This window comes from Lissotriton vulgaris, chromosome 1_2, assembly GCF_964263255.1.
Source record: "Lissotriton vulgaris chromosome 1_2, aLisVul1.2, whole genome shotgun sequence".
NCBI classification, from domain to species: domain Eukaryota; kingdom Metazoa; phylum Chordata; class Amphibia; order Caudata; family Salamandridae; genus Lissotriton; species Lissotriton vulgaris.
The window spans coordinates 341270293-341414471 of record NC_141686.1 but is presented as its reverse complement, the minus strand read 5'-3'; the positions used below and the strand labels follow the sequence as shown (position 1 = coordinate 341414471).

General features: G+C 48.1%; 2 protein-coding genes across 2 annotated transcripts; one reads left to right on the top strand and one right to left on the bottom strand.

Moving 5' to 3' along the window:
- Positions 1 to 48537: 48537 nt before the first annotated feature.
- On the top strand, positions 48538 to 102932 carry LOC147736717 (uncharacterized). The gene is made up of 4 exons (XM_086952680.1): positions 48538 to 50116; positions 97538 to 97916; positions 98151 to 98448; positions 102489 to 102932. Exons 1-4 carry the CDS (start codon positions 48538 to 48540, stop codon positions 102930 to 102932), a joined length of 2700 nt encoding a protein of 899 aa, XP_086808806.1.
- A 28596-nt stretch (positions 102933 to 131528) lies between these two features.
- LOC147736716 (uncharacterized) lies at positions 131529 to 136085 on the bottom strand. The gene is made up of 2 exons (XM_086952679.1): positions 134720 to 136085; positions 131529 to 131551 (listed from the first exon to the last, which is right to left on the bottom strand). Exons 1-2 carry the CDS (start codon positions 136083 to 136085, stop codon positions 131529 to 131531), a joined length of 1389 nt encoding a protein of 462 aa, XP_086808805.1.
- Between the last annotated feature and the right edge of the window lie 8094 nt (positions 136086 to 144179).

Here is a 144179-nt window from a genome sequence, read left to right as displayed (position 1 = left end):
GATGGAGGGGGTGAGGTGAAGTGGAGAAGGAGGTCCAGAGAGAGAAATATGTGTTTGCATGAAACAGCGAGCAAGGGACAGAGAGGATTGAGGATGGGCAGAGAACATATTTAAAGAGAGAATAGTTCATGGTCGAGGTAGAGAGATAGAGGTAGTCAGAAAGTAGTAAATATTTAGAGAGGTGAAGGAAAGAGAACAAAGGTAGAGGGTGAAAAAGAGAGGTGGCGAGAGTAGGCTGTGAACAAAGAATGATGTAAGTGTTAAAATGTATATAGTGAGAGAGGGTGGTGTGGCAGAGAGAGAGGAGATAGAGAGGTGAGAAGAATGGGGAGGCACGGAAAGGGCAGAGAGAGAAGTAGAGGTAAGGTAGTAGACATGAAGAGAGGATGGAGGTGAGGTAAAGCTAGAGATGAGTTTGTGTGAGAGGTGAAATGGAATCAAGGGAGAAACAAGGATGTAATTGAGAAACAAGATAAGTGCGGTACAGAAATAGGGATGAGGTAGAGAGAGTTGAGTAAGAGAGCGAGAATTGAGAGTTATTAGATATAGATGTAGGTACAGAGACTGAAAGAGAGACAAGGGCATGAGAGAGAGGTATAGAAAGGTGGAGCAGAGTGATGTATATTGGATGAGAGTTGAGGTAGACGAAGCTGAGGAAAAGATATCAGAGATAAGAGAGGGTGGGGGTGCATAGAGAAGTAGAGATAGGTTAAGCGGGAAGGTGAGGTGAAGTACGGAGAAAGTGATGAAACACACTCATTTCACTATAATTGCCACCAGCTGACGGAGAAGGTGAGGTTTAATGCTGGTCATACCAAGCATGCACAAGAGAATGTGAGCTTTAAGGCTGGGCAAGACAAGCATGCACAGGAAAATGTGAGGGTTAAGGCTGGGCAGACCAAGCATGCATAAGAGAATGTGAGGGTTGAGGATGGGCAGACCATGCATGCACAAGAGTGTGAGGGTTAAGGCTGGGCAAAACAAGCATGCACAAGAGCATGTGCGGGTTAAGTCTGGGCAGACCACGCATGCACAAGAGCATGTGCGGGTTAAGTCTGGGCAGACCACGCATGCACAAGAGAATGTGAGGGTTATATTTGGGCAGACCACGCATGAACAAGAGAATGTGAGGGTTAAGTGTGGGCAGACCACGCATGCACAGGAGAATGTGAGGGTTGAGGCTGGGCAGATCAAGCATGCAAAGTAGAATATGAGGGTTGAGGCTGGACACACCAAGCATGCACATAAGAATGAGAGGTTTGAGGCTGGGCAGACCATGCATGCACAGGAGAATGTGAGGGTTGAGGCTGGGCATACCAAGTGTGCACAATAGAATGTGAGGATTGAGACTGCGCAGACTGTTAGAAATGGGATCCCTGGCTGGCCAGGGCTTGCGCCAAAGTCAGTCAGAGACCACCACTCCTAAGTCAGGGCAAGGGAGTTACACGCCAAGATAACCCCTGCTCACCCTCTAGGTAACGTGGCGCGAACAGCAAGGCTAAACTTGGAGACTATGTAGGTTAAGTGTTTGCGCGCGCAACCAGCAACTACACCCAAGGCCCACCACAAAGGAAACTCCACACAAGGTTATATATAAAAATAGCCTTTGTATTATACCAAAACACATTAGATAAAACACACACTTTATAATGTGCCAACAGGCACGGGCAGAATTTACAGGGGATATGTACAAGACAGGGCCACATGGACCACTGTCAGGAATAGGCACTTTTAGAACTTAGCACTGGGTAGAATTAGCACTTAGAACAGGGGTCCCCAAACCGGTCCTGGAGGGTCGGATCCATGCCAGATTTTTAAAATAACTACATGTATCTCAATGGAGATATCCAAAAAATCTGGCATGGACCCGCCCTCCAGGACCGGTTTGGAGACTCCTGACTTAGAACATAGAATATAAAATTACTGTAACACAAAATATAAAAATAGAGCACACAACCAGTAACTACTGGTAAAGGTTAAGTACCACCTACGCAACCCTAACCACTTTAGGAACAGGTCACGCAGGGAACCAGGACCTCACTAGCACCACCTGTACTAGCAAGAACAACCACCTAAGTATCACAATACATGTAGGGGTATAGGCACATTACACATGATGCATCACAACACATTCAGAGGTGTAGAGAAGGAAAACACATGATGCATAAACAACCCATTCAGAGGTGTAAGGAAGGAAAACACAATTGCGCCAACTCACATAAGTCACCACCTGTGACTATCCCTAGGCCCTCTGGCCTTGTTGGGGCTAGGACACCCTGTGTCCCAGAGTCAGGGCCTAAACGTGGCAGCTGCCCACGAAGTGCTGGGCAGCTGTGGAGACAATGGTGAGGCCAATTGGGTGGAGCCTCGCAGGCTCTGGCCACAGGGAAATGTCCCATAGAGCCTCTCTGGACTCTCAAATCAAATGTGGCGCTGCTGAGCCTCTCTCAAGGCTCAAGAACAAAATGGGGGCTGGGAGCCTCGGGGCTCTACAAAGAGGGAAGCCCCCAGAACAACAGCTGTGCCCCCAAATCACACCTGAGCCTCGTGGGCTCTAATACACAATGGCGCCTCTGGGCCTCTCGGGGCTCTGTAACAACTGTGGCCCCCTGAGCCTCCGCGGGCTCTAAAGAGAAATGCGGCGACGTTAGAGCCTTGCTGGGCTCAAAAACAAGCAATGCCCCCGAGCCCTCGTGGGCTTCTGAACAAGATGCTCTCTAGAGCCTCGGGGCTCTCTAACCAAGATGCTGCCTGCTTTGCTGGAGTCCCCCTCCTGGGGACTCAAAAACGACAATGGCCCCCGGAGCCCTCTCAGGACTTGAAGTCAAGGTGCGGCACTTCGGGGGGAGCGGCCCTCTACCAAACGGGGCCGCTCTTCGGGACCACAGAACATGGGGAGCCTCTCCGGCTCAACAGCCAGGCCCGGAGCACTCCACCCGCCCTTCCACACTCACCGCTCTCTAAGGCGGAGGCTCCGACGTCGCGCTGGGTCTGGTCCCGTCTCTGGCTTGCCAATGGAACTCGGAGCACTCCGACGGGGCAGTAACTTCTTTCTGGAGCTTCCACGGCTCCCTCGCACTCCTGCCTTTCCGCAAGCTGGCCGGGACCATCCCTCGTGAGAGCCCCGCTTCGTGCACCCGCGGCAGGTTCTTTCTTGTTCCGCGCCGGAGGGGCGGGACTTCCGCCTTCTGCCTTCAGTCCTTCCGGGTCGCCGTGGGCAGCGCGGCGGCCCTCCTCCCAGCACTCCCAGGCTGCGCTCCTCTCAAACGAGGGGAGGGCACCCTCGAGGCAGCAATATGTGGGGCAATGCCGGGTGGCCACCGGCTGAAAAGATCAATAAAGCGCTCCCAGCGCTAAAGGACATGGAAGCGCTCCCAGGCGCTTAGAAGGGAAATACAGCACTCCCAAGCGCTAGGGGCATGAATCAAGCGCTCCCAGCGCTATGGGCACAAAATAAAGGGCTCTCAAGCGCTGAGGGCAAATACAGCGCTCCCAGGTGCTCTAAGCCAAAATAGAGCTACAGCAAAGTTCTTTTAGGCAGGCAGGGGATCAAGGCTCGGCCCAGAGCCAGCTCACTGGGCCTCCAGGCAGGGAGGCAGTCCAAGTGGCGGTCCTCCTGCCCAGCAATAGCAGCAGCCCCCTCAGGATCCTCGGAGAGAACAACTTCTATGGAGACACAGCCCCTTTTTATACCAATAAATCCTTTGTCTTTGTCACAGGGTGAGGGGAGAAACCAGTTGCAGCTGGTTTTGGAGCACTCTTGATGTGCTCAGCCCCTCACTCTATTCACTGGCAGGGCTAGGGTCATTAGACGCACTGCAGGGGGCGGAGCCAGCATTGTGTGGGGAAAGCCCAGCCCTATTCAGGAACCAGGTGCACTCCTCCCCAGCCATCAGCATGCTAATCTCAACACTCACCACCGTGATGGACTTCCCTGCTTGGGGCGATAGAACACGGACGCGGGCCCGCAACTGCAGGGACACCCTCCTGTTCTACGCCACGGTGAACCCATGGGATTCCTTCAGAAAACAATGTCTGGACCAACTGGGCTACCCCACTGGTACTCCCGAGCTGTCCGCGTCCAGGACCAGGCCCTGGGCCACCCAGGTGCCACCGGTCCTTGCCTATTCGCAGAGCGGTGGGTAGTAACCCCTGGCACATAGTAGCCATTCTCCACTCTTCCTGTCTGCAAGACAGGACTAGACTGCCACTGGTTCTCCAGCCTAGAGTCTACAACCTCAGGCGGACCAGGAGTCTCAGGGAAAGCTCTCCTCCCCCTACCTCTTCTCCTAGGGTTCTTCCTCCTCCGGCAAGGGGTACATCTAGAACACCATTCCAACCCAAGGTTTAACCCCTCAGGTTGCACCGGGGTCAGAGGTGAGCTCTCCCACCCTCTGCACCCCCTTCCAGAGGTCTGCACTCTCCCAACTGGAGAGGGTCCTCTGGAAGAAGAACCGGTCAGGACTCTGGTTACAGTTGTCCTACCCTCTAGGTCAGGCAGATCCTGAACCTGGCCTTCCACCCTCTGGTCTAAAACCTTTGGTGGAATAATTGCCTGGCACTCCAGGACTTCTGGGGATTCACACACCATCCCTCTGAGGCTGACACATGACCCATGTGCCGTGTGACTGTCTGTCTGGCGCAGATCTCGCGTCCCCTGTCCACCTGACAGTGAGCGAAGATCCCCCAGAACAGAAGTGGTGTCACCATGGTCACTACACTGGATCCTAGCCCAACTGGGTAGTCCCTGACCCACTTGTTCTTCCACTGGGGAACTCCCCCAATCACTCCTCACGCTGGACTCCTGTACCCTCCCTACCGGAGCGGTATTGCCAGACTCTAGAACCACAGGAGCTCTGCTTACAGACGCTCCAGGCCCTCTACTCACTAAGAGATCTTCCTCAAGTGGAGTAACAGGACAGCCTAGGTCCCCAACCTGGTGTTCCCTCAAGAAAGCATCCAAGTCCTGAGGCAGGGCTTCGGGCACCTGGGGACCCTCGGTCACCCACTCACTCCCGCTCTACTGAGCCAGGCAGTGAGCCCCTACACCCTCCTTGCTATCCTGAGACCTAGCTGGGCTACACTGAGCCTCCCCAACCACGCTGGGCTGGAGGATACCTGAACCACTACTTTTGGAGTCACTCCCTAATGACTCTAGAGAACCTCTGTCCCTCTCCCAGCGGTCTGCTTCATCTGCAAGCTCACATGCCTCAGACAATCCACACCCCAACAGGTGTTGGCGCAAACCTGGTGAAGAACAACTGAGCAGGTGCTCTCTGACAATCAGATCAAACAAGACATCAAAATCATCTTTCGTGTGAACCTTTACCCAATCAAACAGTGTCCCACAACATTCATCCTCAAACTCCTCCCAAGACTGGTGAGACAGTTTCTTGCTGTCCCTGAACTTCAACCTTAATTCCTCCTCTTGGGAAACAGGTACCATACTTGGGGAACTGGGACTGGGATTTCCTACACTGAAATCTATATAGCTGCCACCACTGGACTCAACCCGCCCTGGGGAGTCAAGAAAATTAAAACTGCGCGCAGGGGATAGTCTACCCTCCAGAGCTACTCTGCCTCTGGTGGAGGCCCTCTCAGCCTCCTCTATCCTCTCCTGCGCCAAGACCCTCTCAGTCTCTAGCTGTTGCTTCCTAACACCCAGCTGTGCCATAGCCTGGGCATGCTCTAGCCTGAGCTTTTCTAAAGCCAGCTGATGCTCCTTTTCTCTCCTCCTATCTTCCCACTCCTCTGGGGACAGGAAAAGGGATGAGGCACTGCCCAGCAAGGGACTCCCTATCTGTGGGGTCCTCACTATCTGCTGGCGTTGCAGTACTTTCATTTTCTTCCTCCTCTTCAGACTCGTCTGGGCTCCCCTCAGACCCACCACCCTCATGGTGTCAGACCCGGGCCCTCTCCTCACTGTGCTCACCCTCCCAGTCATCCTTCTGCCATTGGATTATGTTACCCCTAAGTTGGGACTCATTCACTGCAATGTCTCTTTCTTCGCAAAACTCTCTCAGCTCATGCATAAACAGACCCCAGACATTAAAAGCAGACTCCATCTTGGCAGGATGCTCACAGACACGTGCAACACAGGGGACTTAACTGTCAGAGCTGGAGCAAGAGTACCAAATTTACAAAGATTCAGTGAGCTCCCTAGAGAACTCACCCTTCACTTATCTAGTGCCACACCCCATTCATTCACACACAACCCCCCCCCCCCTCGGACTGGAAAGGCAGTTTCTACCACCCCTGACTTCTTAACCTGACCACACGTGACACATGTACTAAAACTCTGGGCGCAGGGCGGTGGAACCAATGCACTGGACAGTATTTGAAAATGACACTCTTACGTGAAGAAATAATGGAACTTCAAAAAAACAATCCCCAAAATGTGGTCATCTAAAATGCAGAGTTTTGTAGTGCGGCCAGTTGCCACCGCGATACAACACAAACACAAATCCAGATCCTTTCCGCTGCCGCCAATGTTGGAAATGGGATCTCTGGCTGGCCAGGGCTTGCGCCAAAGTTAGTCAGAGACCACCACTCCTAAGTCAGGGCAAGGGAGTTATACACGAAGATAACCCCTGCTCACACTCTAGGTAACGTGGCGCGAGCAGCAAGGCTAAACTTGGAGGCTATGTAGGTTAAGTGTTTGCGCGAACACCCAGCAACAACACCCAAGGCCCACCACAAAGGAAACTCCACACAAGGTTATATATAAAAATAGCCTTTGTATTATACCAAAACACATTAGATTAAACACACACTTTACAATGTGCCAACAGGCACGGGCAGAATTTACAGGGGATATGTACAAGACAGGGCCACATGGACCACTGTCAGGAATAGACAGTTTTGGAACTTAGCACTGGGTAGAATTAGCACTTAGAACATAGAATATAAAATTACTGTAGCACAAAATATAAAAATAGAGCACACAACCAGTAACTACTGGTAAAGGTTAAGTACCACCTACGCAACCCTAACCACTGTAGGAACAGGTCACGCAGGGAACCAGGACCTCACTAGCACCACCTGTACTAGCAAGAACAACCACCTAAGTATCACAATACATGTAGGGGTATAGGCACATTACACATGATGCATCACAACACATTCAGAGGTGTAGGGACGGAAAACACATGATGCATAAACAACACATTCAGAGGTGTAAGGAAGGAAAACACAATTGCGCCAACTCACATAAGTCACCACCTGTGACTGTCCCTAGGCCCTCTGGCCTTGTTGGGGCTAGGACGCCGTGTGTCCCAATGTCAGGGCCTAAACGTAGCAGCTGCCCACAAAGTGGTGGGCAGCTGTGTGAGGATGTGGCCAACACGGTGGAGCCTCGCAGGCTCTGGCCACAAGGAAATTCCCCCTAGAGCCTCTTTGGCTCTCAAAACAAATGTGGTGCTGCTGAGCCTCTCTCAAGGCTCAAGAACAAAATGGGGGCTGGGAGCCTCAGGGCTCTACACCAAGGGATGCCCCCAGAACAACAGCTGTGCCCCCAAATCACGCTGGAGCCTTGTGGGCTCTAATACATAATGGCGCCTCTGGGCCTCTTGGGGCTCTGTAACAACTGTGGCCCCCTGAGCCCCCGCGGGCTATAAAGAGAAATGCGGCGTCGTTGGAGCCTTGCTGGGCTCAAAAACAAGCAATGCCCCCGAACCCCCGTGGGCTTCTGAACAAGATGCTCCCTAGAGCCTCGGGGCTCTCTAACCAAGATGCCGCCTGCTTTGCTGGAGTCCCCCTCCTGGGGACTCAAAAATGACAATGGCCCCCGGAGGGCTCGAACTCAAGGGGAGGCACTTCGGGGGGAGCGGCCCTCTGCCAAACGGGGCCGCCCTTAGGGACCACAGAACATTGGGAGCCTCTCCGGCTCAACGGCCAGGCCCGGAGCTCTCCACCCGCCCGTCCACACTCACCGGGCTCTAAGGCGGAGGCTCCGACGTCGCGCTGGGTCTGATCCCGTCTCCGGCTTGCCAATGGAACTCGGGGCACTCCGACTGGGCAGTAACTTCTTTCTGAGAGCTTCCACGGCTCCCTCGCACTCCTGCCTTTCCGCAAGCGGGCCGGGACCCTCCCTCGTGAGAGCCCCACTTCGTGCACCCGTGGCAGGTTCCTTCTTGTTCCGCGGCAGAGGGGCGGGACTTCCGCCTTCCGCCTCCAGTCCGTGGGCAGCGCAGCGGCCCTCCTCCCAGCACTCCCAGGCTGCGCTCCTCTCAACCGATGGATGGGCACCCTCGAGGCAGCAATATGCGGGGCAATGCCGGGTGGGCACCAGCTGTAAAGATCAATAAAGCGCTCCCAGCGCTAAAGGACATGGAAGCGCTCCCAGGCACTTAGAAGGGAAATACAGCGCTCCCAAGAGCTAGGGGCATGAATCAAGGTCTCCCAGCGCAATGGACACAAAATAAAGCACTCTCAAGCGCTAAGGGCAAATACAGCGCTCCCAAGCGCTCCAAGCCAAAATAGAGCTCCAGCAAAGTTCTTTTAGGCAGGCAGGGGAGCAAGGCTGGGCCCAGAGCCAGCTCACTGGGCCTCCTGGCAGGGAGGCAGTCCAAGTGGCGGTCCTCCTGCCCAGCAACAGCAGCAGCCCCCTCAGGATCCTGGAAGAGAACAACTTCTATGGGGACACAGCCCCTTTTTATACCAATAAATCCTTTGTCTTTGTCACAGGGTGAGGGGAGAAACCAGTCGCAGCTGGTTTTGGAGCACCCTTGATGTGCTCAGCCCCTCACTCTATTCACTGGCAGGGCAGGGTCGTTAGACGCACCACAGGGGGCGGAGCCAGCATTGTGTGGGGAAAGCCCAGCCCTATTCAGGAACCAGGTGCACTCCTCCCCAGCCATCAGCATGCTAATCTCAACACTCACCACCGGGCAGACCCATCATGACTCATGGAGCCTGGCATCCCAGCCAGCCCCAGCCAATCACACGCCAGCACCTTTACAGCACACGCACAGCCATGTCTAGAAGTGACACTTCCACACTAGACACGTACACGCCGCATACATCATTTCGCAGCATTCAATCACATGAGTCCGCACATACCAGACTCGAGCCTGTACATCCCACGCATCTGGAACTACCAGGGACACATACATTCCCTATGCATTCCTATGGGAGGGCAGGCCAACCTTACTCCACGTACTCAGAGTGCGCATGCACTTTCCACTGGGACACAGTGAAAGTGGGCAGAACCCAAAAATCACCATCACCAGGTCACCATTAGAAGCAAAAAGTTTAGGGGTGAACCTGCCAGAAGGGCCAAGTCCAACACAGACCAAGCATGCACAAGAGAATGTGAGGGTTGAGGCTGGGCACACCAAGCATGCCCAAGAGAATGTGAGGGCTGAGACTGGACATACCAAACGTGCCCAAGAGAATGTGAGGGTTGAGGCTGGGCAGACCAAGCGTGCCCAAGAGAATGTGAGGGTTGAGGCTGGGCAGACCACACATGCACAGTAAGGAGCAGATACATTATTTTTAGTGCAACTCAGTGCAGCAGTTAGGTACAGCTCTGTGATGTGCGAGGGGGAGAAAGCAGCGCTGAGCCAGATTTATGAAATACAGCATGCTGCTGCACACTGCCCAGGCACAAGTACACAGTCTACCTAGTGCCACGCAAAACCTTTACAACATAGGGCAGAGGAGTGTGTGCTGTCTAGCATAGGATTAGTACTGGAAACACACTTACAGTACAAAATCCTATACATAGAGTAATCCTTCTACAAGGTTTGTGCTGTGAAGTGCAGGGTAGGTTGTGTTTGAGCTGTGAAGTGCAGCGCACATGCAACATGTGGAGTGTTTGAAGCAGTGACAACGTTTCTCCGTGTTATCACCTACTTCAATGGTTTTTTTAACATAAAATTCACAGACCCTCAGTACTCTCACAATGCAATATTGAAGCCTTGTACATTTTTCCATATTTCCGCGCGTCACTAATATATGAAGTATCGCGTGTCCATGGTGGTGATAGAAAGGAGGAGTTTATTTCTTACAGAATGCTCCGCCCACAGATCTGCCTCCTCCTCAAATACTGACACCTTCCAACTCCCTCAGCAGCATTCCACATTGGGTGTTGCCTCAGAGACTCTAGGATATCACAGCTCTGTTGAAGAGACTACAAGAACTTTGTGTGAAGAGTGACCCGTGATTATTTGGGGTGTTACATGTGATTGTGAAGATCCGTGCCCACCCTGTGTGTAGGTCTCTGGGTGTAGGTGATGCTCGTGAATGGCTTGGACGAAGTCTAACCTTTCAATACAGAATGTATGGAAGTGATTTGTGTGTGCGAGACGGTGTGTATGTGCTTGTTTATGATTGGGCCTCTCGGGTGGATACATTATATATGAGCGACTGATCAGTCTGATTACTTATTTCCAGTGTGTAGGTCTTTGTGCCTGGGGGTTGAATTGTGTTTCACGTGTGTGTGTGCACGGCAGAGCATAATGCCTGTGTAATTGTGCAGCATTGAAGATGTGGTTAAGAGATATCTGGTTTGTTACATTAATCCATTTATAAATAAGGTATGAGGCTGTACAAGTGAGAGTTGGATTTGTGTCACATCTGTGAGTATACAGTTGAATGGAGTTTTTAAAGAGCAATTTCTTTGTGTGTGTGCTGCAAAAATGTTGCCAAAGACAAGCCTGTCTGCTCCCAGGCACGCCTGGCCACATCCGCTGTGAACAGGAGTCGGGTAGTATCCTAAATATTTCTCATCTTCAGCATAAGATCTATTGTCTTTAATGTACACAGATTTTAGTAACTCCCCCATGCTTGCCTCGTCTTTAGAAGCAAATGGCGTGTGTGCTAGCCACACATATCAAGTAATCTGGTACTCAGCAGCCCTCACTGCGGGCCAACAAACATTAAGACTCTTCTACATCCTCAGATTGAGGAGTCGTTAAAAGCAGTTTAACTAAACCCACCCTCCCTAGGCAAAGATAAGGTGGAACTACTCAAATTATTAGAATCTCCTAAGACGGATATCCTGTTCTTAACTGAAACCTGGTTGTCAGAGGGATCTTCTCCAGATCTCCAGAAGCCATACCCGAAGATAACCAAAAGAGAGCGAGCTCAGAGGAAGGAGGTGAGATATCAGCAATTATTCACCAGTGGATTCACACATCTCTGAAACAATTACTCAAACTGAAGGGGTAAATATACTTCACTTCCTCAATTTTGGAATTGATGACCTGAACTCAGCCCCTAAAGATAATGAATTTGCTGAGTTAATGATGTTGGGTTTACACCAGCAAATGACATGCTCAGGTCACATGAAATGAAATCCCTAAGATCTGATCTGGGCGTATAATTTGAATCGATCCAATATAATCATCCCATCTTGCATACGGTCCAATCAGTATTTGATCAGCGTTGTATTCCGGTAGATTTTTCTAACTTGATCCACAAGCAGCAAATGAAACCATACACACATGGTGATGCATTAATACAGAGCCAGTGCTATCAACACTCTCACGATCCCACCCCGCCTCACTTACCATCAATTGAAGACATTCTCTCCAAAGGAAAATAATTCACTCTGTGGCTCAGACAGGCTAGTTATAAACCGCACCAGACCAGTACCCCTGGTACAAGCTAGAGTTAAAGAAGGCGAAACCTGCATTGCTTCGAAACTGGCGGGAAAGGGATGATGAAGAGCGAAGAATCAAATTTAAAATTGAGCTTGCAGAATATAAAGGCAAAACCGCACATGCAAAGCCCTCTTAATAGGCAAATAATAAAAATGATTTTTTATATCCTGAATGATTTGTCACCCCCAGATGAAATGAAAACTTCCCTGACTCCTATCGGGGCATTCTGTGACAATGTGGGACATTTTTCAAAAGCGGAACAGGAGCAGGACAGCTACCACCGGTCTTGGGGGCACTCACCAGCTCGTTGCCTCGCTGCCTCTGGGGTGCTCACGCTGCAGCTCTCTCCCGCCGCAGTGGTCCAGTAAAGCCTGTGGACGCCGTGGGGAGACTACAGCTCCCAGAGTGCTCGGCAAGCACTCCCGCCCACTTCCGCCTGCCAGCGCGCCCGGAGGCGCTTCAAAGGGCGAAGGCTCCATCTGAGGAGCGGGGACATTTTTCAAAAGCGGAACAGGAGCAGGACAGCTACCACCGGTCTTGGGGGCACTCACCAGCTCATTGCCTCACCGCCTCTGGGGTGCTCACGCTGCAGCTCTCTCCCGCCGCAGTGCTCCAGTAAAGCCTGTGGACGCCGCGGGGAGACTACAGCTCCCAGAGTGCTCAGCAAGCACTCCCGCTCACTTCCGCCTGCCAGCGCGCCCAGAGGCGCTTCAAAGTGCGAAGGCTCCATCTGAGGAGTGGGGACATTTTTCAAAAGCGGAACAGGAGCAGGACAGCTACCACCGGTCTTGGGGGCACTCACCAGCTCGTTGCCTCGCCGCCTCTGGGGTGCTCACGCTGCAGCTCTCTCCCGCCGCAGTGGTCCAGTAAAGCCTGTGGACGCCGCGGGGAGACTACAGCTCCCAGAGTGCTCAGCAAGCACTCCCGCCCACTTCCGCCTGCCAGCGCGCCCGGAGGCGCTTCAAAGGGCGAAGGCTTCGTCCACGTCGCGGGACGCGCGCGGGCGTGCGCCGGGCTAAGCCCGGGCAAAGGGCGGGCCCTCTACGGCCCTCATCGGCAGGAAGCGACAGGGACAGGGCCAGGAACGCTGTCGGACAGACGAAAAAGTCCCAACATCCAAGTAAGATATAGTAGCCCTTGATAAAGTCCCTAGATTCAATCTTCAAGTGGTAGACTTCTGGGTATAGCGGCAGGATGCCGAAAAAAGACGTTGTTACCACATCTAACACCATGGAAAATTATTTGGTCCAAACTGTGAAAAAAATAAACATACAAAGGGGAGAATCTCTGGGGCTGAGCCAATCTCCAGACCTACGATGCCTGAGCCCTACTATACTTCCTCTTACTGATGATATTCCACCCCTGGAGACTGATTTCGATGACCATCCTAGCCTCCTTACTAATCAGGGTAAGAGCGATTTACCTGTGAATGTAGTGCTTGCCCCCGAGGTACTTATTGTGGACCCTGAGAATGACATGGATACTGACTCTGAACAGGAGGTACAGGTGTGTCTTTCTGATGAAGAACAGTCTTCCACAGACCACGCCCCTCGTCCAGAACGTTCATGTGTAAAGAACCAGCCAAAGCGGGGAGGGCTGGGGTCTGGGGCAAGGAGGAAGAGGGCAATTACCCCAAAGGCAAAACTAAAGGATAATGGAGAGGGGAAAGTAAAATACACTGTTGATGATGATTTGTTCTTAAAAATTGCTGAGTTGATTGAATGCAAAATCAAAGCTATCATTAAACCTCTAGTAGCCAAAATAGATAAACTGCAAACTGAGGTTAAAAAGCTGGGAGGATTGCAGAATAAGGTAGTGGGGGGGGTTGAAAATATAACCACGTTGGTTGCTAACTTGGGCAACAATACAGGGGGGAATGTTGCTGGAGAGGGAACAGATGAACTGTTGCATACTATCCCCCCAGTGCAGTTACCGACAACGAATGCTAATCAGGTAGTTGGTAAAGGTGACGGCTTACTAACAGTCAATATCCCTCCAGTACAAGCCCAGGCAACGGACCCTCTACAATTTATAGTTGAAGCCTCGCCAGTTGTATTAGTATTAGCCAATGTTCCCCACCTAGAAGGTGGTATAGCTGAATCATCCTCTTCTTTGTCAAATAAGGCATTACAATGGCTAGCTGCGGGGGGGAAGCAGCAACTGGCTCGGGACATCAAGACTGCAAAAAAGGGTTCCCTGGCTAGGAAATCGTCCCAAAAAATTCAAAGGGGATTGTGTGGCAGTGAGTTTTTCACACCCAGGCGTTCTGCCAAATATCCTTACTAATGTACTCCCGCCCCAACGTAGACAGGGTACTGTTGTCTCATTAACTCTAAAATTTTTCTACGAGAACAACAGAATGTTACCTACCCAAGGACCCCCGCACCAGGGTGGGATAACAACTGGGATATGAATAACAGATGGGGCCAAGACCGAAGCTGTAATACAGCAAATCATCCAGTTCATCCAGTTCATCAAAATCCTTTTGCACAACCTCTTTTGTTGTCTAATCGTTATACTCCTTTGTCCTTTTTGGACCAAAATGATTGACTCTCGCCCAAACAAAACAGCCATGATGGGCATTATGTACCTGTACTTAGTATACTTACTTGGAACATCGCAGGAATTAAGGCAAAAGTAGGAAACCCGGCATGGTCAGACTTTATCAGTAAGTTCGACATTATCGCATTACAAGAAACCTGGGACACACAAAATAGTTTTCATTGGATGGCTATAGTCACTTCTGTATCCCAGCAGTGTCCAACGTTGCAGGAAGAGCCAAGGGAGGACTGTTAAGTCTTTTTAAACTAGACATAAAAGGTCGCCTGAAGAAATGTGACTCGGGCTCTGATCACTGTCTAATTGTTGAACTTTCTTTAGCAGAACATCCTAACATTTTATTTATACATTTTTATAATGCCAATGCATCTGACTGTACTTTGCAAAGTCTAGATAGATTGGATCAGTTCTTGTCAGTCTATAGTGAAAATGTAAATTCTTTTGAAATCATCTTTATGGGGGATTTTAATATCCACCCTTGTACATTAATGTGTGTTTGCGATGAAAAAGAATCCCCCCCTAATTGCTCGCCAATCCACCTTGAACATAATAAACAGGGGGAATGTTTAGAAAACTTTTTAGCAAGGTGGAATTTATGAGTCTGGGTGTGGGGAGGGGGGGTTAGGGTCCCTACCTTTAAGGGAACAGACAATGGCTCTATTATTGATTATATATTTATACCATTAAGTTTATTAGGTAAGGTTTTAATGTATAAAACTGTGGTTTCTGTTTTTAACGATCATAATCCTGTCACCATGGATCTAGCAATTACTGATCTTATAGTGCGAAAAGATGGTCCTCGCGATAACAAGTTAGCACTTAAAGTTAAAGACCAGGGACGCAGATTGAAATGGGATAGCATAATTCCAGAACCCCTTGTACAAGAGGTACTCTCCGACGCTGAGGACGAGGTTGGTGTGTGTTTATCTAGTGAGGCTCATAATAGGGAAGTGGTACTTGCCTTTGGTAGCATCTGCAGCAAGATTAATCAAAGATTGCTTGCTGGTCCAAAAACGAAGACACTGCACATCAAAAGATGGTTTGATAACAGATGCTCAAAAGCACACTGCGCGCTGTTAAGTGCCTTGAAGGCTGTCCCAAAAGTCCCTGCTCTTATCACAATCTGTAGAGCCCGGTATAAAAAAGCCATAGCAGATAGGAAGAAAGAGATCAAAGATGAAGCTTGGTCCCAGCTATCAGACCCAGCGATATTGAAAAATAGTGGAGAATTTTGGAAAATTGTTAACCAACCTTTATTCACAGGAGAGGAGAATTCTCCCCTAGAAACTAACATACCTGATGAAGGTTGGATAAAACACTTTAGCGATATTTATTCTGACCAAAGTAGTGGAGGTCCCAGGGGTCCGGTTGGCCGTATAGCCATGGAAATCAAGTGAACTTTGAGGTCACAGAAGTTTTACAAGCAATAGATTGTACTCTGAAGAAAAAGGCACCAGGACCTGATGGTGTTCCTGCAGACGCCTTTAAATGCTTCCCTAACTTTTGGTCGAGACTACTTTGCAGGGTCTTTAACGCATTAAACCATGATAACATTCCTGAGTCATGGAAAACATCAATAATCATCCCTGTGTTTAAAAAGGGAAATAGGCAGGATCCTGCATGTTACAGACCAATCTCATTGATTGACTCATCAGTTAAAATTTTAGGAAGAGTCAAATTAGCAAAACTAAATGAGTGGGCAACTGAAAAGAGTATTCTGACAAATGTGCAATATGGATTTAGACCCAAAAGAAGCACTCAGCACCAATGTCTCAACCTGCACTTGTTGATAGAGAAATACACCAAGGCCAAGGCGGGGTCCATGTACCTTGGTTTCATGGACCTCTCCTCTGCTTTTGATCTGGTTAACAGATCAAAGCTTTGGTCCATATTGCTAGAAATGGGCTTGGAGAGGACATTAGTTAATTTACTGGCAGACTTGCACTCGGGCCTTACAGCTAAAATTAGAGTCACCACGGGTGGAAAGTGTACGGAGGACTTTGCTTCAGAAAAGGGGGTCAGACAGGGGTGCATTCTTGACCCCTACTGTTCACATTATATGTGAATGCTCTAGAACCCGCCCTGAGGGATGTGACCCTCGACATTCCGCGTGCAGGGGAGCAGGGGATCCCTGTTCTCCTTTACGCGGATGGCGCAGTACTTCTTGCACGTACCGGTGTGGGGCTCCAACGTCTTCTGGACGCCTTTGAAACTTTTATGGGCTCACTTGACCTAAAAATAAACGCGAAGAAGTCCCAAATTATGCTTATGGGCAGCGCAGCAAGGAAAAACTGTCATAAAACCTTTTTTTGTGGACGGGAGAAGCTTGCTCAAGTAACTTCCTTCCCTTACCTAGGGATCACATTCGATGAAAAGGGTAACTGGGGACCCCAGTTAAAGAACAGAGTAATCTCGTTAGCAAGAACATCTTCAGCTCTCCACGGGTTCTCTAAGAAACTGGGGGCCAGGCCAATTGCAGCCATAATGAAAATTTATAAGGCAAAATGTATTTCAGTTGCATCTTATGGCAGCTCAATTTGGGGTTACAGGGATCTAGACTCCCTACAGATCATGGAAAATAAATTCTTCAGATCTGTGCTTGGCGTCCCACAGTCGACTCCGTCCTACACTGTACACTTGGAACTCGGGGAAGGCTACATCACAGACTTGATAAAAACAGCACCTCTAGTAGCTTGGCTGAAGATGTGGCTTAACAAAGAAATTCCCCTAAATCACACTATCATGAAAGATTGTCTGTGTTTGGATAAAGTTAATAACATTAAGTGGTTGACTTACATTAAGGAAAACTTTACCAAGTTGGGGAGGCCAAAGTTATACTCAGCAACAGTCTATAACACTGTTATAGACTCTGTTAGATACTGCTGAGAACTGCTTCACGGAACCGGGTTATAGCGCCAAAGAAAAAGTCTGACCTAACGCTACCTCTGGCCGCACCCGCTTCGTGGGTGCCGCTGCGACGACTGGAGACCCTGTGCACTGGTTGTGTGTGTGCAGCAAGGCGGGTTGAGCAGCGGAGCAGGGACTCAAACTCCCAGGAGTCCCTGCTGGTTCACCATCACCTGCTCCTCCATCGACACCGAGTCCCGCCCACCACCGTCAAACAGGTTAAAAGCACGATCGTCACCCTGCGGACCATGGGATACTGCTCAGAACTGCTTCTCGGAACCGGGTTATAGCGCCAAAGAAAAAGTCTGACCTAACACTACCTCTGGCCGCACCCGCTTCGCGGGTGCCGCTGCGACGACTGGAGACCCTGTGCACTGGTTGTGTGTGTGCAGCAAGGCGGGTTGAGCAGCGGAGTAGGGACTCAAACTCCCAGGAGTCCCTGCTGGTTCACCATCACCTGCTCCTCCATCGACACCGAGTCCCGCCCACCACCGCCAAACAGGTTAAAAGCACGATCGTCACCCTGCGGACCTTAGGATACTGCTGAGAACTGCTTCACAGAACCGGGTTATAGCGCCAAAGAAAAAGTCTGACCTAACGCTACCTCTGGCCGCACCCGCTTCGCGGGTGCCGCTGCGACGACTGGAGACACTGTGCTCTGGTTGTGTGTGTGCAGCAAGGCGGATTGAGCAGCGGAGCTGGGACTCAAACTCCCAGGAGTCCCTGCTGGTTCACCATCACCTGCTCCTCCATCGACACCGAGTCCCGCCCACCACCGCCAAACAGGTTAAAAGCACGATCATCACCCTGCGGACCTTGGGATACTGCTGAGAACTGCTTCACGGAACCGGGTTATAGCGCCAAAGAAAAGGTCTGACCTAACGCTACCTCTGGCCGCACCCGCTTCGCGGGTGCCGCTGCGACGACTGGAGACCCTGTGCACTGGTTGTGTGTGTGCAGCAAGGCGGGTTGAGCAGCGGAGCAGGGACTCAAACTCCCAGGAGTCCCTGCTGGTTCACCATCACCTGCTCCTCCATCGACACCGGGTCCCGCCCACCACCGCCAAACAGGTTAAAAGCACGATCGTCACCCTGCGGACCTTGGGATACTGCTGAGAACTGCTTCACGGAACCGGGTTATAGCGCCAAAGAAAAAGTCTGACCTAACGCTACCTCTGGCCGCACCCGCTTCGCGGGTGCCGCTGCGACGACTGGAGACCCTGTGCACTGGTTGTGTGTGTGCAGCAAGGCGGGTTGAGCAGCGGAGCAGGGACTCAAACTCCCAGGAGTCCCTGCTGGTTCACCATCACCTGCTCCTCCATCGACACCGGGTCCCGCCCACCACCGCCAAACAGGTTAAAAGCACGATCGTCACCCTGCGGACCTTGGGATACTGCTGAGAACTGCTTCACGGAACCGGGTTATAGCGCCAAAGAAAAAGTCTGACCTAACGCTACCTCTGGCCGCACCCGCTTCGCGGGTGCCGCTGCGATGACTGGAGACCCTGTGCACTGGTTGTGTGTGTGCAGCAAGGCGGGTTGAGCAGCGGAGCAGGGACTCAAACTCCCAGGAGTCCCTGCTGGTTCACCATCACCTGCTCCTCCATCGACACCGAGTCCCGCCCACCACCGCCTGATCACCTTCATAAATACCAGAGGCTACCGCTGCGCGGGAGCGCCGGGCGAAGCCCGGGCAAAGGGCGGGCCCTCTGTGGCCCTCAGGGGCCCGAAGAGGCCGGGACTGGCCATCCCCATAACATCTGCAGCGAGTATACCCCGCCACAAGGAAATAAACGTTAACAACACACCCTGTGTGGATACATAACCACGGTCTGAAGATGACCAAAGCACAGAAAACTCCGATGGCAACAAGATCAACAACAAGACTAAAATCTGTGAGTACGCCATTACCAACTATAACTGCCATTGATATAATGCTGCAAAAAACGATTAGTGTAGTGGCGGATGCCATCCAGGACACAGAGAGACGTCTCTCTCTGACACCAGATATGTGCTTTCCAAACTTGTCCATGCATACCACTAACAACACACATATTATGGACGACACCTCTAACTCTCAGGAATCCTTATTAATGCAATCTTTTACAGACCTGCCAAGATCGCACATCAAGGATAACACATCAAAATCCCTGCTCACTTGCCCTACAGTGAACGCAACGCAGAGCAGGCCCTCGATTTTAACCAACTGTGGTAACAACATAAATTGTTTGCATACATCGTCTCCAGACCCTGAGGTTCAGTTTATTGAGAGCCACACATCTGCCACTCAATCAGCATTGATGCTAACGCCTGAACAAACAAGCAAAAACAAGCGCACTAAGAACAAACGTAAGACAAAATGTTTCACGAAAAAAACTCACTGCCTCTTTGGCAAACCGAAACGCTCAATCAAAGATATGTGGCAGAAACTTATACAGGGGAATCCCACTGAAAACACTTTAATAAGGCCTCTTCTGATTCCTTCCCAAGACCCGGACTCATCCCGAAATCATAAGACCAATGGGGAGAGCATCCAGGCCAAAGAGCAGACAGGACACACAGACCAGATACTCTCAATGAAAATGCCATCTCTGAGCGAAATTGAAACTTTGATTAAAACCCTCCTACAACCTATCAGCAAACGGATTGTCAACATTGAGAAGGCTTTAGGAAAATTCGAGAGAGCACAAAACGAAGTATCCTCTAGCATCCTCAAAATGTTGAAAATAACTAACACAACCTCCACCTTTGTGCCTGCGAGCACAACCCTTAATGTAAACAATTTGAAAACAGCAAATAATAACATCAGTAATCAAGCGAATAGTACTGTTGAACAGAATATGTCACAGAAACAGGGACCGCCTGTCACAACTAATTCTTAATCAATCCCACAAGTAGTATCCACCTCAGTTAAGCCTGTAGCTACACCGACAAACAACACGTAGATTACATACATACTTGAGGAAGCCGAAGACAGTGAATGGGCTGCGGAGGGTTATCCCTCTGACGCAACCATAGCCAATACTGAAACAACAAGGCACCCCACTATACCAACCACGAATATTCCCACTAAGACAGCAGGGGTAAACCAGCCCAAACCCAGGTCGTCAAGATCAGCGACCCATATAAATCTTCCACCTGAGTCTAACGCTTACACAATAGTTATGATCGGGGTACCAAAGCTGACTGACAACAGGGGGGAAACCTATGTGGAACTAAAGAACAAGGTCATGCAATGGCTAACTACTCACAGACCACTTCCCTCCCACATAACAGGGACAATCTCTCACGTGAGGAGAGTAGACTGGGTGGGCTCAAGATTTAAATCAACAGAGGGAGACTGTATTGTGGTCAGCTTTAAAGATAGAGGAGCTGCCAACTTTATTGCCAACTGGAGGAGTACCTCCACAAACAGTTTGATTCGCACAATGGGTTTAAGTTATTTTTACCCACATAACCCTGACGGACAAAGGAAAAACCCCAAACGCCATACTGGTCAAGAGGGGTCTTGGGTCCGTCTACCTCATCCCCAATCATGGATTCCCCCCTTAGCTCCCAACCAGGGGTTGTTTCTGGATCTAGAACCGCAAACGACACGCCTAGTATTGGGAAGGCAGAGCATATAACCACCCATCTCAATTAATGTATGAGAGATTAGAACCTGTCCATCACCCATACAAACAAGACCATACACACCCCTACCAGTTCCAAAACCAATATGAGATCCCAACATCAAACAGATATGATGCACTGTATACCTATGATTATTTGGACGAGGTGGATTGACTGCCATCTGTTCCGCCCCCTAGTTCCTCATCAGACCAGTTAAACTCAGAAGCATATTTCAACTTAATAACTACTGATAAACCAGCAAGTATTTCTGCTTCTCTTAGTGCAGCACCAGATATCTTTAAAACAGAGCTGACAGCACCCTGTTCTGAAAGCTTCCCTTCACAACGTGTATCTATTCCCCTCATTACTGAAATAAGCAGCTTCTCCACTATTACACCTCTTAATTCTCCAGATAGCAATAGAAACCCCCAGACAGATACCATAAGTCACTTTAACTTAAACCTGCACCCACCTCCTAACACGACCCCAGAGGTAGAGAAAGGTCTAAATGACCCCAACTCCCTAAAAATTTTGTCGTGGAACATCGCAGGCCTGGCAGCAAAAGCTAACAATCAGATGTGGGTAGCTTTCGTCCGAAATTACAACATATTGTGCTTCCAGGAAACCTGGCTTACTGACAATAACGTCTTAATCGAGGGGTTCCAAAGCTTTTTTGTCCCTGCATCTCCATCGCCTAGTGGAAGGGCAAAGGGGGGCTTGGCGACATTCATCAGCCTCTCTCTTGTCTCCCAGATAAACAAGCACTGGCGTTGCCAATAGGTTTCGCATTAGGAAAGTTGGAGCTATTGGTTTTGTAAATTACATTTTATATTTATATATCGTTATTGGCATTGTCAATAACAATATATAAATATAAAATGTCATTTACAAAACCAATAGCTCCAACTTTCCAAATGCGAAACCTATTGGCAACGCCAGTGCTTGTTTTAAATTACCAGGTTAAAATCTAAAGCGCGAGTGCCACAATGGTCTCGCATTTGCGAGAGTTAGAGGTATTGGCATTGTAAATGAGAATGCCTTTTGTTTGTTTTTGCAAAACATGCAAGGTGTGTTTACATTGCGCTTGCAGGTTATGTTAACATATAAATTAAAGACATTATCATTTACTATGGCAATAGCTCCAACTTACGCAAATGCGCGACCTATTGCATTGCAAACCACATGCAGTGAGTTGTTACAGCTACTTTTCGCACCGGGAAATGCCTTTCTTATCAATCTCACCATCTATTTAACACTCACTTAACTAAGCAGTTTCAAACGGAACTCACTGAAGCATGCCCTCTAACGATTCTTTTGGCCACTCCTACAGATCCTTTCATCCTCGCAAAAAAAGTTTGCACCTACTTCGCAGACAACCAAACCTCAGCATACCATCTCTTGCTCACCTTTGTTTTTTACAAACTCCATGTGCTATACTTGTGTTATTTGAATTAGAGTCCCCTTTTTTATTACCCTATTGTCTACTTAAATGGAACCAAACAAGGTTTGGCAGACATTTGCTGAGCCATTGCCATACCTATACCTCGCCAAAGTTGAAACCGCCGCTACTTCTGTTGCTAACAAATACGGAAAGTTTTATATACTGCAAAGCCACATTTTGTATATGGGATTCCAAGAGGGCAGAAAGCATTTACAGACGGATAGTTGGTTAAAATCTCCTGACTAAAACACCATGTTCAGATGTTACTCCTTTTTCCTCGTCTGTTTATATCACTTTTAAGCAGCCACATTTCGCCTCGTGTTTATTCACCCACTTATTTTAAGGGCACCAGACGGCACCAGTGCAAAGCTGCCTTATGTCCATGTTTTTTATGCAATTAAGCCCAAGTTAGACAAACGGAGGTTCTGAAATACACGCACATACAACTCGTGGAACAAGAAAAAGACAGTGGAGCTATCTAGAATAAGGAATCCATGGCACAGACTGCTCGGGGGCTGATCCATGCTTACAAGATAAGACAGGCCTCTGCCTTTCTTTGGTCCGTTACAGATTAGTCCTAATGACAGTTTCTGCCCCCTGCTTGGAAACACAGGAATCCCCTATGTTGCATTATGCAGAACATCATTACTGACAAAGTACAAACTGGAAGCGCGCCGTTTGCATAGCCTGCAAGCACACTCCAACCCGATGGGAGATATGCGCGTGCACCGCCCTTGCCAATGTTTACATATTGCGGCATTGATGGCGCTGATGTCTGCTCTCTTCAAATAAAACACAGATCTCACGCCCTTTTACCCGAATGCACCGCAGGTCGAAGGAGACGGCTGGGCCCTGTGGAAAACTCCCTTGCAAGCTATGCATTCAGCGATAAGGTCTCTTATCAGCAGGGGGCCTAGCCCCCTCCTCGAACTGTGGCGAGAGCTGCTGGGTCATACACATGCGAGATAGGAGGACAATTACAGCTCACGACCTCTGATACAGAGTCTGTGCTCTTGTGTTGGGAGACAGGGCCTGCTCTCGATAACCCATCGAGATAAGCGAGCCACCTCACCTGGTAGGGGTTCCCGCCATAAATCGCCGTCCCATCTGGGCATGCCAAGCCGACTGCAGGCCCGTTTAAAAATAGCCCAGGACAGTGCAGATAAAAAACAGAACGGGGTATTTTGAGAGATGTGGAAAGAAAACGATCTGCTCCGGCGAATTGTTTCAGACATCGTGTTCCAGCCCTGCGTCCTTATCTGCTCTGCCAGCAACGTATCTAATAACCAAGTCTGGTTTTTTAAACCAGCAACATGAGGAGAGGGCACTGCATGGAGTGCAGCGAGTAACTGCATTTCTGTTGAGAAAAGCATGTAAAAAATACGATATGACGTAAGGGTGACGAACAGCACGGAGTGCTGTGAATGGCGGCGCGTCCCAAAAAATGCTTTTCACAACATACATGCAGCTACGCGCTGCACTTTGTGCTGTGCTACCGCACAAAGTGCAGCGCGTAGCTGCATGTATGTCGAGAAAAGCATTTTTTTTTTAAACGCAACATGAGGTAATGCCTGGGAGAGGGCCCCACATAGAGTAGGCCACCGCACGGAGTGCAGCGTGTAGCTGCATCTATGTCGATAGAAACATTTAAAAACAAGCAGTGACGGGGGAAGGTGGCGGTCGGACATCACATCATAGGGAGAGAAGAGCACAGGACGGAGTAGAGCACAGGACAGAGTAGGGCACAGCACGAAGTGCAGCGCGTAGCTGCATGTATGTCGAGAAAAGCTTTTTTTTTTTTAAACGCAACATGAGGTAATGCCTGGGAGAGGGCCCCGCATAGAGTAGGCCACCGCACGGAGTGCAGCGTGTAGCTGCATCTATGTCGATAGAAACATTTAAAAACAAGCAGTGACGGGGGAAGGTGGCGGTCGGACATCACATCATAGGGAGAGAAGAGCACAGGACGGAGTAGAGCACAGGACGGAGTAGGGCACAGCACGAAGTGTAGATGCATGTATATCGAGAAAAGCATTTTTTTTTTAAACAGAAATTTGAGGTACTGCCTGGGGGAGGGCCCCGTACAGAGTGCAGCTGTAGCTGCATCTAAGTTGATAGAAGCATTTAAAAACAAAAACAGCATTTTTGGGTTTAGAATAACGTATTTATGCAAGCCTAAATAAGACAAAATAGCGTTTTCGGAAATCACAGCAGGAAGTGATGCTCCGATGCGAGGCACAGCAAATGGTGGTGTGTGACATGGCTGGTAAGAGGGCTGGAGATGAATGCGGGGGCAGGGAATACAAATGAAGATAAATTGGAGAAACTCTGCTGCTTCACCCAGGTCACCTACGCAGGCAAATACACCAATGAGGCAAAGTAAGCACGGAGGAGCTGGGGTATAAGTGAATCAAAGCCAGCCGGGGGGACGGAGTGTCAAATAGAGAGTAGATGGAGTGCTGGGGGGAAGTGGAAAAAAAAAGGGTAAAAAAACTGTCAGCGCGGCCAAGAAAGTAATTGCGGGCTGTAAGGGTGCCAGCGAGTGATGCGCCCAATGCTGGCAAATGGCCGGAGGGAAGCCGGATGGGGGCGGGAGAGCCTGGTGGGGGGGCGGGAATACGTGCGAGGGGAGGAGAAGTGTGGCAGGCAAATGCATGGAGGGAAGCCGGATGGGGGCGGGAGAGCCTGGTGGGGGGGCGGAAATGCGTGCGAGGGGAGAAGTGTGATAGGCAGATGCGCGGAGGGAAGCCGGATGGGGACGGGAGAGCCTGGTGGGGGCAGGCGGATTAGGGAGATGCTCGTGCGTGTGTGGTCACGTGACCCGCTTTTGTGGTCACGTGACCTCACATGCACTGTAAAGAAACCGCAGTGGAAACCGCAGTGGTTTGACTATTCGATCGAGCCCATGAATTTTCGCCATTCCATTCGCAAGCGAATGGTAATAGGCGAAACCTAAAAATAAGCAACTGGACAATAGGAACATCCAGACCCTGGTGCTTAGGAAGGGTAAAAAAGCACTAACTTTGGTCAATTTTTACAACTCCGTAACGCCATCAGGAGAATGTAATATTATCAAACTCCACAACCACCTATATGATAATCTGGCAAAACTACCACGGAACAGAATAATCGTTGGTGACTTTAATGCGCATATCTGTGGACACCCGACAACGCCAACTTTGGGCTCCCTGGGATGTGGAAACAGGTCAGGTCTTCACTTCGTGCACTGCCCACGAGGTTCAAACATGAACAATCTAATAGATGGTTTGAACTTGAGTATTGCAATGTCTCTGAAAGACGATTCCTTTATTTTTGAAACACCAACCTATAAAGGTTCAGAACAAGGATCCTTCATAGACCATATACTCCTCTCTGCCGAGCTGGCAAACTCAGGTATAAATTTCAACATTCACGAAAGCATTTACAGTGATCATAATCCAATCACAGTGGAAGTAGAAATCGGTCCTTTTGAACTACGGAAAAACCACAAGGACCCGGGTGTCTTAAAACTGATTAACGGAAACCGCCGCCTAAAATGGACTTCGATTAACAGTGCCGATTTGCTCGAGTCCATTAAAATGAGCTGTGAACAAGAACTCAATCTTTGTGCATCCAACACCACACCCTCTGAACTCATCTTATCTGTCTTTGCTGTGTTAACTCGAAGAATTGACCAATTACTCTCTGTACCATCAAAAGGCCCAACTGATCAACAGCCAAGATGGTTTGACCACACCTGCTCAGCAGCCAGTCGACAATTGAAAACGGCTCTTAAGAACAAACCAAGGGACTCCGCTCTAATCAAAACCTTGCGTCTTGAATATAAATCTGCCTTGGCATCCCGCAAAAAGGTCATAAAGGCGAACATCTGGGAGTCTCTGCTTGACCCTTCAACTCTGGGCAATAGCTCCAAGTTCTGGAGCATAATCAACAAACCGATGTTTGACGACCCTAATGCTGCTGGTCTTGGAACTGTCATACCTGAAAACGAGTGGATTTCCCACTTTAGCCTAATCTTTAAGAGTGACGATCCTCGGATGATACAAGCACCTGAACTTCCTGAAGAAGCTCCTTTGCTTTTCACAGTTAAAGAAGTGGAAAAGGGGATCCGTTGTCTAAGTAGTAACAAGGCCCCGGGTCCAGACGGCCTTCCCCCAGACTTATTTAAATCAAATATCTCCTTCTGGGCCCCGATCCTCACGGCGGCCGTTAATGCTGGAGCTGCAACTGGGGCCCCAAAGTCATGGGGGGCCTCAACTATTGTACCCGTTTACAAAAAGGGAGACAGAAGCAACGCGGCATGCTACAGGCCAATTTCCCTGATAAATTCAGTCGCTAGAGTTGTTGGAGGGATTATTTTAAACAGGCTGACCATATGGGCCAACAACAACAAAGTCATGTCACCCGTTCAATACGGTTTTAGGCCAAGGCACTCAACAATAACTCAATGCCTGAATCTATATCTAATTAGTGGCAAGTATACCCTGGCTAGAAACGGAACATTAAGAATGGCCTTTATGGACCTTTCTTCGGCCTTCGATTGCGTTGACAGAAGTAAACTTTGGGATGTCCTGCTAAAAATGGGGGTTGAAAAAAATCTGATCAGCTTTTTGGCCGACCTCCACAGTGATACACGTGCAAATGTTCGCTATACCAAAGATCTGAAAGTAACCAGAGACTTCAAAATAAACCGGGGGGTTAGGCAGGGCTGTATTTTAGCACCATTTCTTTTTAATTTATATATAAACGGTCTAGAGGAGCATCTTTTAAAAACCAATACGGACTACCCATATATAGGGAAAAAAGGCGTTCCTGTCCTGCTTTACGCTGACGACGCCGTCCTTATTTCCAGAACCGTACTTGGCCTTCAGATTTTATTACACTCCTTTTTTGAATTTATGAACTCACGGGGCCTGAGTATCAACAACACCAAGTCATTTGTTATGAAGGTAGGATCTGGTTCAAAAAAGTCCTACCCCTTCTCTGTTAATGTGGAAAAAAATACCTACATGTAGTCTGGGCAGGGAGATTGGGAACGCTTGCGGTGGTAACAAACTCTGGCTCAACAGACACTAGACCCGTATATCTCTTTAAACTAGGTTTTATTTTCAAAGTGCGTCTTGTGCGGAATGTTAGTCTTTCCCTCGCAAACTCTATCTTATCCGTGGTGGAGGTCTTCGGGGCACACAGGGCAGTTGTTAGGAAAAAGTCCCGCTATTCAGAGATGAATGTAGGAGGAGTGGTGTCTTCTTGGAAAAGCCGGTTGTCGTCACTCTAGTAAGGTCCCCGTCTCTGGCGTTGCTCTCCCCGATAAGTCCACATGTAAGAAAGGAAATGGACAGAGGGACGCCGTTAGTCTTTTTATCTGACAAGCTTCAGCACCCAGGGGAACACGTGGTAGTGAGGGACATCGGTGTATCGTACAAACACGCTAGTGACTCTGTGCTGTAACAGGGGGAAACGAGTGAGGAGAAAACAGGGTAGGTAACCGGATTTAGAAAGGGAACGGGAAACACAGAGGGAAGGTACACACAGGGGTTTTAACGCTATTCACACGGGGAACTCTTTCTCCCCACCCAAGCCGCCCAACGCCGCCGTACCTGGCTGAGCCACACCCCTCCCTCGGGAGCGTGGCACGGCGGAACACAGGGACGTTGGCCTCCTGGCTCTCCTTCTTCTTTTCGCCTTCCGTTTTCTCTCTCGTCTTCTTCCTCCGCTCGGTTCTCCTCGCGTCTCCCGTCTCTCGGTGCGCTGGTGACGTCACACGCCGCGTACAGGGCTTCCCCCGTTTTCAGCCATCCAGGATCGTCGACGTCAGAGGTAGGCGTGTCCTCCGGGAAGTCCTCATACGCCCACTTAAAGGGAACTGTGGACGATTCATCGGGTGGTTCCGCGTCCCAGGCCCCCCTCGTAGTTGAAGTCTGTGAAGTAGAAGGGGTACAATCAGGAATCCACCATTCCTCTTGGCAGCCCAACCCGACCCCGTTACACTGCTCCCCCCTAGGATTCTCCCGATCGGGGAGAATGGGTGTTCTTGATAGGAAGTCTGCATTGCCGTTGTGTACGCCTTTCCTATGGACTATGGTGAACGAGAAGGGTTGCAAGAACAGAAACCACCTCAATACCCTGGCGTTTTGTGACATGGTCCTCTTCATCCACTGTAGCGGAGCATGGTCCGAGAACAGTGTAAACGGCTTGCCCTCCAGGTAATACCTTAATTTGTCTACTGACCATCGGATCGCCAGGCACTCCTTTTCAATCATGGGGTATTTACTTTCTCTAGGATGCAGTTTTCGACTGATGAAGAGAATGGGGTGTTCCAACCCATCATCCCCCGCTTGCGACAGCACCGCCCCAATCCCCACGTCAGAGGCATCAGTTGCCAGGGAGAAGGGCTTGTTAAAGTCCGGTGGTATCAATACAGGACTGGATGTGATCGCTGTTTTCAATCGCTCAAAGGCTAAGCAGGCTTCTGTGGAAGGATTCTTCCCCAGGTGGTTTTTGGAATTGTTCTTTAGAAGGTCTGTCAAGGGAGCCGCGGTCTCTGCAAAGTTCATGATGAACCGTCGGTAATATCCTATCAGACCTAGGAATGCACGCAGTTCTTTTTTTGTGGTTGGGAAGGGGGTGTTGGTGATTGCTTTAATTTTCTCCTCCTGAGGAGCGATGACCCCCTCGCCCAACATGAATCCCAAATACTTTACCCTAGGAAAAGCATCCCTCGATTTTTTTGCATTTACATGTAGGCCCGCATTTTATAGGGCCCGTAAGATGTTGGTGAAATGGACAAGATGCTCCTTCCAGGTCTTACTAAAGATGACTATATCATCGAGGTACACGGAGCTGTACTTGGTGTGGGGAGCTAATACAGTGTTCATAAGTCTCTGAAAAGTTGCTGGGGCTCCGTGTAACCCGAAAGGTAACACTGTAAACTCAAATAATCCATCATCCGTGGCAAACGCTGTTTTATGCCTGTCCGTTTCACGCAGGGGCACTTGCCAGTACCCCTTAGTTAAGTCCAGAGTTGTGATATATCTGGCTTCTCCGATTCTCTCTATGAGTTCATCAACTCGTGGAATCGGAAAGGCATCAAAGGAAGAGATGGCATTTAGGGCGCGAAAATCCATACAAAACCGGGTGGACCCGTCCGGTTTTGGTACCATCACTATGGGGGACGCCCAGTTGCTGTGTGACGGCCGGATAACCCCTAACTGTAGCATGTCCAGGACCTCCTTTTTTACGTCGGCTCTCCTGGCCGCCGGAATGCGGTAGGCCCTTTGCTTCACTACCTTGCCGGGTTCAGTTTCTATACAGTGCTCGGCTAAATGAGTGCGACCTGGCACATCTGAAAACATTGGAGCGAACTGTTGTAAAGTTTGTGCTAGTTCCTCCTTTTCAATGTCTGTTAGTTCAGGATTGAGAGGTAGTTTATCGAGGGTAGATCCTTCACTCCTCGATGGCAATGTTAAGTTTGCTGCTTTAGGTGGGGGACCTATCCATTTTTTTAATAGATTGATATGGAAAGTTTGTTGTCTTCCCGGTGTGATTTGAAGTCGATAGGTAGTTTTGCCTATGGTTTCTATGACCAGGTAGGGTCCCTTCCACTCACTTTTGAACTTTTGGCTTGATGAAGGAAGAAGCACTAGTGCCCAGTCCCCCTTGTTCAACACCCGCCATTTCTTGCCTTTGTCGTACTGGTGTTTCTGATTCACCTGGGATCTTTCCAAGTTGGAGTATGCCAGGTCCCTGAGTTTACCCAGCCGGGATCTCAACTGATTGGTATACTCTATTAGTGACCTTTGTTCCACCTCCCCTTCTTTTTCCCAGGCCTCCTTCGTGATCTCTAATAGTGACCTAGGTTGGCGGCCATATAACAACTCAAACGGGGAGTACCCCAAGCTGCTCTGTACTTGGGCCCGCAGCACGTAGAGGGCCAACGGTAACAACTTGTCCCAGTCTTTGTTTTCGGCCGCCAACATTTTCTTTAATGTGGATTTGAGAGTGCGGTTGTATCTCTCAACCAACCCATCCGTTTGTGGATGATACGCCGAGGTGCGTATGTGTTTCAGTTCTAGAGTTTTACAAACCTCGGCCATCATTTTAGACACAAAGGGGGTCCCCTGATCCGTGAGGATCTCTCTTGGAAACCCAACCCTTGAAAACAATTCGATCAATTTATCTGCCACATTCCTGGTTGTCGGAGCACTAAGAGCAAAAGCTTCAGGAAATCTGGTGTTATAATCGACGATAACAAGGGCATATGTGTGTCCTCTGGAGGTACGGGGTAGGGGGCCAATGAGGTCCATGCCCACCCTTTCGAAAGGGTTGCCTATGATGGGTAGTGGTTGGAGAGGTACTGCCGGGGGTCTACTCATGTTTTTCTTTTGGCATACCTCACACTGCCTACAATACTCTTCGGAGGTTTTATAAATGCCAGGCCAAAAGAACAGCCTTGTGATGTTTTGTAGGGTCTTCTCAGCCCCGCTATGACCCGCCGTTAGGTGGGTGTGGGCATAGAACAGAATTTGGTCTCTAAAGTCCTTTGGGACTACTAGCTGAGGGGAATCACCTGCTTTCCCTTCCCTATACAACAGATCATTAATGATCTTGAATCTGGGATACCCAGGTGAAGGTGTGGTTTCATTGATATGGGCTGCTTCCCATGCATTCAGGAGCGTAGGGTCATTACTCTGGGCAAACTTAAAACTCCGGTCTGTCTCCCAGGGTTCAGTGGATAACAATGCTTCTCTAGGTAGTTCTAACTGCTTGCGAAAGAGATTCAAAAAATCAGGATTATCTAACCCCAAGATTAGGTCTTCAGGCAATGACTCCACCACCCCTACCTTCACTTTGCAAGGTTCACCACCCAAGGGCTTAAGAGTAAGATGAGCTACTGGGTATGGTTTCACGTCACCATGTACACATCTAATGTGCACTGTCAGGTCAGGGCCCACCTGGGAGGGCAGTACGTGTAGTTTTTTTATGACAGATTGTTTGCAACCGGAGTCTAGGAGGGCTTTTATGCATTTACTGTTCACTATTACCCTTGCGTAGAAGGAAGGTCCCATCTCCGCTGTGTACATCACGGCCTTTGGTATATATCCGACCTCCATAGGCTCCTCGGTTGATCTTTTCCGGGGACACATTCTAGCTATGTGGCCCCACTCTCCACAGTCAAAACACTGAGGACCTCTTTGGGTGGGGGGCTCATATCTTATGGGGCGAGGTTTCCACTGTTCTGGTGCTGGTTTTTTTTTTTTTTCCGGTTTTGCCACCCCCATAGGTCCTTTGTTGCCTTTGTCCATATCCCATGGCAAGGCTCGGGGCATCGCTCTATTGTAGTTCGAAGCCATCTCTATGGCCTGTTCAGCGGTGAGGCCTGAATGTTGTCTGAGCCATCGCTGAGTGCCATAGGGCAAGGCTTCCATGAACTGTTCCAGGTATATGCTGGACATGACTTCCTCTTTGCTCCTGCTTTCAGGCTTCAACCACTTGTCGGCGGCCATTTTTAACCGCAAGTATAATGTCTTGGGATGTTCCCCTGCTACCCCTTTTTCTTTTCTAAAACGCAGTCTATAGGCCTCTGCGTCCAACCCCAAATGGTCTAGGATGACTGCTTTAATGGTCGCATACGGAGTTACTCCCGCGTGGTTGGCCACTTGGTATGCAGCTTGTGCTTCACCTGACAGTAGTGGTGCCAAAAAGAATGGCCATTTCTCCTCGGGCCAACCACATGCTCTGGCTGCTCGTTCAAAGTTTAGTAGGAACGCGTCGGGATCCTCCCCTGGCACGTATTTCTGCAACTGCATTCCGGACGGATGGGGCCCAAATCCCCTTCGCTCTGTTGTGGGCGGCACCCCGGGGTTCTGTGCTACCTTGTGTAATCCCTCGAGTTGGGCCGTAATGGAATTTTTAAACATGTCCCTGTCAGCATCCGCCGCCGACATTTGTTGGCTGATAGCCCATTCCAATTTCTGTTGGCCTTCAATGAGTTGTTGCACCACCTGTTCCATGTCTGCTGTTTGAGTGGAGGGGCGAAATCCTACTTCTGACACCAATGTAGTCTGGGCAGGGAGATTGGGAACGCTTGCGGTGGTAACAAACTCTGGCTCAACAGACACTAGACCCGTATATCTCTTTAAACTAGGTTTTATTTTCAAAGTGCGTCTTGTGCGGAATGTTAGTCTTTCCCTCGCAAACTCTATCTTATCCGTGGTGGAGGTCTTCGGGGCACACAGAGCAGTTGTTAGGAAAAAGTCCCGCTATTCAGAGATGAATGTAGGAGGAGTGGTGTCTTCTTGGAAAAGCCGGTTGTCGTCACTCTAGTAAGGTCCCCGTCTCTGGCGTTGCTCTCCCCGATAAGTCCACATGTAAGAAAGGAAATGGACAGAGGGACGCCGTTAGTCTTTTTATCTGACAAGCTTCAGCACCCAGGGGAACCCGTGGTAGTGAGGGACATCGGTGTATCGTACAAACACGCTAGTGACTCTGTGCTGTAACAGGGGGAAACGAGTGAGGAGAAAACAGGGTAGGTAACCGGATTTAGAAAGGGAACGGGAAACACAGAGGGAAGGTACACACAGGGGTTTTAACGCTATTCACACGGGGAACTCTTTCTCCCCACCCAAGCCGCCCAACGCCGCCGTACCTGGCTGAGCCACACTCCTCCCTCGGGAGCGTGGCACGGCGGAACACAGGGACGTTGGCCTCCTGGCTCTCCTTCTTCTTTTCGCCTTCCGTTTTCTCTCTCGTCTTCTTCCTCCGCTCGGTTCTCCTCGCGTCTCCCGTCTCTCTGTGCGCTGGTGACGTCACACGCCGCACTAAGAAAAAAGAAAGGAGAACTAACAAGGACCAACGCTGCAATAATTGACTTTGCTCGCAAAATGGGTAACACCCCAGTGGTTGCCCTGATGAAACTATATCAAGCAAAAAGTACTGCTGTCGCCTGCTATGGGAGTGATCTTTGGGGCTTTTTACCAGCGACTGATCTTGTAACCACTGAAAATAACTTTTTAAAACAAGTTTTATGTCTACCGAAGAGCACAGCTAATTTTTCCACCCATGAGGAGCTGGGCATGCCACACCTAGGGGACAAGATTGCTGTAAACCCCCTGTTGTGCTGGCTTAACTGCTGAATGAACAAAGAAATACCATTCACTCAAAACATCCTTCTTGAGGCACTCAACTGGGAAGGTAAACTCAAGATACCCTGGATAAAATATATCAGAAACTGCCTTCAAGATCTGGGTAGGCTGGATCTCTTCTTGATGCCACAGCAAGTATCCAAGCATGATGTAAAGGACACTCTTCTGCTGACTCGACAGCTTGCCAGGGAAGAGTCCGAACTGAAGAAGGGTAGTGTGATGAATCATGTTTTAACCACATCATGTATACAAATTGAACCATACCTATCCTGGCCCATCTCCAGATATGAGCGCTTCCTGTTGACTAGATTTCGTTTTGATCTATTTCACCTGATGCTAGCCGTGCCCAGTGGAGCTCATAGGGGACAAGTGTTGCCAGCTTGCGGCTGCGACAATAAGTCTCCGCAAGACCTGGCACACTTTTTATTCATATGCTCCTATTACATGATACCGCGAAAAATGTTTTTAAATCCTCTTTTTAAAAAACTGAACTTTGTGCAAATAAAGCCAGCACTACTTTATCTTCAAATGCTGCACTACGAAAGCACTTTTTTTATTTGTAATTTTTTAAAAACAGCCCTGAAATTTAGAAAAAGTATGGAAGGTTAATCTCTATCTGAACTGTGTTACCTATGTATACATGTCTCTGATAAATAGCACACTTATATTTGCCCGAGAAATTACATGCTATCTTGTGACCCCTTGTTTTTGTCGAGTTGTCTTTTTTTTTTTTTAATTTTTGAAAACCTTTATTGTGCATAAAGAAGAATAGCAAATACGGGCCTACAACCATCCGGCCGGCCACGAACGATCAGTTAGCACAACAGCTTGCGTTATGACGACACAGTACCGTAGCAGAACCTCAAACATTTAAAGGAAGAAAGACTGAAGGATATCGCAGCACCGTGTCACAGGATGAATGTAAGTTTAATTTTAAAGTTTTTGTTATGCAACTATTGAAGTCAGGCCGTAGTGTTCCGTACGAAGAACAAGGTCCATGCAGGTGGGACATGACGTTAGCAACTGTATCAAGCAAGTCGTAGATCGATAATCAAGTCCCCGCCAGGGAGGATGGTTACACAATAGCAATGCTACAGAGTAGCACCTATGACCCGGTCACATTACCACTGCCACCCTGCACCCAGCACTCCCAAACATGGGCAAGAAAGTTGAAATCATAGAGGAGAACAGAACAGGTCCCATAGAAACGAATAAAAATGAAATATAACCCCCCACCCTACACACATGCAGAGGCTATGGCCTACCCCCCCCCTAGCAGCGTGCCTGTCGCCCTATAAACCCGAAATTTAGGAAGAAGAAAAGTCGGAAGAAAGAAGAAGGAACAGCAAGAAAGTGCAGAAAGAAGGAAAAAAGGGGAAGAAAAGAAGAAGAAAAAGAAAAAATTTCACTATTGAATATAGGGAGGGAGAAAAGAACAAGCTAGTCTACCACTCCCAAAAGGAAAAAGTGGGGGGGAGGAGCCCACCTAGCATCCGAACTCCCGGAACCCCAGCCATCCACTGCGTCCCACACTGAAAACCTCCTACTCCAAATGCGACAGCGCTGTATTAAAGAGCAACAATAGGAGAGATGGAGAAATCATTTCACGATGTGTGCGCCCAACATTTACAAAAGTAGTCCCAGTGTTCGTGCCGCCCACCCGAGAAGTCATAGTATCATTAATCACCCCAAACACGACATGATAGCGGGCACATGACAAATCCAGTCACTAATAATAAAGCATTCTCATTCAGAACCACCGGACCCCTACAGAACCGCCCTCCCACCATCAAAGAACACAACAGTACAGGATAGTCACGAGCTCAAATGGGCAAGGGGCTGCAATGGCAAAACAGTCAGCAGAGCAAAACGATGAATAGTCCGGGTCTCCGCCAGCCGATCAAACCAGCCGAGGTGAGGAGCCCCTTCAACCCTGGCCCGATCGACGAAATATCTCCAGGCAGGACCATCGTAGCGGATACATGTCCGGCAGAACAAAGGAGCAAAATGGCCGCTCTCGACATGAAGGGAGCAGCAGAGAGGAAGATGAGCGTCCACGATCTCCAACTAACGCAGCGGCCAGGATGACAAGCCCCCCCTGCCATGCAAGATGTCGCTCACTCCGGCAATGTTGAAAGAGGGCTCCGAGGGCTACACCCTCAAAGGGGGCAAACAGCTGGGAGAGCGATAAGCAAAGCCCTGAGTGCAGTTGTTCAGGCAGAGTCAAAGTTCCTGGAGTGAGGGGAAACTTCGTATCAGTAGCAGCATCGGCAGGGAGGCACGCAACACTGTAGCTAGGAACATTTCGATCTTCCGCTCGCACTTGTGGTAACACTGTACCCATTTGAAAGGCACACGCAGGCAGTAAAGAAACAGGCAGCATCGGCCGCTTGAAGGAGAACACAGCTTCATCGATCTTATCTCCCAGTTCTTGAGCAATATGCCGCCATGTTGCTCGTAGGTCTATGAGGGCATCAAGAATATCGCCACAGGTCAGGTCTCTCCGTAATACCAGCCGATCCTCATTGCACAGCGTCGCATCTGGATCTTCGCCCGGGTCAAGTGCGGGCAGGTCCGCACAAGCTGGGGACAAGGGAACAGCCCACTGGTCTTGCTGGAGGACAAGCGCCATTGCCGTCTCTCCACGGATCCACACTGGAGGGAGGGGGGGTGACTCCGTTATGGAAAGGCAATCATCGCACCACAGAGGGGCATGCAGCTACCAGTGCGGAGGGCCCTGCACAATGAGATCCCCCTCGGCTCCCGGGGGTACTAATAGTGCGCGACCAGAAGGACGCTGCAAGATGGAGTCCGCCCAGGACAAAGGCAGCGTAGGAGTGGAGAGCGAGGAACAAAGGGATCCCGTTTCGCAGGCACACACTCCACAGCAAACTGGAGTCGCGCCTCGCAGGACAGGATGAACACTTTCCGTCTCCCGCAATCAGGTCAGTCCCAAACGCCGGCACCTCCACTGCCCGTCCCCCCAACTGAGAGCACCAGTGACCTGCGGCGGCAATCGGCACCAGGGTCGCGGGCAGCCCCGGTAATCGATTAGTTACCAAGTCCTCGTCCAAAACGGCCGGCGGAGGTCGCAAATGAAAGCGACTGTCCTCAGCGCGTTCGTGTCATCGTCTCAGCGCGGTTTAAGCAAGGATTAGTGCCAGGATTTCAAAGCGGAGCAGACGGCTTTGGGAGCCGGGCGCTCACACGTCCGTCCCGTCCGCCATCTTGGCTCCTCCCCCTCGAGTTGTCTTTTTAATTAATGAATTGTTTACAAATGTATTTTATTTCTGCGCTTTTATGACTGAATTTCATACAGTCGAATAAAGCAATTTTGAAATTGAAATTGAGTCTATAACACCTAAAGATATTGCATTAACAAAGTGTGCAATGAGAGAGCTTATCCCTGGAAAGAGAAGAGAGTGAGATGAAAAAACCAAGTGTTAGGGTCAGTCTAATATTATCTATTCCTGACGGCCCAGAAAGCTATTTGAACATGGTGACCCACCCCTACCACAGGTTTATCTTAACTCGTTTTCGTTTTAACCTGATACATTTTAATCTTGGTTTTTATACTGTATGGAGTACTCCAGAAAAGGCGCTACCATGTTCCTGTGATCATTTCTCCGAACAAAATACTATGCACCTAGTGATGTTCTGTGGGCATTACGTAGAGGCGAGGAGGAAGTTTCTTGTGCCCATCCTAAAGGAGGCTGGTTTTAGTCAAGTTAAACCTGCTCTTATTTATGTACAGCTTCTGCAGACTCCTAGGATTATGTTCTATGTGGCTAGTTTCCTAGTGAGTGCTATTAGGAGCAGGAACATTAGGTTAAAAAATATAATAACCCCCCTTCAATAGCATAAACTGAGTATTATAAAACGCACTTTGTGACTATAATAGGACTTGTAACAGGGATACATCTGGTTTTAGATTAATCTTATTCTGGGGCTTTTAGTACTTCACATTTTGCACTATATATATGGCATGTTGGATGATTGTTATCTTTTTTGTATCTCAACCGTTTTTAAATTATGTATTTATTGTATATGTATTTTAAATAACCTGCACTTTGCCATTGTCTTTATATGATATTAAGTTATCGCAATAAAGTATTTTGACTGACTGACTGACAATGTAAATACTTAACAAAAACATTCTTCAAATATAGTATAAACAAATACAGCAGCAGTAATTCTGAAGTCAAATCAAAACAAGCTTTATTCGATTTTAAAATCATAAAAGCAGTCAATTAAAAACAACTCATCTCACTTCTAAAAATACAATGGTAAACATAAATATGTGAAAGTTCATAAAACAGTTCATTTACTGCAGCTATTTCTAGTTAGTCAACATAAAAATAACACATCCCATATATTTTCTGTCAAACCTCTAAACATTTAAAATGTTCCTTGCTCTCAGTATGCTTTTTAGGAAACCCACCATCGTTCCAATGCGATAATAGTTATCCAACATCTGTAAATACAAAAGAACTGGACGGCATTGTCTCCATCCCCCCTGTTTTAATAGAGGTATAATCCATCTATGTCGTTCATTTATGTAAAATGTACAGAATAGGATTACATGGATAGTCGTTTATGGAGAGATATTACCGTAGGGGCACGGGCATTATTCCCTTGACCAATTGTTCATGTCTGGGTGACTAATCAAACGATGGAAGGTTCCAAACCTAAAACATGTTTACACGTACCTATCGTATCCCCCTATACAGCACAATAGATACGGTTGGATGGTATACGTTATAGTAATTATTTGGTGCTGAACCACCAAACGTTTATTCGTTTCCAGAGCTAGCCTATTCTCTTCCAGGAAAGTCATACAACTTTTTTGAATCCCTCCCGATGTATGGAATTCATTGCTTCAGGAAGGGGAAAGTATTCCGGATACCCAATATCCTGCATAAAGCTTTTTAAGTATTTTAGCCAAGTAATCTTGCTGGCATGGTCTAATTTCATTGCGTCGGTTAGGATTTCCTTTTTTAGATCTGTGCTGGTGGACGTCCAAATTCTATGCCAGAGCAGCGCAGGTTGTACCTTCATAAGTCTGAGATGAATGATACTCCTACCTCTCTGTGGCAGTTAAAAATGGGGTGCCGGTGGGAACTGTAAATATAAATCTTAAAGCATTTTCAACATGTTGGATTGGTGCACAACAGTGAAATCCCCATATACCCGCCCCAAAGGTTGCTATGCTAACGCATTTATCCTGGTAGATTATCAGGAGAATTTCGGGTGGCCTTTTGCCCAGTATTTCATAAAAATGAATTAAGGCCGCATTAGACTTCATAAACAAAAGGCTCCTATTCTTGAACACTTGAGCCCAAGACCCAGTATGGTTAAATAGGACACCCAGATATGTAAAAGGGTTAATAGGTTCCACCCTGCTCCCTGAACCTTGAAAGCTTCTACACTTTTGTTACCCCCTCCCACAAGTCATTATAAAGCTTTTCTTTGCATTCATTTTCAAACCCAGGTTGTCCATAAAACTAGTATAAAAAGTAAGAGGCCTTTGTAAACCAATCTGGGTATGTGCCATAAGTAACGCATCATCGTGGTAGAGAAGGGAGACTATTGGATGCTTATTTACATATGGCGGGTCCCTAGCGTTTGACACCTACTCCTGTTCCAATGCGTTGTTATAAAGAGTGAACAGGAGTGGTGCCAAAACGCATCCTTGCCTCACTCCCCTCTCCACTTTGAACAGTGCGGTGCACTCTCCCTTAAGTCCATAACGAACTCACCAGAGTATAACTGTCTTAGAAACTGGTTTAGTATTGGGTCGACCTTGAGATCACTAAGGACGCCCCACAGTTCGCTGTGTATAATGCAGTCAAATGCGGCTGTAAGGTCGACGAATGCCAAATAATATTTCCCTGATTTAGCCTGAGTGTACTTTCCAATTAAAATACTAAGATTAAGAGTCTGCTCGTTGATTCCTAAACCAGATCTAAACCATACTGTACATCACTTAAAATATTGTTTTCTTCTGCCCGTGTTTGCAACTGATCTAAAACAATCCTTCCTGCTACCTTCATAAGGGACTCTAATAAGGATATCGAGCGGTAGCAGGCGCGATTTTCCCGATCCCCCTTCTTAAAAATTTGCACAATGATCTATTCGCACCATGTATCTATAAATCCTTTTGCACAGCATGCTCGTAAAACCTGTGTTAATATTGGGACCACAGCTGCGGAATTGACTTAAATAAATGAATTGGTACCCCATCCAGGCCTGGGGCCGTGCCACTCTTGATTGCATTTGTGGCATTTGTGTCTTCCAGCATGATATGAAAGTCAATAGACAGAAAACCCTGTCTCCCCCCTTCCCCCCCCCACCAACCCCCCGAGAGCTCGACTGCAGTCTGTTTCCCTCTCTGTGGCATTCAGTAGGGAGTAAACATTTGAAAAAAAGTCCACCCATATTTTTTCCTCAATTGCTACCTCAATGGAAGGCGCATCGGGCTTGTTAGTAAAAAAAGGTGCGTTCACACCCTGCCAAAATAGGGAGCTGTCTTTACTTGTTGAAGCTTGTTTAAGGTTCTCCCAAGCCTTCTCTTTCATTTCATTGCACCAGTTTTTCTAGCTTCATTGTATAGCTTCCTACATTTCCTATTTTCCTCCTTATCTCTTACTTTCTTATGTAAGGCTTTTTTTTTCTGAAGTCAAGTCTGAAAGAACTCAATCACCTTATCCTCGTTTGAAGAAATAAACAGGCTTCATGAATTCATGATCAAGGTCAAATCCGGGTCACCAACTGACCCGTGCCCTCCAGCAGTCATGGAATCTCTGACCTCAGCAATCAATCAATCAGCATTTATAAAGTGCACCCCAAGGATATCTGGGCGCTGAGGGTGCTGCGTCTCCGTCGAGAAGCGAGGTCTTGAGCAGTCCCCAGCAGAGCGTTTTCATCAATTCAGCAGCTCAAGCTGTTGTTCCAAGCACGTTTCAAAATGCTGTAGAGCTCACGATACTGAAAAAAAGGGAGAAGTCCCGGATATAACCAAGAATTATAGGCCAATATCTCTGCTCCCTTAACCTGCAAAAACTATTGGTCAGAGACCTGTCTTCAAGAGGTTCCAGGCTTAATAACTACTCCAGCTCTCAGATAATTCTTATCAATGGAATGTCAGCCTCACCACTCCAGGTTCAAAACATGAAGCAATTCGATGATTACTTGATGAGATTCAATCAGCTAAAACTGGATATTGACCAAACTGAGATTGTAATTCTAAAGAATAAGACCAATCTTTGGAACCACCTTTACTCTCCAACAAAAATGAGATTGTTACCGGAGCCTAAACCCATAGCTAAAAGCCTCTGAGTGATAATCAATAGTAATCTTAGCAAGAACCAGCTGCTGGAGCAGTAGGATCTAAATACAGATTTATACTGAAACTAATTAAGAGAATAGCCCCACTCCTCCCACTTAAGGCAAGAAAAGCAATAGCGGTGGCTGCAGTCCTATCTAGATCGCATCATGCCAACTGAGTATATGTAAGAATACCCAATAACACCATTCATAGACTATAAGTAATTCACAGCGACGCAGCTTGTTTTCTACATCATCTTCAGAGTTGGGCACGCGCCATGCCTATATTGAAATAACAAATCCACTCTGAGACCCTCTGCCTCAGCCCTAAAGGGTCGAGAGGTCTAGCCCCTCACTTCATTGCAAACCAGGTGGAAATGCATACATCCGTACAAAACCAGAGATCGCCTCACTTAAATTTACTTTCTATTCCAAAATAGGATCAGATCAGGTGGACGCAGCTTTGGTACAAGCTCCTTCCATTCGGATCTCTCTCCCGGCGAAATCCATTTGAATCTAACTCCAAGTGTTTTCCCAGAAATCTGACAACCCACAAACCTATTCATGCTCGATTCTTCCGGGTCTGATTGGTTGTCTCCTCTTTTATGTATTTCTGATTCAGTTCCAAGAAACCCCAGGTTGAACATGCTCTCTATATATGTAGCCAGTCCGGAATTCGGTTAAAACCGAATCTGCCCGACAATACACTACCGGTGTGAGAATCAGCTGACAAGGTTTAACCCGAGTGTCACCGATTTTCATTGTTATTGCACCACTTGGCCACTTGATGGAGCCAAAGCATTCGGAGAAAAGCTCCAATTTAGGCCGAGAACAAAGCAGTTTGGGATGTGTGTCACCCCCATTAAATTCGGGGAGACACATTGGTTGGCAAGGTTGGTGGGTGGGGCCAGGTCCCATTGAAAATGCTGTCCGCACTTTGTTTGGCCCCACACACCGAAGCACACCGCAGCACATTCCAGTCCCGCACGACGACAAGAAGACGACCAGAGGACGACCGCCAGTACTGCAAGTGCTCTAAGGCCCTGCTGGTAAGTGAAAGTGTGTGTTTTGTCGCACTTTAAAATTGCTACAGAATCGTCAGCTTTGATGCCCCCTGTACCTTACAAGCAGGGGCAGAATAGCGGAGGGAGGACAGGGTTGGCCTTTTTGTTAAAACGTGCCTCGTGTAAATTACAGCGCCTCGCCTCTGCAGGCTCACCTCCTCATTTTAAATGTGTTGTTTGATGGGTTCAGCAGGGCCCTGCCGCCCCTCTCACCCCGTGCTGAGCATAACAACCCACGCGCCGATGCAGCAGTCACCAGCGCCACACCAGCGAGTGTTTGTTGCAGGGACTTGGCATGTGTAGAGGGCTAGAGGCGTCATTGTTATTTTTATTTCTTTGTGCATTTGCACTCGCATTAAGGGGTATGATTGCTGGCATGCGGGGACACAAAACGCAGAGGTATCAGAGCGCTTTACATGAGCGCCAGAGTGCAGGGGGCGAAGGCAGACAAGAGAATGGGTAGCCGAGGTGTGAAAGGCCAAAGGGCCAGAGAAACACCAGGCCCCCAGCCTGACTCACGTGGGGGGGAGAGGAGCTAATGTGTTTTGGCATCTGTTTAACTGCAGCCGCACCGAGTACTTCGCGGGTCTGTACAAGACCATTTTACTTGTTGAAGCTTTCTTGTTTTTCACCCCTTCTTAGAATGGGGAGCTTAGCGCCATCAGACAGTCAATTTTGCACAGTTAAAATGTGCTTTGGTGTAAATGAATGTCGCGAGGCCGACAGATGCAGCGACTGCACGCATGTCCTTGCTGAAGCCCGAAAGTGTCCCCACACGTTCATCGTCTTGGTGGTATTAATTAGCCGCTGGGACTCAGGGTTATTATTTTCAGATACGAAAGCTGGGTCCAGTAATGCGAAAACATTTCCTAGCATAAGAGAGCGCACAGGTTTTCTATATGTTGCTTCGAGAAGTTAGTATAAAACAGTCACATTCACATGCTTGATATGTTTGCCTATTTCACAGCTGCATCTTCAAATGCATTAGAGGGCCCCTCCCACGCCGTGCAATTGCACAGGCTGGGGCAGAGACAGGAGTGGGTATGGAAAATCAAAGAATAGAGCACTCCATGGCATCCTGAGATTAGTCTCACACAGTGTAAGAGAATGTTGCAGGCGATATACACCTGTGTTCCCCTCATCTTGCCAGTGCAGGTCATTATTATTCGGTAGTGAGGGAGCGCTGCATGCGTGGCATTCCTTGTTTAATAAAAAAAGAGGGGGAAAAGCAAACTCCCCTTGTAGAATGAAGATACGGGTGTAGTTACTAGCAGACTATTGCATCCACTGTATGAGGACTGTGTTTGACCCTATGGCTCAGGTAAATCCCGGCAGGTCCACCCATTCTAACATCCTTCTGAGGTCGATAAATGAGGACCACCATTAAGTTGGCCATCAATAGACTTTTGTGTTTCAGCCAGGGGACACCTTCGGGGGGAAGCGTGCACAAATGCACATGATCGATCCCCTGCATGGTCTCCGTTCCCCCTTCTGTTTAAGGACTGGAACACATACAGAAAGAGCATCTGCCAGACACAGCGCTGCGATAGCAAAGTACGGTCTCAAGCGCTAGGTAAAACACATTGTAGCGAATGTCCAATTCCATTGAGTTTTACATTTTTAAAACAGATCTCCCCCAACTCATGAGAGTTGTGTACTCTGGTTGAAGCAGTGATGGTGATTGTGTGCAGTGCGCTCTGACCAATCTATTCTGTATTGTTTGCCTTGTATTTCATATTTTGCTGATGTCCGCACTTTCTTAGTGCATTTGCACTCGCATTAAGGGGTATGATTGCTGGCATGCGGGGACACAAAAACGCGGAGGTATCAGAGCGCTTTACATGAGCGCCAGAGTGCAGGGGGCGAAGGCAGACAAGAGAATGGGGAGCCGAGGTGTGAAAGGCCAAAGGGCCAGAGAAACACCAGGCCCCCAGCCTGACTCACGTGGGGGGGAGAGGAGCTAATGTGTTTTGGCGTCTGTTTAACTGCAGCCGCACCCGTGTACTTCACGGGATTGTACAAGACCATTTTACTTGTTGAGGCTTTCTTGTTTTTCACCCCTTCTTAGAATGGGGAGCTTAGCGCCTCGGTGTAAATTACAGCGCCTCTGCAGGCTCACCTCCTTTTTTTAAATGTGTTATTTGATGGGTTCAGCAGGCCCTGCCGCCCCTCTCACCCCGTGCTGAGCATAACAACCCACACGCCGATGCAGCAGTCACCAGCGCCACACCAGCGAGTGTTTGTTGCAGGGACTTGACAACTATATGTAGAGGCGTCATTGTTATTTTTATTTCAGTGCCATGTCCTTGCAATAAAAAAAAATTGCTCAGAACAGTCTTTTGATATCCAACTGGGCACTCTGGACTTCTATTTCCTCTACTCGCATTGGGGTCCATGGCAGCCTTGCTCCCACTGCCCGCAGCCCCCCCCCCCCCACCCTCGCGCTCCAACAGGTCTCTTATCCAACTGTGGGGAGCAGAAGGTCTCCTCCCACCCATGAGTCTTCGACAGTGCTCCTGCCCAACACTGTGTATGTCTCACGCCTCCTTTCCAGTGGCACTGCTAATCACAGAGGGGAGGGTTTTATATAGCGCACACAAAACCCGGAGGTATCAGAGCGCTTTACATGAGCACCATTTGCGATACAACCTTTTCTGACATTGTTTAGTGCAACACAGAGCACAGAGTGCAGGGGGTGAAGACAGACAAGAGAATGGGGAGCTGAGCTGTGAAAGGCCAAAGGCCAGAGAAACACCAGGCCCCCTGCCTGACTCACATGGGGGGGGGGCAGTGGGGGGAGAGGAGCTATTGTGTTCTGGCGTCTGTCTTACTGCAATCGCACCTGAGTATTTCACAGGTCTGAACAAGAACATTTTACTTAACAAGGCTTTCTTGATTTCACCCCTTCTTAGAACCCCTTCATCTCCATTCTGCCAATTGCTGGAAGAATCTACCCCTCCACCCCGACATTTGACTGTAGTTGTGCGTCTGGGAGCTATGTGAGTATATTTACGCCACTGGTCGTTATTACTGTTGAACTGTATTTGAATGTTTCATACTGGACACATATGGATTCAATTTATTTATTTAAGCTTATATCGCGCAATTCAACATTCCCCTTTCATTAAGCTGAACATTCTCCTGACAATAGGTTACCTGACCTGCATCTGTATATACATTGCATTCCTTTGCAATTTTATAAAGCGTGAAATTGGCCTGAGGGCTTTCGCCCACCAAGTATTAATCACTTTTAGGCAAGCTGGAGGTTAGCTAATTTGCATACATCCAGAAACTAATTCTTTTTTTTAAAGCATGATGGTTAATAAGCATTTAGGGTACCTAGGATACAGATTTTTAAAGTTTTAAATCAAAAGCTAAAGATAAAATGGATCCTTATGCTATGCCTCAAATATGTGTTCTTCAATTTCACCAATTGGTTGGCAGCCTGTTCAGTGGCATCATTTTCTCAACAGTACACAACCGGTTTCTAAGTGTCTTTTTTTATGATCTACTTTGCGCAGAACAGAATGCCCCGCAGAATAAAGACGGCAGAAGATTATGTGCTGGAAAACAAAGATTTCATGGTTGAAGAAGTGCGTAGGCAAAAGATGTTAATTTGCAGGTTTTGCAGAGTGACTGTCCCAATAGTAAGTGGGAAAACTGCAAGCCGAATTGCTGAACATCTTGTCACCAAGACCCACTTGAAATTGAAATGGCCACCTAATAGCTACAGCCTTTGCCAGATGTCTCTTGCTGAGACAATGACCCGCTTCAAAAGAAAACGTGAGGAAGAAAAGGATGTGGCAAATGAATTTGTACGTGCCCTAGTGCAATCTGGAACCAGCTTACACCAAGCTGATGGACCGATTGGGAATCTATTCCGCAAGCGTGCACCAGCATTCAAAACATTACCAAAACCAACACAAATGTATGAGAAATACCTACCAGTGGTGTTCCTTGCAGATATTGAACATATTTCAGAGTTACTCCAAGGTGATGTAAAGATCTCTGTTACCATTGATGAAACCCCAGAGATGCGTGGCGACCGTGCAGTGGCAGTGCTAATCACATTTTGTGATGCAAAAAATGGATGGCACAGACGTACCATCATGGCAGATCTGGATGTACTGGAAACATGCAACGCAGTGTCACTTGGAATGCTGCTGCAGAGAGTTCTTACCAAGTTTAGCAAAGATTGGGGAGATATTTTTTGTATTTGCAGCGATTCAGCTACGTATATGAAAAAGTTATGTGATGACCTGTCAAAAGCAATACCTGAGCTGAAGTGTTTCCCTGTGAGAGATCCTTGCCACTTGCTAGATGGTATGCTGAAAGCAGCATTACAATCTTCTGAGCTGATGAAGAATGCTATTGATTTTGTAGTACATTCAGGCGCACTGTTTCGTTATGCGTGGGAACTCAAACGCAAATATTTCTCATTTTGTGTTTTGTGTGGCAGCAAAGAAAGAGTCATCCCAACTGTGTCATTTAGTAGGTGGTTCTCAGTACTAGAGGCCGTGAATGCAATATTATCTATGTGGCGACCCCTTACTGAATTTTTGCTTAGTGATGATGCAAAAGGCAAGAAATGTGAGGATCTTCAGGTGCATATTGATAGTGATGTCAAGAAAAGTACACTGTACTGCATCCTTAGATTTTTACAGGAAACATGACTGCTGTAGTGGACATAATAAAAAAACTAGAGTCAGAAAACACCCTTGTCTACCAAGTGTTCAGTATAATTGGTGTTGATGTCAAACATCTCCTCGAGATTAGGCTAGACGACACTTTTAGTGACTTTCAACCTTGAGGTGCACCAGTACTGGCATGGGAAGCTACGTCAGTGGCCAGAGTTGGCAAGTTGTGTACTGGCTGTTTTGGCGTTGCCAGTCTCAAGTGCCAATGTTGAGAGGGCATTTTCACAAATAAAAGTGTACATGGGAAGGAAAGAGAGAGCACAAATGACTAAAGAATCTCTGAAGAAATATTGTATGGTGTACTACAATAAATTTGACTTGTGAAAATGTATTTGGACTTCATATACACGTACATGCACTGTCTATATGCCATGCATCAATGAAGAAAGCCAGCAATAATAAAAGCAAAGCGTTTCATAAACACCGGAAAAACACTGTTTCAGTTGTTTTTTATGGCGCGAAAATTAGAAATCACTGAAAAGCACTGTTTTTTTCAGGTATTGAAATCACTGGAAAACACTGACAAAACACCACCAGAATTTGCCCAAAATAGAAACTGAAAACAGGAAAGCCTGTCGTGTCCTGTTGTAGGATGCCTCGGAAACACCACGGAGATGAAGCTTATCCACAACTCCCCTACACCGGTTCACTCTACACCAAGGAATATATATACACTGGTGAACAGAGATGATGCCAATGCAGGGAAAGCAGGGAAACAAAACAAGGAAAGGCGGGGAGACACAGGAATCAGGAATCCAGGATGCGTAGAGAACTGGAAAACCCACTCTATGGTCTTCAGGATCTTCTCCTGTAAGTAAGAGGACTGATTAATAGAAACGTCGAAGTGACTATTCTTATGTGTATCTCATTAAACATCAATATGGGCTACCTGGACACTGTGAGTAATGCATCTACCTAGACGTGACTGGATTCTGTTATCTTCACAGAAGAAGTCGATAGTAATATGCAGTGGAAAGAACACTCCTGTAGATAAGGAATAGATATTAGGTCTAAGTGCCTTCCCTAAATGTGACTGTATAGAATGAATAATGCATACAAATGTACCAATTCCGTGGTGTGCCTTAAGAAGAATGTCTCCCTGTTTCTCCACAAGAAGTCCGCTGGTCCTCTACTAATGATTCCCTAAAACACAATGGAGACGTTTTAGTTTCTCTATAGAACTTCCCGTGTTATTAGAAGCCCCCTTAAGGAATCAGGAGTACCTGTTTTGTGTCTATGACCAACATTCATAAAGATGTCCTGGAGCGCTGAAACACTATATGAGTCACTCCTGATAATAACAGAAATCACCCCTGCCGGTATAACTAACACGGATACCAACTCCGTTTACCAATGATCCAAAATAAACAGACTTTCCAGCGCAACCTGCCCTGGACGTAATCTTCTCCACAGATACTGCAAATCAAAAGCACCCCTATCACTTAGCTCTGAACTCGAAGGATGCAATCGGGAAGACGTCTTGAGCACAGCAAACGATCCCTGACGTGGTCCGGACGCCAACAACCCCGGAAGCAATGCACAAATCCCGCAAGGAACGCAAAGCGTCGTAACAAAAACAAGGAAGGACTAAATAGTCTGCTCACGCATGCGCTAGTCCTTGCGCATGCACTCATCTGTGATTAGCGGAGCTTTTGCCAACCATGTCTTTGCCAACCACGTCAGTACGGGTTCGGCAGGCATGACAAAGCCTATATATATGCAATGACATAACACGTGTTTTGTAGATCCTGTAGAAGTTTGGTATGTTGGCGCGTGCTTCAGTCACTGAACTGAATATTGCAAAAGAGAGGTGTACAGTGCAAGTGAGGATGTTAGCGCAGACTTGTCTGCCTGGGTATTATAAACCTTCGATTGCTGCAAGGCTGTTACAGTATTCAATTTTTGTAGTAGCACAGTGTACAATTTGAGCAGACCAAGGAACAGACATAGTGTTGGAAACATTTCAAATCCGTGCCTTTCATAATATATGAACTATGTTGCGGGTATTGTGACATTTTAATGATTCATTTTTGTCTGGTTTTAGAAATGAGCGATGTTCTCATCACACTGGGGTTGGTGATACAGGAAGGAGTATTTTGACCGAGCTGTCCAGTGATAACGTGTTGTCTTTTCTCTTTTCCTCTCCTCTGCAGACATTGAGACTTGAACATCAATTTACCAGAATGGGCAGAAGACCGGCTCCAGGAAAGAAAGTGACAGCGCAGTGTTCACGTGAATCCGTAAGAGCCACAGTCCCATCTTATCCTCTTCATGACGTCTCAGCTTCAAGATCTCGAAAAGATACTCAGAGGGACATTGAGCTGGAACCAATTTCGGAGAACCTGCCGCACATTATCCTTCTATCCATGCTGGAGGAGTTGGAAGCCAAACTGGATAACTTGATGAATACTGTAGAGGACATACCTTCTAGAGTCGCTAGGCTGATTAAAAAATTCTGGATAGAAAAGGATCAAGGTTACCTAGACAATGCTGGAGTGTCTTTGGAGATGATCTGTTCGGCGAGCATTAGAGATTGTGCTGTTAGCCGGTCTCCTGCAACACCTCAACTGGACAGGCCAGGGGATCCGAGCTTGTGTCTTCAGTCGGTGTTTTCTGATGGGCATGCACCAAAGCAGGACTGTTCGCTCTCCTCACCAACTGATGTTCAAGTGCGTCCAGAGGAGCCAAACCTTTGTCTACAGCCAATGTTTCCAGATCGACATCACCCACAGCAGGACGAGTGGGTGCAACCTGGTTTTACAGGTAGAAAAGGAGTACAGCAGGATTGTCCTCTATCCCGGTGCCCTCAGACAGATCCTCCAGGGAGATCACTGGAGGCACAGCTGTGTCTTCACTCAGAATTTGTTGATGGGCAGACACCACAGCAAGACCAGAGCGAACAGATGGCGTTTCCAGAAGAGTGGGAGCCAGATGAGCCCCTGAAGCAAGAACCATCCCCATTGTCTACTAATAGCTGGGACCAGCAACAGAACCTCTGCCCACACCCACTATTTCCTGAAGGACACGAACCACCACAAAACCACTGTATACAACCCGCACTGCCAGATGGGAACAGACCTGATGATCCCTTGGAGGAAGCATTGATGTGTTCTGATTTCCAAGATCCCCAGGAGAACCGCAGCCTGCAACCCGTGTCACCTGATGGGATGTCATCAGATGAACACTTAGAGTCTGGGCTATTGTCCTTTGATGATTTGGGGTCACAACAAACCAAGTGCCTACAGCAACACCTATGCTTGGAGCAGGAACTTCCTTATGCGCAAGATCCAAATGTGAACTATGAGCTAGAATCTATGCGCTCTGAAGCACAGGAACCAGATCAAAATGACAATCTAGAACCAGTCTGTAGTGATGCACATGGTTCAGATCAGAAGCTAGATCCACTGCACACTGCGGCACAGGACCGAGAGCTAGAGTCAGTGCTTCCTGAAGCACAGGAACCAGATCAGGATGACGAGCTCGAACAGACCTGTGCAGATGCACATGGTTCAGATCAAAAGTACAAGCTAGAACCTCCCTGTACTGATGCAGAGGATTCAGATCAGAACTACATACTCGAACCACTGCACCCTGAATCACAGCATCAACATCAGAACTGCAAGTCAGAACTGCTCAGTCCTGATGAGCGGGGTCAGTGTGTGCCTCCATCATTCCTAGGACTGGATACACATACGGCAGATGAAGACTCAATGGAGAGAGGAAATACAAAATCACATTTATTGCTGTTCGAAGATACCCCAGGTATGTGTTTTACTATAAATGGACTCTCGGAATGCATACTAACACATGTAACCTCTTCAAAATGCGTATGGGCAGATTTTAGAAAGTCTCCAGGGGGATCATTTGGAATTGGGTGGAACCCCCTGAGCGATACTGACCCCCAGAGTATGAGTACACAGGGTGCAGATGTTTCCCTGAATTCTCCTCCTCTGGTTCCACAGGACTGTATCCTTCCTGTGCAGAAACAGGCCTGGTAATGGGACTCTGCATGAGACAAATAGGCCAGTAGCTCTTGTCGTTCCGTGTTCAACCCCATTCCAGGCTGAGGAACTGGAAATAGCGCCAGTCATGGGAGGATTTACTGGCCAGAATCACACGTAATATTCGGATGCAAGTGATGTGGTGATCATTGAGAACAGCAGACATGCGCAGCCTGGAGAGGGAACTGTGTTTCCAGTTGCACAGTTACATTGGGTAAGACGCAGTCGTCTCCAGTTCCTGATATAAAAATCCTAGTATGTATTCAGCCTCAACAGCAGGGCTGACAAGGGATGTTTTTGTCACTGCAGGGTTCTCCAGAAGTGCACACCATTTCATGATAGACAGATACACAAAGGTTTTGGAACTCTGAGGTGACTTGCAATAATCTTATTATATGCACCAGGTGGTACTTTATCTCGTATAATACATGGTCACACCATCACCTTTCCCACAAACCTTGGTGCGTAGCTCCTACATATGCAGCAGCTAACATGTTTGCAAACATGAAGAATGAACTTAAAAGCTCTTGTGCAAAAATAAACATAAAAACTGTTAGATATTTGTTGCAAAAAGATGTTAGAAACTGTTCAATAAAAGCCCATTAAAAAAAAGCTGCAGTTGCTCGAAACGTGTAGAAACATCCAGAAATATTCCACCCTTCCTTTATCTAAGGAAACTAATAAACATATTCCCTCTGCTTCTCATAGTAAGCTAGTAACATACAGCAGAAGTAATAAAAGCAGAGTACTGTTTGTTGCTTTAAACAGCTGCTTCAATTAAGCTTCGTGGGGTGGAGTGGAATTGGATAGATTGGAGTGGAGTGTTGTGGGGTAGATTATGGTGTAGTGGATGGATTGTAGTGGGGTGGTTTGGATGGAGTGGAGTAGATTGGATTGAGTGGGCTAGATTGGATGAAGTGGATAGGGATAGATTGGGTGGAGTGGGGTAGATTACAGTGGAGTGCAGTAGATTATGGTACATTGGACTTGGGTAGATTGTGGTAGTTTGGAGTGGGTAGATTGTGGTCGGAGTGTAGATGAGTTGGATAGATTGCAGTGGGATCCATTGAAATGGAGTTGGGTAAATTGGACTGAAGTAGAGGGAGTTAGATTGGGGTGAAGTCAGTTAGATTGGAGTAGATTAGAGTTGGGGTAGGTTGAAGTGTGTGGGAAGTTGGCCTGGTATATAATGCTCACTAATTCTAGTGATCACTTTGTACCATGCCAAGCAACCCTTATGATGATTGTTTGTAAGTCAACCTGACTCGCAGTGTAGTTCTTCGGTTTTGTCGCCAAGATGGCCGCTGACCACGTGGCTAGTGGCCGGGATGGCGCGTCGAGTGGCACAATGCAAAAGGGCCCCACGCAGATCGGGGAGATGCTGGGGGGCTGATCTTTGGTGCAAGGGCTGCTCGGTGGTGGGTGTTCTCAGTCCCCAAAGCACAACGTCGAGGATGCCTCTGATCCTGCTCCGTCAGCTCTTCGGGTGTCTTTCAAGATGTCCGGTCCCACGTCTCTCGGTACCTCCACGGGTCCCTTCTTTGCAGGGACTGTGGATCGAGCTGTGAGAAGTCTGGGAGTCTGGGTCTTGTCAGGCTCTGGGCTCGGGCTCCGGCGGGAGGCGGCGGCAAAGCAGACGTCGATTCGCTGGTTGGTACCTGTGTTCACAGGGTCAAGTCAAGTCAAGTCATAGAATTTATATAGCGCACTACATACCCAGAGGGTTTCAAGGCGCTTAGGAAGGGGAGGAGGATTACTTGTCAAATATCCACGTTTTAAGTTGTTTTCTGAATGCTAGGTGGTTCTGGGTAAGGCGAAGGTAAGCGGGGAGTGAGTTCCATGATTTAGCAGCCAGGTAAGAAAAGGATCTGCCTCCCATGGTGGTCTTGTTGATGCGAGGTACAGTGGCGAGGGCTTGGCTGGAAGAACGTAGTTGGCGGGAGGGGGTGTAGAAGGACAGTCGTGAGTTGAGGCATTCTGGACCGATGTCGTAGAGTGATTTGTGTGCGTGGGTAAGCAGTCGGAAAGTGATCCTCTTATTGACGGGTAGCCAGTGGAGGTCTTTAAGGTGACCAGAGATGTGTTCGTTGCCTGGGATGTCTAAAATGATTCTGGCTGAGGCGTTTTGGATTCATTGGAGTTTCTTCTGGAGTTTTGCGGTAGTACCTGCGTAGAGGGTGTTTCCGTAGTCCAGTCGGCTCGTGACCAGAGCGTGGGTGACTGTTTTCCTTGTTTCGGAGGGGATCCAGCGAAATGTTTTTCTGAGCATGCGAAGAATGTTGAAGCAGGAAGATGATACGGCGCTGACTTGTCTGTTCATTGAGAGTGAAGAATTCAGGATGACGCCTAGGTTCCGTGCGTGGTCTGTCGGGATGGGTGCTTTTCCGAGGGCTTCCGGCCACCAGGAGTCGTCCCATGCAGAGGGGGATGTACCTAAGATGAGGACTTCTGTTTTGTCTGAGTTCAGTTTCAGACGGCTTTGTTTCATCCATTCGGCAACTTCTTTCATTCCTTCGTGTAGGTTAGTTTTGGCGGTGCTGGGGTCATTGGTGAGAGAAAGGATCAGTTGAGTGTCATCCGCGTAAGAGATGATGTTGAGGTTGTGTTGGTGTGCGATGGCCGCGAGGGGGCTCATGTATACGTTGAAGAGGGTGGGACTGAGTGAGGATCCTTGTGGTACGCCGCAGATGACTTCAGAGGCCTCGGACTTGAATGGTGGAAGGCGGACTCTCTGGGTTCTTCCGGTGAGGAACGAGGTGATCCATTCAAGTGCTTTTCCTTGGATTCCGATGTTATTGAGGCGTTGTAAAAGGGTGCTGTGGCAGACTGTGTCGAATGCTGCAGAGAGGTCAAGGAGGATGAGGGCGACTGTGTCTCCATTGTCCAGTAGAGTTCGAATGTCGTCTGTTGCTGCGATGAGGGCGGTTTCAGTGCTGTGTTTTGCTCGGAAGCCAGATTGTGAGGGGTCGAGGGATTTGTTGGCTTCGAGGAAGGCGGCGAGCTGGTTGTTGACAGCTTTCTCGGTGACTTTGGCCGGGAATGGAAGAAGCGAGATGGGGCGGTAATTTTTGAGTTCGGTGGGGTCCGCTGTGGGTTTTTTCAGAAGGGCGGTGAGTTCAGCGTGTTTCCAGTCTTCCGGGAAGGTGGCGGAGTTGAAGGAGCAGTTGATGACGTCTCGGAGGTGCGGTGCTATGACGGAGTCTGCTTTGTTGAAGATGTGGTGAGGACATGGGTCTGTGGGGGATCCTGAGTGGATGGAATTCATCAGGCGGATGGTGTCCTCAGTGGAGATTGGGTTCCAGTCGTTAAGGGTGTTCACGGGGGGGAGATGATCAGCAAATGGTAGGGTGGGTTAGTTTCCGGGTTGGTTGTCAAAGCTGTTGTGGATGTCTGCAATTTTTTTGTGGAAAAATGAGGCTAGGGAGTCGCAGAGGGTTTGAGAGGGGGTGATGTCGTTGGAGTTGGCCGAGGGATTGGAAAATTCCTTGACGATGTTGAAAAGTTCCTTGCTGTTGTGAGCGTTGTTGTCAAGTCGATCCTTGAATGCTGTTTTCTTTGCTTTTCGGATTAGTTGGTGGTGAGTGCGGGTGGCGTTTTTGAAGGCGTCCTTGGTGCTGGTGGTAGGGTCTTTTTTCCAGGCTTTTTCAAGGGAGCGGCAGAGTTTCTTGGACTTCTTGAGATCATCGTTGAACCATGAGGCCTTCTTGCTGCCAGGTTTGTTTTGACGTTTTTTCAGTGGTGCTAAGGTGTCAGCGGTGTTGGATAACCATAGGGTGAGGTTGGCGGCGGCTTCGTTAGCGTTAGAAGAGAGGGCTGGGGTGTTTTGAAGGAGTGATGCGGAGATTTGGTCCGTGGTGATTTTGTTCCAGTTTCTTTGCAGGGTAGGTTGGAGGTGGATGCTGGGTTTTGGTTTGTTGTAGGTGAAGTGAACGCAGCTGTGGTCAGTCCAGAGGAGGTCCGTGGTGTGGCTGAAGGAGACATGGTTGCTGGATGTGAAGATGGGGTCGAGTGTGTGACCTGCGATGTGGGTGGGGGAGGTGACTAGTTGTTTAAGTCCGAGGTTGGCGAGGTTGTCCACGAGGGTGGCGGTGTTGCGGTCGTTGATCTTTTCGAGGTGAAAGTTGAGGTCTCCCAGAAGGATGTAGTCTTTGGAGGGGAGCGCGTGTGGGGTGATGAAGTCCGTGATGTCTTCACTGAATTTTGCGCGGGGTCCTGGTGGTCTGTAGAGGAGGGTGCCTCTGAGTGTGGTTTTGGGGTCGATGTGGATCTGGAAGTGAAGGTGTTCGGAGTTGGCGAGGTTGGCGTCAGAGCTGGTTGATATGCGGATTGATTTCTTATGGACGATCGCGATTCCTCCTCCTGTGTGGCTGGTACGGTCTTTGCGAGTGATCTTATAGTCTTCAGGGATGGCAATGGTGATGTCTGGTGCGGAGGAAGCATTCATCCATGTTTCCGTAAGGAAGGCGATGTCCGGAGAAATGGTGTCTAGTAGATTCCATAGGTCAATGGCGTGCCTGTGGACTGATCGGGTGTTGAGAAGGATGCATTGTAGGTGGTTGGGGTCGGGAATCTGTGGTGTGGTCGTAGCGGAGCTGTTGTCGGTGCCGCTGAATTTGCAGGAGAAGCAGGAGAAAGGTCCATGGGTTTGTCCAGGGGCGGCTTGGACGCAGTTGGGAGCGCGACCGGGGTTAAGGGCTAGGAGGGTGGCGGCATCGTAGGTAATGCAGGGGGGCTGGGAGGGACGGGGGCCAGGGGGTCTGGCGCTGGGCGCAGTCCAGGCGCGGACGGGCGTAGACGGGCTTACCTTTGGCGCACCTTCGGCGCGGATTGGGCGCGGTCGCTGCGCGCGGGAACTCCTGTCATATATGGATAGTGGAGGGGGGAGGGGCGAGGGCGGCTCAGCTGGGAGGCGTGGCGGGCTCAAGGGAACAACAACAACAGCAACAGAATCAAAATGGAGGTGAGGGCAGAGCAGGGCGCCGGGGGATAACACACGATGTCAATTACACAATGCGCAGGTAAATATTGGAGCGAGCAAGCAAGCATCCGGTAAAGCAGTGACCAGGCGGTGGAAAATGCTAATGAGTCCTGGCGCTGTTTAAATTAATAAATAAATGCTCAAACGCTATAGAATCCTTGCGCTATGGAAATAGATAGGAAAACAACACTGAAACGCGATTAAGTTCTGGCGCTGTTAAAATAAATAAATAAATGAGTAACACTTCGACAAAATCAGCTTTGCAGTACAATACCGCCTTTCAGCAGCAAGCAGGCAGGGGAGCGACCACTCGAGGCAGGAGCGAGGAGTGGATCACGTCGCAGAGAGGTCAGAGGGCGCTCTATATTGCTAGTGGGAGGGCGGCTCAGCTGGGAGGCGTGGCGGGCTCAAGGGAACAACAACAACAGCAACAGAATCAAAATGGAGGGGAGGGCAGAGCAGGGCGCCGGGGGATAACACACGATGTCAATTACACAATGCGCAGGTAAATATTGGAGCGAGCAAGCAAGCATCCGGTAAAGCAGTGACCAGGCGGTGGAAAATGCTAATGAGTCCTGGCGCTGTTTAAATTAATAAATAAATGCTCAAACGCTATAGAATCCTTGCGCTATGGAAATAGATAGGAAAACAACACTGAAACGCGATTAAGTTCTGGCGCTGTTAAAATAAATAAATAAATGAGTAACACTTCGACAAAATCAGCTTTGCAGTACAATACCGCCTTTCAGCAGCAAGCAGGCAGGGGAGCGACCACTCGAGGCAGGAGCGAGGAGTGGTCTCCCTTGTGGCCACTCCTAGGCCACAAGGGAGATTCTCTTCAGTCTTCTGTGCAGCAGAATGTCGAAGTCCAGTCTTCTTCTTTGTTTAAAGTTGATTTCCGGATGATCTCCTGTGCAATGGCACTGCTCCCACTCTTATTCCCAATCTGAGGGGTGGATCACCTACTAGGTCCCTCCTCTGGGTGGGACCAGGAAGGGAGGCGGTTACACCCCCTTTCCTTTGTCCAGCTCCTCGCCAGGCCTGGGTCTGGAAAGTCCCAGGACCGGTTTGGACTGGCTTATGCACGGGGACACCTTGTATACCCCGGGCATGTCTCAATCTATTCAGCCCTGTCCTACCCAATACACAAAACCCGGTCTGGGGTGGTGCTCGCACCTCCCAAGGCAGGAAACCCTTTGTTCAAGCCTCCCTCGCTGGAAGGACTCCCAGCAGCAGGAGGTCAGACTTGTGTCTGTGGTGGCAGCATCCATTTTGTGATGCTGAGGCTCTGGTTAACTTTAACCGGGGTTAAGGCTACACACATGTCGTGTCCCTCTAGAAGGGTGGAATGCTATCCCCGTCGACAGAACTGTCGAGGGGATAGTATTCCAATTCGTATGACACCTTACTCGACATGTTTTGAGAAAGCCAAACCAAAGATAGCATATAACCGCGAGGATTCTAATGCACTTAAGAGTATATGGTATGGCAATATCCCGGAACAGCTAAGGGAGTGGTTCCCGACAGCTGCAGACAGGCTCAGCTCATGCTAGAGCACCATCTCACATATTTCCAAGCACTCTGCCTCCAGGATTGATGAGGCCTTCCATAGGAGTGGCGAATAGGAACATATGTGTCCAGTTTAAGGTCAGGTATAGGGATACTATACCTAAGTAAGAGGTGATTACACCAACCTACCCCAGCTGAGTGATCAGCCAGTTGTGTCAAATATGGAGGCCAGGCCAGGGGTGGCACAATACATGCTGCAGCCCCTGGTAGGCCTTGGATACACCTATGCCCTGGGTACCTATGGTACACTGTTACAGGGGCCTATAAGGTGAACCAGTATCCAATTCGTAATGCACCTAGAGTGCATTGGCAGTAATTTAGTGAGAGAACAGCAGGCTGTGGGTCTGATTAGCAGGCCCACAGCCACATTAAGTCATAAACCAGTGAAGCAAAAAGCAAAAATTTGGGGTGACCATAGGATAGCAGACCCTACTCTCCTACACAACCCCCCCCCCAAACGCAGGGACATTAGACTAACCTTGACCAGTTGTGTCTTCATGTTCTAAGTGGAAGTACCTGGAGAGACCATCTGCGTTGCCATGGTCAGTCCCTCGGCGGTGCCCCACTGTAAAGTCCATCCCCTGTAGGGAAATGGACCACCTGAGTAGTTTGGGGTTTTTTACCCTTCATCTGATTAAGCCATAAGAGGGGCTTATGGTCGGTCTGAATCTTGAAGTGAGTGCCAAATAAGTATGGTCTCAACTTCTTCAGGGCCCACACCACAGCAAAGGCCTCCCTCTCAATAGCTGACCAACGTTTCTCTCTGGGGGTCCGCATTCTGCTAATAAAAGCAATGGGCTGGTCCTGGCCATCTACATTAAGCTGTGAAAGCACTGCTCCCACTCCCAACTCAGAAGCATCTGTTTGGACAATGAACTCTCTTGAGTAGTCAGGACTCTTCAGGATAGGTGCAGAGCATATGGCCTTCTTCAGGTCATCAAATGCCTTTTGACAGATTTCTGTCCACTGAACCTTTTTGGGCATCTTCTTAGATGTCAGATCATTAAGAGGAGTCACAATGGACCCATAGTTCTTAACAAACTTCCTGTAGTACCCAGTCAGGCCCAAGAAAGCTCTGACCTGAGTCTGGGTGGTTGGAGGGGACCAGTCCTTTATGGTCTGGATCTTACTCTCCAGTGGTTGAACTTGGCCTCCACCTACAAGGTGGCCCAGGTATACAACCTTGCTCTGCCCTATCTGGCACGTTGTTGCCTTGATAGTGAGGCCTGCCTTTTGCAGAGCCTCAAGCACTTCCTTCAGGTGGACCAGGTGATCCTCCCAGGTGGAGCTAAAGACAGCAATATCATCCACATATGCTGCGCAAAAGTCATCCAACCCAGTAAGGACTTGATTCACCAACCTTTGGAAGGTGGCAGGTGCATTTTTCAAACCAAAGGGCATCACCACAAATTGATAATGCCCACTAGGGGTAGAACATGCTGTCTTGGCTTTAGACTCCTCAGCTAACCCGATTTGCCAGTAGCCAGCTGTCAAGTCAAATGTGCTCAAATATTTGGCAGAAGCCAACTTGTCAATGAGCTCATCTGCCCTTGGAATAGAGTGTGCATCTGTCCTGGTGACAGCATTGAGTCCTCTGTAATCCACATAGAACCTCATCTCTCTCTTGCCATCTTTGGTGTGAGGTTTGGGGACCAGAACCACTGGGCTAGCCCAGGGGCTCTCTGAAGGCTCAATGACACCTAATTCCAGCATCTTTTGCACCTCAGTCTTTATACAGTCCCGGACGTGGTCAGGTTGCCTGTAAATGTTGCTTTTTACAGGAAGACTGTCACCAGTGTCCACCACATGGGTACACCAGTTAGTCTGACTGGGTGTCAAGGAGAACATATGCCTGTATGCCTGCAGAACTTGTCTACAGTTCAGTTCAGTTCAATTAGTCTTTATTTCGAATAAAAAATTCATAAAAGACAGCATGTAAAAAAGCATTTCCAATATACAACATTGTACAATAAAACCCCCAGTACATTGGATATGGTATATAAGCATTAAAATTAATAAAACAATTTACAGATTCTTTACACGGATAAGCCACATCCAACCCAAAAATTTTGCTACACAAATCACAGATTTAGCAGTGCGTAGATCTCTTAATTTAAGAAGGGCTGTTTGGCTACCCCCACAATTTAAAGTTTTGCAGATTGGTCTCAACCATTTTAGTCTGGGCAATCGATAGGCAGGACATGCAAAAAATACATGGCCCAGGCTTTCTACTTGATCAGGGCAAAAGGGGCATTTGTCGCTGGAATTTGTTGCCCACTTTGCAGTAAAGGACTTGATCGGTAGGGTTCCCACTCGGAACTGATGGTACAACTTACGGTCAAGCGACTTACAAATCAAGTCCCAGTATGGTTCGAGAAAAGGGGTTAATTTGTGCATAAGAAACTGTCCTGTTAGGTTGTTAGCAGATGAGAGGGAGACCAGTGCGGATTTTTTTGCAGCCCAGAAAAGCTCTTTGAATTCCGCTTTTGATGGGAAGCTTGAGCATTCAGGATGTAACCATAGCTCCGGGAGGCCCATCAGATACAGTATCTGCTTTACCTCCCGAAGCCATGGAATTTTCTGAGCACCCCACAATGCTCTAATCTCACCAAGTTCTTGGGCAAACAAGCTAAGTTCTTCGGTCGTCCAAAGGCGACGCCAAAGAGCAACAAGACGGTGCTGGGCCATCTCACCCAACGGTTTGCAACCTAAATCTAAAAGCAGAGGAGTAATGGGGCAAGATTGGGGGAGACCCACTAACTTCCTGAGGAACTTATTCTGAGCATTAGTAAGGGCCGACAAACCTATATACCCCCAGATATCCGCACCATACAGTGTAGCCGCGTTCACCTTGGCATCGTATATTTTTAAAGCAGGTGTGATGCGTTTCGTCAAGGATTTTTTCTGTTCCTTTAACAGGCACCCTGTAAGGCGAATGAACTTAAGGGTTAACACTTCCAGCTGGGGTTTCCAAGTGAGTTGGTGGTCCAAGGTCACGCCCAGATAGGACATGACTTTGACCTGTTCTATTGGAACGCCCTCTAAAGAAAATGAGCTGGTAATGGGCTTGTTTTTGTTAAAAATCATAAATTTAGTTTTGTCGGCATTAATTTGAAGGTCATTTTGTGAACAAAACTCAGAAAATCTGTTTAAAGCAGCCTGCAGGCCGCTACGGGTCCTTGAGAGGAGCAGGGTGTCATCAGCAAATATTAGCAAGGGATATTTAGAGCCCCCCAGGGTAGGTGCATCTGTGTGAGTTTCGTTAAAGAAAGCAACCACCCGGTTAATAAACAGGAGAAACAAGGTAGGGGCCAGCACGCAACCCTGCCGGACACCACGTTCTACAGGGAAGCTAGCAGTCACCTGACCCTGGTTGCCCCATCTTACGCGCGCAAAGTTGTCCTCATGAAGGCGTCTGACCAGGTCTAATAAGTCTGGGGGAAAATCCATGTTTTTTTAGGGCATCCCAAAGTTTGGCCCTGGGAACCAAATCAAATGCCGACCGAAGGTCGACGAAGGCAGCATAGATGACACCCCCGCCCAAAAAGACCACCTTCCAGTATAACATAGTGAGCCGAAACACCTGGTCTAGGGTACTGGTGCCTGATCTGAACCCTGCCTGCAAGGGGGAGAGTATGTTGTTTTCCTCGATCCACCCCTGTATTCTAGCTAGGGCCATTCGTGCTACCACTTTTTGGATGGTATCGATCAGGCTGATGGGGCGGTAGTTTTTTGGTAGGGATCGATCCCCTTTCTTAAAGACCGGTATTATCTCAGCCCCTTTCCAAGACTGCGGTATTCTTTCCCCGGCAGCAATAGAATTTGCTAAGATAGTGATATAAGGGACCCACAGATCTAAGTTTGATTTAAAAAGGTCGGCTGGTACGGCGTCAATGCCTGGAGCTTTCCCGGACTGGATGGATCCTAATGCATGTTCAGTGTCAGAGCAGCTAAAAATGAGTCTATTCTCATGTGAGGCTAATTGAATCCCTAGTGAGAGCACTTCGCCCGACTGGGGAACATTCTGAATAGTGAATTGAGCAGAAAAAAATTCCACCCAATCTCCTGCTGAAACATGATTTTCAGGGGCTAGTGTATCCAAACCCCTTCCCCGCCTAACTATCTCCCAAAATCTGATTTGGTTGGAAGACTCACAAGCTTGAAGAAGGTCAAGCCAATATGAGTCGTCCCAGTCCCTTTTGGCATCCCAGATAGTGCGTTTATATCTCTGTCGCGCTGTCCTAATGACCGGGGGATTTCTAGATTTGACCGCAGGCTACTCTGCAGTTTTTATTGTACCAGCCTTTACGTTGCTTAACCTTCGATTTCCGGCATGGTCTGGTAAGGAGTTCTTTGATTGCCACAAAGCATGCCTCATGAAGGTCAACATTGTTAGTCTTGGGCGGGTCACTAGGAGATGGGGCCAACATCTTATCTTTAGTAGTAAGGGCCAATTCTTCTATCTGACTGACAAGCTCAGGGTCAGCTATCACCTTGGACCATTTGACCCGTCTTCTGTTGTCACACAAGACGAGGTCAGATGTGATACAGTCTGATTCCTCCTGGGGTGGCACTAGCCCTGGGACCTTGAGTGCAAGAGAGAGAGGATTGTGATCACTCTCCGGCCTGTTGTCTATAGTCATGTCAGATATAGATACCCAGGATTCGATGTTAATAAGTATGTAGTCAATGCGACTTGCGCAAGACCCATTATCAAATGTTGGCTTCCCCTCCTTATCAGATAAGCTGCGACCGTTTACGGCTCGAAGCCCCCATTCCAAGCACAGTCCAAGCCAATTGAAGGCAGCCTCCGTTCCCCTGACAGCCTTGGTAATTGTTAACGGAGGGATGTTCCATGTGGAATCCTCATCTAAGCCAACATCTTCGGCAAGGTTCAGTATGGGCTCAAATGAGCAGTTCAAGTCCCCAGCCACTATGGTGAGTTGGTCACTTTTGTGCTCATTCAAGAGGGCTTCCAGATCATTAAGGATCGGTTGCTTCTTGCCGCCCTGGCATCCTCTAGCATAAATATTAATGAGTAGTATTTCTTTGCAGTTCGCCTTGCTTAGGGATATGCAAAGCAGGTCAGGATTTGTCCCCGCTATTTCTCTAGTATTAAAACCCAAGCTGTTTTTTATCCAGATGGAGAGTCCACCCGAGGCCCTGCCCTTCATGCCCTGGGTTGCCGGTTTGTAGAAGTTAAGGTAACCTTGTCTAAAGAGTGGGGCAACTGACCAGGTTTCTTGGAACAGGATGACATCATGGGAGGCGATGTAATCAGCCCAATCATCGTTGTCCAAGCGACCCCTAAGTCCCGCTATGTTCCAAGATATTATTTTAAGTTGGCTGTCTGGGCTGTTAGTACAAGGGGGAGCATGTTGAGCCGGGATTCCTGCATCAGCCGGGAAGGGATAGTGGTCAATGGGAAATAATGTTTGTTGGGCTGAGGGCAACATTTGACAGCCTGTACTATCAACTCTTGTAGTGTTCGTACTAGGGACTGTCAGCTCCCCTTTTGTGTTCTTCCCCCCGAGTCAGTCAACCTCCTCCAGGCAGCCAAACATGTTGGACGTAGGAGCTCCCTGCCACCAACTACTCTGGCTTGGTCCCTCATTCCTATAACCCCTATTTCTGGACTTTTGAATTGTTGACCAAGTCCCACCTGACCTGTGGAGATTTCTAGGGGGATAGAAAAAGGTAAGGGGTCTAACAACAACTGTCTGGTCGTTTGCGCAAGGGGCCCATGAACAGAGGTGCTGTGCAGTATTGGGGTCGGCAAACGTCACCACTATACAGTCCCCCATGATGGATTTACGGCTCGGTCCAACCCACGGTACTCTTCGCACCATGAGTACCCGGCTTCTTAGATGGCTAGGGAGCTGTCTGTTTGTATTTAGCCAGTGTATTACCTTGTTTTTAAGGGACCAGTGGTCCTCTTTTGTTGGTGGATCCTGGGTCGGTACACCGGCCAAAACAATTACGTATGGACTAGCTTCCGGTGGTAAATCGATATAGCCACCACGGAAGTTGGGTCTACTAGGTTCAAGGGGTGGCTGAGCATTGGGGGCTGGCTGATTAGATTGCCGATCAACTGGTGGCACAGGTTTTGATCGTGCAGTGTTCGGCTGAGTGTGTGAATCAGCCCCTGATCGAGGGGCACTGGGCTTAGGTTTGGTTGGCACTGGGGGCTCATTCGAAGGGCATACTCTTGGATTTGGGATGGTGGAGATGCTATTTCCAATTATTGTGCGCGGTTTAGGAACAGGTTTGGGTCGCTGAGTAGGAGCAGCTAGTGCTTCCACTTCTATGGGTTGTGAAGATGAACTCCCCCCCTGTGAAAGTCTAGCTTCCATCTGCTTGAGACTAAGGCTGGCCAGTGTAACGATTGTCCTATCCATCTCAAGTAGATGGTTTTCTATTCTAGAAAGTTTGAGTTCCAAGGGGGTGAGTAGTTTCTTAAGAGTGACCCAAACAGTTTGTACAAATTCCTCATCACCCCTCTTGTCCCTCTCCACCCCACACAAACTTCCCTCCCTTAACCCCTCTTCACACGAGCCAGGAGATGCTACCATCTGATTAACATTCGAAGCTCCCTCCAGAGCGTAGGTGGTAGCACTAACAGTGCTGTCAGTGTGGATTTTGTCATTTAGTTCACCATGTGCACAGGCATTCAGTGGGCGTCGGCAATTAAAGAACTGGGCTCTCGCAATTTTTGCCTTCTTGCGAGCAAAGGCAGATCTGGCCAAGCTCTTTTTTTGCTGAAGCGCCTTTTTTTTTGCAATGTTGTTAACCCTTGTAGCAACCCTAGGTGATTTGCTCTTCGCCTGTGAACTTATACTGTCTGCAGGTTTAAGTGGCGCTACCTCCTCCGCAGGATTTGGTGGAGGGTCCCTATCTAGGTCACTTGGGGGCAGAGAAGGGCAGTGATGTACATCTGCTAGAGTAAGCAGGGGGCGAGGACCTGTTGTGCGCTCAGGGGTAAGAGTTAGAGCAAGGTTGCCAAGAGACGATTTTTTCGAGGAGGCAATATTGAGGGACAATTTACGGGCACCATCAAGTTCAAGGGAGACTCTGTGTTGCATTTTGTTAATTTCGTGGTCAATCGCCAGGTTGGTCTTGAATAAAAAATCATCCAGAGTCCCACTAGGTCCACCAAGTCCCCTTGCAGTTTTACTTCGTGTAGCTCGTGTGCACATAATGGACAGTGGGGAGCTTGCCACAAGAAAATGGAAACGGACTCACATGCAAATGGCTTGCCGTAGAACCAAGTAACGTGGCCCAGCCCAGACCTCTTAGGCCTCGAACGGTCCCGCCCTTGTCCCGGGCTTCTCCCGGTCGCTCCTGCGAAGCGGAGATACTGCACTCCTTATGACTCTACAGCTATGGCTTCATTGGGTGATAGGCGGGGGGGGCGTGGCCAGCGGGGAGAGCAGCCCAGGTGTTGCTGATTGGGCGCGCAGGGGCTCCTGGACACTGGAGTCCCCTGCCTGCGCTCGCAGCCCCGCTGGTTCACTCGCCTGTCCCCGCGCTCCTCCTGGAATCCTCGGTGCAGCCTATTAACAAGCGACGCGCTGCGGGACCCGTGAAGCGGGTCCGGCGAGTCGTGGCCTCAGTGATGGCAAAAAGGGTCAGCTGGGCAGCAAGTCCGCCGCACTCCTCAGCGTCCTGGTGCAGGCAACAAAGATCGGTTCAAAGGGTGTCCCACAGGCTCTCAGGCTGAGTCTGCTTTTGGCTCCGTTGGTGGGGGGGCGTGGCCAGCGGGGAGAGCAGCCCAGGTGTTGCTGATTGGGCGCGCAGGGGCTCCTGGACACTGGAGTCCCCTGCCTGCGCTCGCAGCCCCGCTGGTTCACTCGCCTGTCCCCACGCTCCTCCTGGAATCCTCGGTGCAGCCTATTAATAAGCGACGCGCTGCGGGACCCGGCGAAGCGGGTCCGGCGAGTCGTGGCCTCAGTGATGGCAAAAAGGGTCAGCTGGGCAGCAAGTCCGCCGCACTCCTCAGCGTCCTGGTGCAGGCAACAAAGATCGGTTCAAAGGGTGTCTACAGTCATTTTGCTGATGTTCAGTGAGGCTGCCATCTAAGGCCACACCATCAACTGAGCCATCCTCAGGGTTCTGAGTGAGCAGGTCTAGGAGAGGGTCACTCTCTTCCTCCTGTCCCTCATCTGTAGCCATGAGCAAGCCCATGTCTGCCCTGCTGACATATGCCTTTAGTCTGTTGACATGGAGCACCCGGTGGGGGCTCCTGGGAGCTCCTAGGTCCACCAAGTAGGTAACCTCTCCCTTCTTCTCCAGAATTGTATGGGGTCCAGACCATTTGTCTTGGAGTGCTGTTGGGGCCACTGGCTCCAACACCCATACCTTCTGTCCTGGCTGAAACTCAACCAAGACAGCCTTTTGGTCATGCCAAGCTTTCTGTAATTCTTGGCTAGCCTCAAGGTTTTTGGATGCCTTTTCCATGTACTCTGCCATCCTGGAGCGGAGACCAAGTACATAGTCCACTATGTCTTGCTTAGGCTTTTTGAGAGGTAACTCCCATCCTTCCTTCACCAGACACAGTGGTCCTCTTACAGGGTGCCCAAACAACAATTCAAAGGGGCTGAAGCCAACCCCCTTTTGAGGGACCTCTCTGTAAGCAAACAAAAGGCAGGGTAGAAGGATGTCCCATCTCCGCCTGAGCTTTTCTGGTAATCCTTTGATCATACCCTTTAGGGTCTTGTTAAACCTTTCAACAAGCCCATTACATTGTGGATGATAAGGAGTGGTGAACTTGTAGTTGACACCACATTCCTTCCACATAGCTGTCAAATATCCTGACATGAAGTTGGCACCTCTGTCAGATATTACCTCCTCAGGAAACCCCACTCTGGAGAAAACTCCAAGTAAGGCCCTGGCCACAACAGGAGCTGTTGTGGTCCTAAGTGGAATTGCCTCTGGGTACCTGGTGGCATGGTCCACCACCACCAGTATGAATCTGTGCCCAGATGCTGTAGGGGGATCCATTGGACCTACAATATCAATCCCCACCCACCACAGGTAGTGGTATCAGGGGGGCCTTTGTGGTGCCACCTGCTTTACCACTGGCTTGGCAGGTTTCACAGGAGCGGCAAAACTCCTTGGTGTCTTCAGACATGTGAGGCCAGTGAAAGTGAGGGACAAGCCTGTCCCAGGTCTTATTCTGGCCTACGTGTCCTGCTAAAGGAATATCATGGGCCAAGGTGAGAAGGAAACCCCTAAATTGCAGAGGTATAACCAACCTCCTGGTTGCACCAGGCTTGAGGTCTCTACCCTCTGTGTAAAGGAGTCCTTCATCCCAACAAACTTTATGGGCACCTTGAGCATTCCCAGCAGCCTCAGCAGCAGCCTGCTGTCTGAGGGGTTCAAGAGAAGGACAGGTTAACTGAGCCTGCCCCAAGTCTGCCCTAGAAGGTCCCCCTGTCCCCAGAAACTCAACCTGATCAGGTTCAAGTTCTTCAGAGACAGTTCCTTCAGGGGTCTCAAGACCAGCTTCCTGCGAAGCTTGATCCTCACTTGCAGGCAGTTGGGAAGGCACAGCCTTAACCCTCCTGTTCTTCTTCTTGGAAGGTGCTTGGTCCATTGTTCCAGGATCCAAGACCTGAGGTTCAGAGAGGCACTTTTTGGCCTGTGACCTGGTCACAGCAAGGACATGTGATGATATCCCTAACATCTCTGCATGAGTCCTGTACTCAACTTCTGACCATAGATAGTTCTCCAGGTCATTGCCCAACAAACATTCAACTGGGAGATCAGCACTAACCACAACTCTTTTTAGGCCAGTTACCCCTCCCCAGGAAAAGTTAACAAGTGCCACACTATGTGTAGTAGTGACATTGCTGGCATTGGTCACCAGGTAATTATCACCTGGCATGTACTGTCCAGGGTCCACAAAGTTAGGTGTCACCCTAGTGACACTGGCACATGTGTCCCTGTAAGCTTGAGCCACTTTGTTATTAATCAAAGGTGTCTGTCTGTATTTGCCCAGGTTACTGGGACTTATGTCAGGGGTCAAATCTATGTCCCCTTCACAAATCAGAACAGCCTGTGTAAGGGTTCTGACTAGATCAGAATCTCCTTCAGTTCCCACGGTGATACCCACTACCCCCTTGGTTTGTGGACCAGCACTGCTAGCTGTACTAGTGGGTGCAGTTGCCTTAGGGGCTGCAGTGCTGGGGGCTCCACCCTTTTTACACTCACTTGTCCAGTGAGAGGAGTTTTTACAAGTTTTACACCAGGGTTTCTTCTGACCTTCTTTCTTCTTTTTCTTGGAAGTTTGGGACCCACCCTCTGTATCAGTTTGGGGCCCTGTTGAAGACTTCTGGTCTTTAGCTTTCTGCTCCCCACCCTTCTGGTCTGTTTTCTTCTGGTCACCACCCTGGTTCTGGTTCTGGTTCTTTTGCTTAACTCTGGTTCTAACCCATTTATCTGCCCTCTTTCCCAATTCTTGGGGAGAGGTCAAATCTGAGTCAACCAAATGTTGATGCAACTGCTGGTTCTGACAATTATTTAAAATTTGTTCTCTCATCAGCAAATTATACAATCCTTCACAGTCTGTAACCTTGCTTCCCAGCAACCATCCCTCCAGAGCCTTAGTGGCACACTCAACAAATTCAGACCTGTCCTGAGTCCGTGTCTTCTGGGTATCTCTGAACATTAACCTGTACTGTTCGGTAGTTAAGCCTAACCCATCAATCAGAGCACCCTTCAGGACCAGGTAGTTTCTAGAATCCCCATCACTAACTGTGAGGAGTCTGTCTCAGCCTCTACCTTCAAAGGAGAGCCACAAGATTACTGCCCACTGCTCCTGAGGGATCTGCTGTACTCTGCAGGCTCTCTCCATTGCAGTTATCCATTTGTGGATATCATCCCCAGCTTTGTAGGGGGGCACAATCTTACTCAGGTTTCTGTTATCAAAAGACCTGTCTTTATCCTTATGGATATTGCTGCCACCAGTGGGTTCTATTACCCCACTCTCTCTAGGCTGTCTTGCTCCAGCAAGTTTCTCTTGGGCCAGGGCAACCTCTAACTCTTGTCTCTGGATCCTCAATTCTGCCTCTCTCATTTTTGCCTCCTGTCCCCTTCTCTGAGGGCTAGTCATCTCCCTTCTGGAGTGACCATGAGAACCTCTAGAAGCATGGGAGTTGTTGGAGTCACCTGAGTGAGTCCTTCTCCTCCTAGGCTTCTGGTTAAGTCCACTTGGGGGTCTGAATGGGTTGTTCCCAGATTCTGTCCCAAATAGGCTTAAGTTAGCCTGGTTCAGTCTACTGACCAGCACCTGACTATCTCTGTCATCATCAGACTCACTGCTCCCCCCTTCTGTCTCTTCATCCTCTTCCTCCTCCTCATCTACCTATCTACCTGAGGAGCTCCAGTGATGGGGGCTTCCTCATCTATCAGGACTATAGGGACAGGGGCTTCTGCAGTGTCATCCTCAGAAGGATGGCCTCCTTCAGCATTCCCTGTGGGGTCTGCCTTAGAGGACGTTAGAGTCTCAGACTGGTCCAAGATCTCTCTAAGGTGGTCTGTAGTAGGGGAAGGCTCTGTCTTCAGACCCCTTAAGACACAAAGCTGTCTTAATTCCTTAAAGGAAAAAATAGCAAAGTTGGATGGTGCCCTTGGAGGGTCACTCTCAACAGGGACATTCCCAGTGGAACCCTCTGCTCCAGACATTGCTCTAGTGTGGGTGGATATGTTGCAATCTACCTACACTGGTGTTTACCTACTAAACCTATCTAGTAGTTGTAGTCAGGGTGTGCTACTCCCTTTGCTCTACAACAACTAAGTTCAGTAGAACTTAAGTATACTAGTCTTGTTTTATATGTACCTAGCAGGTACCTGTATGATCTTTCAAATGATAATCTCAAAGATTGTAATGGTAAAACAACAGCAAGCTCAGATCCCAATCCGCTGCTCACCAATGTGTGAAGTTGGCCTGGTATATAATGCTCACTAATTCTAGTGATCACTTTGTACCATGCCAAGCAACCCTTATGATGATTGGTTGTAAGTCAACCTTATAGACCAGTTATCCTAGTGGTAACGTGGACAAAGCAGTCTTAGGCTAAACTTTGAAAGGCATGTGAAGCCAGCTGTATTACCATACACAACCCCCTTGAATACCAAATGAAAGGACACCACACAGATATATTGAAAATATATATAGATTTATTAACTAAAAGTATCCCCTGGACTCTTTATGAGCACAGAAGCACAAGCGTTAAACACAAGACAGTTTAAAATACACAAACGTTGCACAATATGGATGAGCCCTAGGGGCCACCTAAACCATATACTAAGAAAGTGGTATAAGAGATACCAATCAAAAAGGAAACAGGCCTAGGGCCTTGGGAATCGCTGGAGCTGATCGGGACTAGCAGTGACTAAGTCGGGAAAGGCCCGCGGGACTCGGTGCAGTGTTTAAAGTGCACGCACTCACCAATGCAAAGTCTATGGTGCGTAAAAAGTACAAAGTTAGTTAGTTCGGAACCTTCCGAGTGACCTAGAAAGCTGAAACTTGAGACACAGGCCCTAGAGATGTGTACCAGTGTAGGAACACCGGCGGAGCTGAGTTACCTAACCCACAGGAAGCGGGTGCATAGGGTCGAAGTAGTGTCGGGTTTCGTCACGCTGGTCGATGGTGCTTGGAGCTGAAGATGCTGCAGGCGACTCGATGTGAAGAGTTCCGGTGGATCCAAGGGTGGATCTGAAGTTGTGAAGACCTGAAAGCAGAGGGGATAATGTTCAAAGTCACTAGCCAGTGACTACCGTGGAACCAGATTGGAACCAGGCGATGTCGGGTGCAAACAGGCATTGAGGTGTAGCTTCTCTCTGCAGCCACGTGGACACCGGGGGTCGAGGACGTCCAGGAGTCGGTCACGAGCTGTCCCACGCAGGCTTCTCGCTGTTGGCGGTGTCGGCAACTTGATCGGAGCAAACAGGCCTTGGCTAATGCAAGCCACGCAGGAATCGAAAAAGGCTTAACACTCGGACCAGCAAGGTCAAAGCGGGTGCTCCTTTTTACAGGAGCGAGGGCAAGTCTGGAGCAACCTGACTCGCAGTGTAGTTCTTCGGTTTTGTCGCCAAGATGGCCGCTGACCACGTGGCTAGTGGCCGGGATGGCACGTCGAGTGGCACAATGCAAAAGGGCCCCACGCAGATCGTGGAGATGCTGGGGGGCTGATCTTCGGTGCAAGGGCTGCTCGGTGGTAGGGGTTCTCAGTCCCCAAAGCACAACATCGAGGATGCCTCTGATGCTGTGCAGTCAGCTCTTCGGGTGTCTTCCAAGATGTCCGGTCCCACGTCTCTCGGTGCCTCCACGGGTCCCTTCTTTGCAGGGACTGTGGATCGGGCTGTGAGAAGTCTGGGAGTCTGGGTCTTGTCAGGCTCTGGGCTCGGGCTCCGGCGGGAGGCGGGGGCAACGCAGACGTCGATTCGCTGGTTGGTACCTGTGTTCACAGGGTGGCCACTCCTAGGCCACAAGGGAGATTCTCTTCAGTCTTCTGTGCAGCAGAATGTCGAAGTCCAGTCTTCTTCTTTGTTTAAAGTTGATTTCAGGATGATCTCCTGTGCAATGGCACTGCTCCCACTCTTATTCCCAATCTGAGGGGTGGATCACCTACTAGGTCCCTCCTCTGGGTGGGACCAGGAAGGGGGGCGGTTACACCCCCTTTCCTTTGTCCAGCTCCTCGCCAGGCCTGGGTCTGGAAAGTCCCAGGACCGGTTTGGACTGGCTTATGCACGGGGACACCTTGTGTGCCCCGGGCATGTCTCAATCTATTTAGCCCTGTCCTACCCAATACACAAAACCCTGTCTGGGGTGGTGCTCGCACCTCCCAAGGCAGGAAACCCTTTGTCCAAGCCTCCCTCGCTGGAAGGACTCCCAGCAGCAGGAGGTCAGACATGTGTCTGTGGTGGCAGCATCCATTTTGTGATGCTGAGGCTCTGGTTAACTTTAACCGGGGTTAAGGCTACACACATGTCATGTCCCTCTTGAAGGGTGGAATGCTATCCCCGTCGACAGAACTGTCGAGGGGATAGTATTCCAATTCGTATGACACCTTACTCAACATGTTTTGATAAAGCCAAACCAAAGATAGCATATAACCACGAGGATTATAATGCACTTAAGAGTATATGGTATGGCAATATCCCGGAACAGCTAAGGGAGTGGTTCCCGACAGCTGCAGACAGGCTCAGCTCATGCTAGAGCACCATCTCACATATTTCCAAGCACTCTGCCTCCCGCATTGATGAGGCCTTCCATACGAGTGGCTGATAGGAACATATGTGTCCAGTTTAAGGTCAGGTATAGGGATACTATACCTAAGTAAGAGGTGATTACACCAATTTACCCCAGCTGAGTGATCAGCCAGTTGTGTCAAATATGGAGGCCAGGCCAGGGGTGGCACAATACATGCTGCAGCCCCTGATAGGCCTTGGATGCACCTATGCCCTGGGTACCTATGGTACACTGTTACAGGGGCCTATAAGGTGAACCAGTATCCAATTCGTAATGCACCTAGGGTGCATTGGCAGTAATTTAGAGAGAGAACAGCAGGCTGTGGGTCTGATTAGCAATCCCACAGCCACATTAAGTCATAAACCAGTGAAGCAAAAAACAAAAATGTGGGGTGACCATAGGATAGCAGACCCTACTCTCCTACAAAGTGGAGTGGGGTAGACTGGGGTATGTTGGAGCAGAGTGGGGTAAATCTGAGTGGAGTGTGGTGGAGTGGGGTAGATTGGGTTAGATTGAGTGTATTAGGGTAGATTGGATTGTAATGGGGTAGATTAAGTTAGAGGTGGGTCGATTGTGGTGGGTAAATTGGGAATGGATAGATTGGAATGGGGTGGATTGGAGTGGGATGGATTGGGGTACTTTGGAGTGGAGTGGGGTGGAGTGGAGTGGGGTGGATTGGAGTGGAGTGGGGTGGATTGGGATACTTTTGAGTGGAGTGGGGTGGATTGGGGTACTTTTGAGTGGAGTTGGGTGGATTGGAGTGGAGTGGTGTGGAGTGGTGTGGAGTGGGGTGGATTGGAGTGGGGTAAGTGGTGTGGAGTAGAGGGGTGTGGAGTGGAGTGTTGTTTCATGGGGTGAGTGGCATAGACTGGAGTGGAGTGGTGTGGAGTTGAGTGGCGTAGTGTGGAGTATACTTGGTGTGGTAGCGCACTGCCATTACAAACAACACCTTTTCAATTGAAATGATTATTACATTTACACTGAAATATGGTTTTACTGCGCATAAATGATAATGTTTGCAAATGTAATCCCCTAGTGTATTAATGTGTTTCAATCTTATTCAAATATTTTTCTCCACACTTAAATAATACAAAACAAATGTGCTTCATTTGTACTAATTCTGATATATTCTGAAACAGTTCAGTTCTTTTTTTTAGGTCTTGTCGCAACAGCGCGTAACTTTGTGGGCTTAATGCCCACCCATTACATTTTATTAGTTTCTTCGAATCTCCTTTAAACAGCCTTGCTTCCAAATGGCTAATCTTTCCTACTTGTCCCACCTTTTTGTAGATTGTTCCTTCCCACGGAGCACCGTCCCGTTACTTGTATCAGTGCAATGGTCCCATATTATCAACTGCTTTAGGCACTTTTTCTTTTTTCTTTGTCTAAGAGCACTTCATATGCGCACTTTTTTCACTCGCTCCAAGCTTTTCTGTAAACGGCTGTAATTCTTGTTAATATCTCGTCACATTTGCTGTTCATTCACAGACCGAGATCAAATGTCAGACAATGTTTCACCTAAAAAGCCTGTTCTTTCTCTGACTTCAATGTTAGAGAGCCAGTTCCTCACCGTCTCACTCGTCGCTGCTTGCCTCTCCTTTCTTGTTATTTATAAACCCAAATTACTTCATTTTCTTGCCTTCACCACCTCCCCTTCGCATAATGGTAGCAGCCATTTCAACTAAAGTGCTCATGTCTACTGCTGCCGACCAGAAACTTCACTGTCGACAGTAAAGGTGGCACCTTAGGTACTGGAAGGACGGCTTGGGGTGGAGGGGACATTTGCATGTACAGAGGGCCGTGCCATTGAAGCATCTTCTGGCAGCTCTCACCAGCAGCATCATGACGCGACCCTGCCACATCTGTACAACGTTTCCTGGCCAAAAGCAGTGTAGGATAATAGCTATATATTCTGTAGGTATAGAGACAAAATATCGACTCCAAAATATCGACTGGACATAATATCGAGTTTTAAATATAGACTGGACAAAATATCGACTGGACATAATATCGACTACAAAAATATCGTTTTTCAGGTAAGTGAAGTAATATCGACTGTATAAAATATAGATAGCAAAAATATCGATTTTTTAATAATATATAATATTTTATAGTGTATTTTTATGTAATAATATGTGTGAATAGTGTGTATTAATGTTATAAAATATTTTATTACATGAATTTTGTTTTGATAATAATTGCGTAATGTAATTCTGTAGCGGGTTGTGGGTTTATAGGGGAATAGGGTGGGAAGTAATTTAATAATAATTAATTAATTAATATATGTTTGTTAATATTTTTAATTAATAATTAATTGATAATTAATTAATATTAATTAGTTAATTAATTAATATAATTTTGAATATATTTTGTATTAGTAAATAATTGTTAATTAATTAATTGTAATTAGTTAATTACATTAATTAGAGTACATTTTTAATATATATAATTTTGTGTTATTTTTAAGTAATTAATTTTGAAAAAATAATATTAATTATTAAAATAATTACACCTAATGTTCTAATATATTTACTTTATTGTTATTGTTAATTAATAATTAATTGGTAATTAAATAATATTGATACATTTTGGGTAAAGGAGCATTTTTAGGGTTCAGGGTCAGTTTTCAGTTCATGGGTAAAGGGGTATTTTTAGGGTTCAGGGTCAGTTTTCAGTTCATGGGTAAAGGGGTATTTTTAGGGTTCAGGGTCAGTTTTCAGTTCATGGGTAAAGGGGTATTTTTAGGGTTCAGGGTCAGTTTTCAGTTCATGGGTAAAGGGGTATTTTTAGGGTTCAGGGTCAGTTTTCAGTTCATGGGTAAAGGGGTATTTTTAGGGTTCAGGGTCAGTTTTCAGTTCATGGGTAAAGGGGTATTTTTAGGGTTCAGGGTCAGTTTTCAGTTTTTGGGTAAAGGGGTATTTTTAGGGTTCAGGGTCAGTTTTCAGTTTTTGGGTAAAGGGGCATTTTTAGGGTTCAGGGTCAGTTTTCAGTTTTTGGGTAAAGGGGTATTTTTAGGGTTCAGGGTCAGTTTTGGGTTTTTGGGTAAAGGGGTATTTTTAGGGTTCAGGGTCAACAAATAAGATTTAAAAAAATTATTTTTATTATTTTCATTTATTATTTAATTATTATAATTTAATTTAAGTCGTTTTACGTATATTTTAGTAATTAAAATTTAATATTAATTTAATTTAACACTGTTTTTAATAAAGTCGATATTTTTTACATCTATATTTTTGTTAACGATATTTTGTACTCGATATTTTTGTACTTACCTGTTTGTAGATACAAACTCGATATTTTGACTGTCGATATTTTGTCCACGATATTTTGGCAAGTCGATATTTTGTCAGTCGATATTATTTCAGTGATCCATTCTGTAACCAGTCTGTTTGCTACGTACAATCCACTGTAGTAAATGATATGAGGTATTCTTAGTACATGTATTTCTAAAATGTCACATGTTGTAATATTTAGGACACATACTATTGTAATGCAAGCTGATCTCTAGTAATGTTTAGGACATGTATTATTTGTAAAGTAGAAATGCTTTCCGCTTAAAATTGAATATATATACTTGGTAGTTTGTTTAAAGGACTAATCAAACCAAATGTCAGAGGTACAATGCTATAGAATTGTGAAGCACTCTGATACCCAGTTGGGTCATGTTGGCACTATATAAAACACTGAATTAATAAATGAATAACACACCTGGTGCCCGCTCTGAAGAAGGTGTGTGAGGGCTGAAAAATTACCTTCATGCCCTGCAATGCCAGCGCCCTCGATGCTGCCTGCGTGGTGGCCATATTGAAGCAGAAAACCATCAGGACATCTCAGGCATTTACACCCAATACAGTGAAAGACGGCAAGCCCGCAGGCTGATTTGGAAATTATTGGGCACTTTGCTAGTGGTATCTTGAGGAAAATAATCAAATATTGGCGGCGAGGCCAAACTACGTTTCAAAAATAACATACTCACACTGGGGGGAGACTTCTCAGGCTCTGATTGTGGGCTGGGATTCCCTGCAACAGAGAGCAACCATTTGTAGCTTCTTATCAGACTAATCGTCCCCTTTCCCGGCGTTCAGAAAAAAATGCAATATCAGCATTTTTAGGTGCAGCACCTAGGGAGCTTATTGATGGCACAGTAATAACTCTCCGTTCCCGGCATTCTATTTTCATTAATCATATCCACCACATTTGATTGAAATTCAAAGGGTAGGCCTTAGTAACTACGTGTCAATCTTTGTAACCCGGCAAAATGCAGTAGGATATTTCTTTTTCGACTGATGGTGTGGGACACTGCTAAAAGTCATTTGCAAAGTCAGTAGGTTCGCAAGGCAAGACCAATTGGCTTTGCCAGTGCTTGTTTTTTGTTGTGTGCTAGGAAAAAAATCTTACACCTTCTCCTCTTGTATGGATACTCAGCAGAATTGTCACATACATTCTCTCATTTTGAAGTCATAGGAAGAAAAGTAAACACCAAGCTTCCTCAAAGAGAGAGCTTGACATTTGACCTCTGTCTTTGAATGCACTGCAAACGTGACCAGATAAAAACAAGATTTAAAGGCCTTTTTACAGAAAGCGTGTTTGTGGAAGAATACAGTAAACAAGGTTTGGGCGGCAAGAGGGACGGATGTGAATTACAAACCACAAATCCAATGGTAAGGAATGGGTGAAATGTATTCCCACTGATGCTTCCTGAATATCCCCACGATGTCTTTAGCGCTGTCTGGTAGTCTTGGATCAAAAGCACAAAGGTCACGTTGAAGTTTATTATTGGGATTGCTTTCAACATCTTCATTTTTTTTTTTTAAATCATTGCAACTCACTTAAACCATGGTGTCTCTCTCTATCTCTCTCTCTCCCCCTCTCTTTCTCTGTTTCTCTTTCTTTCTATCCTTCTCTCTTTCTCTCTATCTTTGTCTCTCTCTCTCCCCTTCTCTCTATCACTCTGTCTCTGTTTCTCTTTCTTTCTATCTTTCTTTCTTTCTCTCTCGCTCTTTCTCTCTCTCTCTCTTCTTTCTTTCCCTCCCACGTAGTTTGTGGTTATAAGAGTTTCTTTTGAAAAGCAAATATTTCTTTGCTAATAATTTTGAAATCTTTTGACAAATTTGCACAAACTTTTCAAAAAGAGTTTTTTTCTGGTTTCTCTTTATTGTACCAAATGTGTTTATTTTTGTGGTTTTATATAGTACAATCTTGGCTAAAGGGCATTGAAGCACTTTTCTAAAGAAGAAAGACCAAAATGCAGATTAGATGTGCCATAAATTAACAGATAAGCAATAGACGAATCCCACAGATCACGTCGGGGGAGAAAGTTCAAACAGTTAATATCTGGATACATTGGAAAAATGGATGCGGAAAAGCGACCACAGATTTATTATTCAGAGCGTCTCTCAAAGAGGAGGATTTTGAGTTTATAATTGTGGCAAGACTTGTGGTTGTTCAAGGTGGTTGTGGGAGGGAGTTCCAGATGCTTATAGCGCTGGCAGAGAAGGCGAGCTTTATAAAGCGTTCTTGCCTGAATGTCGCTTGTTCCAGCAGGAGGACTTTTCGAATTCTCGATCCTTGTTCAGATCCAGAGATTTTGAGTTCTTCTACCAAGTAGGAGGGTGTGGAGTTGTGGAGGGCTTAGTGGGTGATGCATTCAGTGTTACATTGGTCTGTTGCTTCAATTGGATGCCATTGTAGGATGCGAAGTATAGAAGAAATGTGATTTAAAAACTTTGTGACCTGTCACAAAGTGGATAACTGTATGAAGCATTTCTCTCAGTGATGCTAATTTTCTCTGGGAAGGCCAGACAGGAAAGAGTTCCAATAATCCAGTCTGAAAAGTACCAGCGTATGGACTACTAAGTTCGTCAGGCACTCTTGTGCTTTGACGAGACTTGCTTCTGAAGGTAAATGAGAATAAATATAGGTCTGTAATTGTTACGGTTGTTCTATTCGGCGTCTGTGTTGTTTGATGAGGGGGTGACTTGCCCGAGTTTGAGGGAGGTTGGCATGGAGCTTCTTGAAAAGGAGAGTTGATGATTTGGGTCTATACAGGCGAGATATGATGTGACTGTGATTATTGACACGCTCAGGAGGGAGGGGATCAGAAATGTGCGATGTTGGTTTCATGCAAGCGAGTAATTGGAGCACTTCTTCTTAAGGGACATTGTCGAATTCAGTCCAACTTGTATAGGGTGAGTTTGGCGAGACGACCATTAGTTGGAGGTAGGGCCTTATGTAGACCCTCTTTGTTAGGGGGGACATCTTTGGTGTAGGACGGAGAGATGGGTGGGTCAAGAGAGATTTCAATGTTAGATATTTTTTCAGAGAAGAATGTTGCAAACTCTTTGCAGCGCATAGAAGAGTCATTTATTGAGTGTTGAGAGAAAGAGGAGGTTTGCTGTTTGATGATGTTGAGAAGGTGTTTAGGTCTGTTCCTAGAACTGTCAAGTTGGGCTCAGAAGAAGAGGGATTTTTCTCTGAAGATGTGTGTTTTGTATTTTGTGCGTTTAGCTCCCGACATCGCAAGATGTGTTAACAAGGGTTGTTGTCTCCAGTTTCTTTCAGCCAACAGGAGTTGTTGCCTCTTTGTTAAGGTCTTTGTTAAACCAAAATCTGAAAGGGATACTTCTTGATTTCTTGAGTTTCAAAGGGGCGTCTATGTCGAGGAGTTCTCCCAAGTTTCTGTTGTAGTGGGCAGTGAGATCATCACCTTGGAATTTGGGAACTTACTATCTCTGCCTGGGAGATTCAGTGTATGATCCTCGCTCAGTGCTTGTGATGGGTATTTGGGGGGTGCGCCTTTGGTTGGATGGCATTGAGATTGAAAAGAATCAGGTGGTGGTAAGTCCAGTCAGTGGGTAGGATAGAACGGAGGGATAAGGTGTTCTGCTTAGAGATGATTGCATCAAGTGTAGTATAGTTCCTATATTCCCAATAGGCTCTGCGCATTGGAATAACATATACTATAGTTTAGACGTAGGACTGAGGTCTACTAGGTCTCTGCGGAATATATTGGACTTAATTGTAAGTGCCAGCTAGCTCAGAGGTCACTAGAAACTTTCTCGAATAGACAAGAAGGGCTTAGTTTCTGACAACCGCATAAACATGACAACTTTGTTTCGCATGAATAAGAAATCAATCTCTAGAGTTGCGGAAACAATAGATAGTTATTTCACTCAGTCAATCGTGCATGCTTCGTTTCACCAGAGGTGCAGAGAAAATAGAGAGATGGGCGTTTTCAATAACAGTATTTATTGAACAGTCTTCTTTCTCAAGCCAAGAAATGAACTGCTAAAATCGTAATACTGGTTATAAAGTATACAGCATATAAGTAGTGCTGTAAAAGCATGGTATGGTTTCCAAGCCATATAAAATAACATGCAATTCATACATTAATAAATAATGACTAAAAGTACTCAACTTGTGCTTCTAAAATACCCCGGTGTACCTAACCTAGGTCTAGTACAAGGGAAGAAGTAAGTGAGGTGTAGCTTAGTTTCAGTATTCTTTTTGCCAAGAATCTATTCCAAGAATTCTCTAAGGGTCTAATCAGCTCTGTACCTTGGTTTAAAATGAAGGAGGTCTTGTATCTCTCTCTCTCAGGACTCGATTTCTCAGCAACCCGCAAGGGTGGCCTGGAAACACTGGAGCTGGATTTCTCGGCCAGAGAAAAGACAGCGTCTGCTGGAGGGTCGGCCTCCTTCGGCACTTGCTGCGGCGTGATGCGTCGGGCAAGTAGATAGTCGAACTGCTCCAAACCACCGTGTGTTTGTCTGGGCAAATGTGGGCATATTTATACCTTGAAGGTGCCGAGTTTGATGTACGGTTGGACATAATAACGTCATCAAAGATTCAGTTCTTTGAAAACTCCATGATTTCTTAGATAAATTAGTATTCAAGCAAGGGCAAGTCCCGAGCTGCTGAAGGCGGGTTTTTCCAAGAAATCGTTGTGGATTCTCAGAACTAGTGGAAGTAGCCATGCCGTATTTGGGCTGCAAAGGCTAAGTCTAAATATGGGTATGATTTCTATGCCTATATAAGGATAGGGTAATTTATACCTATATATGGGCATGAATCGGGAAAATTACACTAGGGTCCTAGAGTCATATACAACACAAGGGTAGAGCCCTTGGTATGAGTTTGTTTATTGCAGTGTTGGGTGAGATCGTTCGCTTCCAGAAGGTTGGATAGGGCTTGTACTGTTGGATCATCGGCATTGTTCAAGTGCAGATTCAGGTCTCCTAGCAGAACGTCTGCGCTGCCTTTAAGGTAGTTTTGCGTTAATAAGTTTGTTTAGTCCTCAAAGATTTAAATTTTTCACCAGCAGGGTGATAGATTACATGAATTTTGGTAGAGTTGGGGCCTTTGGACGAGAGTTGAACTCCTTCATATTCAAAGGTAGGGTATTTTGTGTTGAGGAATGGCGTTTAGCACAGATAGTTTTTGTGCATAATGGTTAATCCACCGCCAATACGATCTTACTGGTCTTACGGATGATTGAGAAGCCCTGTGGGTTGAGGAAATTGATAAAAGAGAATGAGTGGTCATTCAGTTGGAAAGCAGAAGTCAATGTTGTGTCCTAAGATGGTTTCGGCTATTTGAGTGGCATGCTTAACTGCTGACTGACAGTTAAGTAGCATGCAGCAACGCGTAGGTAGTGATCTTGGACCAGGCTGACAGGGTTGGATGGTTGTTATTTGGGTAGGCCGCCTGGGAGGGCAAGTGGTGTTCAGGGTTCTACTCGTGCCAAGGATGACCGGGATCTGGTGGCGACAAGGCTTGTTCGGCGCATTGTCATATGTGTTGCTCAGCATTTCAGCTTCCCGTTGCGTGATTTCAGTCATGGTGCATCTATGTTTGAGTTGGTGATGGATAGAGGGGATAGTTTGTCAAGGGGTAAAGGATAGGGGATCAGAGTGTATGTTTGTGGCAGGATCAGTGTTCGCTATAGATGCGTGAAGCTGGGGCAGGAAGGAGGTAATCTTTGCGTTCTTACGAGATTTCATCCAGAATACTGTTGATTGTAAGTTCAAGCTGGGCTGTTGTAGGGATCAGTTGAGTGGCGGTTGGGTCAGTGGTAGGAAGTGGGGTGCGATGGAGCTCGTCAGAGTTTGGTGCGGAGGCTAATGCAGGAGCGGCTCGTGCAGGTAAGAGCGGTGGGGCCGGGTGGGGGAATTCAATAGACGACAAGGAGGGGGGGGAATGATTTATTTAATGTTCCCTTATCGTCGTCTGTCGCATTCCCCCGGCCTCCCACCGCTCTTACCTGCACAGGCCGCTCCAGGGCTAATGTAGTATCCAGCCTGCTGTGGTTGGAGGACTGAGAGGATTCCGGTGGGATAGATAAGTCAAGCTGGGCAGTGGAGGTGTGCCATGCAGAGGGGGCAAGTAGTTTTGGTATCGAAACAGAAGCTTCAGTGCGTCTGGGGATCAGAGAGGCTGTAGGGGAGGTAGAGGTGGGGGCAGTAAGAGGGGGATTGGGAGTAGAAGGTTCAGCTAGTAGATGAGGGCGTGCATGATAGAGGGTGGAGGGGTGGTGGTGGGAGCGAATGGCATGGCGGCGCAGAGAGCCGGAAAGTGGAAAATAGATAATTTTGTTCAGTGGCTTGGATTAGGATGTTCCCATTTCTGTATATAGTTATGGACCGATCTCCGCTAAAGTTCTGGGATAGGGATATAGTTTGTTTAGATCCATAAGAGACATTGGTAGCATTAGTTACATGAATGTGTTGAATGACGTTTTCTCTCCTTTTGGCGGGTTTCGTAGTGTAGAAGATGAAGTCCATTTTAAGACTTCTGTGTTGGATTGTAGAAATGTCTGGTATTAGTGTCGCTGGGTGTTCTTTAAGGGTTTTGTGTTTGTACTTTTTAGCAGCGTGTTTGGAGAGGTTTTGCAGAAATGAGTTGGGGGCGTACCTTTCCACGCTCCCGAAGTTGAAGTGATACTCAGAAGTTGTTTCTGGGGATAACCAAAGTTAGACTTCAGGAGAAGCATTCAGAGCTGTGCATAGTGGTCAAGAGGCAGCCTCCAACAGCTGAGATGGCCGCCTGATTGTAACATTGGGGCCTTCAGTAGATGGTTGGTGGGCACTACTTTGGAAGATTGAGATGCGAGTGTCAGAGGCGTGTGAAAAAGGTCACCAAGGCGATCTGGTAGGATCCCTTTGAGGAAAAGGGGGCCTTGAATGCCGAAAAGCGACGGTGGGCCTGTTGATGTCACTGGGTTCTTAGTGGCCATGGTATCTTGGAGCTGGAGGTTGTGATGGAGTTTATTGGTCAGTCTGCAGAAACGTCCTTTATATTCAAGGGCATATATACAAGTTATACACCCACATCATAGGTAGTATATCAATATCAGCATAGACTCGTAGACATCACAAAGGATGGGTCACTGCTATAGGCACATGGTAGGATAGGAAGCAGCATCAACTTGAGAGGACAGTATATGCTCGAGATAATATTGGAATAAGATGGGCAAAACAATCACCATGTAGGCTTAGAATAACAGTGTCGATATAAAGACACAGTATACTCGCAAGATAACATCTTGCACATTAGCATTGTGGAACTTCGTTGAGAGTTCATTTTAATGGTGAGATATGTTAGGAGGGGTCACTAGGTGTCATTGATGTAAATTGTCTCTGACACTATAATTTTGTGGGACTTTGTTAAGAGTTGTTTTTACTGGCATGAAGGGGGGACAGCAGAACACTTGTGGGGGACTTGCCCACCGCCAGCGCCCAGCTCCTAACTGCCGCCGCAAGTCCATCCCAGCGGCCGCAGTGTGAGGGGAGCACAGAGGACTTCAATCCCCAGATGCCCTAGCGGCGCAACGCAACGCCACACATCAATCCCGCGCCAGGAGGCGCTAAATAAGCAGACCAGCCCCCGCATCGCGGGATCGCGCGCTGGTCGGCGCCGGGCGAAGCCCGGGCAAAGCGGGCCCTCTGTGGCCCTCAGAGGCACGAGGAGGACGGGACGGGCCCACTCCCCCTGACCCCATCACACCGCTAAGGTAATAACTTTATACCCTTCCTGACACATTGACAAGGGATTACAAACTGAACTTTAGTTGAATACTTTTTTAATACCCTCAGATTTTCTTGAGACCTTGTTATAGCCTAACTCTTGCACACCCCAGGATGACACACAAGGGGGTGACCAATAAATCTATCAGCCAGAGAGGCTTGCACTCAGGGTCACAAGCTCTATGCAGGCCATCGCCGCCCACCACCAATATGAATGAATCTGCCAAGTCTAGAATATCCATCAACCAATCGCCCGACCCAACCAATGGCATACCGCAACACCTCTCGCTGCTGGATCAACTAAATTCCCTCTGCAAAACAAGGTATGCCACCGTGGAACCCAGACATGAAATCAAAAGTTCCTCCCCTTGCCTCGCTAAACGAACCAGTATGTCAACCCCAATCGTCAGCCCCCTGGCCCAACCCAAAAATGTTAACACACCAAATACAGTTTGCTCGCAGACTTCATCTAGCAAAAGGAAGTGGGATGGGGTCAAGCCCACAGGGAATAAATCAAAACAACAAAAACTCTGTTTCAGCTCTCCAACGCCTGCAACTAACCCCCTTCGAAATCTGGAAGGAAAAATAGACCAATGGATTACCTCCTTCAATTCGAACTTTTTGGCCCAGATTGAACAAACGGTTGGCTCACTCATTTCTCCACTGATTGTTAAAATGACCACCCTAGAGGACAGACTGTTGGGAATAGAGAAATGTTTAAAGGCCAACCAAACCCGCACTGAAAATTCTTCAACATCAATCGGTCCCAACCCACTTGGTACTAAAAGTGAATGTCTGACTAAATATCGAAATCAAAAATATCGACATACAAAAATATCGGGACAAAAATATCGAAGTCAAAAATATCGGAATCCTATCCCTAACAAGGTAAGTACAAAAATATCGAAAAAATAATATCGTAGTACAAAAATATCGAAATAAAAATATCGTTTTTTTAAATGTATTAATAATAATGTTAAAATAATTATAAAATACATATAATGTTACAAATATTAAATAAAAATATTAAAACATAATAAAAAAATTAAAACTAATACATATACATTTAAAATAAATTAAAAACGTAATAATTTAATGTAATTTTATATTTTGTAATTTCATTTAATTGATTTAATTTAAATTTATTTAATTTTTACCCTGTACGACTGTACCCCAAAAACCCAAAACTGACCCAGAACCCTAAAAATGCCCCTTTACCCAAATACTGAAAACTGACACTGAACCCTAAAAATACCCCTTTACCCATGAACTGAAAACTGACCCAGAACCCTAAAAATACCCCTTTACCCATGAACTGAAAACTGACCCTGAACCCTAAAAATACCCCTTTACCCACAAACTGAAAACTGACCCTGAACCCTAAAAATACCCCTTTACCCATGAACTGAAAACTGACCCAGAACCCTAAAAATACCCCTTTACCCAAAAACTGAAAACTGACCCTGAACCCTAAAAATACCCCTTTACCCAAAAACTGAAAACTGACCCTGAACCCTAAAAATACCCCTTTACCCATGAACTGAAAACTGACCCTGAACCCTAAAAATACCCCTTTACCCAAAAACTGAAAACTGACCGTTCCGCCTCGCGCTGCACTTCTTTAATTAATTGTGCCTTGTGGTGTGTTTATCCATTTTCGTTCCGCCTCGCGCTGCACTTCTTTAATTAATTGTGCCTTGTGGTGTGTTTATCCATTTTCGTTCCGCCTCGCGCTGCACTTCTTTAATTAATTGTGCCTGCGGTGTGTTTCATTTATTTATTTCAGCCTCGCGCTGTGTTGGCTTAAGATATTTTGCCTTTAGCCCCCGGTGCCCTGTGACCCTCCATCTTGTTGTGTGTCCCCTGGCCCGCCCCTCCTCCCTGCTACCGCCTCCCAGCTGCTGACCCTCCCACGCTCCGCCCCCTCCACCATCCATTTATGGCCAATGCCCCCACGCGCAGCGTCCACGCGCTTCGGACACGCCGAAGGTGCGCCAAAGGTAAGCCCGTCTACGCCCGTCCGCGCCTGGACCGCGCCCAGCGCCAGAGCCCCTGCCCCTCGCGCTGCCCAGCCCCCCCGCGTCACCTATGATGCCGCCACCCTCCTAGCCCTTAACCCCGGCCGCTCCCCCAACTGCGTCCAAGCCGCTCCTGGACGCACCCATGGACCGTTCTCCTGCCTCTCCTGCAAATTTAGCGGCACCGACAACATCTCCGCTGCGACCACAACACAGATTCCCGACCCCAACCACCTAGAATGCATCCTTCTCAACACCCGCTCGGTCCACAGGCACGCCATTGACCTTTGGAACCTACTAGACACCATCTCTCCAGACGTCGCCTTCATAACGGAAACATGGATGAACGCTTCCTCCGCCCCTGACATCGCCATCGCTATCCCTGAAGACTATAAGATCACTCGCAAGGACCGCACCGACCATACAGGAGGAGGAATCGCTATCGTCCATAAGAAATCCATCCGCATCACCACCAGCTCCGACGCCAACCTCGCCAACTCCGAACACCTTCACTTCCAGATCCACATCGACCCCACGACCACACTCAGAGGCACCCTCCTCTACAGACCACCAGGACCACGCGCAAAATTCAGTGAAGACATCACGGACTTCATCACCCCACACGCGCTCCCCTCCAAAGACTACATCCTTCTGGGAGACCTCAACTTCCACCTTGAAAAGAGCAACGACCGCAACACCGCCACCCTCTTAGACAACCTCGCCAACCTCGGACTTAAACAACTGGTCACTTCCCCCACACACATCGCAGGTCACACTCTCGACCCCATCTTCACCTCCAGCAACCATGTCTCCTTCAGCCACACTACGGATCTCCTCTGGACTGACCACAGCTGCGTTCACTTCACCTACAACAAGCCGAAACCCATCATCCACCTCCAACCAACTCTACAAAGAAACTGGAACAAAATCACCACAGAGCAGATCTCCACATCACTCCTTCAAACCTCCCCAGCCCTCTCTTCTAATGCCAACGAAGCCGCCTCCAACCTCACCCTTTGGTTATCCAACACCGCCGACACCTTAGCACCACTGAAAAAACGTCAACACAAACTTGGCATCAAGAAGGCTTCATGGTTCAACGACGACCTCAAGAAATCCAAGAAACTGTGCCGCTCCCTTGAAAAGGCCTGGAAAAAAGACCCATCCACCAGCAACAAGGACGCCTTCAAAAGCGCCATCCGTACTCACCACCAACTGATCCGAAAAGCCAAGAAAACAGCATTCAAAGATCGACTTGACAACAACGCCCACAACAGCAAGGAACTTTTCAACATCGTCAAGGAATTTTCCAACCCCTCGGCCAACTCCAACGACATCACCCCCTCTCAAACCCTCTGCGATTCCCTAGCCTCTTTTTTCCACAACAAGATTGCTGACATCCACAACAGCTTTGACAACCAACCCGGAAGCCAACCCACCCCACCATCAACTGACCATCTTCCCCCCGTTAACACCCTTAACGCCTGGAACCCAATCTCCACTGAGGACACCATCCGCCTGATGAATTCCATCCACTCTGGATCCCCCACAGACCCATGCCCCCACCACATCTTCAACAAAGCAGACTCCGTCATAGCTCCGCACCTCCGAGACGTCATCAACTGCTCCTTCAACTCCGCTACCTTCCCAGAAGATTGGAAACACGCTGAACTCACCGCCCTTCTGAAAAAACCAACAGCAGACCCCACCGAACTCAAAAACTACCGCCCCATCTCGCTTCTTCCATTCCCGGCCAAAGTCATCGAGAAAGCTGTCAACAACCAGCTCGCCGCCTTCCTCGAAGACAACAAATCACTCGACCCCTCACAATCTGGCTTCCGAGCCAAACACAGCACTGAGACCGCCCTTATCGCAGCAACAGACGACATTCGAACTCTACTGGACAATGGAGACACAGTCGCCCTCATCCTCCTCGACCTCTCTGCAGCCTTCGACACAGTCTGCCACAGCACCCTTTTACAACGCCTCAGAAACATCGGAATCCAAGGAAAAGCACTGGAATGGATCACCTCGTTCCTCACCGGAAGAACCCAGAGAGTCCGCCTCCCACCATTCAAGTCCGAGGCCTCCGAAATCATCTGCGGCGTACCACAAGGATCCTCACTCAGTCCCACCCTCTTCAACGTATACATGAGCCCCCTCGCGGCCATCACCCGACAACACAACCTCAACATCATCTCTTACGCGGATGACACTCAACTGATCCTATCTCTCACCAAGGACCCCAGCACCGCTAAAACTAACCTACACGAAGGAATGAAAGAAGTCGCCGAATGGATGAAACAAAGCCGTCTGAAACTGAACTCAGACAAAACAGAAGTCCTCATCTTAGGTAAATCCCCCTCTGCATGGGACAACTCCTGGTGGCCGGAAGCCCTCGGAAATGCACCCATCCCGACAGACCACGCACGGAACCTTGGCGTCATCCTGGATTCTTCACTCTCAATGAACAGACAAGTCAGCGCCGTATCCTCTTCCTGCTTTAACATTCTTCGCATGCTCAGAAAAACATTTCGCTGGATCCCCCCCGAAACAAGGAAAACAGTCACCCACGCTCTAGTCACGAGCCGACTGGACTACGGAAACACCCTCTACGCAGGTACCACCGCTAAACTCCAGAAGAAACTCCAACGAATCCAAAACGCCTCAGCCAGGATCATATTAGACATCCCACGCAACGAACACATCTCCGGTCACCTTAAAGACCTCCACTGGCTACCCGTCAATAAGAGGATCACTTTCCGTCTGCTTACCCACGCACACAAATCACTCTACGACATCGGACCAGATTGCCTCAACTCTCGACTGTCCTTCTACACCCCCTCCCGCCAACTCCGCTCTTCCAGCCAAGCCTTCGCCACTGTACCTCGCATCAACAAGACCACCATGGGAGGCAGATCCTTCTCATACCTGGCTGCCAAAACATGGAACTCACTCCCCGCTTACCTTCGCCTCACCCAGAATCACCTAGCGTTCAGAAAGCAGCTTAAAACGTGGATATTTGACAAATAATCCACCTCCCCTTCCTAAGCGCCTTGAAACCCTCTGGGTATGTAGTGCGCTATATAAATGTTTTGACTTGACTTGACTTGACTTGACCCTGAACCCTAAAAATACCCCTTTACCCATGAACTGAAAACTGACCCTGAACCCTAAAAATACCCCTTTACCCATGAACTGAAAACTGACCCTGAACCCTAAAAATACCCCTGTACCCATGAACTGAAAACTGACCCTGAACCCTAAAAATACCCCTGTACCCAAAATTAATTAATATTATTTAATTACCAATTAATTATTAATTAACAATAACAATAAAGTAAATATATTTGCACATTTGCTGTAATTAATTTAATTTAATAATTAATATTATTTTGCACAATTAATTAATTAAGAATAACAATAAATTATATATATAAAAATTACTTTAATTAATTTAATTAAATAATTAATAATAATTAATTACCAACAAATTAATAATTATAAATATGAAACAAAATTATAATAATTAATTAACTAATTAATAGAAATTAATTACCAATTAATTATTTAAAATATGTACAAACATATATCAATTAATTAATTATTATTAAATTACTTCCCACCCTATTCCCCTATAAACCCATAACCCGCTACAGAACATATTTATCAATTAATAAATTAATTAAAAATTATTTAAAATTAATTCTCAATTAATTAATTAATAATTCCTACTAATTAATAATTAATTTAACATAATTAAATTACTTCCCACCCTATTCCCCTATAAACCCACAACCCGCTACAGTAGTAAAAGACAATATTTAATAAAATAACATTAAAAATAAATAATAAAACATAATAAATACAATATAATATACACTAAATGTATTTAAAAATTGATATTAGTAACATCAAAGTTATTAATTTCGATATTATTAACATCGATATTTACAACTTCGATATTACTGATATCATACCAATATCGATATTTAGACTGTCGATATTACTTACCTTCGATATTTTTGTATATCGATATTTAAACTTCGATATTTTTGCATATCGATATTTAAAAATCGATATTTTGTCTGTGTACCACTAAAAGTAACCATCAAACTCGCCCCCTAATCCCTATCCTTCCATCCCCCAATGTACCAAAAACTAATCATAAACCCTGCCTTATACAAATATACTGCTACAAAAGTAGAGTCTAATAAGAAAACAACTCCCATACAACTACCCCCGGAGGCTGCACCCTTTGTGTGTGTTCTTGCGGGAGTCCCAGAAATCAAGCATGGAAAAACTGAGCGGGAACAAGACCTATTTAACAAAGTCACATTTTGGCTAACTAAAAACAGGCCCCTGCCCCTAGGTCTTGACTGTACCATTAAGTCTGTTAGAAGGGTGGGCTGGCTAGGCCCCCTACAAAAAGATATTGACGCTGACCTTGTCCTAATAAAATTCAGAAGTAGCTCAGTCGTTCCCTACTTGCGAACTTTGTACCCCCGTGAAGGTGTTGGCCCTATATCCATCTGGGACCTACGCGACTTCTACCCAAGCTTGACTAAAACGAAGGGCAGAGTCAGCTTATCCGAAGGGCAGAAATACGCGTGAACTGCATGGCCAAGGCTTTTCCACCTTTAACCACCCTGTAACTATGTACACCGGCCATGGATATGGAAAATCATGAATTCTATTATGAAACAAAGGAACTTATTCACGCAACATGGACTAATGTTTTATCTTTCTTCCACTTTGTGTTTTTGTATGTAATTTTTGTCAAGAATGTTTTTAAATGTATGCTTTTATGATTTTAACCAAAAATAGAATAAAGCTAAATTGACTTCACTTGACTCGCATGAAGTATTAGAAGGGACAGTAGGTGGCACTGGGACCTCGTTTATTCTTTTGCGGTCTGGAGTCCAATATTTATACCTGGCGCCCACTAGTATGAGTTTTTAGAGGCTTCCACCGCCATGACGTGTCAGGCATCCCCTTCCTCCTTGCCCTGGGTCCAGTTTGTCTGGAGTCACAAAAGACCAGTGATAACTCCTTTGTGGGAGTGCTCAAGCAGAGCCTTTGTGATGTGCAACTTTGATAAGTAACAGCTGCTCCCCCTCGTTAAGTCAAAGAGGCCTATCCTGCCAACACCTCGCTTCCAAATGAGCAGAGGAACACTGAAGCACTCAGCGAAGTCCAATGGCCATGCCTTGTGGCCAGTAAAGAAGTACTGCAAGATCAGAGATGTTTGTTGTGATTTCTTGTTTCCACAATTATTCACTTTTCTTGCGTTGGAGACGTGAAATCCATTACAGGCAGGCAGTCGTCAAGTGTTTCGTCATAGAGACTTTTTCAAGGCTGCAAGAGGATATAGAAAGTATCTTACACAAATTTAACAATGACATAGGGGTAAGAAATGCAGCTGTTAAGTCACCACCACCAGATAGAACAAGAAGAACACTGTTGTGATCCTGACGGATACCCTGTGAAGAGCCAAGTGCATATGGTGAAATCCTAAAACAGTTTGTGCCTGATAATCTGGCCATGCTAAGTTATTGCAACTTGCTGTAAAATCCTACTACTCCCCGGATAAAGTCATTGTGAGCCAAAACAGCAGTAATCAAATCTATTAGCATTCCAGATTGCTCAAGTAGAGTGGCGTCTCCGATTTAAAAAAAATGCTGTTTGACGGCAATCCCCCTAGATTTGGGGATACTAGTATATAATGCGCAGAAGTCCAAAGTAACCAGTATGTTGCTGTCAGTCTACTCATATTTTTTTTTGATTTATTCATCAACCCTCCCCCCCTTCTGCTGAATACACCAGAAGCAACACTACAAACAACCCCCTCGCCTTTCGCCGCTTCAGCCGTGCCGTTTAAGGTTTGTTTTGTAACTTTAAAGCTGAGTGCAGCACTCGCTCTTCCCTAGACTCCACCCACTTTTCATCTGTGTTGGACTTGGCCCTTTTGGCAGGTTCACCCCTGAACTTTTTGCCTTAAGCTCTGACATGGTGGTAATGATTTTAAACCTCTATGCACTTTAGCACTGTGGCCCAGTGTAGAGTGCGTGCGCTCTCTGAGTGTTGTGGTGAGATTGGCCTACCCTCCCACAGGAATGCATGGGGGATATGTGTGTCCATGGTAATTCCTGGTATGAGAGGAGTGCAGGGTCGAGTTTAGTATGTATGAACTTGTGAGAATAAATGCTGCGCAATGGTGTGCACAGATTTATGGTGACTGGTGGATGAAATGCCGCTTTTAGAAGTTGGCATTGCTGTGTGTCTGCCTGCCTGATTTGAATTGCATGTCTGGCTTGTGAGTGACGGGGCTGGGTGGTGTGGGTAGCTCCAGAAGACAGGGTGAGTCAGCCCAGTGATGAATAGAGAGATCTGCATGCAGATGGGAGGGAGGAGTTGCATGTGGGACCTGAATAGGGCTGTGCCTTCCCTCCACAATGCTGGCTCCGCCTCCTGTGGTGCGTCTGATCACTGAACCCCCACCTAACAAGAGGGAAGAGGAGCCTGGTAAACAGTGCTCCAAAACCAATTGCATCTGGTTTCCCATGCCCAATCCTGTAACACAAAGGAAATTGTCCTATAAATGTAGGGGCTGTGAGGCCACGAAGTGTTACGCTTGTTCTGGGAGGACACTCTGCCAGGAGGAACCACTACTGCATGCTGGCCTGCCTGGCTGCACTTTGCTGGGGTCCCCCCAGCACCAAGGACTCTCTTATTTCTGCCTTTTTGAGGACTTTTGAGGCCTAGCGCCTCGTGAGTGCTGAATTTGGGTTGCCTAAGGGAAGAGGAGCAGGCCCTGCTGCAGTGCGAGGCTGCGAGGGAATCCCGGCGTGTGGGCTTCCCCCCTGAGCTCCTTATTGAAGCAGAAGCCCACCTTGCATTTGTGTGTGCTGCCGGCAGGTGCCTAGCCTGCAATCATCTTTATTGAAAGAGTGGGTGCCCACCTAGCACAGCCGCTGTTTCCACGGACCAGTACTTTTGAAAAAAACGAAGCGGGAGCCCTCACCGCCGGTTCTGGCCCCCTGCATGAGGCTGCTCCCGAGAACAGAGGATCTACAAGAGTGGCCGGCGCGCTGCCCGTGGCAACCTGGAAGCCAGGCAGAGGGGCCTGGTTATCGGCTGGGCACTCCGCAAGAAGCTGGAAGCAGGCGGGAGCCTACCCTGTGCTCCTGTGGAAAAAGGAAAAAGGAAGCAGACCGGAGCCTACCCCGCGCTCCTTGGACCAAAAGAAGCGAGAGACTGCCCGCTTAGGTAAGGAGGGGGCCAGTGGTGGGAGAGACGAGGCACGTTGTCATAGCCTGCCCCCACCCACGGGACCCCGAGAATTCTGCCAGTGCACCCCAGTGTCTGTGCTTGTGGCATTTTCTCCGCTGCACCGCAGAAGCGTTTTGGGCCCTTCTCCAGTCTAATCTCCAACGAGATTCCCGTGCTCTTCCCCGTGTTGGCAAGATTTTGTTACAGTTGACAGTGGGCAACTGCAACATTTGGGGCAGAGTTTATTTTCAGAGTCCGAGGGCGAGATTCCCATGTGCACAGTGCCCGTCCTCATTGCTTGTGGGGCATTGTTTTGGGCGCCAGAGGCACAGTGAGTGCCAGGACTGCCGCTGCATTCCCACTGCTGCCCTGCGAAGCGCAGGTAGCTGCAACGTTTGGCCCATTTATTTTGTTAGAGTCCCAGTGGGGGATAGAGGGTGCCAGTGCCCATCTTTTTGGATTTCACAGCTGCCCAGCAAGTGGTGTGCAGCTGCCACGTTTAGGCCAGCATTCCTTTGGGGCATCTCTGAATGAGGTAGGAGTGAGATGCACTCCTCTGCCCAGCGCAATTGCGCACTGCGAATTCCGCTGCATTGGCAGCAGCCCTGACATTTGGGACATAGGGCATTAGAGCCCCTGAGAAGGCCAGTTGGCCAGGGGGACTAATAGGTTTGTAGGGCGCCAGGCACTAAGGTGATTTATGAGTATGAGGTCTATCCTAATGTGTTTATGCCTAAGGAGATAGTGTAATGTGTGTTTGCCCAAAGTGATGCAGACATAATGTGTTTATTACAGGTGATCATGCTGAGGTCATTATGGTGCCAGTAGTTACTGGTTGTTTCATTACTTGTGTTTTACTTACCTGTTCTGGTGGTTATGACCAGAGCCCGATTGGCCTGGTCCTGTATATAATCCCCTGTGAATATTGCCTAGTGCCAGTGTGCACAGTGTATATTATGTGATTATGTTTCGAATGTGTTTATGACAATACAAAGGCGATTTTTATATAACCTTGTTTGGAGTTCCTTTTGTGGTGTGCCTAGGGTGTTGCTGTTGTGTGTGTGGGTTGCGCAAACGCTTTACAGATTGCCTCCGGGATAAGCCTGACTGCTCGTGCCAAGCTACCAAGGGGGTGAGCAAGGGTTATCTTTGGCGTGTAACTCCCTTGCCCTGACTAGAGTGGTGGTCTCTGCCTGGCTTTGGCACAAGCCTTAGTTAAACCAGAGATCCCATTTCTAACATTGGTGGTCAGCGGTGAGGATAGGACTTGCGTTTGGCAAGTATCACAGCGACAACTGGTTGCTCTACAAACCCTGCATTTAGATAATCACATGTTTGGGGATTATTGTTTCCGAGTTTTATTTTATTTTTTTCTCCTAAAAGTGTCATTTTTGATTAACGTACCCCTGTTGCAGCTCTTGCGCCTAGGTCTCCTGTGTTGCTCGTGTCTCTGAGCGTCCTGCCAAAATGGAGTCTGCCTTTAATTTCTATGGTCTGTTTAGATACAGTATGTGGGAGTTGGTGGGGTTCTGTGAGGAGAGAGACATAGCAGTGAGTGGGTCAGACACCACGTCAAAACTTCGGGAAAACCTGATCCAATGGCAAACGGATGAATGGGAACATGTGCGCAATGAGGAGATGAGGACCCTGGACTCACGCCTGAGAGACCACTACTGTCCTCCAATGTATGCACGGCTGCTGCATTCTTAATTCTGCCAACTGTGTTTGATATTGCAAAAAAACAGAATATTGTCGATCGATGGATGGAAAGAGACTTTTGAAGAGTTCATAGATGCAATAGATGAAAAAGAGTATAACACATTCGACGCTCATGACGAGCTCAGCTCGTCATGATTAGTAGGAATTACAGATTTTCAGCACAGGGGGGGAAAACCATTAGCGTCGATGGTGATAAAGTATCTTGAGAAACATATCCGGTGAAGGAGGAAAGAAGCCATGAAAAAGAATTTACATGAAGGTGAAAAGACATATGATCAAATCGAAAAGGCCTTTAATGTCAAGTTTAAGCCAGTGCCAAATGTGAATTATAAAAGATATTTATTCATCCAGAGACCAGGTAAGACCATTGATGAGTTTGTTAAAAGACTGGATGTTTGGTAAAGCACTGTAAATTCAATTAATTTATGATGAGGAGGCTACCCTCCTCAGAGTGATCAATGGATGTCTGTCGTAAGCATTTCAATGACGAATGCTGATGGAAACTGAGCTTGTATCAAGTCCTCAAGGCTGCTTGCGCTGACAAGCGTACTTATCGCCAAGTGACTGACATGGAGCCCGTATGTGCCCAAAGTGTATCGGTCATGAGCACGAAAAGTAATCCAAGGTACAAGGCCGAGGGACACAAGGTCCTGTCACCACAGAAAAAGAAAACATGTTACAGATACGGACTGTCATTTCCACACAAAGGTAAATTCCCGCCATTGGACAGATATACATAGACTGTGGTAAAGCGAATCATTTCGTGAGGACTTGCAACGCCATTGTAACAGTGCCTGAAAGAGACCGGGAAGGAGCTGTACGCATAAGTGTTGACATGCGTCAGCCCAACAAGACAACTGAGCGAGAGAAACCTCACAGTCCGCACATTGCTGATATAATAACTCAATTGAATGGCGCAGCGTTCTTCTCTCGACTCAACCTAAATAAAGGATCTTACCAATTGGAACTTGAAGAAAAATCCAGATACGTTGCAACCTTTTCTACGCATATTGGTTTGTTTTGCTACAAGCGATTGAGTTTTGGTATATCCTCTGCTGCAGAACTTTTCCAAGTCGTCATTTGACTTATCATATAGCCTGTAGTAAACGCATTTAACTGTAGTGATATATTGGTATTATGGGGCTGCACAGAAAGTGCATTTCAAAACTCTCATGCAAGTATGTCGTTTGCTGAATGATGCAGCCGTAACTCTGAATGCTGACAAATGTGAAGTCCACAAGAAAAGCTTGAAATTCTTCAGCCATGTCTTTTATGATGGGGGTATGAAACCTGATCCATCTAGAGTGCAAGCATTGTCTACTGCAAATCCCCCTCAAGGCATTTCTATGATACAGTCATTTCTTGGAACGGTCAATTACTGTTCCCGATACATACAAGACTTTGCTATGGTCATTGCACCAGAACTAACCAAAAAGTATGTGTCTTTTCATTGGTCACGTGAGTGTGAAAAGAGCGTCCAAAAAATGAAACAAGCCATTGAGAGCGCCATTGAAATACCCGACTTTGATCCCAAACTCCATACAGAGGTTGTAGTTGGTGCTAGCCCTGTCGGGTTAGGCGCAATCCTTGCACAGCACAAGGGACCGCCAAATGCCTGGAGCCATATCGTGGTACATGCCAATAAGAGCCAGTCACAAACTGAACGTGCTTACTCGCACCCTGAGAAAGAAAGTGTGGCACTGGTTTGGGTGAATAATTTCCATGTGTTTGTGTAGAGAAAGCACTTCACATTAGTGGCTGATCACCAAGCATTGTTGATGGTATTCGGCAATCCCACAGCAAAAATGCCTCCTCGAATTGAGCATTGGGGTTTGAGGTCACAAGAGAATTACAACTAAACGATTCTTCATCGTCCAGGGAAAGATCAGAAACTGGCTGATTATGCCCTGGTACCCCATCTAAGACAGTGGAGGATTACATCAAATTTATTGTGAAATCGAGCACACCAACTGCCATGTCTTTAGAGCAAATTGTCACTGCCACGAGCCAAGGTAGTTTTTTTTTTTTTTTTTTGGAGGCTGTGGACCAAGGGTTATTGACAATTGTAGGCAGACAAGGGTCCAGAGCAATGCATTGATAAAGGAAAAAGATAATAAGCAAAGCCTTAATGAGCCGCTTATGTTTATCCAAGTCCAGCCGGACAAGGAATTTATTTCAACAATGTAGGAATATTTGTAAATCACGTTACAAAAAATGTAAAAGAGCACAGTCCTGTGCTTTACCACATAACAGAAAGGATTAGAGAAAGAAGTAGAGGTAAGAAGAGGTTTTTCAGGCAAGAAAAAGAGCAACCTGGACACTTTTGAGATCAACAGTACAAGTGTTTTGCCAGAGTAGTACATACAGTGAAAGATACACATTGTTTTATACTGTAGAACTACTGTAAAAGGATGACGTTTCGATCCCACGCTCTAAAATATATGGGGATCATCATCAGGACTTATTAATTTTTGTATTGCCTGTTGAGAAAAAGTTTATACGCCTCTTCGGGGGAGAGAGGTGCATGTAACCAAACTGGGTCACAAGCTCGTAGTTAATCGCCTTGAGTCCTATAAGGATGGCCAGCGGAGGTAGCAGTGGCCGTGCCCACGTTTCTCGTAATTCTCGCGTTGGGGGAACGGCGATAGATAGGTACGAGTGTTTTGCCGAGTCGCAAAACAGTAAATAATGGGCGGTGCAGAGTCAGTGCACGCATCCGCTGCGGGGAATGGATTAGTCCGATTGTTTTGACGATTCGCAAAACAGTTGCGGTACCGGGTCGATGCACAGATCCGCTGGTAGAGGGACAGTGTCCTCGTTAACCACGGTGCGGCTGAAGGTGCAGACAGACTGACGGACAGCGCTCTGACCAGGGGAGTGGCTATGTGCATTCTAGGGAAGTGCTCCATGTTTTACAAACCAGCATGTGGTGAGCGTTTTTTCTCTAGCATGAACAGCGTTGTTTCGCCTGGAGGCATTACCAGAGAAACAAACACATCCTTGAGCCAGCGTGCTCACTGCAGCTGAATTGTATTGTGAACCTCACCCCCGGAGTCTGGCAAGATATCGCCACCATCAGATGCCACCAAGAATAAACTAGTATGGCCCCTCTGGTCGTGACACTCGAGGAACAGCCCCCTGAAGACTTGCACTGCTCTAAGATGGTACAGTGCAGCGTCTAAGGCTGTAGAGCTACAGGAGCTGCACAAAGCCTTCAAGGCAGGCGTTTCGACGACACGTTGTTCTGTAACATGTGGCGGGCCAGCATTCCGAGGCTCATTCCAGCCAGCCTCGCCCTCTGGTTTTAACACGTATACTGCACGAAGCTCTCCACGTTGGGTCCCACTCCCGAGACATGACAACATTGTTAGCAAGTTACAGATGCCTTGAGGACAGTGACCCTGCACCCACAAAGGTACTGTGAGGCGGGTTGGGTCCAGAAGAGTGGTAAAGCCGCCCTGCTCCCCTTCACAGGTGACTTGGTTTCCCTTGGGCAAAGAGACGCGATTCAAGTGGCCCCGGCGGGCTCAATTCGCAAGAGCGTGAGGGGCATTTCTTGTTCAGCATTGTCTCTGCTCTGGAGATGACATCAAGAATGGCGCAGGGCTGTCCAAAGAGGAGAACTGCTGGAAGACTCAAGCTCAATTACTGTTTAGCGTTTAGTAGGTGCTCCTGCGCCGTACGTTTGGTTTCTAAATACAGTCACGTCAACCACGTTCACTACAGTTACCATATGAAGTGTAATAGGAGCGCAGGTGCGATGTGCCCTATGTTTTCATAGTAATTTGTGTTTTTCTCTGTCAAACCTGCATTATTTGCACGAACGGTGTGATTAAGTCATTTTGGTCTTGTTTGATGTACAATATAGAATTTATTTTTACATAATCCTGCATGGATTCCCTTTTGTGGTTTACTCACTGTGTTGCTGCTCTAGTGTGTTGCACAAATGCTCTGCACATTGCATCTTTAAACTAGCCTGACTGCTCTGCGCCAAGCTACCAGAGGGTGAGCGCAGGTTAACTGAGGTGTGTGTCTGGCTTACCCTGACTAGAGTGGTGGATTCTGCCTGGCTTAGGTGCCTACCCTGGCCAACCAGAAAGCCTGTGTCGAACAGTAGTTCTTGTGAATCACTTGATTTCCCAGCATGCTCCTGCTGCAGGACCAGGTCACCGCACTTTGTGTAGGACTAGCCACCATTTGTGTCCCAATGGGAAGTGTGACTCTTTTTTTCTTGAACATAATTTTTTTCCCCTGAAGTGTAACTGTTCACTTCTCCATATTATATCAATGCAACTTTTTCAAGAAATATTTTCTTCATGTAATTTTCAATGTTTTTTCTATTTTGCAGAACAACAATCACATCTAGAAAGTATGAATGGGAAAGAAAGCCATAAAGGTTCCGGAGGCGAGATGAATTTTACTCAAAATATCTACTTAAGGAAACGGCGCAGAATGCATATGAAGGAGAGACGCTTTGCTTGTAATGTGTGTGAGAAAGGATTTATCAATGAGACACTTCTTGTGAGGCACAAAAAAGGACACACCAGCCTCAGGCCATATCCCTGCAAAACGTGTAAAAAGTGTTTCACTGAAAAGGCAACTTTTTTACAGCATCAAAAAACACACACTGGAGAGAGGCCGTATCACTGCACAGAATGTTCCAAGCGCTTTGCTTATAAGAATAGCCTTGTACGGCATCAAAGCGTACACACAGGAGAGAGGCCTCATCAAAGCGTACACACAGGAGAGAGGCCTCATCAAAGTGTACACACAGGAGAGAGGCCTCATCAAAGCGTACACACAGGAGAGAGGCCCCATCAAAGCGTACACACAGGAGAGAGGCCCCATCAAAGCGTACACACAGGAGAGCGGCCTCATCACTGTACTGTATGTTCCAAGAGCTTCACTCAAAAGACAATTCTTCATGAGCATCAACGCATACACACAGGAGAAAAACCTTTTCACTGCACCATGTGTGAGAAGAGCTTCCGTCAAAAGGCGCATCTACTAAAGCACAAACTAATACACACCGGAGAGAGACCTTATCACTGCACTGTGTGTTCAAAGTGCTTTTCCCGTAAGGAGACCCTTGTACAGCATCAAAGCGTACACACAGGAGAGAAGCCGTATCACTGCACTGTGTGTTCAAAGTGCTTTTCCCGTAAGGAGACCCTTGTACAGCATCAAAGCGTACACACAAGAGAGAGGCCTCATTATTGCACTGTGTGTTCCAAGCGCTTTGCTGATAGGAGCGGCCTTGTACGGCATCAAAATTGTACACACAGGAGAGAAGCTTTATCACTGCACTGAGTGTTCAAAGGGCATTTCTCGTAAGTCTTACCTTGTACTGCATCAAGGAATACACACAGGAGAGAGGCCTTATCTCTGCATTAAGTGTTCCAAGCGCTTTGCTAATAAGAAAGGCTTTGTACGGCATCAAAGCGTACACACATGAGAGAAGCCTTTTCACTGCACTGTGTGTGAGAAGAGCTTAAATCAAAAGTCAAGTCTCGTAACACCAAACACACTGGAGAGAAACCTTATCACTGCAAAGTGTCTTCCAAGCGCTTTTCTTAGAAAGAAAGGCCATGTATGGCATCAAAGTGCACACACAGGAAAGAGGCCTTATCACTGCACAGTGTGTGGGAAGAGCTTCACTGGTAAGGCACATCTTCTACGGCTCCGAAGTTTACACTCCAGTGAGAGGCCTCATCGCTGCACTGGGTGTGAGAAGAGCTTTACTGGTAAGGCACATATGCAATGGCACCAAATAATACACACTAAACTGAACCCTATCACTGCACAGTTTATGCCAGGAACTTCACTCAAAATGAACGTTTCTACGACGCCAATAAATACAAACTAGATCCATTTTCACTGTAACAATCTTATGTCCTGCTTACCCCAAAGTAAGTTTTACTGGAATGTTGCAACGTAGCGAGGGCTTATAGTCATAAATTCCTAATGGCCAGTGTTCCCTCTAGGGAGCGTGCATTTAGTGTCATAACCCAGAGTGCGCAAACTCCGTTGCGAAGCGCATACACTTCATACATCACTGAGGCACCATTTGCAGCTCTTACTTTTAAAAAGCAAGCAGCATGGGAAAAAAAGATCTCTTGCGTGAAGGAGCACAGAGAGCAGATCTTGGGCCTAGCCACATACCACCGTGGAAGAGGGGAGAACTTTGCAGCGTGCCTCGTAAACTGCAGTGTATCGGATTGCCGAGGGTCACAAGTTGTGCAGCATGTTTCTTCTTCGCATGCTTTTTGCTGCACTAGTTTCTGAGAGAGGCTGCAGTGCTTTACAGGCAGCAATGGCTGTCCGGGCATGATCCGCGCCTTGCAGATTAATGTTTTTTAAAAGTCCATGCACTAATTAGCATTGTTCGGTATTTAAGGGCACGATGTATGGCATACTGATGTTTAAGTCCCAGTTAAAAGTGTTCAAAAGGCAAGCACTCCGTTCATAATGGTATGCCTGTGCTAAACTAATTTAGAGAAGTCATTTCTGACCCTGCTGCAAGCATGCCAAGTCATATGTGCCCCCAGTGAGGCCGCATCATTAAGATGAGTCATTTTCCTGGCCTAGACCTGGGCTCTGTAATTGCAGCTCTGGTCACCTGTGAAGCGTGATTACGAGCAGTCGTACAAGAATGTAAGGAGATATGATTGTTAACCAATCACATCCTCGTGTTATTTCTTTATAAATGTGCTGAGTCTTTCTCACTGCTAATTAATTCTATTGTACCAACCGAATATAGGATTCATTTACCACCTTGCTCACGCCGTTACATGAGGGCACAGCCGCAACGCTATCACACCGTCTTACAAAACACACACTAAACTACTACTTACACGTCACAACAACTTTTAGCTCACAGCCAGGGCTCTCAGCACAGACCCCTATTCCCAGATGCCAAAGTCCCAACAAACCGAAGCCCGTAGCCCCTCTGTAGTGCACAGAGGTACTCGCCTCTCGGAACAGACTGGCTTTTGTCTTCAGCCCAGGTGCTGCTTGCTCTTTGTGGTGCGTGATTACCGTTAGAGCTGCAGAAAGAAACGTGGGCTCTTTTCCCTTCCCATCATACCTTTTACCACATATGTTTAAGAGTTAATAGTTGAACTGTGGTTATTGCAGATGTATGTAGACCTCTTTTCCTCAATAAATCCTGCTGTATCTTGCATTACAATGGGTTCGAGTCATCATTCTGTGCATTTAAGATCCCCTCCTATAGGGCTCACATTTATTTATTTTTCACTCTGTAAGCTCTACAGCGCGCAGGCTTCGGTAGTGAAGAGCGCTGCAGCAACCAACTGCAAAGCAGCTAACCCACTGAGCAGCCCCTTATCTATGAGTGCCGCCAGTTATAACTTGATTTACCTCTTGTAAGGAGTAAGTACTGTGTCCATACTGATTTTTTAAATTTCTTTTTTCATCCCAGTTCTTTTTTGCTTTTCTCATTCGAAGAATGCAAAATAAAACCAGACTTAGGGCAGGATGTACTAGCATCAGGAATACCGATTTCATATTTGCCATCTCTATGAGTCGCAATTTGGAAATCGGAATTCCTAATGTATGAAAGCAACTCTTTTGAGTTTCATTAGCGATTGCTAGCGAGATTCAAATAGACCTACCTCATGCATATTAGTGAGGTAGGTCGCAATTTGAGACCCGTTAGATGTAAATGTAAATGTATAGGCATTTATATAGCGCACTACTTACCCGTAGGGTCCCAAGGCGCTTCGACCGCTGCGAAACCCTTCCTGGCTTCCCTGAGAGATGGTCCCTTAATGGGTATCTCCAGGGTGAGACCAGGCATCCCCGGCGGTCTGGTGGGGCCGTTAGTGAAGATGAGGCAAGCTAATGCCCAGAGTTGCCGAGTGTGATCACTGATCAGAGTGGGCACCGAGGCGAGAGAATTATCGAGTCCGCTGACCCTGGTCCAGAAACCTGCCGCGCCGGGAATCGAACCCTGGTCCCGGGCCTGCCGCCTCTAACCAGTGAGCCACACTACTTCAGGAATTACAACCATCACAGAGATCGCAGCCTGCTGAGGTCAGCAGACCACAATATCTATGATTGGTTTTTAATAAAGCAGTCTGTTTATTTTTTTTTAATGCAGCCCGTTTTCCTTAAAGGATAATGGGATGCATTTAAAAAGAAAAAAAATGAGCTTTTTCGTTTATTTTTTTAAGAGTAGACAGTGGGGTCCGTGGGACAGCCGCCTGCTCTTAAAAATATTTGTTTTCCATTCTCAAAGGACCCGTACCTATTTGCAAATGGGTTACCACCTCCTTCAGGGAGTCAGTAAAACTTGACCTTAATTCGGTCACAAAACTTTCATACAGCCCATTCAGATTCAGTAATTGGAAGAAATGCCGTAAACACGACCCTTTTAAATACCAAACCGCAAACACTAATTGCAAGTAGGTAACATGTTACTGAATCACAATTTGTATTTGGTACATTTGTAAAAGCTTTTTTGTGGTTGGGCGTTTCCGACTGCAAAAATGCTTTGTACAAGGAGCCCCTGAGGGGCGTGGCTAGCGAGCCATGATGGTGGACGGAGTCTGCTAGAGCTCCGGTGCCGCCGGGGAATCGTCATCCTGCTGAGCACTTCTGGCGGGCCCAACACCAACTGTAACAAGCGGATCCTGCACCGCTGAGTCGCACAGAGGCTCCGGGACGTTTTTGGTGACCCGGCGGGTGGTTACTGCCGGTGAACGAGCCCGAGACTGATGCGGCCTTCCCCCCTGAGGACAGCCGGGGGCTACAGTTTGGGATATGCCCGGGAAGCCCCGGACGCTTGAAACCGGAAGTGCCATGGCTGACCCACGGAGCGTGGTCGGGACACCCGGACCCCTAGCTGGCTGCCTGGGAGCACCGAAACGGCGAGACTGCCCCACGGACTGGCCGACCCAGGCACAGAGGAAGCCCAGGAAGGGCGAGGCCCACAACCACTGAGGGACGTGGCCGGCGGGCCCTGGGCGTGAGAAGAGCTTGTGACCCTATGCGCTGGAGCGCGATTCCGGTGCAGCAACCCTGAAGGTAGGGGGGCGAGGCTGGTGACACCTGGGGAGACATCTATTGGCCATATTCTTCGCCTTGCTCCCCCTTCCCTCCCTACCTCCCCCCCCTGCAAAGAAGGCCGTAGCTGATGGGGGACACCGGTACCACCTACCGCCACTAACCCTGGACGGCCACATAGCAGGGCCCAGAGACACTGCAAAGACACTGCTGTTGCCCCGGGGCGAGCTGGGGTCCCCGGATACTCCCACGCACCGTGCTCTTATTTTGAGGTCAAGAAGAGACTTCAGAAAGCCAAGCTACGCTACGCTTTACTATATCCGGCCCGCCTCAAGATAGTGTACGACAAAAAAACACCCTTCTTCGAAATCCCCACTGATGTGGAGGAATGGCTGAAGGTGATGGACATCGAAGGTAGCCAAGTCACGGCCGCAGGTGCGTCAGCCAGTGAGTCCCGGAAGGGCTCGGAACACACTGATGGACCATCTCTCACCTCAGCGACAGGGCTAGGGCGGCGGAGACCCTCCCGGGAGCAGCAGAAGGATGATCAGCTGGGAACCGTCGCCTTGGTGGGCAACTTCAGAGAAGATCAGGAAACGATCAATACGGACACGGACAACAGCACAATCCACTCGGATTTGGAACACAGCATGGTCTTATTCCCGACTGTAACGCCCAGAGCCGTGGATGAAATATTGGACAATGGACAGGAGTAACCTCCTAGGGAGGTGTGAACTGCATATCCTAAAGACCACTGATATCCTTTTATGTTACTTGTTTGATACCAGCACCTACACAGGCTGGGAGGGCTGTCGGGAGGCTATCTGTACACGGTACCGTATGCGGTGGGCCTAAGAACAGACTACACGCACCTCTCTCCCTAGTAACTTGAAGAGGGTAAAACCTAATTTGAATATAAGATCCCGAGGGATCCTGACATCCCTAGAGTGGGATTCCCCAGAAGCTATATAGAATTAATCTCCTGCTAATCACATCCTTGGCGGCAAAGTTGAGCCGGCAGCACAGAAACGAATGGTTAACTGGACTAGAACAGCGCTTGGCCACCCACCCCAACGGCGCATGCACTAGTGCTTGGTTTGTTATGTTTCAGGTTTTCTTGCTCGGCTCAGCAATGTTCTCAGGCTTCACCAAAATAGTTTTGTTCTTGGGTGGGAAGAAGTATGTCTCCTGGCTGATATTCACACCACATGCTATGAAGTGCATGGCACTCTACTGTTACTTCACCTGGGTCCGATTATGGCTGAAATTATAGGGAAGTATAGGCTGACTACCTGGAATGTGCGGGGGCTTGGGGCCATACAGAAGAGGCACAGGATCCACGCATTCTTGCTACGCCATCATGCCCAAATAAAGTTTATACAGGAATCCCACCTAACAATGTCCGAAGTACACACTTTACGGAAGAGATGGAGAGGAACCGTATTATCTACTTTCTACTCCGCCTTCTCCAGAGGGGCTACCATCTGGGTACGTCATGGCACTCCCTTTGTAGAACTAGAAAAGAGGGTGGATGACCAGGGGAGGTATGTCCTGGTAAAAGGCACACTAGACGGTACCCTGCTGGTCCTCGGCAGTATTTATGCCCCGAATTTTGACCAAGATACATTCCTTGCCAAGGTAGGACGGGCCCTGGCTGACTGGATAGAGATTCCCTGGATCCTGGGAGGGGACTGGAATATGGTACTAGATGTAGACCTAGATAGATCGCACCCTCCCCTGCAGCTGACTGGGATACATAGAATGGCGGAATCATTCCAGACTTGGCTTGCGGGTTGGGGACTGGTGGATGTATGGCGTGCATTAAACCCGACCCACAAAGAGTACTCTTATTATCCCCGGTACACAACCTCCATACACGGTTTGACAGGTTCCTATGCACTGGCTCTCTGCTGTCCAAGTGTACTTCATCGGAATACTTGGCTAAAACTTTCTCCGACCATAGGCCACTCACACTAGACCTACAGTGGGGTAGGGTGCCGTCCCCGGTGCCCACTTGGAGGCTCAACCCACAGCTGTTAGAGGACGACCCCTTTCGCGCGTCACTATTGGAGGCCCTAGATAACTACTTTCGGGAGAACTGGGACACGGCAACGTCCAATCTGGTGGTGTGGGACGCCCTGAAAGTTGTAATACGGGGGCGGCCATAGAACAATTAGTGGGGGCCCGGTAGGAAATTCACAAGAAGCTATGCAAGGTCGAGGACCGTTTGAAAACCCTGGAGAAGAGGCAAGCGTATTGGTATCGTATTTTGTAGCTATTTATTTGTTCTGCCTTGCATTGTGCCTGGTTGTGCCCCCGATCCCAAAAAACAACAAAACCCCTGCACTATACAATGTTAGAACATTCTTGGTAATGCTGGTGTCGTTAGAGCTGATTGGTTGTGTACATCAACACTTTCAGAATCACAATCCTCCAATTAGAAATATAAAAGTTCAAAAAAGACGTTCCGTTCTTGGTGTGGAGTGTCAGTTTATTGTTCCTTTAGTCAGGCCAACACGTGTTTCATCGCAGGGAACACACTGCGAATCTTCAGGGCTGGATAGAAACATAAAGAGTGCATTTGCAACATGGTCTCGTCTTTTAAACGTTATTCTAGTGACTTATCGTGTATACCCAATTGAAAATGTAGGCATGCCATAGGTGACTCTGTGTCACTGTGACTCAAGTTCGATGGCTGAGTGACTTAGTGAACTATGAAGTGTGTGTGTGGTTGGGTGAATCTATTGTGACATTTTTTAATACTCTTTGTGAAATTGTCCATTTGAAAAAGGAATTTGAATTTAACATAGATTAAGTCTGTACACTGACCGGGAGAAGAATAACGTGACAAAGTGAAGAGAGTGTTACTGTGTCAGAGAGGACGGTATCCCAATGTGACTCACGTGATATTTCTAGATAGCTAGGTAGGTGAGGTAGGTAGCATAATAGTTGTGAATACTTATTTGCATTTGTAACATCGTGCTCTAGCTAAATACAACAATGTTTATTTCCGTTAGTATTCATAAACATCCTTTCGCTCAGATCACTATAATTAGTTATGAATACTTATTTGCATTTGTAACATCGTGCTCTAGCTAATTACAACAATGTTTATTTCCGTTAGTATTCATAAACATCCTTTCGCTCAGATCACTGCAATTATTTTATTCCAGAAATCTATCATGGTTTCAAACTGATTATAGTTTTCCAGTTTTATGGGGTATGTGGTGCTTAGTCAGGCGTTTAAAGGGTAAAGCAGGACAGTCAGTGGGTAGACTTAGTGGGATGGTAATAGAGAGATTATGTGAGTGGTTATTCTAGAAGAGACAATGGAGGAAATTATTGGTTGGTATAGCTTTCAAGTTATGCCGGGAGCGGATGCTGCTTGATCTGGAGGGAATGGAGCGGACGCCGTCACAGGCAGACAACCCTTAGCTGTGAATGTATGGAGGAGGGTCGTAGGGCTGTCATGCAGAGAATAGGCCCAGAGAGCGCGCAGGTCCGTCAACTGAATACGAGGGGGGACGCAGAACTCCGGACACGTGCCGTGAGGGCAACGCTTGCTCCTACTTGTTCCTGGGAAAACGGCACCTTCTTTTCCTCCTCCTGCGCCGTGTGGGCAACGGCTGCTGTCTCCTTCTCGCCGGACCGGTTTGCAGCGGGAAACTACATCTCCCAGCTGCCCCGGGGTCCGGCGCTGCACCTGTGATGACATCCCTGCGCCCGGAGGTGCTACAAGTGCGAGGAGCGCCGAGTGCGCTGAGGGGACGCAGAACTCGGGATACGCGCCGTGAGGGCAACAGCTTGCTCCTAGTTGTCCCTGGGTAAACAACACCTTCTTTTCCTCCTCCTGCGCCGTGAAGGCAACGGCTGCTGTCTCCTTCTCGTTGGACCGGTTTGCCGCGGGAAACTACATCTCCCAGCTGCCCTGGGGTCCGGCGCTGCACCTGTGACGACATCCCTGCGCCCGGAGGCGCTACAAGTGCAAGGAGCGCCAAGTGCAAGTAACAGAAGCGGCCGCTCCTCACACAGCTCCCCGCTCGACGCGCCTTCTGGTATCGTAGCGCTATTCAGACACTGCTACTGCTGCCTCGCTCCCACTTCTGCTATCATTGCCTGAGTAATTTTCGAAACTGTATCGTAGCGCTATATTGCCTAACAGCTTACTGATTTGACCATATTCTCATTTGCGCTACGCTACCTGTGAAGTTGTTTGCTGATTGTGATTTGTGCTATGCCATTAACATCGCGTTTTTGCTGATTGTGCCCCCAATCCTGTTTCGCTTTGCCTTGCAGACATTTTGTTGTTGTTGTTGACTCCCCGACCGGATATCCTCCCAGATCCCACCTCCCAGCTGCTCATCCCTCGCCCCTCACCCCTCCACCATCCATATATGTCAGATGCTTTTGCGCGCAGCGTTCACGCGCAGAGGTCGCGCCCCATGTGCGCCAAAGGTAAGCCCGTCTACGCCCGTCCGCGCCTGGACCGCGCCCAGCGCCAGACCCCCTGGTCCTCGCAAACCGCACTCCTCCCGCTGAACGTATGACGCCGCCAACCTCCTAGCCCTTAACCCCGGACGCACACCACAATACTACGAAGCTGCCCCAGGACGTACCAACGGTCCCTTCGCCTGCCACTCCTGCAAGTTCGCCTGCATCAAGACCCACACCAAATCCACGATCTCCAAACACAGCTCTGACTAACCACCTGAAATGCATCCTACTCAACACCCGCTCGGTCCACAGACACGCCACTGAACTTTGGGACCTACTCGACACTGCGTCACCAGACATCGCCTTCCTTACAGAAACATGGATGACCGCATCATCAGCACCCGACATCACCATAGCCATCCCAGACGCTTACAAGATCATCCGAAAAGACCGCACCAACCAAACAGGAGGAGGCATCGCCATCGTCCATAAGAACACCATCAGAATAACGACCAGCTTCGGCGATAACCTCGCTACCGCCGAACACCTTCACTTCCAGATCCACACCGACCCCAGGACCACACTCAGAGGCACCCTCCTCTACAGACCACCAGGAACCCGTAAACAATTCAACGAAGACATCACTGACTTCATTAGCCCACATGCCCTCCCCTCCGAGAACTACATTCTACTGGGAGACTTCAACTTCCATCTAGAAAAGAAAAACGACAGCAACACCACCACCCTTCTGGACAACCTGGCCAATCTTGGACTCAAACAACTCGTTAACACCCCCTCCCATGTAGCCGGACATACACTTGACTCTATCTTCACCTCCTGCAAACACATCTCCTTCGATCACACCACAGCTCTCCATTGGACTGACCACAGATGTGTCCAGTTCAGCTACAAAACTACCACGATCCACAACCCATTCCCCGAAGAAACTGGAACAAAATCACCACCGACCAACTCCTCACATCGCTCAACCAAAACCCTCCCACCCTCTCATCGGACCCAAACGAAGCTGCCACCAAACTCAAACAATGGATTACTCACAGTGCTGACGAATTAGCACCTTTGAAAAACCACCAAACCAAACAGAGTAGCAAAAAGGCCCCCTGGTTCAACGATGACCTTAAGAAATCCAAGAAACTTTGCCGTACTCTCGTGAAAACATGGAGAAAAAACCCAACCACTGACTACCTGACCACCTTCAAAGCATCCACCCGCAAACACCACCAATTGATCCGATCCACCACGAAAGCAGTATTCAAAGATCGACTCGACAACAACTCCCTTAATAGCAAGGAACTTTTCAACATCATAAAAGAATTTACCAACCCCACCGCAACCTCAAACGACATTACTCCCTCCCAAGACCTCTGCGATTCGTTATCCTCTTTCTTCTACAACAAAATCGCCGACATACATAACAGCTTTAAGAACATTTCCAAAGAACAGTCCACTCCACCCACCTCCGAACCTAAACCGCTCTCTAGCAACCTGAGCACCTGGAACCCAATCACCACTGTTGACATCATCCGCCTAATGAACTCCCTCCATTCAGGCTCGCCAACCGACCCCTGTCCCCACCACATCTTCAACAAAGCAGACTCCATCATCGCACCCCATCTCCGTGATGTCGTCAACTGCTCCTTCAACTCCGCTACCTTTCCAGAAAGCTGGAAACGCGCCGAACTCAGCGCTCTCCTGAAGAAACCCACAGCAGACCCCTCGGAACTTAAGAACTACCGCCCCATTTCCCTCCTCCCATTCCCTGTCAAAGTCATTGAGAAAGCCGTCAATAGCCAGCTCGCCGCCTTCCTTGAATCCAACAACTCTCTCGACCCCTCACAGTCCGGCTTCCGAGCCAAACACAGCACCGAAACCGCCCTCATTGCAGCGACATACGCCATCCGATCGCTACTGGACAACGGAGAAACAGTTGCCCTCATCCTACTCGACCTCTCCGCCGCCTTCGACACAGTCATAGCACCCTCATACAACGCCTCAACAACGTCGGAATACAAGGAAAAGCCTTGGACTGGATCATCTCGTTCCTCGCCGGGAGAACCCAGAGAGTCCAACTCCTCCCATTAAAATCAGAGGCCACCAAAGTCATCTGCGGAGTACCACAGGGATCATCACTCAGTCCCACCCTCTTCAACGTTTACATGAGTCCACTCGCATCCATCGCGTGACAACACAACCTCAACATCATCTCCTACGCTGACGACACCCAGCTGATCCTTTCCCTCACCAAAGACCCCAACACCGCCAAAACCAATCTTCATGAAGGCATGAAAGAAGTAGCCGAATGGATGAAAAACAGCCGCCTAAAACTTAACTCAGACAAAACGGAAGTCCTCATCCTAGGGTCATCCCCCTCTGCCTGGGACGACTCATGGTGGCCATCGGCCCTGGGCACAGCACCCATACCCACAGACCACGCACGTAACCTAGGCTTCATCCTAGACTTCTCCCTCTCGATGACCAGACAAGTCAACGGCGTCTCATCCTCTTGCTTCAACGTACTTCGTATGCTCAAAAAAATCTTCCGTTGGATCCCCACCGAAACAAGAAAGACTGTCACCCACGCACTGGTCACTAGCCGACTGGACTATGGAAACACCCTCTACGCCGGAACCACAGCCAAATTACAGAAAAAACTCCAACGCATCCAAAATGCATCAGCCAGACTCATATTGGACATCCCTGTAATAGCTCACATTACCGGCCACCTGAAAGACCTTCACTGGCTTCCCGTCAACAAGAGAATAACGTTCCGTCTCCTCACCCACGCACACAAAGCCCTCTACAAAATAGGACCCGAATGCCTCAACACACGACTGTCCTTCTACACACCCACCCGCCAACTAAGATCCTCCAATCAAGCTCTCGCCGCAGTTCCGCGCATCCACAGATCCACCATGGGAGGAAGATCCTTCTCCTTACTGGCGGCTAAGACCTGGAATTCTCTCCCCACTCACCTCCGCCTCACACAGAACCACATGTCATTCAGAAAGGAACTTAAAACCTGGCTATTCGACAAATAATGCACCCCCTCCCTCAAGCGCCTTGAGACCCTCTGGGTGAGTAGTGCGCTATACAAATTTCTGAACTTGAACTTGGGGGGACGCGCCGTGAGGGCAACGGCTTGCTCCTAGTTGCCCCTGGGTAAACGACACCTTCTTTTCCTCCTCCTGCGCCGTGAGTGCAACGGCTGCTGTCTCCTTCTCGCCGGACCGGTTTGCAGCGGGAAACTACATCTCCCAGCTGCCCTGGGGTCCGGCGCTGCACCTGTGATGACATCCCTGCGCCCGGAGGCGCTACAAGTGCAAGGAGCGCCAAGTGCGCTGGGGGGACGCAGAACTCGGGACATGCGCCGTGAGGGCAACGGCTTGCTCCTACTTGTCCCTGGGCAAACGACACCTTCTTTTCCTCCTCTTGCACCGTGAGGGCAACGGCTGCTGTCTCGTTCTCGCCGGACCGGTTTGCAGCGGGAAACTACATCTCCCAGCTGCCCCAGGGTCCGGCGCTGCACCTGTGACGACATCCCTGCGCCCGGAGGTACTACAAGTGCAAGGAGCGCCTCGCGGGACGCGCGCGAGCGGCGCCGGGTGAGGCCGTCCGAGGACGACTGAGGCCGGGCTGGGCCACCCCACTGACATCCACTATGGGTAAGAGAAAGCAGCTTAGCAGGGGAGACCATGAAGGTAAACACGCGAAGATTCCTAAGAAATCGGAATCTATAATTTCATACTTGACTTCAGCTGTGGGGTTTTTAACTAAAGAAATCACGAGTGCTGAGAAAGAATTGGGGTTGGGCCCTGACATTATTGATCCGGCATTAGAAACTGATCACAGCCCAAGTGTACCGTTGGAACCAACAATCGTGATCACAAAACCCCCCTCTATAGCTGAGCCTCAGACTGTTCCTCCTAGACCCTCGCATCCTACCCCCTCCCATAAGGTCACATCACCACTGGTTTCCCCATTTAAGCACACCCGCAAGCGCAGACTAATGTTAAAACCATCTAGGAAGGAAAACCCACCGGGTAAGGCCACAAATCTGGATGCCAGCTTAAGGGATCATGTTTGCAAAATTGTAGAGGACTTGCTCACATCAAGACTTGAACCCGCATTGGTGGCCATTGCGAAAGATATTGTGGACACATTGAATGTATGTGTAGCGGGACTATTAAGCAAATGCGAAAAAATTGATGCTTTTCTTAAACAACAGATGGTCTAAATGCAAACTAAGGAAGGTATATGTAACCATAAACACAGAACAGAAGTAAGCCAAACAACCCACATTGAATGTTTCATCAATCTAGCTGTGAATGGAAATAAAAGGTTGATAGAGCCTTTGCGACTTCATGTCAGGAGAAACCCTGAGGAGGGCAGAAGAATAAGGATTTCCATCAACTGCCCTTGGTGGCCAGTGTCATATTTTGGAAAACCAAAGGCACCCTATGTCACCTCAGCTCTTCTGGCAATGAGCCAAACGTTGGTAGACTAGGCGTATAGTGACAAGGAAGAAAAGTGCAGTGCAAAGAATATAAATGTGAGTGAATTAAAAAAGTTACAACAGTGGTCCAAAACCCTTTATTGATGACCACTGGTGGACTTATTAAAAAATACACAGGGTCGGTTTCGAACAAATCTACCGAAAATGGTCTACTAGTTTCAGCCGCTGTGGATATAAGAACCCCGGCTTTCTTCAGGACCTAGTTAAGTCCACGGAAAACAAAATGCATTTGAGAATTGGTTGCAGGTTGCAGGCTCCACTCATCCTCCACCGTTCCACAAGCAGGTAGTTTGGATCTTCCATTTATTTAAGGCAATTCCTGAAATATCTCAGGGGATTCCTTTCTTTTCTTGTCCTACTCCTCTCTGCTGCAAAGCATTCAGTGGTAAGTGGCGCTCTTCAGTATACCTTTCTGCTGCTGACAATCATTCGATAGACCTCTCCCCACACATATCTGCCCCTGAGGACCTGTCGTCCGTATATTCTTCAACTGCTTCCATTCGTTCGTCCTTCGCAGGGGTCTGGTGTTACCGCAGCCTCATTCCATAGCCCACCACGCTGCAGCCTGCAATCCTCTTTTAGTATCCTGTGTCCAGCATCGCCCCTCTGCGTGCCCTTCCTCCTCGGCATTTTCGCCTTTGTCCACTAAGTATGCCTTATAAAGGGCCCAGTAGTCCCTAGGGCGGTTGTGCACAGACTGAAGCTCATTAGAAGTGTCAATCAATCAATCAATCATGGCATTTTTAAAGCGCGCTACTCACCGAGGAGGGTCTCAAGGCGCTGGGGGAGAGGGGTATGTTACTGCTCGAACAGCCAGGTCTTGAGCTGCTTCCTGAAGGTGAGATGGTCTTGGGTTCGCCGAAGGTGGGTGGGGAGGGAGTTCCAAGTCTTGGCTGCCAGGTAGGAGAAGGATCTTCCTCCGGCGGTGGCTCTGCGGATACGTGGTACGGTGGCGAGGGCGAGGCTGGTCGATCGTAGCAGCGCGTGGTTGTGTAGAAGGTCATGTGGTCGTTGAGGTACTTGGGGCCCAGGTCGTGGAGAGCCTTGTGTGCGTGGGTGAGGAGTCTGAATGTGATTCTCTTGCTGACGGGGAGCCAGTGCAGGTCTCTCAGGTGACCGGTGATGTGGCTTTGTCGGGGGATGTCCAGGATGAGTCGTGCGGAGGTGTTCTGGATGCGTTGGAGTCTATTTTGAAGTTTGGCTGTGGTTCCGGCGTGAGGGTGTTCTGGTAGTCCAGTCGGCTGGTGACGACTGCCTGGGTCACGGTCTTCCTGGTTTCTGTGGGGATCCATCTGAAGATCTTGCGGAGCATGCGCAGGGTGTTGAAGCATGATGAGGAAACGGCGTTGACTTGTCTAGTCATCGAGAGGGAGGAGTCCAGGATGAAGCCCAGGTTGCGTGCGTGGTCCGATGGCTTGGGAGCGGTGCCCAGGGCAGGGGGCCACCAGGAGTCGTCCCAGGCGGAGGGTGATGATTCCAGGATGAGGACTTCCGTCTTGTCTGAGTTCAGTTTCAGGAGGCTGTTCTTCATCCAGTCCGCGACGTCTTTCCTCCCTTCGTGTAGGCTGGCTCTGGCGGTGGCGGGGTCGTTGGTGAGGAGAGGATCAGTTGGGTGTCGTCGGCGTAGGAGATGATGTTGAGGTTGTGTTGGCGTGCGATGGCTGCGAGGGGGCTCAGGTAGACGTTGAAGAGGGTTGGGCTGAGTGAGGATCCCTGTGGTACGCCGCAGATGACTTTGGTGGCCTCGGATCTGAACTGGGGGAAGCGGACTCTCTGGGTTCTTCTGGCGAGGAACGAGATGATCCACTCCAGTGCTTTCTCTTGGATTCCGATGTTGCTGAGGCGCTGCACTAGGGTGCGGTGGCAGACAGTGTCGAACGCCACAGAGAGGTCCAGGAGGATGAGGGCCGCTGTTTCCCCGTTGTCAATCAGGGCTCTGATGTCATCGGTGGCTGCGATCAGGGCGGTCTTGGTGCTGTGGTTGGCCCGAAATCCGGACTGCGAGGGATCCGTTTGTCTCGAGGAAGGCGGCGAGCTGTCTGTTGACGGTCTTCTCAATGACTTTGGCAGGAAAAGGAAGGAGCGAGATGGGACGGTAGTTCTTGAGGTCGGTGGGGTCCGCCGTTGGTTTCTTCAGGAGGGCGGTAAGCTCGTCGTCCTTCCAGCTCTCCGGGAAGGAAGCGGTGTGGAAGGAGGTGTTGATGATGTTCCGGAGATGGGGTGCGATGATGGAATCGGCTTTGTTGAAGACGTGGTGTGGGCAGGGGTCGGTTGGTGATCCGGAGTGGATGGAGTTCATCGTGCGGGTGGTGTCATCGGTGCTGATCGGGGTCCAGTTGCAGAGGGTGGTGGTGACGGGCATTGGTTTGGTGGTAGGGTGCATGGTCTGTGCGTCGAAGCAGTTGTGTATGTCGGTGATCTTGCGGTGGAAGAACGAGGCGAGTGAGTTGCAGAGGTCTTTCGAGGGAGTGATGTCGTTGTTTCCGGCGCTGGGGTTGGAGAACTGGAGGGCGGACCTGTTGTCTGTGGTCTGGTCGAGCCGCCAGGCTTTCTCGAAGGTGCAGCAGTTCTTCTTGGAGTCCTTGAGTTCGTCGGTGAACCAAGGGGGTTTTCTTGCTGCGGGTATTGCTAAGATGGGTTCTTTAGTGGTGCGAGGTCATCGGCGCAGGCGGTCAGCCACTTGGTGAGGTTGTTGGCTGCTTCGTTGGGGTCCGTGGTGCTGGTGGGAGTGTTCTGGCTGAGGGAGGCGGTGAGTTGCTCGGCGGTGATCTTGCTCCAGCTCCGGTGGGGAACCTGTCGCGGGTGGTGGTGGGTCGTAGTCCTTCTGAAGCTGAAGTAGACGCAGCTGTGGTCAGTCCAGTGGAGTCCGGTGGAGTGGCTGAAGGAGATGTGCTTGCTTGATGAGAAGACGGGGTCAAGCGTGTGGCCGGCGTAGTGTGTGGGGGTGTTCACCAGTTGCTTGAGTCCGAGGTTGGCGAGGTTGTCCAGCAGGGTGATGGTGTTTTTGTCATTGTTGTTCTCCAGGTGGAAGTTGAGGTCCCCTAGGATGATGTAGTCGACGGAGGGAAGGGCGCGCGGGCTGATGAAGTCTGCGATGTCTTCACTGAATTGTGTGCGTGGTCCCGGGGGTCTGTAGAGGAGGGTGCCTCAGAGGGTGGTCTTGGGGTCGGTGTGTATCTGGAAGTGGAGGTGTTCGGCAGTGGTGAAAGTTTCGTCGGAGTTGGTCGAGATGCGGATGGTGTTCTTGTGTACGATGGCGATGCCTCCTCCCGTCTGGTTGACGCGGTCCCTCCGGGTGATCTTGTATACGTCCGGGATGGCTATGGCGATGTTGGGTGCTGAGGAGGCGTTCATCCAGGTTTCAGTGAGGAAGGCGACGTCTGGTGCTGTCGCGTCGAGCAGGTTCCAGAGTTCCACGGCGTGCCTGTGGACGGAGCGGGTGTTGAGCAGGATGCACTTGAGGTGGTTGTTGCTGGTGTCTGGCTTGGCGGGGGCGGTGCAGGTTCGGAGGCAGGTGAATCGGCAGGTTTGGCAGGCAAAGGGTCCGTGGGTGCGTTTCGGGGTGGCTCGGTAGCAGGTGGGATTCCGGCCAGCGTTGAGTGCGTTGAGGATGGTGGGGTCGTAAGTCCGTCGTGTGGGTTGGCGTTCTCGGGGGCCAGGGTCCTGGCGCTGGGCGCGGACCAGGCACTGACGGGCGCAGACGGGCGCGCCTTCGGCGCACAATCGGCATGCCCGCTGCGCGCGTCCGCTGAGAGGTCGCTCCGGGGGCGTCATAAGAGGGGAGGAGGGGTCAGCTGGGAGGCGGGAGGGAAGAATCCAATGGGTGTGGGGGGGGTGGGGCCGCACGGGAGGCAGCGGCAGGAAAAACGGGGCTGAGGAGCCCGGCGGGCGAAGCAACTCACTCGGGGGTACAAAATAGAAAATTGGGCCGGCAGTCACACGGGCACTCAGGCAGTCCAGGCGGGGGTACAGAAAAAGAATGGGGCAGGCAGGCACACAGGGGCACTCAGTCCAGGCGCAGGCAGTCCAGGCGGCGCTCGAACAGGGTAGGAGAGCGCCGATCTGGAGGGGGAGCAGGAGGCAAGAAGTCTGGCAGGCGGAGCAGCAGCGGTGGGGAAGTGACCTACCCGAGGGTTAGTGTCCAACTACTCATTACAGTATGCCATGTCCGAGTGCCGATCCCCCAATTTTGGGGCGGGCCCCTTGCCCAGCGCATCGCTACTCTGCGCTAAGCTAATAGTAGTCTAATAGCTACTACCTTTTTTTGGGTTGAAATGGTTTATTTGCATTTATTAAATATAAGACAATAAAAGCAATAAAATACAGAAATGTGCAATATGATAACATAATCACATTTGAAGTAACGCATAAAGGTAAATATATATGAATTCATGAGGATGAAGACTATCTTATTTTAATACAAGTGATACAATAATAAGATGAAAGCAGGATAAAAGAATTCAGTTGTGAATAAAACAATAAGGTATTTGATTGAAAAACTCTAACGACTTATGGTGAGATAAAAAGTAATTTTTAAGCAAATGTGAGTAGAAAGAAAATGAAGAATAATAAAGGGAAGGTATCAATGCAGAAAATTATAAAAGAATAGAACGTATAGTATAGAAAATTATATAGGGAAATTAACCAAAGATAAAAAGGAAGACATTGGAGGAAATAAGCTGAGAGCATTGGTTCCATCTGTATAGTGAGGCTGTTATAGCCGTCAATGCCTGGAAAACTCTTTCCCAGAATTGAAGTATCGCTGGACAGTACCAAGCAGCATGTACAACCCCTGCTTCCTGCTCATTGCAACGCAGGCAGTTTGCAGATTCCCGTAGGCCAGTGTTTCCCAAACTGGGGTCCGCGCACCCCCAGGGGTCTGTGACCCATTCCCAGGGGGTCCTCAGGTAGCAGTTTTAAAAGCTCTGCAAAGTTCCTTGTATAGTTAGCAGTTTTTGGGCAACAATAAAAGTGTGAAGAGAACGCCAGTGATTAATGTACCTGCTGGAGAGAGATTAGTGTTGTCCAGTGGCAGCTTTGAGTTATCTAAGGTAGCACAGGGGGTTAATGTGCCTACTGCAAAGAACGTCTACCATGCAGTTTAAAAGAAACTATTTTATGTTCATAGCTCAGTGAGTTACTGCTTTTCTCACTGAGATTCTTTTGTTACTGCACAGTTCATAAGTTACAATCGTAATCTAACACAGTGACTTATACACTGTTAGAGCTGCTTGCAAACTGAATGGTACAAGTTAGTAACTTATGTTTTTTCCCAGTCTTTCATTATCCTCATGCTGCTAAAAAGGTTTATTTGTGTAGAAATACATTATTTTTATTAAAGTCTATGCTAACCACTTTATGTTCTGAATCTGGGGTTTTGGTTCTCCAGAACATGCACTCTTTCAAAATGCCGATCAGTATGGATGACGTGTGGATCCTACACCTTGTAGTCTCCTTTGCCTTATGTAACATTTCCTATATGATTATTTACACGTATGATTCATTGTCTCTATATGTGTGATATGTAAAGTGCTCTGACATCCCACACTGGTATAAGAGGTGCTATAAAACAAATGAAATACATGTGAGAGAGGGGCTAAGGAGAGATGAGAGGCGCTGTTGGAGGGTGATAGTGGGGGAATCATTGAAGAACCCCCAATAAAGATTGTCGTACCCTGGTGCACAGTAAAGCCATCATTTACGATTCTTTAAAAGCGAATACAATTCTATATATAATGATAAATGTGTTTTAGAGTGCACCACTGTTCCCTACATTTTCTTGGGGGAGAGCCTCCTAAAGCCCCCTTTGTTGTGGCCAGGCTCACTCACTGCACTTGCTGTGAACCGTATGTGGACTACTCTGAAAACATTTGCCAGGACTGCTTTGGGTTTCCAGTCCGCCCCTGGCAGGCGCCTCTTACTCTGAAGCAAAACCAACTATTTAAAAGTCTGCCAGGGAGACGCAGCACCAACCTTCCTATCAACACATATCACTTTTGCAATTCTTTCAATATAAAATACTAAAATCTTTAGTAATTCGAGTATTAGTTTAGTGTGCACGTGTTTATTTTTTTCAAGTTACTGTTTTAATTAAATTTGAATCATACAAATTGCTTTGGGGTCCAGTGGTGACTCAATGGGGGTCTTCAGGAGTCACATGTTTGGGAACCACTGCCGTAGGCCATATCGGAATAATCTTTCCAGCGTATAATACACACGGTTTATGTACTTAAAGTGTACATAAGTGTACAACTGGTGTCTTCCATTTACAATTTTGGAAAAGGTGATGGACAGAGTTTCTGAATGATGCAGAATACTCCTACCCAGTCAAGAGATCAGGGCTTGATCCATCACCGTTTTTTAGCTCACTGCACCATCCCAGCTTCAGAACCTGGCTATATGCAAATTAGTCTGTTCCTGTCCCAGTGCATGATGGGAACAGGGCAAACCAAACTACCAAGCCAATTCTTATACTGGGAAGGAGACAAGCTACCGGGGACCGGTTTCTGGCATTTCAGCCTCGTCGGCCCGGCTTGCTTGAATCCTGATGGTGCAATGAGCTAGGGACTCACGTCTGAGTATACCCTCCCACACATAGTGTGGATAAAATCAATTTTGGAAAAGGTGATGGACAGAGTTTCTGAATGATGCAGAATACTCCTACCCAGTCAAGAGATCAGGGCTTGATCCATCACCGTTTTTTAGCTCACTGCACCATCCCAGCTTCAGAACCTGGCTATATGCAAATTAGTCTGTTCCTGTCCCAGTGCATGATGGGAACAGGGCAAACCAAACTACCAAGCCAATTCTTATACTGGGAAGGAGACAAGCTACCGGGGACCGGTTTCTGGCATTTCAGCCTCGTCGGCCCGGCTTGCTTGAATCCTGATGGTGCAATGAGCTAGGGACTCACGTCTGAGTATACCCTCCCACACATAGTGTGGATAAAATCAATTTTGGAAAAGGTGATGGACAGAGTTTCTGAATGATGCAGAATACTCCTACCCAGTCAAGAGATCAGGGCTTGATCCATCACCGTTTTTTAGCTCACTGCACCATCCCAGCTTCAGAACCTGGCTATATGCAAATTAGTCTGTTCCTGTCCCAGTGCATGATGGGAACAGGGCAAACCAAACTACCAAGCCAATTCTTATACTGGGAAGGAGACAAGCTACCGGGGACCGGTTTCTGGCATTTCAGCCTCGTCGGCCCGGCTTGCTTGAATCCTGATGGTGCAATGAGCTAGGGACTCACGTCTGAGTATACCCTCCCACACATAGTGTGGATAAAATCAATTTTGGAAAAGGTGATGGACAGAGTTTCTGAATGATGCAGAATACTCCTACCCAGTCAAGAGATCAGGGCTTGATCCATCACCGTTTTTTAGCTCACTGCACCATCCCAGCTTCAGAACCTGGCTATATGCAAATTAGTCTGTTCCTGTCCCAGTGCATGATGGGAACAGGGCAAACCAAACTACCAAGCCAATTCTTATACTGGGAAGGAGACAAGCTACCGGGGACCGGTTTCTGGCATTTCAGCCTCGTCGGCCCGGCTTGCTTGAATCCTGATGGTGCAATGAGCTAGGGACTCACGTCTGAGTATACCCTCCCACACATAGTGTGGATAAAATCAATTTTGGAAAAGGTGATGGACAGAGTTTCTGAATGATGCAGAATACTCCTACCCAGTCAAGAGATCAGGGCTTGATCCATCACCGTTTTTTAGCTCACTGCACCATCCCAGCTTCAGAACCTGGCTATATGCAAATTAGTCTGTTCCTGTCCCAGTGCATGATGGGAACAGGGCAAACCAAACTACCAAGCCAATTCTTATACTGGGAAGGAGACAAGCTACCGGGGACCGGTTTCTGGCATTTCAGCCTCGTCGGCCCGGCTTGCTTGAATCCTGATGGTGCAATGAGCTAGGGACTCACGTCTGAGTATACCCTCCCACACATAGTGTGGATAAAATCAATTTTGGAAAAGGTGATGGACAGAGTTTCTGAATGATGCAGAATACTCCTACCCAGTCAAGAGATCAGGGCTTGATCCATCACCGTTTTTTAGCTCACTGCACCATCCCAGCTTCAGAACCTGGCTATATGCAAATTAGTCTGTTCCTGTCCCAGTGCATAATGGGAACAGGGCAAACCAAACTACCAAGCCAATTCTTATACTGGGAAGGAGACAAGCTACCGGGGACCGGTTTCTGGCATTTCAGCCTCGTCGGCCCGGCTTGCTTGAATCCTGATGGTGCAATGAGCTAGGGACTCACGTCTGAGTATACCCTCCCACACATAGTGTGGATAAAATCAATTTTGGAAAAGGTGATGGACAGAGTTTCTGAATGATGCAGAATACTCCTACCCAGTCAAGAGATCAGGGCTTGATCCATCACCGTTTTTTAGCTCACTGCACCATCCCAGCTTCAGAACCTGGCTATATGCAAATTAGTCTGTTCCTGTCCCAGTGCATGATGGGAACAGGGCAAACCAAACTACCAAGCCAATTCTTATACTGGGAAGGAGACAAGCTACCGGGGACCGGTTTCTGGCATTTCAGCCTCGTCGGCCCGGCTTGCTTGAATCCTGATGGTGCAATGAGCTAGGGACTCACGTCTGAGTATACCCTCCCACACATAGTGTGGATAAAATCAATTTTGGAAAAGGTGATGGACAGAGTTTCTGAATGATGCAGAATACTCCTACCCAGTCAAGAGATCAGGGCTTGATCCATCACCGTTTTTTAGCTCACTGCACCATCCCAGCTTCAGAACCTGGCTATATGCAAATTAGTCTGTTCCTGTCCCAGTGCATGATGGGAACAGGGCAAACCAAACTACCAAGCCAATTCTTATACTGGGAAGGAGACAAGCTACCGGGGACCGGTTTCTGGCATTTCAGCCTCGTCGGCCCGGCTTGCTTGAATCCTGATGGTGCAATGAGCTAGGGACTCACGTCTGAGTATACCCTCCCACACATAGTGTGGATAAAATAAATTTTGGAAAAGGTGATGGACAGAGTTTCTGAATGATGCAGAATACTCCTACCCAGTCAAGAGATCAGGGCTTGATCCATCACCGTTTTTTAGCTCACTGCACCATCCCAGCTTCAGAACCTGGCTATATGCAAATTAGTCTGTTCCTGTCCCAGTGCATGATGGGAACAGGGCAAACAAAACTACCAAGCCAATTCTTATACTGGGAAGGAGACAAGCTACCGGGGACCGGTTTCTGGCATTTCAGCCTCGTCGGCCCGGCTTGCTTGAATCCTGATGGTGCAATGAGCTAGGGACTCACGTCTGAGTATACCCTCCCACACATAGTGTGGATAAAATCAATTTTGGAAAAGGTGATGGACAGAGTTTCTGAATGATGCAGAATACTCCTACCCAGTCAAGAGATCAGGGCTTGATCCATCACCGTTTTTTAGCTCACTGCACCATCCCAGCTTCAGAACCTGGCTATATGCAAATTAGTCTGTTCCTGTCCCAGTGCATGATGGGAACAGGGCAAACCAAACTACCAAGCCAATTCTTATACTGGGAAGGAGACAAGCTACCGGGGACCGGTTTCTGGCATTTCAGCCTCGTCGGCCCGGCTTGCTTGAATCCTGATGGTGCAATGAGCTAGGGACTCACGTCTGAGTATACCCTCCCACACATAGTGTGGATAAAATCAATTTTGGAAAAGGTGATGGACAGAGTTTCTGAATGATGCAGAATACTCCTACCCAGTCAAGAGATCAGGGCTTGATCCATCACCGTTTTTTAGCTCACTGCACCATCCCAGCTTCAGAACCTGGCTATATGCAAATTAGTCTGTTCCTGTCCCAGTGCATGATGGGAACAGGGCAAACCAAACTACCAAGACAATTCTTATACTGGGAAGGAGACAAGCTACCGGGGACCGGTTTCTGGCATTTCAGCCTCGTCGGCCCGGCTTGCTTGAATCCTGATGGTGCAATGAGCTAGGGACTCACGTCTGAGTATACCCTCCCACACATAGTGTGGATAAAATCAATTTTGGAAAAGGTGATGGACAGAGTTTCTGAATGATGCAGAATACTCCTACCCAGTCAAGAGATCAGGGCTTGATCCATCACTGTTTTTTAGCTCACTGCACCATCCCAGCTTCAGAACCTGGCTATATGCAAATTAGTCTGTTCCTGTCCCAGTGCATGATGGGAACAGGGCAAACCAAACTACCAAGCCAATTCTTATACTGGGAAGGAGACAAGCTACCGGGGACCGGTTTCTGGCATTTCAGCCTCGTCGGCCCGGCTTGCTTGAATCCTGATGGTGCAATGAGCTAGGGACTCACGTCTGAGTATACCCTCCCACACATAGTGTGGATAAAATAAATTTTGGAAAAGGTGATGGACAGAGTTTCTGAATGATGCAGAATACTCCTACCCAGTCAAGAGATCAGGGCTTGATCCATCACCGTTTTTTAGCTCACTGCACCATCCCAGCTTCAGAACCTGGCTATATGCAAATTAGTCTGTTCCTGTCCCAGTGCATGATGGGAACAGGGCAAACCAAACTACCAAGCCAATTCTTATACTGGGAAGGAGACAAGCTACCGGGGACCGGTTTCTGGCATTTCAGCCTCGTCGGCCCGGCTTGCTTGAATCCTGATGGTGCAATGAGCTAGGGACTCACGTCTGAGTATACCCTCCCACACATAGTGTGGATAAAATCAATTTTGGAAAAGGTGATGGACAGAGTTTCTGAATGATGCAGAATACTCCTACCCAGTCAAGAGATCAGGGCTTGATCCATCACCGTTTTTTAGCTCACTGCACCATCCCAGCTTCAGAACCTGGCTATATGCAAATTAGTCTGTTCCTGTCCCAGTGCATGATGGGAACAGGGCAAACCAAACTACCAAGCCAATTCTTATACTGGGAAGGAGACAAGCTACCGGGGACCGGTTTCTGGCATTTCAGCCTCGTCGGCCCGGCTTGCTTGAATCCTGATGGTGCAATGAGCTAGGGACTCACGTCTGAGTATACCCTCCCACACATAGTGTGGATAAAATCAATTTTGGAAAAGGTGATGGACAGAGTTTCTGAATGATGCAGAATACTCCTACCCAGTCAAGAGATCAGGGCTTGATCCATCACCGTTTTTTAGCTCACTGCACCATCCCAGCTTCAGAACCTGGCTATATGCAAATTAGTCTGTTCCTGTCCCAGTGCATGATGGGAACAGGGCAAACCAAACTACCAAGCCAATTCTTATACTGGGAAGGAGACAAGCTACCGGGGACCGGTTTCTGGCATTTCAGCCTCGTCGGCCCGGCTTGCTTGAATCCTGATGGTGCAATGAGCTAGGGACTCACGTCTGAGTATACCCTCCCACACATAGTGTGGATAAAATCAATTTTGGAAAAGGTGATGGACAGAGTTTCTGAATGATGCAGAATACTCCTACCCAGTCAAGAGATCAGGGCTTGATCCATCACCGTTTTTTAGCTCACTGCACCATCCCAGCTTCAGAACCTGGCTATATGCAAATTAGTCTGTTCCTGTCCCAGTGCATGATGGGAACAGGGCAAACCAAACTACCAAGCCAATTCTTATACTGGGAAGGAGACAAGCTACCGGGGACCGGTTTCTGGCATTTCAGCCTCGTCGGCCCGGCTTGCTTGAATCCTGATGGTGCAATGAGCTAGGGACTCACGTCTGAGTATACCCTCCCACACATAGTGTGGATAAAATCAATTTTGGAAAAGGTGATGGACAGAGTTTCTGAATGATGCAGAATACTCCTACCCAGTCAAGAGATCAGGGCTTGATCCATCACCGTTTTTTAGCTCACTGCACCATCCCAGCTTCAGAACCTGGCTATATGCAAATTAGTCTGTTCCTGTCCCAGTGCATGATGGGAACAGGGCAAACCAAACTACCAAGCCAATTCTTATACTGGGAAGGAGACAAGCTACCGGGGACCGGTTTCTGGCATTTCAGCCTCGTCGGCCCGGCTTGCTTGAATCCTGATGGTGCAATGAGCTAGGGACTCACGTCTGAGTATACCCTCCCACACATAGTGTGGATAAAATCAATTTTGGAAAAGGTGATGGACAGAGTTTCTGAATGATGCAGAATACTCCTACCCAGTCAAGAGATCAGGGCTTGATCCATCACCGTTTTTTAGCTCACTGCACCATCCCAGCTTCAGAACCTGGCTATATGCAAATTAGTCTGTTCCTGTCCCAGTGCATGATGGGAACAGGGCAAACCAAACTACCAAGCCAATTCTTATACTGGGAAGGAGACAAGCTACCGGGGACCGGTTTCTGGCATTTCAGCCTCGTCGGCCCGGCTTGCTTGAATCCTGATGGTGCAATGAGCTAGGGACTCACGTCTGAGTATACCCTCCCACACATAGTGTGGATAAAATCAATTTTGGAAAAGGTGATGGACAGAGTTTCTGAATGATGCAGAATACTCCTACCCAGTCAAGAGATCAGGGCTTGATCCATCACCGTTTTTTAGCTCACTGCACCATCCCAGCTTCAGAACCTGGCTATATGCAAATTAGTCTGTTCCTGTCCCAGTGCATGATGGGAACAGGGCAAACCAAACTACCAAGCCAATTCTTATACTGGGAAGGAGACAAGCTACCGGGGACCGGTTTCTGGCATTTCAGCCTCGTCGGCCCGGCTTGCTTGAATCCTGATGGTGCAATGAGCTAGGGACTCACGTCTGAGTATACCCTCCCACACATAGTGTGGATAAAATCAATTTTGGAAAAGGTGATGGACAGAGTTTCTGAATGATGCAGAATACTCCTACCCAGTCAAGAGATCAGGGCTTGATCCATCACCGTTTTTTAGCTCACTGCACCATCCCAGCTTCAGAACCTGGCTATATGCAAATTAGTCTGTTCCTGTCCCAGTGCATGATGGGAACAGGGCAAACCAAACTACCAAGCCAATTCTTATACTGGGAAGGAGACAAGCTACCGGGGACCGGTTTCTGGCATTTCAGCCTCGTCGGCCCGGCTTGCTTGAATCCTGATGGTGCAATGAGCTAGGGACTCACGTCTGAGTATACCCTCCCACACATAGTGTGGATAAAATCAATTTTGGAAAAGGTGATGGACAGAGTTTCTGAATGATGCAGAATACTCCTACCCAGTCAAGAGATCAGGGCTTGATCCATCACCGTTTTTTAGCTCACTGCACCATCCCAGCTTCAGAACCTGGCTATATGCAAATTAGTCTGTTCCTGTCCCAGTGCATGATGGGAACAGGGCAAACCAAACTACCAAGCCAATTCTTATACTGGGAAGGAGACAAGCTACCGGGGACCGGTTTCTGGCATTTCAGCCTCGTCGGCCCGGCTTGCTTGAATCCTGATGGTGCAATGAGCTAGGGACTCACGTCTGAGTATACCCTCCCACACATAGTGTGGATAAAATAAATTTTGGAAAAGGTGATGGACAGAGTTTCTGAATGATGCAGAATACTCCTACCCAGTCAAGAGATCAGGGCTTGATCCATCACCGTTTTTTAGCTCACTGCACCATCCCAGCTTCAGAACCTGGCTATATGCAAATTAGTCTGTTCCTGTCCCAGTGCATGATGGGAACAGGGCAAACCAAACTACCAAGCCAATTCTTATACTGGGAAGGAGACAAGCTACCGGGGACCGGTTTCTGGCATTTCAGCCTCGTCGGCCCGGCTTGCTTGAATCCTGATGGTGCAATGAGCTAGGGACTCACGTCTGAGTATACCCTCCCACACATAGTGTGGATAAAATCAATTTTGGAAAAGGTGATGGACAGAGTTTCTGAATGATGCAGAATACTCCTACCCAGTCAAGAGATCAGGGCTTGATCCATCACCGTTTTTTAGCTCACTGCACCATCCCAGCTTCAGAACCTGGCTATATGCAAATTAGTCTGTTCCTGTCCCAGTGCATGATGGGAACAGGGCAAACCAAACTACCAAGCCAATTCTTATACTGGGATTTTATCCACACTATGTGTGGGAGGGTATACTCAGACGTGAGTCCCTAGCTCATTGCACCATCAGGATTCAAGCAAGCCGGGCCGACGAGGCTGAAATGCCAGAAACCGGTCCCCGGTAGCTTGTCTCCTTCCCAGTATAAGAATTGGCTTGGTAGTTTGGTTTGCCCTGTTCCCATCATGCACTGGGACAGGAACAGACTAATTTGCATATAGCCAGGTTCTGAAGCTGGGATGGTGCAGTGAGCTAAAAAACGGTGATGGATCAAACCCTGATCTCTTGACTGGGTAGGAGTATTCTGCATCATTCAGAAACTCTGTCCATCACCTTTTCCAAAATTGATTTTATCCACACTATGTGTGGGAGGGTATACTCAGACGTGAGTCCCTAGCTCATTGCACCATCAGGATTCAAGCAAGCCGGGCCGACGAGGCTGAAATGCCAGAAACCGGTCCCCGGTAGCTTGTCTCCTTCCCAGTATAAGAATTGGCTTGGTAGTTTGGTTTGCCCTGTTCCCATCATGCACTGGGACAGGAACAGACTAATTTGCATATAGCCAGGTTCTGAAGCTGGGATGGTGCAGTGAGCTAAAAAACGGTGATGGATCAAACCCTGATCTCTTGACTGGGTAGGAGTATTCTGCATCATTCAGAAACTCTGTCCATCACCTTTTCCAAAATTGTCTTCCATTTACAGCCATACCTTATCTTCTACAGGCCTACCCAAGTCTCTCTGCGAGTCCGATCTTGCTTCAATCGCACTGGGTTTGCGCGCTTCCTGCACATCAGCATGGAGCCCTCTTACTAACTTGTCAGGGGCTTCTTCTGTATCACGGCAGACCGTGCCGGCATGTCTGGTGGCTCTTGCAAGTCTTGTCCTAATAGTTTTGGCAATTCGTACAGGACTCTACGGCAGTGATATCGAGTCAGGGCTGATAGCGGGTGCCTTGCTCAGGGATATTCCTCCAATTCCCAACCTTTACTTTGTGAAAAATATCTCCCATCTTTGTTACCCCTTGCGTTTGCAGGGCAATTCTCATATTTTTTACCAGTCCTAACGAGAGCCAGGTGCACCGCTCCAGTTTCACATGTGGGAATACAAGAGTGTGCCCCTTGTTTATCTCACAAGCTCCACCATGCATTGGCAGCACTGTGAGAAACCTGTAGAGCCGTCAGTCCCCGGGCTCTCCATCGTGCCCCTCATAAACACCCAACCACAGTCTGAGCTCACCCAGACCTGAGGGGGACGGCTTTACCATTTGTAATACATTAGAGTCATATGTTGTATGACAATAAAGACACAGAAACACATCATCATTTGCCACAAATGTTGCGATGTTTGGCCGGGCATCCCCTGCCCTCATACCGTGGTTGTTCTTGTGTGGTGCACCAGTCTACTCCTTTGCGCCATTTGACTATGTTTGGCGGGTCGGGATTCTTCCATGCCATTGCAATGTCTTGTTTGGTCACCACAAGGGCGGTGCTTATGAATAATTTGTCTGCTCTAGAGCCGTCCAGTCCATCTGTCACTCCCAGTGGTATGTTCAAGGGGTTGTGAGGGCCCTCCCATCCCAGCACCTCCGTAATTTCCGCTACCAGTGACTCCCAATAGAAAGCTATGAGGGGGAAGACCATACCATATGGAAATAAAATCTGCGGGTTCTGCTTCACCGCGTGTACAGGATGGGTGTGGCATTAGGCCTGCCCTATGTAGGCGGTCATGGGTAAGATAGGAGGTATGAAGGTAGTATAGCTGGACCAAGCGGAGCCAGGCTGAGACAGTGATGGTTTTGGGAGCCATCAAGGCGTCTCTCCGGTCGTCGTCCTCCAGAGCACCTAGCCAGGACTCCCAACTAGTCCTCAGTGGGTTAAGGGAAGTGGGGCCATTGTTATTTAATGAGCGATAAATGCGTGATACCCCCACCCCCTCCCAAAGTCCCCCATTGTGATTTGTGCTACTAAGGGGCTGTGTTCTAGAAGCGACGTGCATGTTACTATGTGCACGCTGAGGGTGTGGAGGAGTTGTAAGTACCTAATAAACTGTGACAGGTGAAGTGAGTGTCTGACTTGAAGGTCCGAGAAGGAACGTACATGGTCACCGACCCAAACGTCCCTGAGTTGTGAAATACCAATAAGATCCCAGCCTCAGAAACCCCCTGGGTTACCCACTTCTCAAAGCCATGTGCCTTGCCAGAGGGGAGTTTGCTGGGTCAGCCTATTCCCTTAGCTGGTATGGCGTAGGGAGTCACGCCAGGCCAGCAAACCTGCACGGGATACTGTGTGGAAGGTCCTGGGAATCGGTCCCTCGTACATCATAGTCTGGATTAGAGAGAGTCCCAGGTCTTTCAACTCGGTCCTGTAGGCAGGGTCGGACCAGCCACCATTAAACCAGTCGTTCAGTATTAGGAGGCGGTTTGCAATGTAATGTAATGTAATGTAAAGTGGTTTTTATACCGCACGACTGTCACTCCAAGGAGCATCTTAGCGCCTACACAGACCAGAGCTGACGTGGAGTCTGGTCCGGCTGCTTTCAGTAATATGACCAGGGTACTCATATTAGGGCTCTAGCGCACGTGTCAGGGAGACTGAAAATCCAGGTCTTCAGTGCTTTTCTGAACTCAGATTCCCGTTCCATAGCACGGAGGAGCGGGGGGATTTTATTCCATGCTTTGGATCCTAGGACTGGCAGGGATTTGCCACCCCTCGAAATGAGTCTAAAAGTCGGAATAGCCAACAGGTTGGCATTGGAGGATCTAAGGGTGCATGATGGATGGTATCGGGAAAACCTCTTTTGTATGTACTTTGGTCCTTGCAAGTGAAAGGCCCTAAAGGTAATTACCAGGATTTTAAACAGCACCCGTTTGACCACTGGTAGCCAGTGGAGAGTGTTCAATGCGGTAGACGCTGAGGATTTCTTTGGCCACTTCAGAACCAGCCTGGCAGCTGCATGCTGCACCATTTGCAACTTATGTGTAACAGCCTTGTTGGTTCCCAGCCTTGTTGTTCACAACCTTGTTCCCAGCCTTGTTGGTTCCCTATGTAAAATAGGTACAAGTTTGTCATAGCCATGCCTCCATAGAAGAGTGGAATTTGGAAGCGAGAGAGGGCCATGCATGGACGAGAACTATTCCAGAGGAACCTCGCGGTCAAGCTGTCTAAACCCCTGAACCATGCCCGGGAAATATGGAATGGGGTCTTATGAATGATGTAGAGGAATCGGGGAAATTTTAAAAAGTGCCACCCTGCCTAGTGGGTTAAGCAATAGGGCATGCCACTTCTGGCGGTCTTTTGTGACCAGTGGGGTGATGTTAAGTGCCCAAGCCAGTTCAGAGAGCAGAGCGACCCAGATTCTTAAGTATTTCAACGATTGCCATCTAAAGGGGATGGTAGACTGTCAATCAAAGCATTCTCTAGATAGATGTAGGGTCACCAGGGTTGATTTTGCAGAGTTCAAGCATAAGCCAGAGACTTGTTCGATGATACAGAGTATCTGCAGGCATCTGGGGCCAGATTGGGCCGGCTCTGCATGGAAGAGTAGGACGTTGTCTGCGTATAATGCGATTTTGTCCTCATAAGAGCCTCCAGCCCTGGACCCGGTCATCAGCACGAATAAGCCTGGGCAGGGGTTCTATTGGCAGGGTGAAAAGGAGGGGCGGGAGAGGCCATCCCGGCCTCGTCCCCCTCCTGATTGTGAATGCGTCCGAGAGTGCTTCATTGACAAGCACTCTTGCGGTCGGTTTGGAGCAGAGGTCTTCAAACTTTATGATGCCGAGACCCCCCTGTCAAAAAAAGTTAGGCGTGAGGACCCCCTCCAACAAAAAATTCTAGAACTTTGTACTCATCATCATAGACAACCAAAAGCGCCCCCAATTATTACTGCCCTTATGTGTTTGTTATGTGCAGAGAAGGATGCTTCAGATTTATTTAGCTGGGGCACAGGGTCATGCTAATTCACCCGATATTTTTTGGGGTTTTGTTATTTGTTTCAGTTTTTGGAATCATTTTGACCAAGTGAACTGTAACTTCTGAAGGCAACGAGAAAATGCTAAGAGGCTGGCTGCCCTGGTGTCCAGCAACCTGGGCTATAATTATGTTCATGAGGTGAACGAACGACCATGGGGTATGCCCTTGTGATGTGTGTGCTTGGGCTATACACAAAGGTCATCTTGAAGTAGACTACCTATGCTCACGGTGTATCTCCTGTCCCTAGCAGGTGACCTATGACCTGGTTCATGTCAGTGCCCCTAGAAGTGCCCTGCTATGCAGGCCAGATATTCAGTACAGTGGGAGGCTTCGTGTCTGGAAGGAGAATGGCACCCATTGTAAACACGTGTTTCCATGCATTTGGTGCAGGTGGAGGACAACGTGTTGCACGGTCAAAATGGCTCAACTGAGCCTTCGTCTTGGAAAGGCCTTTGCAGGGTGAGGGTCAGAAGAGAGGTTGTGAAAGGTAGCAAAGCACAGTCTAGAGATGGAAGCCAAAAGACACCAGTTGTTTCTTTTTTGTGGGTGAAGTTCATTGTACCCAGAGGTCGGTAATCTAACAGACAGGTAAACTAGATCATTCAAGATCACACAGGCAGTCGGTGAGGAGCGGAGTAGCCTCCAAATTAGCACACACAGCAATTCCATGAGAGCCTGTCCTTGACATGAGACAGACAACTATTTACCTCACACCCTTGTGGCCTCCTTCTCCCCTCCCTGGTATCTGGGTGATTTATTACAATTTATTGCTGACAAACTTATAGACCAGTCATGGAAAATTATGCCACGAGAGAACAGTTTTGGCACACATTGGTATTCAATACCACAATGACAACAGCATATATGCGGAGGCTCCATTCAGCGTTGAGTCACTTGTGCTTAGTTTAGGACACAAAATCTCATTGCAAACAAAATGGCGGGATGTGTTCTATATGAACTGAAGACCCACAGAGCATTCACTGCTGCAGTGTGTCAAAGATATTGTATTTTATTGTAATTGCATTTATATAGCGCTTATTACCCCTGAAGAAATGTCAGATCGCTTTTTCAGCAAGTAGCATGCTTCTCCAGAACCCATAAAGCATTAGTGGTAAAATTAGTATAGTGAAAAAGGCAAGTAATTTGAGTGGTGGATATGGTATTATGTTATTTGGATTGAGAAGGATAGCGGAGGGATGTTTTGGAGCTCACGGCAGTAGTAGGAGGCTTGGGATGAGTAAAAGGGAGACGGAGGGGGAAGAGTTTAGAAAGACTTGTTTTTGGGGGGGGGTCAGAATAGTAAAAGAGGTATGAAAAAGTTAAGAATTAACTAAATGGACATTTCTAGAGTTAGTGCTTGGCCACGTTTGCTGACTAATGCTATGGTTTTACTCATAGATACTTCTGCATTAAAACTGAAGTTGTAGCTACATGCCTGACTAAATGTTCTGACATATTCTTATTTTTTGCTGTATTACCGCAAATAGTACTTCTATTGCTCGTCATTTATAGAAGCTGTCTTAATACATTTGAACTACACAATTATAAATACTCCATGTCTTGGAATCTTGTTTCTTTGCAAAACACATGTCATAATTTTTCTAATGTGTATAACACCAATATCTTTCTTTGCAGGACATAATTATCTGTTTCTAACCACATCTGAAATTCAGAAGGCTATTCAGGTTTCTATGAGGTTTCTATGAGCTCATAGTCCCCAATCTATTTAGAACTTTTTGACAAAAAATGATGTCCTCAGATGAACTCTTCCCACACAGGTTTTAAATGATTCCTCCTCGTTATAACGTTTTTTGTACTACAAAAACCACATCAAGTAAGGTGCAATCATGGATGCTTTACACATGAACAAATAACCATCATTTTTGTTTCGAGTGTGTCAACTGTAGTTGCACAAAGGCATCATATTAATCTCCTGTGTCAAAAATAAAAACGGAAAGAACATGGAAAATAAACATTTCAATGTTACAAAAATGAATATGAAACTGCTGCAACAAAAACAGAAAGTACACCGAAAACAAACACAATTCCACAGTCATAAAATTTAACTGGAGCCTTTTTCCTGTCCCCCTCCCACCCCCACCCACATTGCTCAATGGAAGAAACAGATAATAATGAGAAATTTCCTAGTTCACACAAAGGAAAGTTTCAATTCTATTAAGGACGCGGAGGTGAGGATTTAGCTAGTCCTTTCTTCATTTTTATTGACAGCAAGTTAGAAGAAATAAAGAAAAAACATCCACCACGAACTACCCTGACCAACATGGCAGCGGTAGTCATGGTGACACAACAGCCAATCAGAGTCCATAAGCCAGCATAAAGGGGTCCCACGACGGAAGTCCTTCCTCTTTCGCTGCTGCCGGTAAAAAGAATTCTCCTACCCTTCAGTCCGTTTTCTGATCGGAGCCTAGGGAAGAGAAAAAATAATAATATCTCGTCCAGAACAATGCTGAAGCATTATACACATTGCAATGGAAGAGGGCAAAACTAAATGCAATAGCATCAGTAAATATGCAGTAACATAACAGTCAATGAACACATCATTCATAAGCAAAAGGAAAAAGATACTTCCCTCAAATGGAGAACTAAGCTTGGATTGCATAGGATCGGGAGGGAAGGCTGGACAAAGCCAGGGTGGGAAAATCCTCGCCTCCGCGTCCTTAATAGAATTGAAACTTTCCTTTGTGTGAACTAGGAAATTTCTCATTCTATGTCAGGAAGCGGAGGCGAGGATTTTGCTTGTTTAAAGCTTACTCACCACCAAAGATGTCGCTTCATGGATTGGTTTAAAATAAAACTTCTTAAAAGTTGAATCCGAGGACCAATCCGCTGCATTCATGATATCTTCCAATCTGCCCCCAACCTGGACAGCCTTGGAAGCCATGGCGCCTCTAGTGGAGTGAGCGCCAAAGTTTGAAATGTCAATTCCAGCCTCTGACATGATCCACCGGACCCATCTGGCAATGGTGGGAGAAGAAACCGCTTTAAAAGGCTTCCTAATCGCAATTAGCAATTGTCTTTCGCCCGGGGGTCGAAATTCCAAAGTTACATCCTCATAAGTCTTTAGACAACGAACAACACAAAGTTTAGGTGACTCCGGAAAGGCTGGATAAGATACTGACCTGGTATTACACTTTGTTCGTCTAGAGACAGTAAAAGTAACACCTTCCGGGGTAAAAACTCTAGCAGAAACATCAAGAGCGCGAACATCGGAAGCCCTTTTGCAAGAAATGAGACAAAGGAGAATAGCTAATTTAGCCGAAAGCTCCTTGCGTGAAAGGTATTCGTTATCCTGCCAAGAAAGAAGGAAGCGTAAAACCACATTAACGTCCCAAAGACCAGAATAACGCGGTTCAGGAGGACGCGACAGTCGAATACCCTTGAGAAGTTTGCAAACCCAAGGATGCTCTCCCACCGGAGAACCATCCACCAGGGCATGACCCGCAGAAATTGCTGATCTGAAGGAATTGATGGTACAATAAGCAAGTTTGTCTTGAAAAAGCTTAGCAAGGAAGTTAATTACTTCCGTCACAGGAGAGCCCACGGGATCCAAGTGTTTTGCCACACACCAACGAACCCATCTGTTCCAGGCAGATCGGTATCGTTTGGTGGTACTCGGGGCCCAAGCTCGCTGAATGAGGAGTTCAGCGTCTTTCGAAAGTGAGTCGTTAGACCAACGTCTCCTGAAATCCTCCAGGCCATAAGACGTAGATGGCCTTGGAGAACCAGAGGGTGAGGATGTCCCAATGGATCCGTCAGAATGAGATCGGATAAGGGGAGCTGAATAGGACTGTCCCAAGATAATTCCAGAAGAGAAGGGAACCAGCATTGAGCTTTCCATATAGGAGTGATCAATATGAGAGAAGCTCGTTGTCTGCGGACCTGGGCTGCTACCCTTTGAATGAATAGTAACGGGGGGAAAGCGTAAGCTGGAAACCGGGTCCAGTCCTGTAGGAAGGCATCCACTGCTTCCGCACCCGGATCTGGTTTCCAGCTGTAGAACCTGGGAAGTTGGGCATTCCATCTGGACGCAAACAAGTCCACTTGAGGAAGGCCCCAAAGCTCTGAGATCATTTGAAAGACCGCAGGATCCAGCTTCCAATCGCTGGCATCCCGGAAATTCCTGGATTGCCAATCCGCCACAGAGTTCAGTACTCCGGGAAGATACTCTGCCAAGACCGAAATCTGGCGAAGAAGACAATAGTTCCAGAAGTCCTTCGCTAGATCCGCTAGGACTTTGGAGTGGGTGCCGCCCAGGCGGTTGATATACCTGACCGCAGTCGTGTTGTCCATCCGAAGGAGGACACAACAAGAAACTTTGTTCGTCGTGAACAAGCGAATTGCAAACAAACCCGCAAGGAGTTCCAAGCAGTTGATGTGGAGATGAAGTTCCTCCTCCGTCCATCTGCCTCCCACAGAAAGGGAGCCGCACCGGGCTCCCCATCTTTGGCGGCTGGCATCCGACTCGATCACAAGATCCGGGCGGGATCCGAAAAATCGCCTTCCCGTTCCACGCCTCCATGTGATCCAACCACCAAAGGAGCTCCGATCTGGCCTCCGTGGATAAAGAAATGAGTTCCGAATAAGTGAGACCTTTCCGGAGATGGAACGCTTTGAGTCTTTGGAGAGCTCTGTAATCAAGCGGGCCTGGAAAAATGGCCTGGATCGACGAGGATAGTAAGCCCACTATCCTGGCCAGGAGACGGAGAGAAATCCGGTCCCGACGGAGGACTTTGCGAATCTCCTTTTTGATCTTGGAGATCTTTTGAGAAGGAAGATGTAACGTCGCATCCGTAGTCTTTATCAGAAATCCCAGAAAAGTCATTTCCTGCTGAGGGATGAGCTCTGATTTCTGGGCGTTGATTATGAACCCCAGAGATTGAAGAGTAGTTATGGTCACCTGAAGTTGATGGAGGAGGAGATCCTTTGATTGATTCATTAAAAGAATGTCGTCCAAGTAAATTATTAGACGAAAACCCATGGTGCGAAGATGTTCCACTACAGGACGTAGGAGTTTGGTAAAGCACCAAGGTGCTGAGGAAAGACCAAAGGGAAGAGTAAGAAACTCGTAGATCTGATCTCTCCACATGAACTGTAGGAAGCGGCGATGTGGAGGGTAAATCGGAACTGAGAGATATGCATCCTTCAGATCCAAACGTACCAACCAATCGTTCTGCAGAAGGAGGTCCCTCAATAGATGGATGCCCTCCATCTTGAAATGTCTGTAAATGAGCCATTCGTTGAACGAACAGAGATTGATGACTGGTCTGAACCCTTTGTCTTTTTTCTCGACCAGAAAGATGTTGCTGAGAAAGCCGTTTGGATGAAGAGAGGAAAGAGAGATAGCGCCTTTTTGCAGCATAGCATGAACTTCCACGTCTATAAGTTTTTGATCTGCGAGAGAAAAAACCAACGGTCGAGGACGTGAGAGTTGAACAGGGGAGCCGTAAAACTCTATATGAAAGCCTTGGACCGATTCCAGAACCCAAGGGTCTGACGTGAGATGCAACCAGGCCTGAAGAAAAAGAGCAATCCTTCCCCCCAGACGTACTGGAGAAATGATGGAAAAACTCACAGTTGAATCCTTTGGCGTTGAACTGGTTGCCACCACGTCCTCTGCCCTGACCTCCGCCTCCACGGGAAGGATAAAAGGAACCTTGACGTCCGTCGTTCCATCCGTTGTTCCTTTTGAACTGACCTCTATTGGGGCCTTGTTGGTACTGGCGGCCAGAAGAGCGACCCCTGCCTCTGCCGGCCCCGCCAAAAACCTTTTTAGGGAACATTTTTTTCATTGAAGCCTGGGCCTTGTCCAAGGCAGAAAAAGTAGCCACAAATTTGCCAAGCTCCTTAACAAAGGGATCGCCAAACAAAGTACCCTGCGCTACTGACCCTGCTTCTGAAGAGGATAATTCACCCAATTTCGGGTCAATCTTAAGCAAAAGAGACCTGCGACGCTCCGCAGAGAGAGCACAGTTGGCGTTGCCAAGGAGACAAACTGCCCTCTGTGCCCAGCCTGCCACGTCGTCCACTGGTAGAGGCAAACCTGATTCCTTAGAGCATTGGGCAAGCTCAATGATTTTTGTTAGAGGTCCGACAACATCCAACAGCTTGTCTTGACAAGCCTTCCAGGACCTGTCCATTCCCTTCTTAGGATCTTTTATATACTTAGCGAAAAAGGTACACAACTTCGGGTCAATTTCCGGAGTGGCTGCCACTCTATTGGGAAGAGAAGGGCGAGGACACTCAGAGCGTAAGCGTAGCCTGACATCCTGAGAAAGGGGCTGTCCAAGTTTAGCGGCCACATAATCAGCCGTAGATTTTTCAGGGACCCACTCCGAGGAGCGTGGTCTATAAATAGAATTAGGATCAAACATATCCGGTGCCACAAAGTCACCTTCACCACACTCAGAGACATTAGATTTAGGGCGCCAAGACCTACTAATGTCAGACATATCCTCAGAAGATGCATCATCATCTTCTTCATCAAAGTCTTCCTCGTCATCCACTCCCTCAAGGGGAAACCCTTCTTCCGGGTCAAGGTCCTGGGTGGAAGTACCACCAATATTCCCGGGTGAGTCGTCCCCCCGGAAGGGTGCGCTTCTTAGCGTGCGCGCACTCTTATGGAAGACCTCAGCAAGTTTACTGAAGCCTTCCAGGTGCCCCGCGTCACGCTTTCTGGCCGTGCGTGGAGGTACAGAAAATACACCACTGGGCCCAGCCCCACTGTCCCCAAAAACACCTGAGCCAGATTTAAAAACATGGGCTGACAGTTTATTGACACTATCCTGTAGACGTGCCAGAGCCTGGGCGATGGCCGAAGACAGGAGTCTGTCAACCTCTACAGGAGGGCGCAATAAGGGCTGAGGAGGCTGTTCAGATTCAACAGGCATACCCTCTAGTTCTTGACGAGTCTGCATTTGTGCAGATGATCGGGCACCCATACACAGAAATACGCCCCAATCTATATAAAAAGGGGTTGTTCCCCACACAGGTACCCACAAACAATTTCAGATAAAAATTGTAAGCTTAAAATTGCCAAAAAGTGACTGACTTTAAAAATACAGTTTTTTAATTTTTATGAAAGAAAAAGCAGTCACACGATTTTCTTGCTGCCACAAGCAGCGTCACTGTGGGGAACGAGGCAAACAGAGAGAAACACGAAGCGCTTATGCCTCAGCGCGTGTTCTCCTCAAACGCAGGGGGCTCTGAGGAAAAAGCCGGTCAGCGTCTGACAGAGACGCTACAGACCGCGCACGCGCGCAAGAAAGACGCTCGGGCCAAAGTGCCTACTGCGTCAATAACAACACTATAGCTTTAAAGGACAGTTATCAATTAGACAAATACGCTGTCAACAACAATACAACTGCCACGCCACAAGAATAAGTGTGAGGAAATACGACTTATCTTTGACGCGGCAGCAATGAAGAAAGAGGAAGGACTTCCGTCGTGGGACCCCTTTATGCTGGCTTATGGACTCTGATTGGCTGTTGTGTCACCATGACTACAGCTGCCATGTTGGTCAGGGTAGTTCGTGGTGGATGTTTTTTCTTTATTTCTTCTAACTTGCTGTCAATAAAAATGAAGAAAGGACTAGCTAAATCCTCGCCTCCGCTTCCTGACATAGAATCTGTGTGTGTGTCTTTGCGTGGTGCGTGCAAGATTCAATGTATGTCTTCTGCAACTGAAAAGCCAGGGCATGGGGGACGAGGAGGGGGCTTACCTAATTATTCCTGGAAGCTTCGGGTTGCCTTGGGAACCAGCCGGGAAGGAGATCCTAATGCAGAGGCAGCCACGAAGAAGTGTTGGAAAAAGGGACACGAGGTGAAAGCGGCCATGGGGCAAGACAGACAGCTGGGTCCAGTGAAAGGCAGCAGTGACAGCGCAGAACTACGTGGAAATAAAGGCTGCATTGTCGAAGGTGCTGGTCCATCTTTTTGGACAAAGTTCGCGGGCATTTCCTGGTGTGCATGCTGCAGTCTCTGATTGGAGGACAGGCATTAAAGACGTAGCCACATTCTGATTGGCTTATTTTGCCCTGTCCTCCAATCAGAGAGGTTTCTGAGTGTAATTATTTCGAATCCAAAACGAAAGGTAAACGTTTTGGATTCGAGGCAGCAGCGAGGCAGGTGAATGCGCGACCCCCTTCCAATGACTCCACGCCCCCCCTGGGGGTCGCGCCCCATAGATTGAAGACCTATGGTTTGGAGTACAGGAGCAGAACCAAACGGTGGAAGTCCAGGCCCATGCCCATAGCAGCCAGGACATCGTCCAGATATCGCCAGTTGACTGAGTCAAAAGCTTTCTCGAAGTCGACTAGGAGAAGAGCCATATAAGGGGTTAGCGACTGTCGGTTGGCCGAGGCCAGATGGAGGCGCCTAAAACAGTGTCTGGTACTCTGCGCCGGCATGAAGCCGAACTGGTCGGGGTGGATGAGTTTGTTGAGGTATGGTCTGAGACGTTGAGCCAGGACGGTGGCGTACCTTTTGACCTCTGTATTAATTAGAGATATGGGGCAATAATCATGCGGGCTGATGAGGGTGGTTGGGTTTTGGGAATGATGACTATTGTGACCGCATTGGTCTCCAGAGGGAAGGAGTCCGTTTCTACGGCCTCTGTATATAGGGCAGCGAGGCGTGGGAGGAGTATGTCTCGGTAGGCGGAGTAATACTCCTGTGGGTAGCCGTCAGGGCCTGGTGTTTTCCCGGCTGTGACGTGTGAGAGTGCATCTTGTATTTCCTCGTGTTGGATAGGTAATCCATTGCGGCTGATCCGACTGCGCTAGGGGATGTATGATGTTACAACGCATACTTTCACAAAGCATGCCTTTACAATGCAATTTTTACAACGGAACATCCTTTACAACGCATTCCATTACAACGAATTTCCTAAAACTACCATTACAACGCATACTACCTTTACAACGCATACCATTACAACGCATACCAATACATTGCATGTATGGTAAGTATTGGATAGTATAGGGGTAAAAATTACTATTCTAACTCCAGGGGGTTGCAACAGTAGGATAAGTGTTGGATAGTGTAGGGGTAAAAGTTACTATTCTAACTCCAGGGGGTGCAACAGTAGGGTAAGTGCTGGATAGTGTAAGGGTACCATGCGTTGTGATGGTATGTGTTGTAATGACTGTGTTTTAATGACATGCATTGTGATGGTATGCGTTGTAATGGTATGCGTTGTAATGACTGCGTTGTAATGACATGCGTTTTAATGGATCTTGCGTTGTAAACGTTTTGTTGTAACAGTAGTGTGTTGTAAAAGTTGCATTGTAATGGTTGTTTCCCGCGCTAAGCCTAGGAAGGTGGAGGTTTCTAGGGTGGTCTGCCCTGATAGAGAGAGTTCAGGCCTCGGGCAGAATAATAGTCAGCGAAGGCTTGATCCATTGCTCTGGGCTAGCGGTGGGTAATCCCTTCGGAGTCCCAGATTTATAGAATTATCCTGTTCGCCAAGAGGTATGACTCTAACCAATGTAGTATGCTCCCATTTTTATCACCCCATCCCTATATGCGAGCGATGGAGTACCTCCATAGGAGCTTCGCCGAGTCTAGCGAGATTTGTTTAATTTCATCTCTCACCAGGGCCAGTAGGTGCAACTGGGAATTGTTTGTTGCCCCAGATGAGCTCCCTCCGGGTCGGGTCGCTTTGGCCTCGAGGACGGCGAGCCTGTTATCTGGGGCTGCTCTTTGGGCTTTAAGGTGGCCCTTGTCAAAACCGCGCGTGGTGGCCTTACCCGCCTCCCAAAGGGTACCCAGGAAGGAGACAGAATCTTGATTAGTGCGAAAGTACTGCCTAAGTTCCTGCTCCGATTGCTTCCTTGAATTTCTAGTTTTTTTTAAACCAAGCGTTCATCCTCCACAAGGTTAGGAGCAAGGGTGAGTGATCCGAAATGCCTTGGGGAGGGATAACTATTTCTCTGACCCTGCGACATTCAAGAGCCGGCATAAATATCATGTTGATGCGGCCTGAGTGTGGTGTGCTGCAGAGGTTGAGTGTATTGGGTGTCCTGCGGGTTCCATGTCCACCATATGTCACAAATACACATGGCTTCCGTCCAGCTTTCCAATTGCTTGGCATATAGAACGCATGAGGCAGTGGGGGTCCCTGTGGTGTCGAGACTGTGCTGCATCACTGCATTGAAGTCTCCTCCTTCCACCATTGTTTCCGGCGGCAAGGAGCTAATCACTTCAGCAGTGTAGTCTAGAGTCTGTGTGTGCCTGTCACAGATGGAGAGGACGTTGGGGCGTTTGCGCCCATTGTTCCGGAGAGAGCAACAAAGCGTCCGTGGGGATCCCTGGTGCTTTGAGTAGGCACAAAGGGCAAGTTACGCTCAGGAGGATCGCACCTCCGGGTGAGCCCTGTGTGAAGCCTGAGTGCCAGGATCTGTCGAACACGTATCTCGCGAGGAAGGGACAGAGATTACCCATGAGATGGGTTTCCTGGAGCAGGAGTATGTTGGGAGTGTCGCAGAACAGCGGTCCGCTTGATTCTGTCCAGCAGGCAGTTGACATTCCAAGACATTAACAGGAGAGAGTCCTCTCTATGTACCGTCTGTGTCATGGTCAGTGTGGGGGGCCCAAGGAATCCCGGGGTCCTGCTGTTGTGAAGGGAATGCTTGGGCGATAACTGGTGGTGGCTGGAGGCCTCGCCTGTTGGTGTGTAGTTGGAATGTAAGGTCGTGTTGGTGTAAGGCTGAAGTGCTGTGAACATTGACCTGCTTAACTAGGGGCGAACCCAAGCCAACAGTCCAAAACCTGCCACCCCCCACCCTATATTTCGAGAACAGAAGCATCTGTCGACCTATAACTGTAGAAGAAACAGGCTAAGCTATAATGTTTAGTTTCAGGGTAGCTTGGAGGACCCCCCTCATTACAGTATAAGATCGTATTCAGCAGATTTAGCTGACTGGTGGGGTGTGTTGTGTCCATGTATAAAGAGGTCACTCTGGCCTGGAGAGCACCGGTCATGGTTCCTCACGGGACATGTCAATCGAGAAATTCCGGGCTCCAGGAGATGTCTGAGTCTGTGGATTTGGCGCCCAAAGTCTTAGGAGAGTTGTCTCTCACGGGTGAGTGATCTCGAGAGCCAGTCTTCGGTGGAGGGCAGGCTCCGGTGGACAGCTCCCAGCGTTTGGGGTCCAGGGCCTCAGTTGCCAGCAAGCCCGATCTGGCTCTGCTTGTTCTTCGACCGTTGCAGGAATGCGTACGCCTCCCTCTTGAAGTAGGGGTGGTAGTGGAAGTGGCTCGGGCATTTGAGGGCAGGGTCAGGGCTCTGAGTCTGAGAGGGCGTTCTTCGGTCAGCCAGGTCCAAGCCGAATCCAGGGTGTCAAAAAAATATGTTTTATCCTGAAAGACAATGCGTAGCTGAGCCGGGATGAGCAGTCTATATTGTAGATTAAGAGAGCACAACTTTTGCTTGACTTCCATGTACGAACATCTTTGGGTCTGGACCTCACTTGTGTAGTCTGGGAATATCATAATAGTACGGTTTTGGTAGAATAGGGTTTTCTGAATGCGGGCCTGTCATAAGATTGAGTCTCTGTCTCTGAAATTGAGGATCCTGGCAATGATGGGCAGTGCGGGGCACCCGGGGGGGGGGAGGGGTTTCGGTGTGAGGGAGCAGATGCGAAACTAAGATGATATTGCATCTTGTGCATCCATGAGGTGATTCATTGCTCACCAAAGGACCCCACCGGGCCTTGTTCTTAGCCTTCTGGAATTCCTACCAGGCGCAGATTGTTGCATCTAGATCTGTTCTCAGCCCGTTTATGTAGTTCATTGGCTTTGGTTTGTAATTGGGTCACCTGTTCTTTCAATCTCTGGGCGTCGTCTTCAACCGAGGAGATGCTGCATTCAGTTTCAGTAATGCGGACCATCGCATTGCTGTGTTCCTGTCGGAGCAGGGCCATAACTGTGAGAAGTTGGCCTGGTATATGATGCTCACTAGTTCTAGTGATCACCTTGTATCATGCCAAGCAACCCTTATGTTGATTGGTTGTAAGTCAACCTTATAGACCAGTTATCCTAGTGGTAACGTGGACAAAGCAGTCTTAGGCTAAACTCTGAAAGGCATGTGAAGCCAGCTGTTTTACCATATACAACCCCCTTGAATACCAAATGAAAGGACACCACACAGATATATATTGAAAATATATATACATTTATTAACTACAAATATCCCCTGAACTCTTTATGAGCACAGAAGCACAAGCGTTAAACAAAACACAGTTTAAAATACACAAAAGTTGCACAATATGGATGAGCCCTAGGGGCCACCTAAACCATATACTAAGAAAGTGGTATAAGAGATACCAATCGAAAAGGAAATAGGCCTAGGGCCTTGGGAATCGCTGGAGCTGATCAAGACTAGCAGTGACTAAGTCGGGAAAGGCCCGCGGGACTCGGGTGCAGTGTTTAAAGTGCACACACTCACCAATGCAATGTCTATGGTGCGTAAAAGTTATAAAGTTAGTTAGGAACCTTCCGAGTGACCTAGAGGAGTGAAACTTAAGACACAGACACTAGAGGTGTGTACCAGTGTGGGAACACCGGCGTTGTTGAGTTACCTCACCCACCGGATGCGGGTGCATAGGGTCGAAGTAGTGTCGGGTTTCGTCATGCTGGTCGATGGTGCTTGGAGCTGAAGATGCTGCAGGCGGCTCGATGTGAAGAGTTCCGGTGGATCCAAGGGTGGATCTGATGTTGTGAAGACCTGAAAGCAGAGGGGACAATGTTCAAAGTCACTAGCCAGTGACTACCGTGGAACCAGATTGGAACCAGGCGATGTCGGGTGCAAACAGGCGTTGAGGTGTAGCTTCTCTCTGAAGCCACGTGGACACGAAGAGGTCGAGGACATCCAGGAGTCGATCACGAGCTGTCGCACGCAGGCTTCTCGCTGTTGGCGGTGTCGGCAACTTGATTGGAGCAAACAGGCCTTGGCTAATGCAAGCCAAGCAGGAATCGAAAAAGGCTTATCACTCGGACCAGCAAGGTCAGAGCGGGTGCTACCTTTTACAGGAGCAAGGGCAAGTCTGGAGCAACCAGACCCGCAGTGTAGTTTGTCGGTTTCATCGCCAAGATGGCCACTGACCACGTGGCTAGTGGCCGGGATGGCGCGTCGAGTGGCACAATGCAAAAGGGCCCCATGCAGATCGTGGAGATGCTGGGGGGCTGATCTTCGGTGCAAGGGCTGCTCGGTGGTGGGGGTTCTCAGTCCCCAAAGCACAACGTCGAGGATGCCTCGGATGCTGCGCAGTCAGCTTTTCGGGTGTCTTCCAAGAGGTCCGGTCCCACGTCTCTCGGTGCTTCCACGGGTCCCTTCTTTGCAGGGACTGTGGATCGGGCTGTGAGAAGTCTGGGAGTCTGGGTCTTGTCAGGCTCTGGGCTCGGGCTCCGGTGGGAGGCGGCGGCAAAGCAGACTTCGAGTTGCTGGTTGGTACCTGTGTTCACAGGGTGGCCACTCCTAGGCCCAAGGGAGATACTCTTCAGTCTTCTGTGCAGCAGAATGTCGAAGTCCAGTCGTCTTCTTAGTTTCAAGTTGATTCAGGATGATCTGAGGTGCTATGGCACTGCTCCCACTCTTATTCCCAATCTGAGGGGTAGATCATCTGCTAGGTCCCTCCTCTGGGTGGGACCAGGAAGGGGGGCGGTTACACCCCCTTTCCTTTGTCCAGCTCCTCGCCAGGCCTGGGTCTGGAAAGTCCCAGAACCGGTTTGGACTGGCTTATGCACGGGGACACCTTGTGTGCCCCGGGCATGTCTGTTTCTATTCAGCCCTGTCCTACCCAATACACAAAATCCTGTCTGGGGTGGTGCTCGCACCTCCCAAGGCAGGAAACCCTTTGTCCAAGCCTCCCTCGCTGGAAGGACTCCCAGCAGCAGGAGGTCAGACTTGTGTCTGTGGTGGCAGCATCCATTTTGTGATGCTGAGGCTCTGGTTAACTTTAACCGGGGTTAAGGCTAAGCACATGTTGTGTGCCTCTAGAAGGGTGGAATGCTATCCCCGTCGACAGAACTATCGAGGGGATAGTATTCCAAATCGTATGACACCTTACTCGGCATGTTTTGATAAAGCCAAACCAAAGTTAGCATATAACCACGAGGATTATAATGCACTTAAGTGTATATGGTATGGCACTATCCCGGAACAGCTAAGGGAGTTGTTCCCGACAGCTGCAGGCAGGCTCAGCTCATGCTAGAGCACCATCTCACATATTTCCACGCACTCTGCCTCCAGGATTGCTGAGGCCTTCCATAGGAGTGGCTGATAGGAATATATGTGTCTTGTTTAGGTTAGGTATAGGTATACTACACCTAAGCAAGAGGTGGTTACACCAACTTGCCCCAGCTGAGTGATCAGCCAGTTGTGTCAAATATGGAGGCCAGGCCAGGAGTGGCACAATACATGCTGCAGCCCCTGGTAGGCCTTGGAAACACCTATGCCTTGGGTACCTAGGGTACACTGTTACAGGGGCCAATAAGGTGAACCAGTTCCAATTCGTAATGCACCTGAAGTGCATTGGCAGTAATATAGAGAGAGAACAGCAGGCTGTGGGTCTGATTAGCAGGCCCACAGCCACATTAAGTCATAAACCAGTGAAGCAAAAAGCAAAAATTTGGGGTGACCATAGGATAGCAGACCCTACTCTCCTACACAACCCCCTCCCAAACGCAGGGACATTAGACTAACCTTGACCAGTTGTGTCTTCATGTTCTAAGTAGAAGTACCTGGAGAGACCATCTGCGTTGTCATGGTCAGTCCCTGGGCGGTGCTCCACTGTAAAGTCCATCCCCTGTAGGGAAATGGACCACCTGAGTAGTTTGGGGTTTTCACCCTTCATCTGATTAAGCCATAAGAGGGGCTTATGGTCGGTCTGAATCTTGAAGTGAGTACCCAACAAGTATGGCCTCAGCTTCTTCAGGGCCCAAACCACAGCAAAGGCCTCCCTCTCAATGGCTGACCAACGTTTTTCTCTGGGGGTCAGCCTTCTGCTAATAAAAGCAATGGGCTGGTCTTGACCA

What these genes read in the sequence shown, in the direction of transcription:
- LOC147736717 (XM_086952680.1), top strand. Translation starts at nt 48,538, where the DNA reads ATGGGCAGAAGACCGGCTCCAGGAAAGAAAGTGACAGCGCAGTGTTCA. An exon ending in CACACAGGAGAGAGGCCTCA is followed by an intron (nt 97,917 to 98,150) that starts TCAAAGCGTACA and finishes AGAAAAACCTTT; the next exon opens with TCACTGCACCATGTGTGAGA. An exon ending in TTGCTGATAGGAGCGGCCTT is followed by an intron (nt 98,449 to 102,488) that starts GTACGGCATCAA and finishes TCTTATTTTGAG; the next exon opens with GTCAAGAAGAGACTTCAGAA.
- LOC147736716 (XM_086952679.1), bottom strand. Translation starts at nt 136,085, where the DNA reads ATGGGTGCCCGATCATCTGCACAAATGCAGACTCGTCAAGAACTAGAG. An exon ending in CAACGCCAAAGGATTCAACT is followed by an intron (nt 131,552 to 134,719) that starts GTGAGTTTTTCC and finishes TCTCTTCCCTAG; the next exon opens with GCTCCGATCAGAAAACGGAC.